This window comes from Aristolochia californica, unplaced genomic scaffold, assembly GCF_029961685.1.
Source record: "Aristolochia californica isolate CCGP_79_NKW_82.1479 unplaced genomic scaffold, dmAriCali1.0.hap1 SCAF_6, whole genome shotgun sequence".
NCBI lineage: Eukaryota > Viridiplantae > Streptophyta > Magnoliopsida > Piperales > Aristolochiaceae > Aristolochia > Aristolochia californica.
In genome coordinates this window covers 15418698-15562876 of record NW_027182257.1, presented here as the reverse complement: position 1 = coordinate 15562876, position 144179 = coordinate 15418698, and the positions used below count along the sequence as shown (strand labels likewise).

Genomic DNA, 144179 nt, shown 5'->3' with positions numbered 1-144179 from the left:
GGAAGGCCCACATATCTAAGATTATTATAAGATGGGCCACATGACCAAGGAAGGCCCACAAGATGGGTCCCAGCCCATAAGAAGTAGGACCCACAATGATTACCATGAGCTGGTCCTTATCACATCATTTGGAAGCTCAAGAAGGTCTCACAAAAGTATCTTATCTTATGGTCACGTCAAAGAAGAGTTTTAGTTTGAGTTACGTTTGTCTTTTATCTATATTGAGTTATTTAATTATGTTAGGACTTATCTTTAAGTGTTAGAGTTTGGGTGTAATTGGGACAAGGTTAGTTTTATTGTAATTGGACTCTAGTACCTTCCTCTATTATAAATAGAAGTTTATGTACTCTAATTACAATAAGTTATTGATGTCAATGAAGTATTTCACTTTTCTATAAATTTAACAAGTATAGGGCCTGGAAGGACTGGAGTGGCTCCCAGGAAGCTTCCACTAGGTCTTCATCCACCCACTGAACTAACACCTCCCATGATCCCTAGACACTGCGAGCATTTAGTACCTGCGTTGGAGTAGGCAGAGGTCGTCCATCTTGTAGCAGTGGCAAAGGGGTGTTCAGCAGCGGAGAGTCGCCCCTGAAGGACTTCAAGAGAGAGACGTGGAAGACGTCATGGATCTTGGTGTCTGGTGGAAGTTGCAGGCGATAAGCCACATTGCCAATACATTGCAACACCTGGAAGGCCCATAAAATTTTGGAAAGAGTTTGTGTCTTTAAGATACCACAAGGGAAAGCTAGCGGTAGGGTTTGAGTTTAAGCCATACATAATCTCCAAGAGAAAATAAAAGAGGACGATGGGCCTTGTCATATGTGTGCTTCATAGTGTCCCGAGAGCGCTGCAAGTGAGCTTTTACCTAGGTGAGCATGGTATCCCGTTCCTCTAAACCCTGGTCAAGTGACGCTACTCGAGATGACCCAGGTTCATAAGATATGAGACGAGGGGGCTCACGCCCATAGACCACCTTGAACGGTGTGGTGCCCAGCGTTGTGTGGTGAGAGATGTTATAACAGCACTCGGCCTAGGCCAACCATCGGACCCAAGTGCGTGGAGAGTCACCAACGAAACACCGCAAATACATCCCCAGAGTGTGGTTGACCAGCTCTGTTTGCCCATCGGTCTGCGGGTGGTATGCTAAGGAGAATGCAAACTTTGTGTTGTGCAATTTGAAGAGTTTGGTCCAGAAGTTACTGGTGAAGACGGCATCACGGTCACTGGTGATGGACTCTGGTAAGCCATGAAGACGGACAATCTGGTCCATGAAAATTTGAGCGACATGAGTCGCCGTATACGGATGTGCCAGGGGCATGAAGTGCCCATATTTAGAGAACAAATCCACCACTACCAGAATAATAGATTTGCCGGAAGAATTTGGAAGGCCATCGATAAAGTCCATGGAAATATCTGCCCATACCTGTGAAGGTAGCTGAAGGGGTTGCAACAGGCCAATTGGGTTTAAAGATTCTGCTTTGTTCCATCGGCAAACCTGTCATGTAGCGACATACTCAACTATCATCCTTTTCATGCCCCTCCAAGAGAAGTCACGACTAAGATAGAAATACGTCTTCTGCTGGCCTTCATGAGTGTTGTCCTGAAAGGAAGAGATAATGTTGTTGAGGAGTATGAAAGTGTGATGGAGATAGATATGACTCTTATACAATATAAGGCAGTCCTGAACTTCCCAGTTGTTGTCCATAGTATGTTGCTCGATTTTGTCATATAATGCGAGAAGCTCAGGATGTTGTTGAATGTCATCTCGGATGGAATCGAGCAAAAGTGACCGCGGTTGACTAATGGTGTCCAGCTGTGAGTCCACAATGTCTCTATGAGACAAGGCATCAGCCCCCTGGTTAAGATGGTCTGGTTTGTACTCCACCTTAAAATTAAACCCCATTAATTTTCTCAGCCAATGTTGTTGCGCTGAAGTAGTGAGGCATTGCATCAACAAGTATTTCAGACTGTAGTGGTCGGTCCGGATCACAAAAGGTGGACCCCACAGCTAGGGCCTCCAATGTTGAATGTCTTTTGCTAAGTCGATAAGTTCCCTTTCATATGCAGCTAACTTCTGGTGGTGCAGGGCAAGGTGGCGGCTGAAATAAGCTATGGGGTGTCCCTGTTGCTACAAGACCGTGCCAATGCCTCCTCCGGATGCATCACATTCAATAACAAATGGTTCCTCAAACTCTGGAAATTGGAGAACTAGGGTAAATGCTAATGCTTGTTTCAAGTGCTGAAAGGATGACTCTGCAATTTCAGGCCAATGGAAGGCATTACACTTGAGTAAGTTGTGAAGTGGTGCGGCAAGCTTGCCATACTCGCAAATGAACTTCCTATAATACCCAGCGAGGCCTAAAAATCCCCTTAAAACCGTGACTGACTGTGGAGTAGGCCAATCAATAACTGCCTATATTTTTCTAGTGTCCACTTTAACTCTGGAGGCTGAGATAACATGACCCAGATAAGCGACCTCTGAAGTACCCATAGTGCATTTGGATTGGTTGAGGAAGAGATGATGGACACGCAGGAGAGTAAATACCTGTCTCAATCGTTGTAGATGGTTTTCCCAATTCTTGCTATAAATCAATATATCATCAAAGAATACCAGAACAGATTTACGTAAGAATGGATGAAATACCTCGTTCATAAGTGACTGAAAGGTGGAAGGGACGTTGGAAAGCCCAAATGGCATAACCAAGAACTCCAAATGACCATGATGCATCCGGAATGCAGTTTTCCCCACATCGTCATTGTGTACATGAATCTGATGATAGCTGGATTTCAAGTCCAGCTTAGTAAATAATTGAGCTCCATGTAACTCGTCCAATAGTTCGTCCACTACCGGGATTGGAAATTTATCCTTTACTGTACGAGTGTTGAGCTCTCTGTAGTTGACACAAAATCACCAAGAGTGATCATGTTTTTTTGCCAACAACATCGGTGAAGAAAATGGGGAGTGGCTAGGCTGAATAAGTCCATTCGCTAACATCTGCTGACATTGTCGTTCTATCTCATCTTTCGGCAAATGCGGGTAATGGTATGGATGCACTACTACATGTTCGGTGCCCAACTTTAGCCAAATTCGATGATCACAAGCTCGTATGGGCGGAAGTGCAGCTGGTTTCTGAAATAAGTCTGCGAATTTTGTCAAGAGGGAGTTTAACTGATAGCGATCTGTGTCTAGAACTTGGATATTCTTGATAGTGCATGGTAACTATGTATGGGCGCCATGGAGTGTGAGCTGGTGATGAGCTTGCGTAAAAATCATAGAAAGGGACTGAAATCCCATAAAATCGGACCCAACTGTTGCAGCCATTTAATCCCCAAAACCAAATCAAACCCAACAAGTGGAATGACCAAGAAATCTGCCACAAAGGTGTGTCCCTCAATAACAAATTGAAAAGCTAAATAGAACCCCACACTGGTATCCTTGTCCCCATTAACTACAAAGACAGAAATGCCAAAATTGTGCTGAAGTGACAATCCCAACTATTGTGCTGCAGGTTGGCTGAGGAAATTATGGGTGCTGCCCGAGTCGACCAGTGCAAGTAACATGAGATTTTGGATGGCAGGGTGGACCTGCATAGTGTTGGCGCTATGCAACCCAGTCATTGCGTGGATGGAAATTGCAGGTTCCTCCACTTCGGTCTCTTCCTCATCCACTGGTGGGGTAATATCTTTTGGATCCTCCACCTCTAACCAAAACAGCCTTTTGCAAACATGCTCCGTCCGGAATTTTTCATCACAGTTAAAACACAGCCCTTGAGCCCGTCTGATTTGGACAGGCGTTTAATATATTGTGGTGGGGGTGTGGATGTGGTAGTCTATAATGGATTGGACGGAGGTGTTCCTTGGCACTGTGGTGTGTTGTGGTTTTGTGGGGCACCTGGTGTCACCCGAGCTGTCCAAGGGGGTCTACGCAATGAGTCTTTCAATATTCGTTGTTTGGTGTCAAGCGTCCGTGCCAAATTCATAGAATGTGCTAAAGATGGGGGGGGTCATGTAATTCCACCTCGAGACGAAGTGCCTCAACCAGGCCGGCTGTAAACAAGTGGACATATTAGCTCAGACGCACAAACTAATTGGCTCGTGCAAGCCGTTCTTGAAATAATTTCTGATAATGTTCAATAGTTCCTATTTGTTTGAGATTTACCAAATATCCTAGAGGATTTCTGCGTGCTGGTGGATCAAACCGTAACATGTAGTAGTCTTTAAAAAATTCCCAATCATGCACATGATGCTCAGAATTAAATTGATGATACCACAACAGCGCTTCGTCGAGCATGTGGAAGGCAGCTAAGGGAACCCTATCCTCGGGTTGGGTTCTTTGATTCCAAAAGAATTGGTCACACCGGTGTAACCAAATCAAAGCGTCCAAGGACCCATCATACGTGGGAAAGTCTAATTTAGTATACCTGGGCACTGTTGTGTGGCCTCGTCCGTGGACTCCCATGGCTGGAGGAGGTTGTTGACGCAAATGAGTTGGAGGTGGAGGGGGATGGGGCGTTGGAGGGTTGGAAGGACATGTTGAACTTCCTGGCTATGCCGCAATCCGAGAAAACCCTTCCTCCATTCAAATCATCATTTGCTGAAGAGTGTCTTTCATGACAAATACTTCAGTTTGGAGTGTGTCATTTCGATTTTGAGCCTCAATACGATTTTCCTCAATCAGATTACGCAAATCAGCAAGGGAAGAGGAATCGCCAATGGTGGTCCTGTTTGATACCACGATGTTAGGTTCCCTTGCCATGGATCAAGTCACCCGATGATCTCCTCTGGCTTCCAGATTGAATAATGAGGATGAGAAGGATTTGGGATGCTTCGAACACCCAATGGTTGGGATAGAACGAGCCTTCAAAGGAGACTCAGCCTTGGACCTCGTCAGAGAGAGAATCTGATCTCCTACACTAATTTGATCAATGCTTACTTTATTCCATAACTTGACACCCCTATAAAGGGATTAGGGCACGACACCAACCTTGGCCAAACACGAGGCCATCAGTTTTGAAAGAAATTACATAACAACCTACTAATGAAATAAAACTGAAAATTACATAGTCTACCCTCTACGTCGAGTAGATACTCTAGATGCTATGGAGTCCATAACAATTTAATACCTTAAGTAATTGCTCTTTATGTTGATTTTTAGTTTCAGAGAAAACTATGATGTCATCAACATCAACTAAGCAAAATTTAAAGAATGGTTTGAGGATATCGTCCATTCTTCTTTGAAATATATTGGGTGCTTGTTTCAACCCGAAGGGCATAACAAGCCACTCATAATGTCCTGAAGGACAACTGAATGTAGTAAGGGGAATAGGTCTTTCGGTTAGACGAATCTGCCAAAACCCTGATTTGTAATCAAATTTAAAAAACCATTGTTTTCCTCTTATAGCGGCTATTAATCTTTCTTTGTTAGGAAGATAGTAGTCATCCATTTTTGTGGCTTCATTAACCTTTTTATAGTTAATGACCTTTCTAGCTTTTCCACGTTTGATCTCTGCATGATTCCGAACAAGGAAAGCAGGAGATATATGTGAAGAATAACTTGCACGGATTAATCCTAGTGTTAGCAAGTCATTGATTTGTGTTGAAAACTCTTCAATATCAGAAGGAGTGTAAACCATAGGTTTTTCTTGAATTTCTTTTTCAGGATCAAGAAGTTCAAGGTTGGCATATGGTATTTGTTTATTCCACCATTCTAGTGGTTTCTCAGAACAAGTGGAATCCAGAAGCTGTTGAACTTCTGATTCGCAGGACTCTGCGAGGAGGAGAGATTCCAGGGAGGAACTTCATCACCACGCTTGCTACATTTTTTGAAGACCTGATGGAGAACGTCTCCATTGCCAGAAAGGGCGAAGGCTTCAGGGGTTTTACTACGTATACAAATACTGCAGAATTATCTATTTCGTGTCAGATACGACAACGAAGTTTTTAGTAGGCTGTTGTTTGTTCTATAGGTGTGTGGAACATGAGCCATTCATTTTCGAGGACTAAATCCGGTCCTGTGTTTATTTGTGGTCCTAAACTAATGAGTTTTGGGATAAGAGATGTTTCACCTACAATGTCAAGACGAATGTTTCTGGCTTTGGCAGGAAGAGAAATAGTTGCTCCTCAGCCAACTGTTACTTGAAGTGGTACTTCAAGTGTTTTCCATAAAGTTGTTGAAAGTAAATTTTCTATAGCTAGGCAATATGAACTTCCTGTATCTACTAGAGTGTGTATATAGAATTTGATATATCCGGGTAGCTTAAGCATGACCGTGATATATGAATTTCCAGAAGCTACATGCTCTGCATTTATGCAGATACTCATTCAGAAAAGGTGCCTGAAGAGTTCGACATATTTTTTGAGTTTTCTAAATTGGAAGACTCAGTGTCAAGATGAAGTTCATATACTTCATCGTCTGACTGGATTTCATCATGATGGATGATTTCCTATCCTTTTTCTTTGGCCAGTATCATGTAGGTATTGTACTACCATTTTTTCTTATCATTAGGACAATCGCGAGCGAAATGTCCTTCTTTCTGGCATATTCAGCACTTGCATTAGCTTGGGAGTTTTCCCTTTGGGAAGTATGCATTTGACCCTTGACTGGATGTGGAGGGGCCAGAGTTTGTTCTTTTTCTAAAGTATCTCTTTTGAGGAGTACACTTAGTTTTTGAACTTTGTTGTATCCTAAATTTTTTCTTAAGAAAATTCTTAGGATATTTTCTTTGCATATGAGAGTTGGTCTTACAACCATATGCTCCTATATTTTTGTTCTGGTTAGAACAACATAATGTTTATTGATGTGCCTTACTACTTTTTTTTTTAGTTTTTGGGCTTCACAGAGATTTGCCAACATGTCTTGTAGAAACTTGTATCTTCGTCCTAAAGTATCAAAGTTAAGGAAATTATCCATGGTTAAAGTACCACATTCTGGGTTATTTTGCCAATATTTGATAATGTAGTTTTTTTCAACTACAGTTGCAAAAGGTTCTAGCAATTTTGAATAAAAGATGGCCAGGTAAGGTTTTTTATCATCTTTTTGTAGTTTATAGAAGTAGCTTGCAAATTCGCAATAGTACTTCTCATAAAAACAAATGTTACAAATTTGTAACTTGTTTAATTTTTGAAGAATTTCTAAACGTTTTCCTTGTTTAGTACTCTCATTATGAGCTTCTAGGGTTGGATGTATTCCTAGAAATTCTTTTGATATCTTAGCTACTAATCATTTTAGTATAGAGGTTATAGATGTTGAAGTAGTTCGTTTTTGGTCTTCGGGAAGGTTGTCCCACCAATGAGCTACATTACCCTGTAAAGCATGGGTAAAGAAATCGAATGCAGAATCTTTATCCCAAGATTCATGCATATTTGTAGCATTACTCATGCTTCTTTCCCATTCTTTAAGGACTTTTTCTCCATCCTTGGGGCAGTCCAAGTTGAGATAAAATCCAAAAGGGTCTATGCTATTTATGGATTGATGTCCCTTAGTAGCATGCGATGGATCGACATTTGTATATTTTTTCGAATACCTTTGTCCTCCCAGAGATATTTTGGAGTGGGAGAAACTTTCTCGTTCTCGAGAGTTATCTATTGTTCGATCGCGGAAATTGTCTCGAAAGCTGTCTTCCATGTGGGTATCCCGTACCCTTGAAGTTTCTACTCCTTGTTGGTTACTACCTCAAAGCATTTCGAATCTTTTACCAAGATCATCTGCCTTTTTGTCTTTAGCATAGTAGTCTTTTTTCTTGGTATTTTCTATTGCAACTTCGTCAGATTCCCATGCCTCTGGGTCACTGTCATGTTGCTCTTGTTGTTTACTAGAGGATGGTTTTTCCTTTTGAACATAATAAATCGGTTGGCATCCGAAAGTATTATATTCTGCATAAATTTCATCATCTGTAGAGGATGATGCTTTTGAAACGATCCTAAAAGCTGAAGGTTTTGAATTTTTTTTCCTAGGTGCAAAGGTAAACTAGTTTTTTAAGCCATCCGGTAATGTCAGAAGGCCTAGAGGTAATGGAGTTTCCATATCAATTAAATAGAAAAACTCATCCATTTTCACAAAGCTAAGAGGTTTAGCTTTTGTTTAATTCTTTTGATCTTGCATCATAGTTTTTAGATGCGATCAGTATATCTTTCCCAATGGACATAGTACATTTCTATTGAATGGATTGTGTCATCTTCATGCTGAAGCATGTTTCTTAGTAAGAGAGTACAGGCAAGGCCATCTCTCTTTCTTTGTAGACGATCTAAAAGTTTCTTCTTGTAGATCATTTATTTTTGGGATGTTGTCCAAGCTTGTTCAGCATCTTTCCATGTTTGGAATTTTCTATGAGAATTTTCGGGGAATTTTATGACTTGTTCTTGAGCTTCTTCCCAGTTGTCATATATTCCTGTTTGTCTCCCAATGAAGACAACATACCAGTATTTTTGTTTTTGTTCTGGTATTTTGTATGTACTTGTAGAGGCTTCTCCAATTGAAGCGATTTCTACGTGTTGATATACGATTTCTGCTTGGTTCATTCTTTTGATTTCTTTTCGGAGAATGAGAACCAAATCTTCTAGAAATTGCTTAGATAGCATATTCTTGAAGTTTGAGTTGTTCTATCCTGATTTGATGTTTTAGGTCTTGGATTAGTTTTAGTCTTTCTGGACCGAGTCCTAAGAATCGTCCATCTCGGATTATTCTTCTTCCTTCATTGTTGTAGTCTACAACTAAAGGATTTTCTTCTAACTCTTTGAGTTTTTCTTGAACTCGTAAGAGTCGATCTTTTAATTGTCAAATCCAGACCTTCTGGAATTCGATTTGATTGGCATACCTTCTTAGCATGATATATGCTCGTAGTCAAGAACAGTTGATAAGTCTTACTACAGGGTTAGACTTGATTTGTTCCATATTAGAACTCTAAATTTTTGGTACATTTGTGGATTACAAATGTTGTTTGGGATGTGATCGGTTTTGGGTCATAACTATTTTGGGAGAATGTAAACTTAAACAGAAAGAACCAAAGCTAATCCTTGGCTCTAAATACACATAAAGGACCAAGGCTAATTCTTGGCTCTGATACCATCATTCCAGTCTCCTCCAGTAGGTCAAGGACATACTTCCTTTGAGATAATATAATTCCATGTCTGGATTGTAGTACTTCAATGCCTATAAAATATTTGAGTAGTCCGAGATCTTTTGTCTTAAATTCAGTACATATGATTTCTTTTGTTGTTTGGATGCCCTCGGGATCACTACCGGTTATAATGATATCATCAACATATACTACAAAACTCACCTTGCCCTTCAGTGTGTCTTTAATAAATACGGAGTGATCTCCAGAGCATCTGTGAAATCCAATGCATATGAGTGCTTGGGTAAAATTTTCAAACCATGCACGAGGAGATTGTTTCATATCATAAAGGGATTTTTTGAGTCAACATACAGGCTCCCCCTCGACCACATACCCAGGTGGTTGCTTCATATAAATTGCCTATTTGATATCCCCATTCTAAAAGGCATTCTTGGCATCAAGTTGATATACCTGAAAGAAAGAGTTAGCTACGAAAGATAATAACACACGTACCGAGTACATTTTTGCCACTGGATAGAAGGTTTCCTCATAATCAATGTCATAACATTGTGTTTAGCCTTTACTAATGAGGCGAGCCTTCAACCAAGCCACGGACCCATCCAGATTGTGTTTCATATTAAACACCCATTTGCAACCGACGGGTTTCTTCTCCGATGGAAGTGGGACTAGAGCCCATGTTTGATTTTCATAAAGTGTCTACATTTCTTCATCCATTGCCACCTTCCACTCTAGATATTTGAGAGCCTCTTGATAGGACTGTGGTATAGACATGGAAGAAATAGCCGAGAGAAATTGATAGCTATTATGATCTTAGGTTAAGTGTTTGGCTTTTAGCTACCTACCCGGCCGGTCTTTTGGGTAGTATTGGCAAGGTGTTTAACATTTGGTATCAGAGCTACTACTTACGTTTCAAGTTTGAATCCCGGAGGGGTCGACCTAGCGGTGTCGCTAGGGTAGGCCGTCACTAGAGTGGGTCATCGTGGACGTCGGGTCGTAAGAGCTTGACGACACTCTTTCTCCAAGGGATGTGTAATGTTATGATCATGGGTTAAGTGTTTGACTTTCCACTATGTACCTGACCAGTCTTTTAGGTAGTATTGGTTAGGTGCTTAACAATAGCATACATGGGACAGACGATGATAAGACACAAAATTTGTAATGGGATGAGAAGTAAAGGGCATGGTGCATATTCGGGGTTATTTTCAAAGGGAAATAGGATGAGTATCATATTGTGGACTTACCTCCAGGGGATCTATAAACTAAGCAAGTGAGGTGTCAGCCAGTGTTTCTGGGGGCTGAGTCATTTCTGTAGCATGGGGCACAACCAGCCGAGAGGAACCTAGTACTGAAGATAGACCTGGAGGAGCATTGTCAGAATAATATGGAGAGTCATAAAAAAATGTGACATCTCGGGATACAAGTAACGCTGAAGAGTGGGATTGTAGCAAACATAACCCTTTTGGGAGTGGGGAGGAAACATGAATAAAACATTGACACCCAAATACGTTCAATGGCAGTGAAAAAGGATCGTCATGAGGTAATAATAGAGAGTAAGGGGATTTGTTACCAAGAACGAAAGATGGTAACTAGTTTATAAGAAAGCATGCAGTAAGAATTGCATGTGGCCAATAAAAGTATGGAACTTTCATAGCATATAGTAAACCAAGAGCTACCTCAAGAATATGACGATTTTTCCATTCAGCTACACCATTTTGTTGAGGGGTGTAGGCACATGAGGTTTGATGAATAATGTCATTTTCTTGACAAAAAGAGTCAAGGTATTTGGAGATGTATTCTTTGGCATTATCCGACCTAAGTATTTGAATTTTTTTACCAAACTGAGTGAGTACCTGTTATGGTCCCAGATCAACATGAAGATTCACCAGGGAGGACGAGGGTGATAACGAAGAAGAAGGGAACGAAAGGGGAGAAAATCATAGAGAAGAACAGAGAGGGATAACTCGGCTCTGAGGGAGTCCGTAACCTACGGCTCTGAGGGAGACCGCAACCTAGGGTTCCGGGGGAACACCGACCCTGAGCTCAAAGAGGAGACCTCAAATCCTATTTTAGATTAACTTTTCACTTCCCCATTCATTACCATACGATGCATACAAATACTTCACGCCAATAAGAGTTTAGGAAAAAATTACAAAAATGCCCCTGAGGCATATTTAAACCCAAATAGCATAAAATAGAAAATAAAGTAAATAACGACTTAACTGACTCAGCCATAGTGTCTCAGCCTGACTCGGCTCACTATTTGGTCCATAACATCCCACCCCTCCTGGAGAACGAGCTTGTCCTCGAGCTCGAAGGTAGAGTATGCCTGCCGAAACGAATCCTCCGTTGGTTCTCGCCGTGAGTCATAGGTTCCACATGCAAATCACAGCACCGCCACCCAGTTGGGAGGTTGGGTAGTTGAGTTGCTATTGCCCTGTAAAAGCTCTTGTCAACAATGTTAGTAGGACAAGGACTGCAGTTAACACCATTGGCACAAGGTCTCTTTGGTTGAGGCTTGGCAGCCTCTACTGCTCTGTTCTTATCAGCTTTAGCCTTCTCTAGCTGGAGAACCCTTTTCGGCAAAGTATCCACAGGGTACTGCTCCTCAGACTTATGCTCTTCAATGCATTTGATGACAGCCTTAAACGCAGCTAACTCTTGCTTGTTTGATTCATTCTGGGCAGCAGATGGGGATGTGCTTCCAACTTTGATCTGTGAATGGCGCAGGTGCAAATTGCTCTGTGAGCTCAAAAGCATATGTCATGCTAACTGCTTCAATTTGTCGTCCACTATTAACCAAAACATCAATCACGCCTGGCATTTTATCTTGTAAATCAAGTATCCTACAAAGATCAGTTGTCTACCGGCGACGAGCAACAAATGGGATGAGTATGCAAATATCATCCATATCAAATTCTAAGGCAATACCAAATGTCACTAAAAGGTGCAGAAAAGCATGAACCTCTAAGGGGTTTCCTGTAGAGCCATCAATATCAAGTTCATCCAACTTTGGTTTCCATGCCTCAGCAATATCTGTTGACTTTTCTCTGATCTCTGAGGACACCACCAAGGAATCTGATTCAGCATTAGCTAACATAGGGCCTAGACACTCCATCAACATAATACAAGTTCTAGGCAGATCCAAGAGGTTGGGGTCCCTCTTTCCATCAAGAGTAGGTGTTTCTGTGTAGAAGTCATCCAGGGACTCCAAACCCAACCTTGCTGGATCTCAGGCACTCCTTAACGCAAGTGGGACCTCCTCTCTTATGGCAGCAAGATTTTTCCTATTACTTTATATGAATTTATGGAGCCCCTTTGCATCCATTTCTACACATAATTTTCCCTATTTTCATCTTCAAACTTGACTTCCAAGTTGGATTCTTTTGAAGCTTTACTTCTGAATTCTCTTCTATGACTGCATTGGTCAGTCCATCCTTGAAGTTACTTGGGTTTTCATTCTGCCAATGTTTCTGAAGCTTGCCACCAGAAGCAGAGCTGTAGGTTTCTTCATCAAACAGTTGTACATCCCAATTGATGAGCATAGCTTGTAATACTTTGACCACAGCAATAGAGACATAGAGAGAGATTGGAATCAAGTAACCATAAAGCATAAGTGCCCTTCCATACCATTTCATGATCAAAATAATTAGAGACTCTTTGAATGGGATCTCTGTGTATACTACAGCACTAAGACCAAGATAACCTTAGAGAATGCCAGCGACTGTGCCTCTGCTCAGAGGGAAGTTTCTCATATTGGTCACTAGTACGCCAGTCCCAAGCCATGCACTACGATGAGTGGCGACAACCAAGGCCACCCATAACAGCCAGTAAGGCAAAGATTCAACATTCCGAACTGGGAGCCAGAGCACCCCGTACCCAAGAAAGCAAGAAAGTGTTCCGATCAAAAGCATAACCCATGGGGGCAATTTATTGCATACAATCCCAGGAAGTAGGCCCACGTTCTCGCCTAGATCGTTAGCAACTCCTAGGATCGTTAACTTCTGTTGGGAGTAACCCAAAACAGATTTTAGAGAATGCGAAAAGAGAGGAAAATTATAGGGGTTTACTGCAGCAATTTGGACCCAAACTGCGGCTCCGAGGCCAACCCACGGAGGTCTAGTCCCGGTTTCAGCACAGGCATTGCTACAAGCAGAAGCGGTCCCACAGCTCTTCCTGTCTGGTTTTCGTGGAGAAGAGCATCAGAAGGGAGCCCAGCAGTGGACGGAGCTGTGGGAAATTTTTTTTTCCCATTCCAGAGGTTGCTTTTCCCCAATTCTTACACGCTGGACAGAGGTATTCGAAGACTTACCTAGCATTGATGTCGATGAGTTGAGGTATGTCTCGGTTGAGGGAGAAGTGGAGGCGATGCTTACCTTCCGCCCCTCACCGTTGTCACCGAAATTCCTGACCGGAGGAGGCGTTGTCCGTCGGCGAACAGCAACCGTGTCGACCAGGGATGCCTCTGTCCGAACTGAAACAGGCAAATCCCGTTGGGCCCGTTCCGCAGCCCGAAGAGTTTGGCTTTCAGCCCAAAGTATCTCCTTTGTTTTTTGTGCGCCAGGCACGCAACTTCTGCGTAGCAACAAATGGCCGAAAAGGGACAGCAATAAATGTAATTATTGTTCTTACTGTATATACCATTTGTGGAGCTCTTGAGGCCAATACAAACTGAAAAAAATAATGCAAATTGATGAGCACCACAGCAAAAAATACAAACTGAAAAAAATAATATAGATGAACACCAACTGAAATATTCTGACTTTGAACAAATGAGACAAGACTTGAATGTGTTTGTGCAAGGTGGGAACATTGATGATGCTCGTGGTGTATTTAATGAATTACTTGCTATTGATCTAGTCTCAAATGAAATCTTATGTGGCAGAGGGGTTGTCTTTGGTAAAGAATGTCTTAATACAATTGATTTTGAGAAATTTTTGGCAGATAGGGAGACTCTCAATGATGAAGGTTCTCTTGGCCATAATTTGAATGTAATGTTGTGGGGAATGATTTTTATGGCTGTTGAAGGGAAAAAAATTAAATTTTGCGCGGCATCTGGACATAGTATAAGTGCTACAGTTTTGCATGGGAATATCAACCATTTGAAGGATGGTGCTGAGGAACGTTTGCACTTATCAAGATCGACAACATGTGCTTACTCTCATGGCTTCTTCCACCAAATGAGGTCTGGTCTGTTGTGCCAGTGCATAACACAGTGCTGCCAAACAGCCAAGGCCACAGTGTTGTTGTGGCAATGCAGCAAACATTGCTGCTAAACAGCCATAAACCAGTGCTGAAAACTGTGGCAATGCAACAAAAATTGTTGCTCAACAGCCAGCATCTAGTGCTGAAAACAGTGGCAGTGCAGAATGAAAAAGCACATGGGGTATGCAGCTATCCACCTTTTGTGGGGGGTATTGTAGCCTGCAAGATCTATTTTGGCATGCTCAGAGGGATCCATCCTAATGTTGGGTGCAGGTTTGCAATAGTGCCAATTGATATGGGAGGTGCTGCAGATATTTTGTGTGTTGTCCAAATAAATAATCTGGGTATTGCTGGGCAATTTATTGAACAAGGACTGCTTCCAAATACTGAAAAAGATGCTTGTTGGGTGCCTGTTCTCAGTCGAGCAGTCCTCTCCACCGCTACCCAGTTGAAGGATTTCGATAGTGGTCTATGAAGTCTTGACATGGGTCATACAGACCATATTCCTCTAAGTAGAAATTTAATAGTGACCGTGGTTGCCAGGGACAAGAAGAAAAACCTCATCTTTGCCTTGTGTTGGAATTTTTGTGGAGCCATAGTAGCCATGTATGCATAGACAAGTGAAGAACCAATGAATGAACTTGGGCAGCGAGTTGTAATTAGAAATCAGCTCAATCCCATTACTCAGGTTACTGGGGACATGCTGCATTTTGCTAATGAGGCAACCGTTGGGGTAGATCACACAAGGGCTATTAATGTCGAAGCAGAAGTTTCCAGTTTGGAGCAGGTGATAGTTCAACTTGTTGTTTGGTTGCTTATCTGTATTGAGGTGTGCTACAGCAAGAGATGCTGACAATGTCATAAAAAAACAGTTTTGGTTCTTGGTTGGAATGCTCCAGTTTTGTCGTCCAAAGGGTTGCCACAGATACAACGGATACTACTTGGGAACAGGTGGAGATGTCGACAAGCAGAACCTACCTTCGAGCTTGAGGATAAACTCTTTCTCCAGGGGAGGGGGGTGTAATGTTATGCACACAATAACATTATTAAGTTATTTAGAGTCTAATTAATTATTTTTCTTTAATTTACTTTATTTTGTTTCGGATAATGAATTAATAGGCCATAGGGATATTTTTTGTAATATTTTATCTTGAACCTTGTAAGGGTGAACCCTATTTAAGGGGTAAGAGTAATGAAAAAAGGAAAGCATTGATTTAGAGTAAATAAGGGTTTTGAGTTCTCATCAACGAGCTCAGGGGTGTGCATTCTCCTCAAAGAACCTAGGGTTTTCAAGCTTCCCTTCGGCTTGATTTTAGTGTTTCTTTTCTTCCTCCCTATGAATCATTGTGTCAGATCTGAGATCGTAACACAAGGATTGGGGGTGGGTTGTTGAGTATAACGAAAACATTGTTAAGAAAAACAGCTAAGAATTCAAATTGAAGGATCAAAATCAATCAAAAGAACAAACCTTGGTATAAGTTAACATCCACCATCGGAATTTCACAACTTATCATCCATGGAAGCATATATCAATTCGCACTTGAGTAATCACCGTTGGAACATCTTCCTATCTCTCCTTAGTCGTAGTTAATTAGAAAACAAGCGATCCAATTAACCCTAAACCCTAACTACTAAACAACCCAAAACAAGCTCTAAAGGTTTAATCTAGCTACAACCTTAAGAATTAGAGAGATCGATGAAACTAAACAACAGAAGCACAATCGACTGCATTGAATTTAGTCTAGCGTTCTTCTTAAGATCTAATAATTTCTGACGATGCAAATCATCAAATCTCAATTGCTTCACAAGTTAGAGGGATCAAACAATTATGGATTTGATATCTAACCCAACAGTAGATTGCAAAGAGTAATAAACTAGAAGGCCTCCGAGTGATTAAACAAAACAATCATGAAAAAAATTACAGAAGAACATCTAATACTTAAAACATAAATTGAACGATGAAAACAAATCATATCTCACAGTTTTATTGATTTCGATGGCTTCAGTTTCCTTTGACAAGGTCTGAAAGTTTAGCCACTCAGGGACATGTAGAAATTTGAAGTAAAAACTAAATAAAAGAGGAAGAAAAGCTGGAGAAGGGAAAAAGGGGGGGGGAGTGCACGTGCCACAACTTCAAGCCAAATTTAGACCTAGATGCAGCAAGTATCTCTCAAAATTCAAAACATAAAAGTTATAGAAATTTTTCTTAGCATTCCATATTGTTGAATTTAGGATCCATTTTCCATTATTCCAAGCAAGAGAAAGAAGAAATAAAAAAAATAAGAAAAGGGAAGAAGAGCTCTCGAGTAGAGAGAAGAAAAAATAAAAGAGAAAAGAGAGATGGCACCAAGCAAAGATAGAGAGAGAGATTAACTCAAGAATGAGATGTGTAACTTGTTTAATTCCGAATTATAACACCTCTATTTATAGTAGTGGAAGAAGTAGAGTCCTTACACAATTAGCCTTTCAATCCTAATTGCATTCCAACTCTAACTCTCTAAGATAAGTTTATTCAAACCAATCTACTAGAAGACTAATATGAGTTGAACTAGAACTCTTTCTTCATTCACATGAATATAAGGGAGGAGGCCAGATTGTGGCCTTATCCTTGTGGGTCCCTCATGATCTTCCAGCTCATCTTGGTAAGGTTTCCTGCTCGTGATAAATTTGTGGGTCCCACTTGATCTTCAAGTCTTCTAACACATTTCAACTTGTGCTTTTTAATTCCTTAACTCGTGCTTGCTTGGGTGAGGACTCTTCTTGGTGTTCCACGTCCTCATGGCCGGTCCCACCAGCTCGAGCACCATGGTGGGTCCCACATTGTAACACTCCTCCTCAAACTGGGGGTGAGAAGACATCATTAATGCCCAGCTTGCTGCATATGGTAGACATAATCTTGTGAGAGACCGGCTTGGTGAGAATATCTGCAACTTGATTTTGTGAAGATATATGCTTCAGAGATAAGAAACCAGCTTGGAACATTTCTCCTATAAAATGGCAATCCACTTCAATATGCTTTGTTCTTTCATTGAAGACTAGATTCAATACACTGGGTATTGCTGCTTGATTGTCATAGTATAGATCTATTGGAGCTTCTTTATAGAATCCCAACTCATTGAGAAGAGATCTTATCCATATGAGTTCACTAGCAGTGTGTGCCATGGCCCTGTATTTTGCTTATTCACTAGACCGTGCTACTACATTTTGCTTCTTGCTTTTCCATGTAACCAAATTCCCTCCAGCCATCGTATAAAATCCCAAAGTAGATTTTCTATCATCCGGGGATTCGGCCCAGTCTGCAACTGAGAATCCTTCAATGTTGAAGTGACCATGGTTTTTATACAGAAGTCCCCTTCCTGAAGCTCCTTTCAGATATCGTAGTATTCTTTCAAGTATTTGCCAATGACTAAGTTGTGGCTTGTGCATGTATTGACTTACCACACTTACTGCATATGAAATATTTGGCCTTGTTACACACAGGTAAATAAGTCATCCCACTAGTCTTTGATATTCCCAATATCTACATCTTCTCCAGTGCCTCCACATAATTTTGTATTTGAGTCCATATGAGTGCCTGGGAGTGTGTCTCCCATCATTCATGTCTCCTCTAGTAGATCAAGGGCATACTTCCTTTGAGATAGCACAATCCCATGTCTGGATTGTAATACTTCAATACCCAAAAAATATTTGAGTAGTTCAAGATCCTTCGTCTTGAATTCAGCACATATTTTCTTCTTTTGTTTTCTGGATGTCCTCGGAATCAATCCCAATTAAAATAATATCAACAACATATACAACCAGAATCACCTTACCTCTCGGTGTTTTTTCAATAAATACTAAGTGATCTCCGAAGCATCTGTGAAAGCTTATGATGACTTGACTAATTTCTCAAACCATGCCCGAGGGGACTGCTTTAGACCATATAAAGATTTTTTTAAGCGGCATACTGACTCCCCCTCAACCACATACCCAGGTGGTTGTTGCATGTAAATTTCTTCTTTAATATCACCATTAAGAAATGCATTTTCACATCAAGTTGATATATCGCCCATGATGAATTGGCCGCTAGAGATAAAAATATACGTACCAAGTTCATTTTTTCCACTGGAGAAAAGGTTTCTTCATAATCAATTCCATAGCACTGAGTATAACCTTTGGCAACCAGTCAAGCCGTCAGTTGTGCAATTGACCCATTCGGATTATGTTTGACAGTACAAACCCACTTGCAACCAACAGGATTTTTATCTGTGGGAAGAGGAACCAGTGACCATGTATGATTGTCATTAAGGGCCTTCATTTCTTCATCCATTGCTGCCTTCCACCCTAGATGTTGTAGAACCTCCTGATAGGACTGTGGAACAGATATGAAGGAAATAGAAGAAAGAAACTGACAACATAAAGGTGAGAGGTGATGATGAGACACAAAATTTAAAATGGGATGAGAAGTAGAAGGTCTAGTGCATGAACTAGGTTATTTCCTTATAGCAATAAGACGAGTATCATATTGAGGGCCAAAAATAATTAGTGATGAATGACTTACCTCTGTTGGATCTGTTAACTCGGCAGGTGTGGTGTCGGCCACCTGCTCAGGGGGTTGAATAATCTCTGTATCTCGAGGCACAACCGGTCGAAGGGAACCTGGTGTTGAGGACAGACCAGGAGGAGCACTATCAGAATAAAATGAGGAGTCTTCAAAAAAATGTTACATCCCTGGACACAAATAAACGTTGAAGAGTAGGACTATAACAAACATAACCATTTTGTGTGCGAGAGTATCCTAAAAAGATACACTTGATAGATTTAGAATCAAGTTTGTTGTGTCTAGGTAATGAATTATGAACAAAACATTGACATCTGAAGACTTTCAAAGGTAGTGAAAATGGATCATCATTTGGTAATAATCTAGAGTAAGGAGATTTATTAGCAAGTACGGTAGATGGTAGATGATTTATAATAAACCAAGCAGTAAGGACTGCATGAGGCCAATAAAAGTATGGAACTTTCATGGCATATAATAAACCTCGAGCTACCTCAAGAATATGATGATCTTTTCGTTCGGCTACACCATTTTTTTAGGAGTGTTGGCGCATGATGTTTGATGGATAATGCCATTTTCTTGACAAAAAAAGTCGAGGTCTTTGGAAACATATTCTTTGGCATTATCAAACTGGAGAATTTTTATTTTCTGACAAAATTGTGTGAGTACCATAGCATGAAATTACTTTAAAATAAATGGTATCTCAGACCACTCCTTAAATATAAACAACCAAGTTGTGCGAATGAAATCATCAATAAATGTAATAAAATATTTCGCTTGAGAAATGTTGGAGACAATCAAGGACCCCCAAACATCAGTATGAATTAAAGAAAATGGAGTAACACTTTTGACTTCTTGGTGAGGAGAGTATGTACTCCTTTGATGTTTACTCAATTGACAAACCTCATAATAAAATTCTGACCTTACTTTAAGAGAAGGAAACATATAATTAAGAAACTGTGCAGATGGATATCCCAACCAATTGTGCCATAACCGTGTCTCATTTTCAATGGTAGAAACCATATTTATTTTTGGCACATCTAAGTAGTAAAACCCCCCTTGTTCATGGCCTCCACCAATCACCTGCTTTGTTATAAGATCCTGAAAGACACATGAAGGGGGTGAGAAGGTAACAGAGCAATTAAAATATTTTGTCAGCTGACTAACAGATAATAGATTCAAAGGGAAAGTAGGAACAAAAAGAATATCAATAAGCGGAAGTGATGGTGTGCCAGAAGTGGAACCTTTCCCTTGGACTTTGGTTTGAGAACCGTCGGCTATGGTAACAAACTTGTGTGCAAGACTCGGACATAGAGAATGTAATAAATTTTTGTTACCTGTTAGATGCTTGGAGGCTCTTGAGTCAATTATCCAAGATGAAGATGAGGCTGATAACATACCTGAAGCGGTAGTGCAGCAGTAGTTGCGGAGGAGCAAGGAGAAGAACCCATCATTGTCTTCATTTTCTAAAATAGCTCATACTTTTCATCAGTAATTTTTTTTGTGCTGCTGATTTTGTGGGTTCTTCTTTTGTATCACCTATAAAGGCTTGATTAGCCCTTGTCAATTCTGACTGTCCATTGGCTTTATAGCATATTTCTTTATAATGGCCATATTGTCCACAGTAAGTGCATGCCCTGTAATAGCAATGATCTATAGTGTGGCCAAATTTTTTACAATGAGTACATTCTTTCCCATCTGCTCTGCCAACACCAGTCCTTCCACCTCTTCCTCTGCCTCCTCTATAACCTCTACCTCGGCCTCCGCCGTGGTCAGATGATGATCCTCTATGATCGAAATTCATAGCGGATGATACTTCAATAGTGGAGGAAGAAGTGTCTAGAATATGAAGCAGTGTTGCACATACATCATCTATTATGGTCCTAGGGTTACGTACATATGCCTTCTACTCCTGACAAGCCGATATTTTGGGTAGTATTAGCTAGGTGCTTAATATTTGGTATCAGAGTAGGCCCCCACGTTGCGAGTTCGAATCTCCGAAGGGAGTTCCCCGATGCGGGTGATCGCGAACCCCATACGCGATGACCGTAAGGGATTATGGGATCCTGACCTATCTCCCGTCGCTAAGTGTTAAGCCGCTGTGGACGTTGGCTCGCAAATGTGGGGTATACTATTATGGTCCTGGGGTTAAGCACCTATGCCTCCCGCTCCTAATAGGCCGGTGTTTTAGGTAGTATTGGCTAGGTGCTTAACATCATCAAACTTGGGGATAGCAGAAGCAGTCAAAACTTGACTCTTAGCAATCTCAAGATGGGGTTTAAAATTTTCAAGATAAATAGCAGTAATTAAGGCTTCTTTCTGTTTGTCTTGGATAGAAATATATGTGGTTGAAGGCTGAGCTAACTTCCACTCTTGAAGAAAACCTCTAAAGCGGGCCAAGTACTCATGGATATTTTCTCCTTGTTTAGTATTCAACATTCTTTGGAGAATATCATATGGTCTATGTAGAGTATTCGGGCAAGAGTACAGTTTAGCACGTCTCCCAAATTTTTTTAGCAGTGTCAAGATGAATAACATTATTGGAGACATGTTCTTCCTTGCTATTGATTATCCAACTAATCACCAAAGTATCATTTTTCAACCATTTGTTATAAAAAAATATCATCTTCATCAATAGGTGGTCCTCAGGTGGTGAGGTGACCAAGTAGATCTTTTGTTATAAGGAACCTCCGAACCGATGTGGACCAACTCATAAAATTTGATACCTCACTTAAGGGTATGGTGGTAATTCTCAGTATATCACCTTTGATATTCATATTCTCTTCAGCCATGATAGGCCATTCTTCAAAAAAAAAAATTCTAATAATAACACCAAGTAGTACTCTTCAAACAACTCGATGTATGGGGAATTTTAGTATTGATGCTAAATTATTATTCTGATTTTTTCTCTAATACCACTCATAAGAGACTCAATAACAATCTTCTATATCATAAAACTCTTATCCCATGCAAAAAAATTCCAACAATCTGATCATGGACTGGTCTCGCTAAACAGAATTTCCAAACTGACAAAACTGTTTTGATAGCTCCTTCTAGATAGAAAAGCATGCATATCCATAATATAATAATATGAAAGCATTCACATACCCATCCTTAAATCATCTTCTAAATTCGGAAACCAGTAACATGAAAAGGAAAAAAATTGAACACTTATCTCTCAGTTTGTGTTCTTCTTTCATAAAGTCTTCTTTGAGTGGTGTTGATCATCACTTCTTTAGAGCATTCCTTTGACAAGGGATCCTAAATATAATGCTCTGATACTGTGTTGAATTTAGGATCCCTTTTCCATTATTCCAAGCAAGAGAAAGAAGAAATAAAAAACTATGAAAAGGGAAGAAGATCTCTCGGGTAGAGAGAAGAAAAAATAAAAGAGAAAAGAGAGGTGGCACCAAGCAAAGAGAGAGAGAAAGATTAACTCAAGAATGAGATGTGTAACTTGTTTAATTCTGAATTAAAACACCTCTATTTATAGTAGAGGAAGAGGTAGAGTCCTTATACAATTATCCTTTCAATCCTAATTACATTCCAACTCTTAACTCTCTAAGATAAGTCTACTCAAACCTATCTACTAGAAGACTAATATGAGTTGAACTAGAACTCTTTCTTCATTCACGTGAATATAAGGGAGGAGGCCAGCTCATGGCCTTATCCTTATGGGTCCCTCATGATCTTTCAGTTCATGAGATATTTGTGGGTCCCACTTGATCTTCAAGTCTTCTAACTCATTTCAGCTTGTGCTTCTTAATTCCTTAACTCGTGCTTGCTTGGGTGAGGACTCTTCTTGGTGTCCCACATCCTCATGGTGGGTTCCACCAACTCGAGCACCATGGTGGATCCCACATTGTAACACATATCATCTTCAATCATCTCAATCAGAGCCCTAATGAGAGAGTTATTCCTAGATTACAAAGCGATGTTGAAACTGTCCAGAATCACCCAATTAACTTCGTTTGGCACTTAACGCCTCCATTTGCACCCTAAATCAAAATATAAGAATAATGAGTATATTTAGGCACCAAATAATTCTAAAATCCTAAGAATTAAGGGAGAAAAATATGATATTTTGATTCTCATCAAATTCCCCCACACTTAGCTTTTGTTCGTCCTCGGGCAAAACTCAAATATAATTTCCCAAAAACACCAAGTTTGTAACACCATCAACAAAGAACAACCAAGCTCTTCAAAACTCATAAAATATCATAAACAAATATTCTTAAATAGCTTACAATTACTTAGTAAGCATTTTCATTCGAAGATGGAGTAAACTAAATAAGTAGACCCTCACAGAAATAAACACTCGACTCTCATGTGTTTCGCTCAAATTTATTCCAATGGAAATGATCTACCATAGTGTTATGCAAACAATAACATTATTCAATGAATTATTTTTTTTTAATTTACTTTATTTTATTTCAGTTAAAGAATTAATAGACCACAAGGGTATTTTAGTAATATTTTATCTATAGGGGTATTTTGGTAATATTTTATCTTAAAACTTGTAAGGTGAACCCTATTTAAGGGGTAAAAGTAATGAGAAAAGGCAACCATTGATTTAGAGTAAACAAGGGTTTTGGTTTCTCCTCAACGAGCTCAGAGGTGTGCATTCTCTTCAAATAACCTAGGGTTTTCAAGCTTCCCTTTAGCTAGATTTTCGTTTTTCTCTTCTTCCTCCCTACGAATCCATGTGTCAGATCCGGGACCGTAATAACTGGTATCAGATTGGGAACACAATGAGTGATTCTTCATCGCAAGTAATATGGATTGCCGCGCTCGATCTATTGGAAGAAATACGTGCAGGAGTTATAGTATGGGAAGAAGCCTTGCAGGATGGAATGCGTAAAACTTCCATTAAAATTTTTGCAATTGAGAGGCATCTCGCTACCACAAAAAAGGTCAAACGACCTAAACTTGCTCGAGACTTTGTCTTGGACAGGAAGAAAGGCCAAGGGCCAGAAAATTTCACAAGTTTCGTGCATGAAAATCCAGAGCTGAAGTCCAGCAACAAGGCCCCTGCAATTGCAAAATCGGAGGGGTATTCAGCACAACCCTTGTCGGAAAGTCTTAATTTGGGTTCGGCGGAAGCCCCCTTCACATGGGAAGCCAAACATCTCCCAGAACAGGGGATGAAAAAAATCTGAGAGCCCTCTGTCTTGGAAAATCTCTCGCAACGAAACCCTAAAGGGTTGTTGTTTGCCATCGAAAAAAGAGGAGCCTCCATTAGAAACAAATCCGGTGGGCTTTGGCTTCCGAACTCTCACTCTCCCTCTCAATGTCACTCTCAGTCTCGGCAGCACATCACAAAACAAATTTCAAAAACATTTGGGGTAAACTCCTACGACGAATTTCTTCAATTTTCGTCTTCTCTTTTCTCAAATCCCTCTATGTTTTACAAAATTCCTCTCCAATGGCATTGAAATTATTTAGTGAAGTAGAGAAACAAAGACAATTTTACAGAATCCCGAATTTTGGGTCTGAAACGCAAGATGGGAATTTTTTAGGAATTCCGGGAATGGAAAAAATAAAATTTCTATGGGTGATGTTTTATTGTTCTGATGATGAGAACAACACCAATATGTCTGTTCATTTTCAATTTGAATTCATTGTATTTATTTTTCTGGATGATATGTATGTTGCTCAGTCCCTGTTCGTGGAAAATTTACAATTAGAGGGGAGGGGGGAGGGGGGGGGGGGGGGGGGGGGGGGGTGGGGTTGGTGGAGGTGGGGGAGGGGGATGGTTAGTCAACTTGACACAGGAGATGAACTTCAGCCACATTACTCAGTTCATCTCTTGACGTCGTTAGTGGAGCGCCAGACTTCAAATCATCTCGATGACTAAGATGAAGCTGAACATCATCTCCACGTATAATTTATGGAATTTGGTTTCTGACCCTTTTTGCCAATCATCCAGATGAAGTAAACGTCGGGGTTCGAACCCTCGACGTTTTTTTTCCCTCTCTCGCTCTCTTCTCGTTTTCTTTTTTTACTCCCTCTCTCCCACACCCCCTCTCTCATCTCCTTGTGCCCCCGAGGTCTCTGCTCCCTCTCTTCTCTCGGACTAGCTCTCCGGCCTCTGTCTCTCGGTCTTCTTCTTTCATTTTGTTCGCCCTCTCTCCCACACCTCCTCTCTCGTCTCCGTGCACCCTCGAGGTCTGTGATCCCTCTCTTCTCTCGAACTCGCTTACATTACTGATTGATGCTACACTTTTCTCCACCGCCTTCGTTTCATGGCTGACCAACGTGTCTCACCTGTGAACCGCTCCTGCAGCTTATTACCGAGCGCAGTGCTTAATCTGTTCAGCGTCTTCTCCCACGAGAAGTCTTTGTGCACCTCTGCCACGGGCATTGGCCCCGACGATGAGTCCAAGACAGCCTCGATCACTTTGAGGACAAGTATTATTATGGTGTTGACAGCATAGACGGTGCGGTGAAGGAGCTTCTCCACTATAGAGATCTTCCCTTGGGAGGAGATGGGAGGAGACCCGAGCCCCTGCGCCAAATCTCAAATCATGGTCGCTGGTTTATTGAACCTCCCTCTACTGCTCCTCTCACTCCTCCAATAATCTGCGAGTGAATCATGTGCTCGGGCGAGAACCACAACATCCTTTGGGGTCTCCTCCCTGGATTGCCTCTGCAGGTGAAGTACGAAATTAACCAAAAGCTAGCCTAGCCAAAACCTCTTGATCTCCGCCAACACGAAGTTACACACATCCAACACCTTCACGCTATCGTCCAAATAGGACATGGGGGACTTCTCTAATCTGTCCATCTTTAGATATGTAAGAAAAGAGCTTCCGCCAACGTCTTGGGTAGCGATTTCATCAAAGGGTGGGGGAGTTTGGATAGAAAGAGGAAACGAGAGGCTTCCTAGCTTTGGTTTCTGAGATTATTTTGCCACTTGTCTTTGTTTATCTCACCACCCATTTTGGGACACAAGAAAACATGAGGAAAGAATTAGGGTTTCCTGTCTTGAGGCTTTTGGGTGGGAAAGAAGATGGAGTGGCCGACATCTTCGAACGAGTACAACAAGCTTGTCATAAGGATGAACATGCCTAGGGTTGTGTTAATGAATAGTCCCACATGGATTAGAGAGAACGAATATGTTGAGTTTATTAGTTGGGAAAGAGGTTTCCTAAGATGGCTAGTCATTTTGGGATAGGCCTTAAACCTAACTTCACATGGTATCAGAACAGGTACTTATATGTGGGCTTCCACCCAAATTATCCACATGCAAGAGCCCAGAGGGCCTACACGTGTGTGGAGTGTAAAGGAATAGTCCCACATCAATTAGTGAGAACAAATATATTGAGTTTATTAGTTGGGAAAGAGGTTTCCTAAGATGGCAAGTCATTTTGGGAATAGGCCTTAGACCTAACTTCACATGGTATCAGAACAAGTACTTATATGTGGGCTTCCACCCAAATTATCCATATGTAAAAGCCCAAATGGCCTACACGTGTGGGGGAGTGTAAAGGAATAGTCCCACATCAATTAGTGAGAACAAATATGTTGAGTTTATTAGTTGGGAAAGAGGTTTCCTCAGATGGTTAGTCATTTTGGGATAGGCCTTGGACCCAACTTCACAAATTGTTTCAAATTTGATGGAAGCGCTTCCGTCTTTGTGGTCTGACACATGAACTACATTAAATTAAAAATTCTACACGACTTTTATCAGATGCAAGTTGACTTGAACCAGACCAAACATGACTCAACCTGGACTAGATTTAGACCAGACCAGACTCGACCTAGACCAGATTTGGACTGGACTCAACTCAAAATAGACTCAGACCAAGACTCGAACCAGACCAGATTTGGACCGGATTCAGCTTGGACCAGACTCAGACCGTACTTGAGTTAGACCAGACTCGGACCTATCCTAGGTTGTCGAGATGTATATCTTAGGTAAAGACAAGTTGGGTATTTGAGCGGTGATCTCTTTCGATCTCGTCTACTCATGGTCGAGTTGACCACGAGAATGACTAAAGCTTTGAGTAAAGCTTCAACCCCGACCTAGACCACCGAAATTACTACTACGTAACTTGATGGCAATGACACTTCCCATGTGTATGATCTCTGGCAACATGTGACACAGGTAACTATCTTAAAAAATTCTTCAATAATATCGAGGGCCTCTGGCGTGAAATAGACTTCAGCCGATCGAAACTGATGGAGTGCTCAAGAAGAGCGAATATATGACCTAGACCATATCCGACCATGGAGAAAAACCTTTGAAGCCAAAATAATTCAATTTCTGTTTATTAAATATGAAGACCAGTTGGCAGACATACTTACAAGAGCAGTATGTGGCAAGAACTTTTATAACTCACTTGGCAAGTTGGACATCAGAGATCTATACTCACCATCTTGAGGGGGATTGTTGGCATGAGATCCTCGACTTCTTCTAGATCCATAAAAACAGAAGAAAAAGTCCTCCGTAACACCAACTTCGGAGATGATTCGAGAGACCAAAATTAAATCTAACTGTAATTTTTTTATATAAATACGTGTTGGAATATATGATGTAATTAGGGTGGCACTAATATAATTAGTTTAAATTTCTTGTCTCTTCTACACTCTTATTAGGGTAAAGGGTATACTTGTAATATTGGTAGTTTTGATACCTATAAATATATCTTATGGGGGAGGGTTTGGAAAAGTCCCAAACCCTAATTTCCTATCCTCTCTTTGGACATGTACCATATTTCTATCCTCTCTTTCTCTTCTCTCTTCTTCCTTCTTCCTTCTTCCTTCTCTCTCTTTTTCCTAAAGTTATCATCTATGGAATCCGGAAAATCAACATGGTATCAGAGCTATGATTTTCATGATTCAATGCCTGTTCTCTTCTCTATTTTAAGAAGTATTTGCTGCCACTGATGGGTAGTAGCAGAGTAAGGATTTCCATTTGAGTTTCTTTGATTCATCAGAAAAAGAGTTTGATTATTCTAATAGCAGCTTCGATCATAAAATGCTGCTCTGTTAATCATATTACAAATTTTCTATTTCTTTCTATATCTCTATTATATGTTGAGATATGCAATTACAGAAACTTTCCATACTTGCTGATTAGAAACATGTCGTTTTAATCATTGTTGTTGCTCGTTGTAAGTCAAACGTTACTGGCTGGAAATGCTTCTTCGCTGGCAAGCCAAAACTATCTTAGCCAGTTGCGAATTGACGGGATTTCGTTCTATCACTATGTTGCTGATTTTAAGCCTAATTCGTTGTATTACCAACGTCGTGAGATTTTTTCTCCACTGTTGTTGCTGACCCACCCAAGTTCACCTAGTGATGGTTTTGCTGACCAGAAGATCACTTGCTCCTGTTCAGTCGAGTTAATCTGGGTCAACCTAACTTGGCCCACTTATTTCCTACCTCGGTTATACGGGTCTGGGGCACAAGGTTTATTTTCCCGCGACTCGGCTATATTGGTATGATATCTTACTCGGTTCGACTCGGTTCTCTATCTCTGACTGGATTATTATCTTGGATTATTACTAGGTTCCAACTTCATTATTTACTGATGGAATTGTTGCGAATTATTTCATGTGTCCTTATTACTCTTAAGGAATTCTATTATTTATCGGTTATCCGCTACTATACAGTTGCATATGTGGTGCATGTTATTTGGGCATTGACCCATTTGCTACTACTATTGTGTCTCTTTGATTGATATATTCTTTCTGAAGAAGAACTCCCCGGTTGCTTGCCTTAGGTTCATAATTCGCCGACTGTTGTTGGCATTGGTTCATCTGATGTGGAATTTGAATTTCTTAGAACAATAAAGCACATGGTGGCCTCAACATCTTATCTTCCTCTTTCCCATTACCCTTTGGTAGTCTTTCTCCTACCATCCTTTATTTGATTCTCACTTATCCTTATTGGCTAACCCTGTTGGACCATTGCTTTGGTTGGTCCCTTTTACTTATATGGGTGTTTTAACTCCATCGAGACTTCTTATTGGTACCCGTGGGTCTTTTATCATTGTCTCGTTAATGACAGACATTAGCCACTTTAGTGATTATTATCACTATATTTGTTCAAAATCCTTTGAGTTTGGTTTCGATTTATGTTTTATCACCCATTTCTACCCTTTGAGAGTTTGTACCTAGTGTCGTATTTAACCTTGGGACACTGTGATGGAAGAAATTACTACTACATCTATGTTATTTGGTTCAAGCTGGGATTACTGCCATTACCTTCCAACTTGAGGGGGAGTGTTGGAATATATGATGTAATTAAGAAGGCACTAACGTAATTAGTTTAAATTTCTTGTCTCTTCTTCACTCTTATTAGAGTGAAGGGTATACTTATAATATTGATAGTTTTAATATTTATAAATATCTCTTATGGGGGGAGGTTTGGATAAGTCCAAAACCCTAATTTCTTATCATCTCTTTGGACGTATACCATGTTTCTATCATGTCTTTCTCTTCTCTTCCTCCTTCTTCCTTCTCTTTTTTTTTCTAAAATTATTATCTATGGAATCCTAAGAATCAACAATACGGATGTAAGTTGATGAAATTGAAAAAAAGAGAAAGATTTTACCAAAAGTCTAGAGGGTAAGGTTACACAATTCAGTGTGAGGACTCTTACCAGTTGTCATCAGGGAGAGAAGAAGGGAGGCAAAGCGCCATTAATTTATTTAATTACTTGTCTTTCAAAAAGAAGTTAAATGATTCTGTAATAAATAAAGATATAAAGAAAGGAGACGTGTCGCACACTGGCGGTCCCCTCTTGAAAACCTCTGCATTGCTCCAGAACTTTCTCTTCTCTCTTCCTTCTTCTTCCTTCTTTTTTTTTTCTAAAATTATCATCCATAGAGTCCTAAGAATCAACCATACGGATGTAAGTAGATGAAATTGAAAAAAAGAGAAAGATTTAACCAAAAGTCTAGAGGGAAAGGTTGCATAATTCAGTGTGAGGACTCTTACCGGTTGTCATCGAGGAGAGAAGAAGGGAGGCAAAGCGCCATTAATTTATTTAATGACTTGTCTTTCAAAAAGAAGTTAAATGATTCCATAAATAAATAAAGATATAAAGAAAGGAGACATGTCGCATGCTGGCGGTCCCCTCCCGAAAACCTCTGCATTGCTCTAGATCTTTCTCTTCTCTTTTTTTCTAAAATTATCATCTATGAAATCCTAAGAATCAACAATACGGATGTAATTAGATGAAATTGAAAAAAAAAGAGATTTTACAAAAAATTTACAGGGAAATATTGCACAATTCAATGTGAGGACTCTTACCATTTGTCATCGGGGAGAGAAGAAAGGGAGGCAAAGCTCCATTAATTTATTTAATGATTAGTATTTCAAAAAGAAATTAAATGATTCCGTAATAAATAAAAATATAAAGAAAAGAGACGTGTCGCACGCTGGCGGTCCCCTCCTGAAAACCTCTGCATTGCTCCGGAATTGGCAAAAAGGGGACCACCCACACGGCACTTGGTAATGTATATGCGCCCTGGCAGCAAAAAAGTCCATAGGAAAGAAGGGGCACTCACTGGATACTCCATCGTGCGGCCGATAGACCGAATCACGTATGGTACTTCTCTTGTATTTAATTCCAAAAAGGCAAAATCGACGAGCCCAACAAGGAGAAACCACGTGACACGGTCTGGATATTATCTCGATATGCCACGTGGATATTATCTCGGTATTTAAAAAATACGGTCTCGTACGGAGGATGTTGACGTGTTTCTAACCTAAGTACATCGAGACCCAGTCCCGATGCCTCTCCTTCTTCTCCAATCCCCGCACTCCAATCTGTTTACCCTTTTTCTTTACTGCTGGTCCATTTCGGACAACACTCCCGAAATAAATTATTTCCCGCTCCTCTTTCTTTCTTTCTTTACTGTTTTTTTTTTTTTTTTTACCAAATTTACTTGTTTTCTACTATTCTTTGCCGAATCTAGAAAACAACTTGTGAAAAAGAAGAAAGATGCCAGAAGAGGGGAAATGATATGAGAGAGACGTCGGTATTTTCCCTTTTATTTCCCTCTTCTGCAACCGTTGCTAGCGTGTGAGAGATAATAAGGATTTGTTGATTGTTCATCTCGCCACTTTTGCTTCGACGAAATCCCAGCTACTTTCTGCTTCCGTCGCTTTTCTTCTGGGTGAGAGATCTATGCCTTCGACTGGATCGGCTTTATTTCTGTTCTCGCAATTGAGTTTCCTCTGGTAGCGCTTCAGTTTCTTCGATTCCTTCTTCCCAAAACTTGTGTTTCAATCTGCCACCACAGGAAAAATGGTGAGAGGCAAGACTCAGATGAGGCGCATCGAGAACGCCACCAGCAGGCAGGTCACCTTCTCTAAGCGTCGGAATGGACTGCTGAAGAAAGCCTTTGAGCTCTCCGTTCTGTGCGACGCTGAGGTTGGTCTGATCGTCTTCTCTCCGAGAGGGAAGCTTTACGAATTCGCCAGTTCCAGGTGCGATTCTTCATTCTCACTTAATAGGATTTCCTTTTCATAATTTTTATCTTTTCCATTTCTCTTCTTTCAGATCAACAGCTCTCTATTTCCGTAGATTTTAGCTAGGCTGTATCCCCCTGGATCTAATTGTACTTCGAGCCACAGTTTTTTCTCTCAGCACTGTACTATTGAACCTTTAAGTCTGCAGCTTCCAACTGGAAAGCTTATTTCGTCCTCGGTCGAGGTGATTGAGTTATACGGACCAAACCGAAGCGGAAAACTAAACACCTTTTTCTCCAACATTGAAGAAGAAAGTGGTTTGGTAGAGAGCACCACCAAATTTTGGTCCTTAATATCTCCCTGTGGTGCACCTCTACTTTGAACTAAATCCGTTTTGTAGCTTCTCTTAGTGTGGTTAGGTCTTCCGGTAACAGTTTCTAATGCTTCTTCACTCAGGTTGAACGTGAAGTAGTTCAGCGGAAAAGTAGTTCTAGAGCCTTCATTAAAACAGAAAATCTTAAAAGAGTAATGTGAATAAAATAGAGATATCGTCTTCTTGTAGTTCCTAAAGACTTCAGAAAAGCAGCTCTCAGTGGGTTCATGTGATTAGAGATTTCCATGAGGGAACTATGAAATGCATCTGCTTACCTATTATGCTAGAAATCCTCGTTGGATTTTTAGGAGAAACCAGCTTAGTGAAGGGAACTCAAACCCGATTATAGCTTCTCTAGCTTCTATAGTCTGACTCTCTTCCTTTCATATTTGTGTTTTAAATTCTTCGCTTTCGACTCTTACGTCGTTCCCTTTACGAACTTTCTTCCTAATGTAACTTGATGTACAAGTCTATATGTACGTATTGGCATAACTCATTTATATAAAAAAAAAAGTAAAAGAAAAATGGTAAGGCCATCTTTAAAGTTCAGATTTATGTTTTATTTGAGGGAACAATATATTTTATAAAAATCTTTTTCTACTAAAGGTATTTGAAGCCTACCATTCCTCGCAAAAAAAAAAAGGGTGGGTTATTATTTTAATGTAGGATAGGGTTTACGGTTTCTTGTTCTTTTTCTTGTCAAGGTTAGCTCGGACATTGACCTCTCAGTCTAGCTTTAGCCTCATTCCATTTATCCGTGACCTGGTACATCCTTCAAAACAAGAATTTATTGAAACAAAGGACTGGTCATTACAGACTAACAGAAACTGCCGTTTCTTGAAGAAAGCCTGTCCTCAATCATCATCTTGCCTCAAATAAAAATATAGTCTCAACCTGCATTTGTTTATCTCGTTGACATCGTTTTCTTCCCTTAGGAGAACGTGAGAATGTCTTCATTTACCTTGCTGCCTGTCATATAATATCCCTCATCATGCGTCGGAGATTTTTACTTTGATGATTGCCTATATTAACCCCTCATCATGTGTAGGAGATCTTTGCTGTGATGATTGCTTATGTATATTAACTATTCCAGTAGGAGTTGATCATCTTCAATATGAGTAGTTACTTCGATGAAGCTATCTTCTTTTCTTGTTATGGGTCTCCTGGGGGCACCATTCCTCGTCATCCAAAAACTATCCATCTCATTATTTCTGTAGAACTTTTACCTGTGGAAACTTTCTTTTAGTAAGCACCTCACAAGACTTATTTAGGACAACTCTTTCAGTAGCTTCGGTGGAATTCATTTTCTGTTTTCCAGCACTGAGTGAAGTTTGTGTCTTTTATTTGGATTTTTGATAGAGTGCTAGGTCATCTTTTAAGATCAAGTCAATTAAGTTCACGAGTATTCATACGCGTTCCAGTCTTAATTGATGATCATCCCTTTACTAACCAACTAACCTAATTGGTATAGATCCTTGGAACCTCAGATTTCAAGCTTGGAAGTTGCCACGGCAATATGGAGTATTAATTACGTGCCAAAAGGACGTTCCATTAGGAGTATGAATATTGCCAATGTGGGATCATGCCCCGAGAAAGATTGGTTTTTAAAAGCAGCAGTAGTACCTGAGACTTTCGTGGTTATTGAGCAGTAAAGAGCCTGGGAATGTTGAGTACCAAACATGTTCTTCTGGACTGCTATAACATTGAGGAGAAGGGCAAAGGCAATCTATCACCAAGCACGTTCACATGATTACAAGCATGGAGTGCTATGGTTGGTTAAACTATTGCAACCATGGTCTCGGCATTTGCTTTGATTTTATAGATAGGATATATCCATCTGATGTTCATAGGATAATCTTCAAGCTCTCCATAATCTATTTTGGTCTCTTTTGACCTCTTTTTCTTTACTGGACCATCTGATGTTCATAGGATAATCTTCAAGCTCTCCATAACCTATTTTGACTTCTTTTTCTTTACTGGAAAGAATCAGATATGATATATTAAAAGACCAGAACAGTACTATGTATGTATGTAAGATCGATATTCTCCTAAAATAATAAGATTTAAGAGATTGAAAAACTCTTGGATTAGGAAAATAAATCCTGATATGGGATTGAATTGTACTGACTCTTTCAGAAATTAATCCATTAACGAAGTTAAGACCTAAATTTTGGAGAAGTTCAATAAATAACTACTCTATAACATTTCCAAAACCTTACAAAACTCAGATGGCTACATATAGTAATTACTGTATTGATGATAAAGAAAAGGCCAGTGTAATAAGTAATAAAGATGGCCCATAGGCTAGCTGCAACATGATTTATATGCGAGGGTACACATTCTTCAAATGATGCGGAACTGATTAAAAATAAAACTGCAGACACACATGCATACACTGTCATTCGCACACAGATATGTATATGTCTGGATTTCCTACTATATTGGATTTGACTCACCGAGTTTATCAAAATTACCTTCTAACATTATCATACGTGTATGATAATCTATGCTAATATAAATTAACACAAATTATTGTATATTCCTGTATGCTGGTGTGCCAAACTTCTCATCATGTTAGGTGACTGTGGTAAACAAATTTCACCTTCTTCCCATAGATTGTGTAGGGACATCTTAGACACAAACATTTTAAACATTTAGTTTTTCCACCTTCAATTGTTTTTCTGTATGAAGTTTGTGGTAAACATTTCATTTGATCCTCTTGTTTGCCCTATGAAAATTTTGTTAATTTTTTTACCTTTGTTTAACAGAATGGCCCACTAACATTTTATCAAATAAGATTTATCATATATGTGTGATATAAATAAAAAAATTTCCTATATGTTTTGAAGCTTATTAAGTCAAGGACGCCTTGGTCTGGATATTACAGCATCTACTCTTCCCTTGAGATATGCTGAATCCTTGCGCATATGTATGAGGTTATAGTAATATGAAACATCTGTAGAGGTAAACTTGAACTGTTTGTTGAAGGTTGCAATGGATTTTCTTGGAGTACTTTTGTTGGTCCATCTTATCCTACGCAACCACCATGTCCGAAGGCTGGAAGGGATCATCTACCACCCAAATACATTGCCCTTCTTTTTGGGACCATAACCTCTCCACCAGTGAACCCTTACTTGAATGATGGTGTGACGTTGGCTTCTACATGTTCTTTCTTTTACACATTATTTTAGGAGTTGTATGGTAATTGGATTCTAGGTGAAAGTAATCAATTGCCTGAAAGTGTTCAATTTTGCATCCACATAACGTTAGATATTTTATTGTACTATGCTTGTTAAGGCTTCCTTATAAAGTGTTTCTCAAATCTCATGCTTCAACTCAATAAAAGTTTTATTCTGTAATGCGATAGTTGGTGCACTGACAACAAACAATTCAGGATCTTTGATGGAATGGGCCTCACGAGACAGTGTGTTTGACATCAAACTTGGTAACAGCATAGGATCTACGATTAGCTTATTGACCTAAAAAGGGATACAACTATAGGTGCCACCATTTTTTAACATCTTTTTTTGTTTTATCCTTGCTTTCTTCTTTCTGTTGACACTGTTTTTTTCAAGGTTGCAGATATTTTTCAATGCTGGTGTAAAAATTTCTTTACTTCTAGTATTTTACAGTTTTACAGCTTTTACTTTTTAGTTATCTTAACCTAGTTAATTTTAAGCATACACTAATCATAATATCGAAATTGTCAATGTATAATAAGATTCTTGCTTGTCAGTCCTTTTGTTTAACCACCATCTTTTTTTGTTTTATCCTTGCTTTCTTCTTTCTGCTGACACTGTTTTTTTCAAGGTTGCAGATATTTTTCAATGCTGGTGTAAAAATTTCTTTACTTCTATTATTTTACAGTTTTACATATTTTACTTTTTAGTTATTCAAAGAATACTATGAAAGTCTCATTTTTTTAATATGGGTTTCATATAAGTTAATCTCAAAATGATTGTAGAATGACTTTTTAATGCAACTTCTTAACCGAATAGTAATTCTACGATGCAGTATTCTTAACCTAGTTAATTTTAAGCATACACTGATCATATTATCAAAATTGTCAATGTATAATAAGATTCTTGGTTGTCAGTCCTTTTTGGTTAATCACCATCTGAGTAAATTTTGGTTTTTCTCATATTAATCCATGTTAGCTTGACACTAGACACAATTTTAGCATCATTTCTGAATGATCCTAAAGAAGCCACGAAATGGGCATCCAAGGTTGTTTCTTGATAAGTTGAGGACCATAAGAGGTGAAACACAGTTTCTTGATAATAAACTCAAGATCTTTGTACTTATTAATCCATGTGGAACTATTCCTTAACACTCCTCATGTGTAGGCCCTCTTTTGTGGCTCTACAAGTGGATAGTTTAGGTGTAAGCCCACATATGAGTACCTGCTCTGATACCATGTTAAATTGGGTCCAAGGCTTATCCCAAAATGACTAACCAACTTAGGAAACTCTTTCCTAACAAATAAACTCAAGATCTTTGTACTCATTAATCCATGTGGGACTATTCCTTAACACGTGTAATGGTTTATTTCATGTGATAGTCTAGTCTACTTGAATTCTCATGTTTAATGGTAGAGTTTGGGTTCTTCCTATCTACTTGTGTGTGCTTAACCAAGGGTTGAGTTTAGTTAATTGAAGTCTACGGTTGTCTCATACCATATCTCACTGGTTGATCATGAATCCTATACTTCACAAACAACATGTCAAAGACAAGCACTTGGTAGCATTACCTATGCCAAACTTGAAGGTAGTAACTATCTCATGTGACCCGAGCAACCTCCATCTATATTGGTGCTAGGTGAAAAGATAAGTATATCACAAAAGAACAACCGATTGTTCATTCTGTCGACTGGAAGGTAGACAATCTATTAGTCATGTCCTGGCTTCTCACTAGCTTGGAGCCTCACATAAATATGATTAAGTTATCTTTTGCGACTTTGCTAGAGATGTTTGGGTGTTCCTAGAGAAGAGGTTCTCTAAGAATCATAGTATGTCGATAAGTTAGATAACATCATATAATGGATTAGATAAATTCAATCACTAGTGAGCCACTAAAACAGATAGAAAAACATAAATAATAAGTTTTGGACTTTTTTATAAAGCTCAGACCTGGCTGGTTGAACCGGGTTTGATGGGGCAGGGTCCCTTGTTGGGTTTACAAGTCCGAAACACTCTTGCTGCCTATGATTGGGATCTACTCACCCTTCCACGTGCTAAATTCTTCATTTGGTTTGCCTGTAGAAACAAAATCTTAACTTTTGACTCTTTAATTCGACGGGGCACCCCTATCTTAGACCCTCTCTACCCTTTCTGCAAAAATACTCCAGAAACAACAACCCATGTTCTTTTGTCATGTCAGTTTGCCTACCTGGTCTGGACTTCTCTTCTAAGCAAAATTGGCCTCCAGTATTGTGCCTCCGAAAACATAGCTGACATTGTCCTCTCACTCGTTAGCTCCAAACTCCAAAAGTTAGGTAAAATGATAATATCTTGTTGTGTTGGACATAATTTGGGATCTCTGGAAATAACATAATAGGAGGAAATTCAAATTCAAAACTTGTCCTATTGAGGTTTTGACTGAGCAAATCTCTAGCCAAGTTTCTGTTTGGCTCCTAAATAAAAAAGAATTCAAAAAATTCAGATGAATCTTGCAGACTATCGCTGGGCTGTTTCCGTCCTCTCGCCACCCAACTATGGCTACATGGGACCCCCCTCCTCTCGGGCACACAAATCTCAATTTTAATGGAAGGTCTCTCAGCTGCCCAGGACCAACTGGATTCGGTGGTGTTATACACAAAGGAAATGGTGACCTCCTCTTCTCATATGCAGGCCCCCTCGACAACTTAAATTCTACCACAACAAAACTCTCTGGTCTTTTGCACAAGCTCAAAATCTTCTCTAGCCACCTTTTTGGTCCCCTTTATATTTAAGGCGATTCAAAAGTGGTCATCAATTGGTGTGAAAACTATAGCCAACCCCCATGGTGTCATTGGGATATGTTCAATGAAACATGTAATTTATTTTCCCTGTTAAACTGTAAATGGAATCACATTCTGCGCTCTACTAATCACCTGGCAGACTCCCAAGCCAAAGCGGGCATTTCTCTCCAACACTATGTTGTGGAGTCAGGCCCTCAAGGCTAGGTTTGTAATTTTCTCAATTTTCTTATCAATATACGTACTATTCATAAAAAAAACACTCGGATAAGAGTCAATCAGCGGGATTAGTTGGTTCATCCAGTGAATCAACTAATCCAACCTCATCGAATAGGAGAGGGATGCGATGGAAAGGAGCAGTCAAAGTTCACTCGATCTTACTGGGGAGGAGGCTCTACCATGCTCACCATCAACGACAAGGAGGGCAAAGCTCCTCTCTGAAAAACACAACAATAGGAGTGAAGAACCTAGTGCTGCCCTCCCCTTCCCCCTCTCACTATATCTCTAAAAAAATGGTGAGAACAAAGGAAAAGTGAGGGGAAGTTTTGCCCCTTTCTACCCCTCTACAGACAACATGGGAGGGATCCCCCGCCGTCCTCATCATTATAAGATGGCAAGAAGGATGGGGGATTACTCCCCCATTAATGACAAATGAAAAGTGGGAAGAGGGTGGAGCCCCAACTCTCACCCCTTCTTTGGGCTACAAGGGAGTATGAAGTCAGCTCTGGTTCAACTGGTAGTTACACTCAGTTGAATCGGGTTTGAACCAGGGGTTGGGTTGAATAACATTGGTTTGGGTTACTTGGTTAGTGCATTCTTTGGGCCCAAAATATGGGACAATGAGATCTTAGATTTTGGCCAACCCAGATCCACCAAAATTTTGAGGAGATAATGTCAAGGTTAAAGCGGGTTTACCTTTGTGGTACTTTGTTTGAAGTCAAACAAGATGGTAGAGAATAAGGGAGTGGTCGGTGTTCATTGTGGGCGGTTTAATCTCAATTTTGAAAAATTTTGAGACCACTATGGGACACATTTGACACATCAATAGGGGTGAATCGAGTAGCCTCAGAAGGTACTTCAAACTCAGGCATACTTATTATTAGGAAAGATGAAGTTCACCACCTTGCGATATAATTCATGCAAATTCCAACTACTCCACAAGGGACACCTTGGCTGTCCTCCTCCAATGCAAGTACTACTTTGGCTTACCTACATTCATATTACTTGCATCCTTTTCTCCCACCTCCTGGGTCATTTATTTTGAGGCCTCCAAACATATCAAGTAACTCTAAACTTTATTCTTATCTATCTGCTTATTATCTACTGAAGTAGTATGAGTAAGATCTCTTGTAACTAATGAACCCAAGGCAAATTCTTCATCATATGAACCAATGCCAATATCAGTCAGTAAATAGTAAGCCCATGGCAAGCAACTGAGGATTTCTTCTTTAAAAATAATGTCTCAATCAAAGAGACACAATAGTAGCTGTGCTAATGAGCCAATGCCCAAATAACACATACCAAGCATGTTGTAATATAGCAGTGGATAACTGGTAAATAGTAAAAGTCCTTAGGAGTAATAAGGAGACATGAGATAATCTGCGGTAAATCCATCCTTGAATAAAGAAGATGTGCACCAAATAATAAGCTGGAATCGAGTAATAAGCTGCCAATAAGTTGAACCAATTGTTAAGTTGTGGAGCTTAATCAACACCAACGCTGAGTTGGTTCACAGATCGGCCTTCGTAGTAAGGTTGTCGTGGGGGTTGGAAGGGGAGCGGAGCCCCTGCCCGGTCTACAATATATTAACTATTATTTCATTAAGGGCAGTATGAAAATTTTACTCTTGTATTGTGGTTGCCCTAATTTTCTCTTTATAATTGAGGGGCACCGCTATTAGGGTTTTATCATCACCGAGGAGTTGGAGTTGCAGCCTGAGAGAGGTTAGAGAAAACACATGTAAGTGTGTGTGATTTCTCTTGTAAACTATTTCATCTTTATAGTGGATTACTGTAGCGACGAAAGATAGGACGCAGTCTCACCTTGATGCAAGCCTGTATAAATCTTGTTGTATTTTTGTGTTTTTTTTCCTTTCTTCTGTGATTATTATTATTTCTCTCATTAGTTTGGAATTAGGACATCTAATTCCTAACACCAATTTTTGTTAATCTTCTAAAAACGAATAACTAAACTAAGTGTTGCCGGTTCCAAGAGCAGCTACAAGGTGTTCTAACAAACAGAGGAGTGAATAACAGTAATGGTTGTTGCTTCCACGCTTACTGCATCAGTGATTAATTCAGACACCAAATCGAGAGCTAGCCATATTAAACCAACTAATTAGCAACCAACAATGTAAGTGTCCTTTTTCTGAATATAGTCCACGCTTAGAGATGTAATTACATAATGAAACTGATTCTAAAAGGCAAGATAAAAAATTGAAGGCAAAGTGTGAGGCTACACTGGTTATAGCTTGAAAGGATTTCAACAAGTGATAGGCTGAGCAAGGCTGCTCACTTCATAAGGGGATAAGTAAATTGAGTGTTGCTCCAACAAGTAGTTAATATGCTGCAAGGATTTCTCCTAACCAGAGAAGAAACACACGTTTTTAATATGATCTTAGATTAGAATTTCCTTACATAGATATTTTTGTAATTTGCAGCATTAAATCAAGTAACTATTTTTTTTGGGAAGTTGTCATAATTCAGAATAGGAACACTTCTTCTCTTTGACAAATAAATCAAGGAATGTTTATGAAAATAAGTTGTTCTAAAGATTCTTTCTAGATATTGTTAGTTAAATAAACAAAAAACAAAGCTGTTCCAAAAGAGTTAAAAGTGTGCAATGGGGGAGTTTTTAAGTGTCTCCTAGTCATTCAATTTCATTTTAATTCAGCCAAAAATAAGTCAACACCCAAAATGTGTTTTAATTTCAGATTGCATGATCTCTTGAAAATCGTGTTCTTTTCTACATAGATATGGCTGAATTCCGATTTTTTTGTAGGCTATCTTTGCTCTGTTATTTAGCCATTAAATTCAGAAAAAAATTCGTTCTTCAATTTCTAAAACTCATCTTTGTTGCTGGATTCAATCTTCTCATGAAGAGTGTTAAGTTTGTTTTTCAAATAAATGAAACCCTAAAATAAGGTTTGAAGTTAATTGTTGAAGAAAGTTGTTTGTTAAAGCCGTTGGATGATAAGGCCCAAGCCTACACGACCAAGGAAGGCCCACATATCAAAGTGTATTAGAAGATGGGCCCAAGCCCATAAGACCAAGGAAGACCCATGCAACCAAGAGATATAAAAGAGGGGCTCAAAGTCCATAGATCAAGGAGAAGGCCCATAGGCCCACATACAATATGGCAGGATGGTAAATAAAGGGTCATCTCATAGAGATGGATTTGATGTAATTAAGTTAAAGTTTCAGGGTTAAAACCCTAAACTCTAAACCCTAAGTTCAGGGGTATTATTGAAATACAGTAGTTTCATAAATCTATAAATAGATCTTCAAGGGAAGGGTTAGTATAACCCATTCCATTACCCTTCTTCCCCCAGTTTTCTCCCAATGAGTTTCTTTCCTTTTTTCTCCATGAGCTAAATTCATGGAGTCCTGAAAATCAACATGGTATCAGAGCTGTGATTTTCAAGACTCCGGCTATGGTTTTTTAGGTTTCATTCTCTTCCGTTTAGGATTAGAATTTTTTTTCTATTTTATTTATTAGTCTCGTGCACTAGTTTTTTGCTTTGATCTTCTTGATTAAATCATCATCCACCATGCCTGTATGCTCTCTCTCTGCACACTTTACAGTTGATCGGAGGCTGGAGTTTCCTCCCAACTACTGCACCCAGTAGGGCATCTCAGGGGGTTCAACAGCGGTTGGAAGCTCTACCAGGCAGAGCGGACCAATGCACCACGATTTTGCTTATTCCAACAGTCAACGTATTCTGGCTCCAACTCGAAGAAGCTGTTGGTGAGTATTCTCCAGTTCTGGGACGTCGACATCACTTTCTCCATGACAAAGTCGTGCATGGGACCCGATGGCTCTGGGTAGTTGAAAGGGGGGGGGGGGGGGGGGGGGGGGGGGGGGGGGGGGAAGTTGGCTTTGGTGAACTGCATCCCAGGGAAGCATGAGTCGAAGAAAGGTTGGTCGTTTGAAAAAATGTTTTTATGAGGGCGGTTCCTTCTTACGCGAGTGGTAATGGTGGTTGCGAAGTTGATCATTCCGTAGAGAAAGAGTCTTGGAAAACCCAGCTCGGAGGCCGACTCCAGCGTCCAACCGAGGAAGCCATCGGAGACGAGGCAATCGATGCGTGGCAGGTTCTTGAGGACTTGCTCAAAGTGCGGGCGTAGCAGCTTCACGGCTTCCGAACACCAGCACTGAGTTGCCGTTTCTGGAATGTTTTTGCTGAGATATTTGTTGTTAATCCTTCCATTTCAGAAGCTTGCTTTATGGAAAGATGCCGTCCGAAGACGCTCTCTTGGTTTATTAATGGCCGAATCTTTCTTCTCTGGCTAGAAGCCGAAACTTTCACGGTTGCATCATTGGTTTTTCGTCTCTTTGTGCTGGGAAGAAGCTTCGATACCATATTTATTTTCAGGACTCCATGAATTTAGCTCATGGAGAAAAAAGGAAAGAAACTCATTGGTATCAGAGCTGGCACTTACGTTGAGAGTTCGAATCCTAGAGGGGGCGACCAATTTATACAAAAATTTTATACATCATTTGCAGCAAGCTGGGAGTTCATGTTGCTCTCTCACCCTAGCTTGAGGGGGAGTGTTGGAAGATAGGGCCCAAGCCTACACGACCAAGGAAGACCCACATATCCAAGTGTATTAGAAGATGGGCCCAAGCCCATAAGAGCAAGGAAGACCCATGCAACAAAGAGATATAAAAGACGGGCTCAAAGTCCACAAATCATGGAGAAGGCCCATAGGCCCACATACAAGATGACAGGATGGTAAATAAATGGTCATCTCATAGAGATGGTTTTAATGTAATTAAGTTAAAGTTTCAGGGTTAAAACCCTAAACTCTAAACCCTAAGTTCAGGGGTATTATTAAAATACAGTAGTTTCATAAATCTATAAATAGATCTTCAAGGGAAGAGTTAGTATTATCAATTCCATAACCCTTCTTCCTCCAGTTTTCTCCCAATGAGTTTCTTTCCCTTTTTCTCCATGAGCTAAATTCATGGAGTCCTGAAAATAAAAAAAAGTCAGCCTAAATCCCTCCTTAAAGGTGTATTTTTCGTGGGCTAATTATGAATTTTTTCCATCATTGAATTATTGTTTAATTACTGGTTTTGTAAAAAGTAAGGTTTTTGGTGGTGAAAGAAGAGAAAAGTGAGAAAACGAGAGAAAGAGAAGAGAGATACTCAGTGAAAAGCTAAAAGAAGGCTTGTTGGGGGTCTACACTATTCCCAACTCTACATTTTTAATGAAACACAATTTTACCTAAATATGCCCAACATGTCTTTTGCAACTACATAATACTATTCAGGTTTTGACCCTAATCTTGTCGTCTTACCACTAAGTTGGATAAATTGCTTATAGAAACCTCATGATTTTTAGAGGTCCACAAACCGTACATACTAACTGATGCAGTTCCTTAGTTGCTTTAGCATGGTAGAGCACAACTCCGTTTCGTTTTCTACCTCGTAGCGTAACCGAGCATATTAGGTTGCTAACAGATTCATTGTTTGTCATATTCTACAATATTATGTCTTTAACACTATTTAAAGACACTAATTAACTACTATTAAATTTTACTATTCATAAAAAAACTTTTAAAAAATTACTATTCAAAACTTATTGTACACTAATTAACTATTAAAAATTATTGTTCACAAATTACTATTCATGATTACTATTCAAACATACCAACATTGTTTATAGATACACATACTATTCATACGTACTAAGAAAATTTAAAATAATACAAATACAAATCCTACAATATTCATACTAAAAACAAAATAAATACTAAAATACACCTCGGATTACCTACCGATCACTAGTTGGTTCCCTATTTTTACTTTGCCATAATGGCTTAAATGGCACATACTATGTTGTTGCCGAAAATCGCCTTTGGCGGAATCTTCTATGCCGGAAATCGCCTTCTTCTTCGCTTTGATTTCTTTATTCATTTTTCCTATGCTTGGTGGATAAAGGAGAGTTGAATTTATAGTTTTTTCGGCTTTGAATTTTTTCTGTTTTGTCCTTTAAAGTAATGGTCATGAGAAAAAGTGAATGGATATTTTTGAATTTTTCTTTAGTTCCATTTTTTCCCTTGCATTATTTTTCGGTGGTACCGAAAATAAGGGTATTTTGGTCTTTTTATGTTGTGACGTCATTTTTGCTGACGTAGGAGCATCGTCTTTTCTATCGTCATGTTGACATGATTTTTTTTACGGTGATCAACATCGTTTCCCGATGTGTTGCTGACATCTTTATTGCAAAAAGAGGTCTTTAGCAAAGATTTTCTTCTCACAAAATTTGCAGGAGTGTTTTTCGCCAAACGCTCCTTGAGCAATTTCACAATATTTTCCCTTTGTGCTTTTAGTGCTAGGAAAATTTCCAAGTCTAATTTTCCTTTTGACTTCTTCAAGTGCTTTTTGGATAGGAGTAGGAGTCTCCTCGAAACTTTTGGAAACGATCGTCAATGGAATGGATGTTTTGTAGATGAACTCTTTCTTCTTTAAGATCAGTCTCTAAAGATACTGAACTATATTCCTTATTCCAATTGTGCGACGATAACACCACTTAGATTTTGGGTAGTCCTTCATCTTCGGCTTAATTTTTGGATTGAACTGGGGAAGTTCACCATCCTTTTCAAGTGCTTCAATAGTAATTACAGAAAAACTCATTAAGAACTTATCGGGCCAGTGATGTCAGCAATTGTCGAAATGAATTGTAATTGGATTGACTTGCTTTTAACCACTGTATTGAATGCCTTGCAAGTTTCAATACTTTCTTTAGGTAATAACTCCAAAGGTGTCCAATCGTTCACTTGTAAGAGAGTTTGACCGATGAAGCCATAATTGAATAGCATCCGAATATACTTGGGCTCAGTTTTTGGGTATATGACTGTCCTATTCCAGAGTCCACTGGTATCAGTAGTCATAAAGGGAGTAGGAATCCCTTCACCAATTCTTTGATTTTACACTTGGAATTGTGTTTGATGATCAATAGTCTCCTTAGAACTAGCACAAACATGTGTTTTGGGCCTTAGTGATAGTTATTCAGAGATGATATTAGTGAGTTTAAGCGGCCTTATTTTTCAAAGAAAATCAAACTCACTTTGCTCACTATTTTCTGGTTTACTCAGGCTTTTCAACCGAGTGAACTTAGATGGGATAACCAAATGTGCTTTGAAAGATTTTTCTTTCGCAAGCACTTCCGTTTCCTCTTGTGGAGGATCCGTTTTAACCACTTCCTTCCCAGCTCGAGACTAGTAGGTAGAAATCCCCAATTCCTCTGGGTATAGTTCTCATTTACTCTTTCATGAAGGATTAAGAGATTATCAAACAAAGATTGTAATGTAGATAGCAAAATTGTTAGAGTTGAGATTGATGTTACCAAATCATGAAGTCAGTCGTTGATCGGGTCAGTTGCCATTTCTTTTTACCTCTCTGCAAGCTCACGAGTTAGAGTATCAGGTAAATAATTCTTTTCTCCTTTAATATGTTCAGTAGTAAAGGAAAATTGGAAAAACCATTGTTGCCATCGGAGTAATCTTCCTCGGCAAAGAGAATCTTCGAGGTTTTGTTTCATGAAGTCTATAAAGTTTTTAAAATTGGTACGAACTAAAAATTTCTTCTAATAATTATAATTTATGAAGAGAAGTTATACTTGGATGAAAGGTATTTAATTCTAATTTCATAAGGTGAAAATTTCATGTCAATTCGATCTATATTTTAAGATATATTCGCATTGGAAGGGTCAAAGGTCATATTGGTATCTCAATGCATTGAAAAATCCGAATTTAAGCTGATTATTTTGCGTCACTATTTGAGTTGCTATATTAGAAAAATATCTCCATTTGCCCTGGTTTAAGGGCTTATTACTATATTTACATTATTTGGGCTTATTACTGCATCTATAATATTTGGTTCAAGCTGGGATCGCTGTCATTACCTCCCAGCTTGAGGGGGAGAAATAGAAGAAGTACAAGAAAAGGTATTTTATTCCAGATATTGTGCATAAAGTTTATGTGACCAAAATATTAAAAAAGAGGGAGCACAAATGAAGCCTGTGCATCTAAGAAGAAATTTTTATATCGGATTATTTCATGGGTTCTTTTACAAATTTTATTATTTGGTTCGTGTTATATGTGTTGGAAGATGGTCGTGTTATATTCAGTTGCAGCTATTATGTCTCTTTAGGGACATTATTATTAAAGAAGAGGTGGCCTCATACCATTATTTATTTGTCCCCATAAAAAATATAAAAAATGTTAACAGTTGGGATTCCATGACAGAGGAACTTAATACCCCATCAAAAATATAAAAAATGTCAATGGTAGGGATTCCATGACGGAGGAACTTATAACCCCGTAAAAAATATCAAATGTCAATGGTTGGGATTCCATGACGGAGGAACTAAATACCCCGTAAAAAATATAAAAAAATGTCAATTGTTGGGATTCCATGACGGAGGAACTTAATTCCCTGTCAAAAATATCAAATGTCAACGGTTGGAACACCATGACGGATGAATTGGCTAGCTGGGCCTCATGGAAGAGAGCACCAGTGTGAGGGAGAGTGTTGGAAGATTGGAAGACTGCCATTTTATACAAAAAGATTATATGCATCATTTGCAGCAAGCTGGGAGTTCTTGATGTTCTCATCCCCAGCTTGAGGGGAATTGTTGGAAGATAGGGCCCAAACCCACACGACTAAGGAAAACCCACATATCTAAGAGTATTGTAAGATAGGCCACACGACCAAGGAAGGCCCGCAAATCTAAGAGTATTGTAAGATGGGCCCAAGCACATGAGAAGTAAGACCCACCATGATTACCACAAGTTGGCATCCTTATCACATAAGTTGGAAAATCAAGGACTCACAAAGATATAAGCTGACATCTTTATCTTATGGTCACATCCTAGAAGAGGTCTAGTTTGAGCTATGTTTGCCTTTTATTTATATTAATTTATTTAATTATGCTAAAATTTATCTTTAAGTGTTAGTATTTAGGTGTAATTGGAACAAATGTAGTTTTATTGTAATTGGACTCTACTACCTTCCTTGATTATAAATAGAGGTTCATGTACTTTGATTATAATAAGTTAATAAGTCAATAAGTATTTTCCTTTTCCATAAATTCAACAGGAGGGACACGGTGATGGAGGTCTAAACAATGTATAGACACACTACCTACATTAATAGGAGTGACACTACCTACAAAAGATAGGAGTGTGCCGAACATCTAGCATGAGTTATTTGACTGGATTAAAGAGCAATGTCATGCGACTTGAAGTGAATTTACTCTCACTTTTATTATGCCAGTTGGGCCTCATGAACGAGAGCACCAACGTGAGGGGGAGTGTTGGAAGATGTGCCACATGATACAAAAAAAAATTTATACATCATTTGCAGCAAGTTGGGAGTTCATGTTGTTCTCTCACTCCCAGCTTGAGGGGGAATATTAGAAGATAAGGCCCAAGCCCACACGACCAAGGAAAGCTCACATATCCAAAAGTGTCAAAAGATGGGCCCAAGCCCATAAGACCAAGGAAGACCCACACATCCAAGAGATGTGGAAGATGGGTTCAAGCCCATATATCAAGGAGAAGGCCCACATACCCATCCTATGATGGCAGGATGGTAAATAAAGAGTCATCTCATAGAGATCGCATTGATGTAATTAGGTTAAAGTTCCAGGGTTAAAACCCTAAACCCTAAACCCTAAGTTTAGGGGTATTATTGTAATACATTAGTTTGATTAATCTATAAATTGAGCGTTAGGGGCTGGGTTAGGAAATCACGTCCATAACCTCTTCTTCATCTGGTTTTATCCCAATGAGTCACTTTCTATTTTTCTCCATGAGCTAAATCCATGGAGTCTTGAAAATCAACAAGACCATCATTCTAAAGTTTTTTCAGACCAGGTAGATTCAAAAAGTGTGTGAACTTCTATTTCAGCAGTTTCTACAATGAGGAGGGGTTCTAAGGGTGGAACCTCACCACTTTTGTTGCACTTTTGGAAACGTTGATGGAGTGTGTGAGCATTTCCAGAAATTGCATAAGCCTGTGAGGCCTTAATTGCATAGGCAAACACAATATCTCCATTAATTTCTCGTCTTGTATGATACTTTAGACGATAATATTCAGATGTTTGTTCTATGGGTGTGTGGAACATTAGCCAAGTGTTTCCTAGAACTAGTTTGGTCCTGTATTAATTGTATATCCTAGGTTTAGTAATGAAAGAATAAAAAAAATTGTTTCCAATGTCGAGGTGAATTTTTTCGGGCTTCATGTGGAAGTGTCAAAATTTTGCCTGAGCCGATTGTGACTCAAGGTGGTTCTGGAAGGGGTTTCCACAGATATTTTGGAAGTAGTGCATGTTGGGCTAGACAATAGGTACTTCCTGTATCAACGAGAGGTTGATTTCTGTAGAAGTTAGGATCCCATGAGAAGGACTCTAGGTTAACGTGGAAGAAAAAGGAGAGAAAAGAGAGAGGAGAGAGGAAGGAGAAGGACGTGAGAGAGGAGAATTTGGATTAAGAGAAGGAGAGAATGCATCAAGGGAGAAGAGAGGGTGGTTGGATGATTCTAAAAGAGAGGAGAAGGCTTGAATGCCTTACCTCTTAGCCAAAACTTTCATTTATAGTGTTACAATGCCCTTAGGGCTACATCTCAATAGATTAAAAGACATAAATAGACAACATATTTACATCTTTATGCCATCCTTATGGGACTTATAATAGATTACCACTTTGCCACTCCTTTGACTTGTATGCTTCTAGCCTTGAGCATGTTGACTTGAACCCATCTTCCAACACTCCCCTTCAAGTGGAGGAGAAGATACATCATAAATACCCAGCTTGCCACATATATAAGATAGAATTTTGGATATTACCGGTTTGGTGAGGATATCAGCTACTTACTCTTGAGATGAAAACATATTTAAGAAAGATTATTCCTGTTTGAATCTTTTCCTATATATAATGACAATCTACCTCAATATGTTTAGTTCTTTCATGGAAGACTGGATTTGACGTAATGTGAATAGCTGCTTGATTATCATCACAATGTAGGCCCATGGAGCCTCCTTTATAAAATCCCAATTCGGTAAGAAGAGTCTTTATCCATAAAAGTGCACTTACAATGTGGGCCATAGCTCGGTATTCTGCTTCAGCACTAGATCTTGCAACCACGTTTTGCTTTTTGCTTTTCCATGTGACCAAGTTTCCCCCAACAAGGGTACAATACCCAGACGTAGATTTTCTATCATCGGGTGATCTAGCCCAATTTGCATTTGAGAAGCCTTCTATATTGAAGTCCTCATGTTTTTTATGTAGCAATTCTCTTCCTAGAGCACCTTTTAGGTATCATAGTATTCTCTCCAAAGCTTGTCAGTGAGTAATTTGTGGTTTGTGCATGAATTGACTTACCATGCTCACAACTTATGATATCTGTCCTGGTTACCGTGAGATAGATCAATTTTCCCACGAGTCTTTGATATTTTCCAGTGTCAACCTCTTCTCCAGTTGTAGCACACAATTTTTCATTCGCACAGACGAAAGCCAAATTGTAGAAGCGCTTGACTGAATTTATCAAACCAGGCCCATGAGGACTGTTTAAGCCCATATAATGATTTCTTTAACCGGAATACGAACTCCCCCTCAACCACATATCCTAGTGGTTGGACCATATAAATTTCTTCGTGTATATTACCATTTAAAAATGCATTTTTTACATCAAGTTGATATATGGGGCATGATGAGTTAGCAGCGATAGATAGGATGATATGTACTGAGTTCAGTTTTGCAACTGAAGAGAAGTCTCTTCATAATGTATCCCATAGCACTGAATGTAAACTTTTGCAACGAGTCGTGCTTTAAGACTAGCAACCAACCCATCTGGGTTGTGTTTAACCATAAATACCCATTTACAACCAACGGTCTTTTCCCTTTTGGGAGTGATGCCAATGTCCAGGATTGATTTTCTTCATCCATAGCCGCCTTCCATCTTAGATGCTTCAGGTCCTTCTGATAGGATTGTGGAATGGAAATAGACAAAAGAGAAGCAAGATACTGAACACACTGAGAAGATAGGCAATGAGAAGACATAAAATTGGCAATTGGATGAGAGGTAATACAAGAACGGTGCTCCTTTTGTAATGTAATAGGCCAAGTCTCAAATTAGGTGCAAAAATAGGAAGAGAAAGACTTACCTTGGGTGGATCTGACAACTCCACAGGTGAGGGGACGGTCGGTGCTTCAGGGAGTTGACTAATATCTCCAATAAACGGCATGAGCGGGCATGGAGTGGTAGGAGGAAATGTAAATACAGGAGGAGCCTCATGTGAGGAGTAGAAAGAAGTGTCTTCAAAGAAAGTCACATCCCAGGATACCATCAACCTCCGAAGGGTAGGATTATAACAAATAAATCCTTTCTGAATTTGAGAATTCCCCAAAAAAAATACTCCTCAGAGACCGAGGATCAAGTTTTCTTTTTTGTGGTGAAGTATCATGAACAAAACTTGTGCAACTAAACACTTTAAGAGGAAGAGAAAAAGGATCTTCACCATGAAACAAAATAGAATATGGACTTTGATTGCTAAGCACTGATGAAGGTAACCTATTGATGATAAAACATTTTGTAAGAATAGCACGAGGCCAATAAAAGTAGGGTACCTTCATGAAGTAGAGGAGGCCCCGAGCAACTTCAAGGAGGTGACAATTCTTTCTTTCAACAAAACCATTTTGTTAAGGGGTAATAGGCACATGATGTTTGATGAACAAACCCATTACCCTCACAAATGATTTAAACTCATTAGACAAATATTCCTTAGCATTATCGGATCTAATGATTTGAATTTTCTTCCCAAATTGCGTGTTTACCATTGCATGAAGGTTTTTAAAAATAGAAAAAATTTCTGGTCGTTTTTTACATAAAAAACAACCAAATCACTCAGGTAAAATCGTCAATAAAAGTAACAAAATATTGAACTTGAGAAATGTTAGAGACCTTTAAAGGTCCCCCATACATCTGTGTATTAATGCAAATGGAGCAGCACTGGTAGTTGTGAGACGAGGAGAATATGTACTCCTAATATGCTTACTTAATTGACATGCCTCACAATTGAAAGTAAACAAAGATTTAAGAGATGGAACTAAATAACGAAGTAACGAGATATATGGATGACCAAGCCGGTTGTGCCAAAGTTGAGCTTCGGATGTAGTGGATGAAATAACAGCTACTGGTGGAAGAGTAAAATAGTATAATCTCCCTTTTTCTTGGCCGCCACCAATAACCTATTTCGTAGTTAGATCCTGAAATTTACATGAAGATGGTGAGAAGGTGACAGATCAATTCAATTATTTGGTTCATTAACTAACAGAGAGAAAATTGAATGGAAATCGATGAACAAACAACACATCTTGAAGAGGAATAGACGCGGTAAGAGAGGAGGAACCCTTTCCAATCACCTTGGTTTGGGAACCATTAGTAATAGTAACAGATTTATGAGGAAGACATGGAGACAATGAATGAAGCATGTGTTTGTTACCTGACAAGTGTTTGGAAGCCCAGGAAGAGGTTGAAGAGTAAGAAAGTATACCTAAGACAATGGTAGTGGCAGTAGTAGATCCTGGTGGAGTAGAGGACTCCAATAAGGATTTCAACTTCTAAATTACAGCATAGTCTTCCGCAGTAGTAGTCACATTCCCGGAAGGAGAATCAGCCTGTTCCTCCTTTTTCTCAACATTAACTGAGGCTGAATTTGTTGTGGCCCAACCAGGCTTGCCATGGAGTTTCCAACATGAATCCACAAGGTGGTTCTGACCACTGCAGTATGTGCACAATCGAGGCTTAGTGCGGGAATGAGTCGGACCAGTTCGACCACCCCTATTGCGGCCTCCTTTTGTATTTCAGTTGTGTCCTTGGGATTGGGGTGATGTACCTTGATTACCAGAGAACATAGCTAAAGGAGCATCAATCGGAGAAGGAGGAGATGGATCAGGAATTCGTAACAATGTAGCATTGATGCCATCAAATGAGGAAGAGCAGAAGAACTAAGTAGCTATGTCTTAGCCACCTCTAGATAAGGCTTAATATATGTAAGGCAAATAGTTGTTGCCAAGACCTCTCGTTGTTTTTCTTGAACAACAATGTCGGTAGAGTATGGTTAAGCAATTTTCCATTCTTGGAGAAGGCCACGAAAATGAGCTAAAAACTCATGAATATTATCTCCTTGTTTGGTAACCAACATACTTTGGAAAACATCATATACTCTTTGCAAGGAGGCGGTACTTGAATAGAGCTTAACACATGTGTCCCAAATATCCTTGGATGTTTCCAAGTGGACCATATTATTAGCTACATGCTCTTCCATGCTGTTAATAAGCCAATTGATAACCATGTTATCATTTTTAACCCACTTGTGGTAGACTTCATCTTCTTCATCAATCAGAGGAGGGATTTTGATAACATGACTTAGAAGGTCACGAGTAATGAGAACCTTCCGTATTGATTGTGACCAGCTGACGTAATTGGAAAGACCTCTTAGTGGAATTGTAATAATTCAGAGTATGTCACTCTTATTACTCATATGTCCACTCTCCATGTTGACACAAATCAATTGTTGATGTCAATTTTCAAAGGGTTTCTTCAAATAAAAATTACATAATGTAATTTAAAGCACCTGCAGACCAAATTAGCCACCAACGAAAAATAAGTAGAGAATATTTGCACAAGAATAAACACCAAACCATGGTAAAAATTTGTGCTTTTGTCAAGTGATAACAAGAACCAGCCACTACTCAACTTCTCTTATATTTATCTAACAAATAGAGAGAAGAGAATAAATGCAACTCTCATCCTTAATCCAAACTCAACCACAAAACCGAGAGCAAATTTAGACAAGGCCTTTCTTGGAAAACCGAGAGTAATTTCTTGGCAAAATAATTTCCAACTCATGGGAATACTTCAACAAAAAAATTCAATTGCTGAAGTTCAAAAGTAAAAAGAAACAATAGGAATAAGTAAATGTTGGAATTCTAACTAAATGATGGTCATCCAACAACATAACCCAATCCCATGAGTAACATTAGACTATAGAATTGGCAACAACATATGCTAGAATCCCATATCAACGATGTTTGATCCAAGTTACATAAAGGTAATTGAATCCAAATCCTAAAAAACAGAAAAAAAAACTTTTGATCAATCATGTAATTTTGCTACAAGATGATCAAGACTATAACATCCTTTTAGTCATAAAAGATATATCTTCACGATGTCTATGAAGATTATCCTGACTTGATGTGACTCAAGAATTCAAGAATAGAAAAAAATAGCAACTATAAAGAAGGAATATGAAAAGAAAAAAAAAACAAACTTTACCTATCTCTTCATGGCAAAACTCCTTCTTCTATAAACAACTTCTTGATTGGATGACATAACTACTTGAATAGGGATCCTAAACTTCAAGCTCTAATACCATGTAGAAGTTAGGATCCCATGAGAAGGACTCTAGGTTAACGTGGAAGAAGAAGGAGAGAAGAGAGAGAGGAGAGAGGAAGGAGAAGGACGTGAGAGAGGAGAGTTTGGATTAAGGGAAGGAGATAATGCATCAAGGGAGAAAAGAGGGTGGTTGGACAATTTCTGAAAGAGAGGAGAAGGCTTGAATGCTTTACCTCTCGTTGTAAAAACGTATAGTGTTAAAGTCTCTAGTAAGGAGCCATAGAATGGGCTAGTGAGGTAAACGGGTCAATGAGCTCTTCCCATAAAGGGCAGCGCTTCTGGTAACAAGTGGGACCATAAACGCTAGCCAGCCCCAAGTGAACCCAATGCATTTGTGATGTAGGATCCAATCAAATGATCTAAAAACTCAACCACAAAGGAGTTCCAAAGCAGAAGAAGGCCTTTGGAGGAGCCATTTGCATTAATAACAAGCCATTCCAAGTTACTACAACCCTAGAGATCATGAACAAAAACATCAGAAGGATTCTGACATTTGGATTCTTGAAGGATTACAATAGAAGGGTAATTCCTCGAAAGGAGGCTCCGAACAGTGGCATACATTCAGGAGGAATCATTTCGTTGTACATTCCATGAGATTACAATCATGTCTTGCCTTTTTTGTTTACTCCTGAAGCAGCCATGCCTCCAGAGGGGTTATCATTATAAATCACACCCATTCTTCTAGCCTATTTTCTAGGCTGTTGAGGTCGGGAGCGGAGGGAGATAATTAGATATATGGGGAGATCTGGTGCTGGGAAGCAGTGAGGGCGGGTGGAAATGCCAGATGGCACGGGCTAGTTGCGTCCAGGCGAAGCCATAGTTGGTGGCCTTGGGGATGGTTATGCAGGCCATCGTCATGAGATCTCTGTGTTGTGTGCGTGTCCTCCAAGTTGAACAGTGCGGAAACAGAATCTTCAGGGACCCGACCAAAGCTCCCTGGTCTAAGGTGAGGGGCTGGAGTCCTTAATAGTTGCTGCAGAGAGCACTGTGAGGAAGGAGGAGCCAGCCGAAACGGGAACAATGATGAAAGCACAGTGCATGCCAGTCTTCTCGGTAATGCGCATGAAGAACACAAAAGATGAACTTAGTTACTTGGCTACTTAATTTTTAAACCTTCAATATTTTTAAAAGACAAAATAGAAAAACTTCTTTCACCCTAACAAACTATCTTGCTTCTACTGCATAAAGACATGCCATAATTATAGATTGCATGATGATGTTGACTTAGAGAATGAACCTTTTTATGCTAATGAAAATTTTGGTTGATGGACTATGTTGAAGGCCTTATGGTTAAGTTGGAAGATGAAGTTATTTGTCTTTTAGTAAAAGGTTTTCAATGTCCTCATGGTATTAGAAACTAAGAAATGTTTGAGTATGTGATTGTAGAAGGCATATGTGCAACTTGTAGATCCAACCACAAAAGCAACTTTCAAAACATTTGCGGATTAAATAAATGTAAGATCCACAAGCTATTTAGGAAAATCATTTAGGAAAAATAATCATGGACTCAAGACACTCTTTGATGTGATATTGTACATACAACAATGTCTAGTTTTTCTATTCAAATGTTGTAACCATTCGATCATGAGAAATTCTTCCCTTCTCATTGAAGTTCTTCCATTCTTCTCTACACCAGCACCATCTCAATGCAGGGAAGAATGGAGGGAAGAATTATAGAAGAATGGAACTTCAATGAGATGTGTAGAGATAGGAATACCTTTTTTGCTTGAATGAAATTGAAAAACTTAGGATCGGACCATCTGCTCTAATTCCATGAGATAATTTAAACCAGCATGGGAGAATGTGCAAGAAACCTAGAAACCATAATGAGACAACACTTCAAAGCACCAAGAGAAGAATGAAAAAAGCTGCAGTGAATTCATTGGACATTGAAATACGTGGGGCTTAAATAGGTTTTAAAAACATAAAAAAGGGGAAGAAAACAAGCTTGATTTACACACATGGTGGATTAATGGTGTCATCTAGTTGGCTTTATATTTTTACATAAATTATGGGATTTTCCTTCCTCTCTTGTTTCATGATTTGTTGGATCTTGAACTTCTTCTCTTGAGGAATTAATTTGATCTTGATCCCTCATTTTGGTTGAGCAATTTAAGGGATAATTGGCCTTGATGTTCTTTCATTGATTGAGAAGATTGAGTAGTAGATTCTTTAGGAAAATCTTGAATATCCAAAAATCTGCACGAGGACGTCCCTTTTTGCATGGCTTGCATGAAGGTGGACGTCCTCCCTTGTATGACATCCATGGACATTTTCTCTTATGTAACAGATAATTAGTGTACATTTCCAATGTGAAGCCTTTAGGTTCCTCCTTACGAGGATTCCAAAGAGAGTATCTAAACATGTACACGTTCCTCTTCAACTACTTTTTTAGGTGTTAATAAAGTGGTGCATATGTTTAACTGAAATAAGTATTATCCTGCATTTCTCTGGTAATGAAGGATAAGTTTTATTTAAATGCTGTTACAGAAAGTAGAGTAATTAATCTAAAAGAATCTTTATGTTTCTAAAAGGTTTGAGACAAGAGAACTAAAAATAAGTTTCTACAAAGGAGTCTAGACTATATAGCTGTAGCAGTTTTAACAATCCAAACGTGTGGAAAGGTTAGAAGTGAATTTTCCTTTGATTCATGGAACTTGAGTTCAACATATTTTTAAATACTATTGATGTAGTTAAACAAAGTTGGGAACATTTTTGGAAATGCATGTGCTTATATAAGGTAGAGGTTTTGCTTGTGAAAGCCTAAATTTTCTTAGTTTATATATTGAAAAGTTTTTGGTCATTGCTCAATTGAGTGAAGTGTACTTTGATATTGTAGTTCTTGAGTAGTCAGTTATTGCCCTTCCAATTCTTCACATCACAATAGTTTTTAATCATCATCCTCTTCTATTTTTACTTTAACATGGATAGAGCTACATCACCAGTAAAATAGAAGAAGAATTAGAAATCAGTAATCCACATTTATAGTGTTTAGCCACTTTCTATTAGGACTCATGTTCTAAGAATCTTCTTTTTAGTGAGTGTATAGAAACTTGTTTTCATCAACCACTCTAATTAAAGGACTCTTTACACTTCATGTCTATTCAATATGGCTTCACTAATGGTGGATTAACTAGCATCGGAGCACCCATTGTGAAACATGAAGTACTCAAATTCCTTACTAGTCGACAATCTCCAAACCGACTTGTGTGAAGCCGTATTTCAAATTTAACATGTTATTAACTAATAATCTTTTTAAAGGCAACAGATGTTGAGATATTAGAAGATTTCCTCCCATATACAAGATCTCTTCTCAACACCAACATCTTCTTGTCAATCTTTCTTCCTGAAATACACGATCATTTTTAGCCTGAAGACCGTGGTCTTCAACTTAATTTCCTTAATTTTATGTCCTCCAGAACAGTTTATTTATGGCGTTTTTGCTTCCATCATTTCATGAACATCTTGGAAATTTCATGCTTGATCTATTTATTGATCCATTCTTGAGGCCCTTAGACGGCCATTTCCAGAGGAACTTCACCTTAATTTCCTCAATTTTATGTCCTCCAGAAGAGTTTATCTGTGGAGTTTTTGCTTCCATCATTTCATTAACATCTTTGAAAATGCATGCTTGATTTAGTTATTGACCCATTCTTGAGGCCCTTCAACGGCCTTTTCCAGAGGAAACTTGTAGCAGGCTCATGAATTTAAAGTCAAACAACTCAGCGAATTATTGATGCAAGACCCATGGACCAGACGATAAATATGTCTGATATTGAATAACCTCTCCATGTACCCTGTACTTATGACAAACACGAAAGAGAAGTCTACATACCACATTAAGCTAGACGCATGAAAGTACTTGGGTAATGGCAAATGGTAATGCCCCACCATACTGGGAGCAGAGTGAAGGTTACAGTGGCAGATGCTAGTTATTTGAATGGTAGAGTACAAATATGGAATCAAGGAAACAACTACCTTGTGTTTTATCATGCCTATTAAATCATTTGATAGATCAGAGTTCTTACATTATCTGAATCAAGAAATCCTACAGTGCAACCTTGTGAAATTCAACCTCGTGAAATAACTATAAATTTTCGAGATCTGTTGTTTCATATATACCGAGTACAACCTTAAGGGATAGTCAGTTATCAACAAAAAAGCTAAGTATTTGCACAAGGACATTTTTTACGTGACACTGGAAGGATCTAGGAGTCTCATGCTTGTCACTAAACTGCTCATCAAGAAAATCTATGACCGTCACAAATAAGTGATGTGCAGTGCAGAGCCGAACATTGTTAGTAACATATGTTTCTTTTCAAGGATCAACTTCGCATGGAATTGTTTGTCCAGTAAATAATACCGTGCAGAGTTGCATGCTAGAGATCTTGATGAAAATAGTCAATATCCAATATACTTCTTGTGGTCATTACTATACGTTATTAGTTGCCAAATCATCAAAAAGATGTTGAATTTTAGGATTCAGGGCAAAGGGAACTAGCATGTGCATGGTTTTAAGAAACTAGAAACGGGCTTTTGTGTGAATGTAGCATTATCTGAGAAAAAATAGGACTCTATAAGATAGTGTGCTATAGCATCAGTTTGTCTACCTTTTTCAACATAGAATTGTTTGCTCTACTGAGCTCTTGGAAAATACTGGGATCCGAAGAGGTGCACTAGAGCTTTGTTTCAAGGTTCTTTGTGAAAAATTTCCTTTCTAAAGTAGCTATGTTGATTAGTTTGAACTGCCTTCCAATGGCTTCTCATTCCCATACTAAAATGAGCATCCACAAGATAATGTGTTATGATGGCCACAGGTGCGAACTGGTGATTACTATTCTTCTGTCAAAAGGCAAGCGTTCATGAACGTGGTGGGTGACTTCTGATTACTCTTGGCTAGCAAAAGGATATGCATAATGACGTAGAAGTACAAGTCACTTTTGCTCATGGAACATATACAACACTCCTGTTGCAATTAAATTACTTGGACAGAGTTGCATTTGGACGATCTTTGTATTTTTTGTGCTTTGGTATGAATGGTGTTAGGAAGGAGTGACCCACCAATAATGCATGAGTTTGGGAGTGTATTGCGTATTGCTCTGATACATAGCTAGAGATGCCCTTACAAGCCATAGTTCTGATTGGGTATGTCAGGATGGAAATGCTTCAGGTTCTATTTGCTTGTTCTTTAGGAAAACTAACAAAGCCAAGCAAGATTAATATGATTGGCAGTTGAGTGACTTTGACCATTGACTCAATAGATGTAAGGTTTCTAGTGTGAGGTCTTTGGTGTAAGTCTTACCAGGGTAAGGGGGAGTATATGTGTATAATCAGCATTCAAATTGGTAGGTTTGAAGAAACCTTAAGAAGTTACATAAGCATATATGTTTGTTGCATTTTTCAGTTGGGTGCAATGAGAAGAGACGATTTTCTGAATTGACTAACAAACGAGAAAGAGTACATTAAAATAATTAAAAAAATTAAAATTTAAAAATACCAAAAAATGAGAGAGAAACGAAGGGTCAATCGTGTTGTTGCAAGTAGTGTACTATTCGCACATCATGGGGTATGTTGAGTTGATGTTACGACATAGACGAAATGCCAAAGCCAATAAGAAGATATTGAAAGAAATGCATGCATGATTTTGTCCTTGTTTCTTTTTTTAAAGTACTGAAAGTACTTAAATTAGTTATCATCCTATTCTTATTGGTGAAAGATTTATTGGTTGAAGTAGCTTTTTTTGTACTTTTTTATAAGGTCTTAGGTATGAAAAGAAATAGGATGCTAATTTTCTGTATTCATTGCAACATGTTGTCGTCCTATTTCACATCACAGTGAATGAAGACTTCCAATTTTGGAATTTGTCCTCAAAAAGTTATAACAAGCTGCCAGGCCTTATGCGACTCAACTCAGTGCCCATCGTTCAGAAGTTGGGCTAGCCTAGTATGGGATAAGTTAATGGTGTAGCTTTTTGTGTTCCATCAGCTTTGGAACGTCTTGCGTACTAGCGAGGTGCCTACTAATTGATACCTAAACGAATACACCCAAAACTCCAAAGTTGATCGAACAAAGAAGTTAGGCCTTTAAACTTATCCTATACTAAGTTAACCCAACCCAGTGTCTGGGTGCTGGATTGGACAGCCCACAAGACTATTACAACAGTTGCTCCAAATGATAGAAGTTTAGTAGTCTGTTGTATCTTATTACAACATCTCTTCTTATCTTCACAAGAGTACAACAAATCTGTCAAGTGGATCTTTAATATCTTGGTTACATGCTCTTAAATTTTGAGAATGCACTCCAATGGATCTTTTAAACCCATGACCAATTATTTTATTACTCTCTTCTTGGGTTACCTCACTTTGCAAGGTTCTATTAACAAAGTACCAAAACATTTCAGTAATCAATGGGGTCTAATTCCCTTCCACTTGTAAATGAGAAGAATTCATAGCCCTCATGACAAACTAATTTATTTTCTTTGATCAATAAACCACAGGATTGTAAATTACTTACAAATGATAGTTTTAAGAGGACATCAATGTCATGGTGGTTAAGAATTTATGGTTACAATATTTTTTTCTCCATTTATTTTTTCGTGCTCTAGTTATAAGAAAAAGAGTTTAATCATTTGTATTGTTCCTTTTCTATTGTTCTTCAGCATGCAAAAGACGATAGAACGCTACCAAAGATACTCAAAAGATTTTAACATCCATAGTAAGACAGTAGAACAAAACGTGCAGGTATGCTTGAATATTCTCCACCATATATATTGTTTCCTTTTTATCTTAGCAGATGCATTCTGAAAGTTTACTACCACATATATTATTTCTAAACAAACAATAACGAAGCCTATGTTAGTTATGTATACATCATACATTTTTCAACAGTTTTATGATAAAAAACAATTTTTTGTAGGTTGTCTTCACATAGGATAATATATTCAATAATATTTTATACAACATTCATTTCTCTCGCTGAACACCTATAGCCAAGACATTTGATGCCCTGGAGAAATTTGAGGAAAAATTTTAGCACAATGAAAGCTTCCAAAATGCAACTAGAAGTATGACATTAATTAGGCATTTTGATACAATAGAAGTTCAGTTCATGATCCCTCATCCACATTTGATTTTTTTTTTTTGTTTACTATTTAATTTTAAGCTCTTTTAAATTAATTTAAATGACATGTATCTAGAATGGAAAATGAAATATGAAGGCTCGATTTTTTAACTTGCTAGAATTGCATCCAATTTCTATTACATTTTCACTATGTAGTCTCCTTAATCTATTTGTTGAATTTATGGAGAAGAAAATAATTCACTGATTGTGATAAATTGAGTACATTGGGTCTCTATTTGCAATAGAGCGAGTAAATAAAATATAAGTTGAATTAAAACTATTTTTATCCCTGTTACTCCTAAAGTACAACTCTAAAAGATAAGTCTTAAAATAATTAATTAATTATAATAAAAGTAGAAGAATACTAATACTAAATTAGTCCTCTGAATCTTCTTCCGACGAGATTCCTTTCTATGAGAGTCATGTAAGGTTGTTCTATATTTGTTATGCAACACCTCCTCAAACTGGATTTTGTAAATTCAAATTGTAAAGGATAAAATCTTCATAGATGCAAATAATTCATTTTTTGTTCTCCCCTTATTTGGATATTTTAATTACTTTTATCAAAGCATGTAGAATAAAATACCTCTTTTTTTGTATGTCTTCCTCTACTTCACCCCCTCTAGTTAGGGATAAAAATGACATAAAGACCTAGCTTGAACAAAAAAACATGGGAGAAGAAAATAACTCCAACCATAAGACAAAACTCCATACATCAGTAAAATATGGTCAAAGTTAGAAAAAAATCCTTCACTCAATTCCAGGAAAAAAGGCTCAGGGGCACAAAAAAAAACTACTTACAATTGAAGGATAGCTCAAGAAAAGTTATCACTAGGAGAATAAATGGGCTTGGCACATGTTGGATGTAGAGTGTACTCATGCCACTTTGTCGGTAGTAGGTCTAAAGACATTACTCTGAAATGATGAAAAACTAAAATATGATAAATTGAAGAAATACTAAAGATTGAACAAATTAAAAATGTAAAAACATGACTTGTTACTCAAGATAAGGAAGTGACCAGGTTTATTTCTTGATAGTTAAAACTTCCTCATAGAAGGGAAGAACATAAGCAAACAATGATTTTACATAGAGGATAAACCAAAGTGCATAAAAATTTACCAAAGGAATAACCATCAAGATCAATAAGAGCTCCAACAATTCAACCATAATTTAGACAACAAACTTGCATAGGAAAAGTTGACAAAAAAATTGACCATGCAATAAAAAAACCAGGGATTTAATTAAAATACTTAACTAGAGCTAAGAAAAACCTCCCCCTTTCAACAGAGCAGCGGCTGGTGATTGCAGCAATACGTATAAGGGCAAGAGCATGATAAATAAGCTCCATATGCTATTTATGTTCCTCAATTGAAGTTTGATTTGTCATGATTGAGTAGACCTCTATCAGCAGATTCCAGGTGATTATATACAGCAATTACTCCTTCCTTTTCATGTCTATTCTTCCTTCTAAGAAAGTGACTTTTTTTCATGCATGGTATCACTTTAGCATTACTTCTTTTCGTAAGTGCAGCCTAGAAAGAGGTAATGATGCATCTTTCATAATCTAGAAAACTGATGTTTAAAGTCACTAACTAAAGAAAAATGCATACCCTAGTTAGAATTCCACCTGATTATGATGCATACAATGCTACTCCGAAGCCTTTTGCCTCTTTTCTATGGGTTCTCTTGCCTTCGTGGAGTGCTCTGCAAAAATGATTCATATAGTTTTTTAAGAGATGAGAATTCTAGATGGCCCTACACACTAGTATAGGTTTTTACCACTTCATTATGATAAGTAACCCTCTCGACCAGTCCAAATTCAAATTGATGTCTTCTACATGAAACAATTTACGCTTCTACTATTGGGCACATTGCACCCTCTATACGCCACCATGGGGATCATCATCTTCCTCATAGGCCTCTGACCATACGTCTGTTTCTCGTACATATCCTCTTCAATATTCATGTCATGTAGGGTGATCTCTTGACATTCATCTAGCCCCAAGTACTTAAGTTGGCTCACAGTTATTGGAGGCAAAACACTCTCCCGAGCCTTGCATTGTTCTGGTGACAATGTATTTTTAAACTCGACTTTGAAGTGTATGTAAAGCATCAGATTTGACAACTTCACTGAGTTGGGATTTGATCAATAATTGTCTATTGTCCAAATGAGTAACACAAACTGGAATCCGCAGAGGGACTCTGTGAGGAAAAGGGTATGCTCTACAAATAGGTCGCCACCCTCTTCACAATAACCAAGTTCAGGATTGAGAGGTTGGGCTAACAATACATCTCTTGACAAATTTGGGTGCCCCTCTCCATCGTGCCTTCCATAACCATAGAAACATTGGAGTGCCTTTGTACAACACCAAACAAACACGGCAAAGGGTCAACACTCCTTTCATTGGAAGTTCATTTGAAGTGAAAAATTGACTAGCAATAGAATCCCAATTTAAGTGTTATGGACCATGTAACCCAAAAATTTCAATCAACAATAGAGATTTAGTCTTTGTTTTTCTCCTTATAAGACAAAATGCAGGTAGGAATAAACCACTTGTTTAACTTGTATAACCCAATCAAACAAGAGTGGATTGTTGAAGAGCATGTATTGAAGAGTCTTACATGACTCCCATAACAAAATGTCTCACAAATTCATAATTATTATGACGAAGTTTGACAGGAGTCTCACCGGAGAAGCTCTCAGAGAAGAGTCTTAGCTAAAGGTGTTTTAGTTATGTTAGTCTTCTATTTATATTCAATTATTTAATTATTTTAAGACATATCTATTTGACTTTGGGTGTAACTGGGACAATGGTAGTTTAATTGTAATTGGATTCTACGTGTTTCCTCTATTATAAATAGAGGCTCATTGTACTCAGTCATCAACAAGTTAGTAAAGTACATTTTTTTCCAAAAATTCAACATGGTATCAGAGTGGGTTCTGTTAGTTGACTCGATCCACCCACAAAGATAATGTGATCATTTTTTGATCTATCATCTTTAGTAGTTTAAGTTCATATTCTATTTTTTTCTTTCTTCCCTGTCCTAGTATCTGTTTGTTTCTTGGCATTCACTACTGAATTTTCATATTGAAAACTATATATTGATGAAAATATTTTCGAGTCTACTTTCCAACGCAAAAATAAATTTGGCAATCAGAATTTTCTACAAAGAGAAATCAATATTTGAAGAAGCAAAGGTCAGGCTGCAATAGAGGTTCAAGTAGCAACAAAAAGCTTCACTTTTCAAGCCATTTTAAGCCATCAAGAATGAGACTTTATATGAAGATTTATATTAAAAATTAAATATATTTAATTCTGTCTTCTACTTTGTCAAACCAATTTTCAATCTATTTTTTTTAGAGAGAGATATCAATTTTGCAAGAGTAAACAGTCATGTTGGCCAAAGATGAAAGAGTAATCAGTTTGACCAGATTATAGAGTCCAAAATCTATCAGATTATTTCTCTCAAAAGAAATATATCTTATAAAAAAAATTTATACTTGGATGAAATGTATCAAAGTCTAGTTTCAGAAGGAGAAAATTTTATGTCAATCTGATCTATATTTAAGGAGATATTCACATTGGAGTCAACAAGGGTCAAGGTACAGAAGGAAGAAAATCATGAGGGCATAAAAGATTCAAGAAATAATTTTTTCAGTCAAATTAGGTAAAATTTAAAGTTCTTTGATTCTAGTTGCTTGAGAAACAAACCATTTGTGATTATGAGCTATATATCTAGAGATAACAAAATCAGAAGTGCCAAAGGTCATTTCTGTCAAAAATCTCTTTTTTTCCCTATTTTCACTCCTATTGTCTTTCCACGTATTGACGTGAATTGAGTTTTTTTTCTCTCATAAAATCTGAGTTTTTTAGCCAAATTTATCGTCTAATCAAAGAGTTTTGGTTAGACTTAGTCACTCCACGATGTTCTCATTCAAGGTATGTAATATCTTGTTTCGATGTTGTTTTCAAGTTTTGAGTTTAAGTTACTTTGTTGTGTATTTTCCGCATAGTTAACTTTGAAAAATTATGGTTGCCCCAAAAAAGTTAAACTTGGTCAAGTTTATTAAATTCTACCATTATAGTCTCCCCTAGTTTTTTTTTTTTTAAAAAAGGTCACTACGGAAGTATGTGTGTTGCATGGTTGCCTCCTTCCAATTAAAGTTGTTTTCCTCAACTATTTCTAAAGTTTATCATCTTGTGTTTTTGTTACTTTAGATCAATGCCTAGACCCACTACCTAAAATGTGTTACAAGGTGGGACCAAACCCACCATAACCACATGAGCTAGCATGATGAGTCATCACACGAGCTGGAAGCCTTATCACATGAGTTGGAAGATTTGGAAATCTTCCTTGATTATTGTAATTGATTTATCTTCCCTTGATTTATGTAGATTTGGATACTCATGATTGATGTAATTAGGGATATTAGGGATCCTAAGTTATCTCTAAAGGTTTCTTAAATATGTAATGGAAATAGTATAAATAGGGGACTTGGTTGAAGGGTTCAATCAAGCTCTCCACTTCTCAACTCGTGGAAGAATCTCTCTCTAGCCTAAAGTCTTTTTCTCTCTTTTCTCTTCTATCCTCTCTACCCGAGCTCTCTCTCTCACTCTCTTTGATCTTTTTCTTCTCCCTCTCTCTCTCTCTTTGCTCTTTTTCTTCTCCCTCTCTCATCTTGCTTGAGGTTTCAAGAATGGACCCCCACGTCAAAAGAATACTCTAAAAAGTTATGATCAAAACTACTCATAGACGGCTCTTTGTGAAGCAAGATTGAAGCTTGTGAGATAAATTTTTCATTCTTGTTATTATTACTTCATGCTCTTGGTTTTAGAATATTTAGAAGATCATTCAGAGATGATTTTATTGCTATTTTGATCTTATGAAATTGTTAGAAGATAGACCCAAACCCACACGACCAAGGAAGACCCACATATCTAAGAATATTATAAGATGGGTCACACGACCAAGGAACGCCCACAAGATGGGCCCAAACATGTACAAGTAGGACCCACCATGATTACCATGAGCTGATATCCTTATCACATAAGTCGAAAGATCAAGAAGGACTCACAAAGGCATTTTTATCTTATGGTCACTTCCTAGAAGAGTTCTAGTTTGAGTTATGTTTGTCCTTTATCTATATTGAGTTATTTAATTATGCTAGCACTTATCTTTAAGTGTTAGAGTTTGGGTGTAATTGGGATAAAGGTAATTAATTTTATTTTTTGAAATGATGCAAAATTTTATTATGAGAGCTCAAACGAGCAAATTATGTTAGAGTGGGCCATCGTGTGAATGGGCTGCCGTGGATGTCGTCTCGTGAAGGTGGGTGTGATGTTATGGTCCTGGGGTTAAGTACTTGGTTTTCCTCTACCTACCAGGCCGATTTGTTGGGTAGTATTGGCTAGGTACCTAACAGATTACAAGAAGGGAAACTTTCACAAATAATGAGAGATTGCGGGGAGGTTCTGAATTTTGCCAATTTATCAGCCAAAGAATTGGCTGATTTAGGAACGAGCTTCCAATTACAATGAATAAATGATGCAATATTAGCAATACAATCAGTGATTGGCCAGTGGAGCCAAGGAGGGGAGCTATCTTTTGAACACCAGCTAATGACAACCTTTGAGTCGCCTTCAATAATCAGCTTGCCATGAAGCCGCTCTTTAAAGATTTGGAGACCGAATAGAAGAACACTCACTTCAGCAATATTTGAATCAGCAATACCCACTGGCTCTGCATAGGATAGAATAGGGTCTCCACTGCTGTCTCTAAAAACACCACCAGCTCCAGCTGGCCGAGGATAACCTAAAGCATTGTCATCAAAATTGAGTTTGGTACAATCGTAAGGGGGAGGATCCCATGTGGCCATAACCAGATTCGTACAGGGGCCCACCATGTGTGCGATCAAACCCCAATTTTCTCGAAGGGAAACGCCCGATAGAGAAGCAAACTCCTTCCTATAATGTAGCCAACTTGAGATAAGGCCCACTGCCTGAGAAGCTATATTATTCGGGTTGCTAGCCTTGGAGTTGAATCTCCGGTTGTTTCACACGAGCCATATACACCATGGGACATGCGCAAGGCATGCCAAGAGAATTTACCTTACCCAACTTAGGAAGGCATATCCCCATAGCCATCTCAAAGTTGCCAAAAATGGTCCTGATGTAACCCCATTTGGAGACCAATCTTCTGAAATATCTTCATCCAAACTTGCCAAGAAAAGTCACAATATAAGAGAACATGCTTGACTATCTCATCGCACACACCACAAAGGGGACAAGTGCGATTGGGGGCAGTGTAACCTCTTTTATGGAGGTTGAGGTGAGGATTTGTTCCCTGATGGTCATCCACATGAAGAATTTGATTTTTCTAGGTGCTGAGAGCTTCCATGCCACGTTTGCCTTGTGCTCATGCATGCTGTAATCTTGTTTTCTAATGTGAGAGTAGGCGGATGCAACTATGAATCGGCCATTAATGTTGGACTTCCATGTCAGTTTATCAACTGCATGCAAAGGTAGTTTTATTGTAATCAAATTCTACTACCTTCCTCTATTATAAATAAAGGTTCATGTACTTTGATTATAATAAGTTAATGAAGTCAATGAAGTATTTATCTTTTCCATAAATTCAACATGGTATCAGAGCAGGTTCTATGAGTTGATGTGGTCAACCCACAGAGGTAATGAAGTTCTCTTTTCTGAACTATCATCTTTAGTGGTTAGGGTTCGTAGTTATTTTTTTCAATCCCTATACCCGTTAGTTTTTTATATTTTTCACCTCTATAATGAGAGTTTCATATAAGGTCAGATTGCAAAAGAGGTTCGAGCAGCAGCAGAAGAAATTTTCAACTTCTGAGGTAATGTTTGCTATAAAGAAAGAGACTTTATATGAAGAATTATATATCAAAGTTTATATATATATATATAAGTCTATTTACTTACCTATTCAACCAATTTTTTATCCGAGTTATCTACAAAGAAAAAAATATACTTAAAGCAGGAAAGGGCAGATTGCAAAAGATGTTCGAGCAACAACAGAAAACTTCAAATTCTGAGGTATTTTATATGATCAAGAAAGAGACTTAATTTGAATAATTATATATAAAAAGAAATATCTGTAAGTCTATTTTCTTATCTATTCAACCAATTCTCGATCTGAATTTTTTATAAGGAGATATTGATCTTGGAAGAGTCAATGGTCATGCTGGCAAAAAAGGAGAAATAGTGCTTAGTTTGGCCTAATGATAGAGACCGAAATCTATCAAATTATTTATCTTCTAATAATTATATTTTATGAAGGTAAGTTATACTTGGATGAAAGGTATTTAAGTCTATTTTCATAAGGAAAAAAATTCATGTCAATCTGAGCTATATTTAAAGATATATTCACATTGGAATAATCAAAGGTTATGCTAGTATTCTGTTGCATTGAAAAATCCTAATTTAAGCCCATTGTTTTGTGTCTCTTTTTGAGTTGATATATCAGGAAAATATCTCACTTATACCTGGTTTGAGGGCTTATTTATACATCTTTGTTATTTGGGCTTATTACTACTGTTGAATTTAGGATCCCTTTTCCAATATTTAAATCAAGGGAAAAGAGAAAGAAAATGGAGAAAAGGGGAAGATGACTCTCGGGTAGAGAGCAAAAGAGAAGAGGAACAAGGTGTGAGCCAAGCAAAGAGAGAGATTTGTTCAAGAGAAAACTGTAGAACTTGATTAATTCCAAATTACAAGACCTCTATTTATAGTAGAGGAAGTGATTGAGTACTTATACAATTAACCTTTAAATCTCCTAATTACATTCCAACTCAAACTCTCTAAGATAAGTCTATCATGAAAGGATAACATAATCTAATAGAGTTCTAATATATGTTGAACTATAACTCTTCTTCAAGAATGTGGAGATAAGGGAGGAGGCCAGCTCGTGGCCTTATCCTTGTGGGTCCCATGTGATCTTCCAGCTCATATTGATAAGATTCCAACTCGTGGTATCTTTGTAGGTCCCACTTGATCTTCAAGTCTTCTAACTCATTTCAGCTTGTGCTTCTTTTCTTCTTAACTCGTGCTTGCTTGGGTGAGGACTCTTCTTGGCATTCCACGTCCTCATGGTGGGTCCCACCAGCACGTGCACCATGGTGGGTCCCACATTGTAACAACTACAGCCATGATATTTTGTTCAAGCTGGGATCACTGCCATTACCTCCCAGCTTGAGGGGGAGAAGTACAAGAAGTACAAGAAGTACAAGAAATAAGTATTTTATTAAATATGTTGTGGATAAGTTTATGTGACATAAATATTCAAAAAAGGGAGAACACAAAAGATGAAGCTTTTGCATCTAAGAAAAAATATTTATATCGGATTATGATTATTTCATGTGTCCTTCTACAAGGTTTATTATTTTGGTTCGTGTTATATGTGTTGAAAGATGGTCGTGTTACATTACAACTGCTGCTATTATGTCTCTTTGGATGAGACATTATTGTTGAAGAAGAAGTAGCCTTAGTACCTTTTCTCGTACCATAATTTATTTGACTCTAAAAAATATCATGATTGGGACATAAGGAGAGTCGGTGCCTGGATTGGGACACCATGATAAATTTAACTCTCAAAAATATCACGGTTGGGATACCATGAGAGTCGGTGTCCGGATTGGGACACCATTATAAATAAACCCACTACCCCCCCTTAATGATTTTTATTACATCTACCACTTGAGAGTCGTTGTCTTATGGAGGGACACGGTGGTGGACACTTCAGAGCAATGCCCATAGACACACTACCTACAGAAGACGAAGTGTGCCCTAATCCAGCATTAGGACTGGAGCATGGAGCAATGTCTTACCGACTAGGAGTGATTTTTACTCTCACTTATATTATGTCAGTATAGCCTCATTGAAGGATGTACCAGCATGAGGGGGAGTGTTGAAAGATGAAGGCATATTGGAGGATGTGCCATTTTATACAAAAAAATTATTTACATCATTTGCAGCAAGCTGGGAGTTCATGTTGTTCTCTCACCCCCAGCTGGAGGGAGAGTGTTGGAAGATAGGCCCAATCCCACATGACCAAGGAAGACCCACATATCTAAGAGTATTATAAAATGGGTCACACAACCAATGAACGCTCACAAGATGGGCCCAAATACATACAATTAGGACTCACCATGGTTACCATGAGCTGGCATCCTTATCACATAAGTCAGAAGATCAAGGACTCACAAATGCATCTTTATCTTATGGTCAAGTCCTAGAAGTGTTCTATTTTTAGTTTTGTTTGTCATTTCTCTATATTGAGTTATTTAATTATGCTAGTAGTTATCTTTAAGTGTTAGAGTTTGGGTGTAATTGGGACAAATGTAGTTTTATTATAATTGGACTCTACTACCTTCCTCTATTATAAATAGAAGTTCATTTACTCTGATAATAATAAGTTAATGAAGTCAATGAAGTATTTATATTTTCCATAAATTGAAAATAAATTATTGAGATTTATGCATCTCAGATTAGAAGAAGTTTACCTAGGCAATTTTGTCGATTTTCAAGTTCTTGGCTGAAAAATCGGTTTATGTCGAGATTTTTTGCATAAAAAATTTAATTTTGTGGGAACAAGATTTTCCTGATGAAGAAAAATGTTCTTGAGCCTATTATGAGTGATTTTTGATCCATTGGATTTCAGAAATCTAATTACTTAGCTTTTATTCTAAGCTTCTCCATTAATCGAGTTCTTTGAAGAACTCTACTCGGTTTTGTGAATTTTTGGAGAATTTTTTGAGAGCCACGAGTTGGCTGATTGTTCATGGAAAATCAAGAATAGAATATTGTGTTTACATAAAAGGAATCAAGATCAAAATAAGAAAGGAAGTTGTCCTTTGAAAGTCTAGTTGATGCCAATCCATTGGAAGAAAGATTGCTATTTTTGAAGATCTCACAATATCTTCTTGATTAGGCCTGATTTTGTTTGATTTTTGATCAATCATATCTTGCCTAATTCATGAGGAACCGAATATATATTGGTTTCAAGCTGGAGTCAAATATTTTTTTGGAATGATCTTGGAAATATCTAATTCGGAATTGCTACCTTACCTTACTTGATCTCATGTTTATTGATTGAGTTTTGCTATTCTCTACAAGGAAGACTAGAGAATTAATTATTGAAAATTTTGGCCACCAATTCCACTGGGCTAAGAGGGTTCCCTCCTTGCCAAAAGATTTGATAAGCTCGGGTTCTCCTCCCATCTACCCGAGCTAGCCTTGGCTACACTTGAATTTCCAAGCATCTTACTTAGGCTACTTCAAATTTGCCTCTTATGACTGAAGAATACATGATAACAAAATGATATTCTCAAGATTACTACCATACCTTTGTGAGGGATATCAAATTTCTTGAGTTGGTCCTTATCGGTTCGACAATTCTTTATGACAAGGGACTTACTTGGTCACCTCACCAAACTTGGGCTACCCATTGATGAAGAAGATATTGCTTGTGCCAAGTGGTTAAAAATGACACTTTGGTAATTAGTTGGCTCATCAACAGTATGGAAAAATCTATCTCGAAACAATGTTATTCATCTCAACACCGCAAAACAAATTTGGGAGACATGTGCTAAGTTGTACTCTAGTTCCGACAACTTACACATGCCATATGATATTCTCCAAAGAATGTTGAACACTAAACAAAGAGAAATATCTATGGATATTTGGCTCGTTTTAGAGGTCTTCTTCAAGAATGGAAGCTAGCTCAGCCTACTTCCATAGATGTCTTTGTCCAAGACAAGCAGAAGGAAACCTTAACCATTGCCGTTTGCCTAGCAAACATTAAGCCATATCTCGAAGTTGGTAAAAGTCAACTCCTTAACGCCTTTGCTATTCCCGCCTTTGATGATGTATGTGCCACATTACTCAGCATTCTAGACTCTTCTTCTCTTTCTCCTACTGAAGTGTCATTCGCTATGTACTCCGGACATAGGTGAACATCAACCGACCGCGGCCGAGGCCATGGAAGAAATTATAGAGGAGGAAGAGGAAGAGGTGGAAGAAATTTTTTTGCCAAAACAAACGGCAGGGTATGCACCCAATGTGAGAAATATGGCCACACTATAGATCAGTGCTTTAAAATCCATGGCATATCGAATTGGGTTAAGGATAATCAAACCTTAGTAAGTGATACAAAGGAGGACCAGTCTAACCCACCAACAGAAAAGAAAACCCTTATTGATGTTGAGTATGACTTATTCCAGAAAATGAAAACTTTGATGGTCTCTCCTCCAAGTTCCTCCTCAACTACTACTGCCACCACCGCTTCAGGTATGCCTATCACTTCATCCTCATCATCCTGGATAATTGACTCAAGGGCCTCCAAGCATCTCACAGGTAATAAAAATCTACTCCACTCAGTTTCTCCTTGTCTCTCGAATAAATTTGTTACCATAGCTTACGGCTCCCAATCTAAAGTTCTTGGGAAAGGATCCACCTCTGTTACACCATCACTTCCACTCACAGATAATTTCTTTTGTTCCTACTTTTCCCATGAATCTTGTATCTATAAGTCAGCTAACACAACATTTCAATTGCTCAATTACCTTCTCACCCACTTCGTGTATGTTTCAGGATCTTATAACGACGCAGGTGATTGGTGGAGGCCATGAATAAGGGAGCTCTACTACCTGGATGTGCCTCAAATAAATGCCGTCTCAACCAAGGAAACTAAGACAAGTCTATGGCACAATTGGTTGGGACATCCATCCTCATAATTTCTTCATCTTCTTTTTCCTACCTTTTTTTTTTTTTTTTAGAAGAGTTGTAAATGTATTCAATAAGAAAAAATACAAACCTAGAGACTAAAAAGACATTTCCTCCACAACAAGATGTTGGAGGGTCTTTTTCCTACCTTTAAAGATAGGTTAAATTTAAATTGTGAAGTGTGTCAACTGAGCGAACATTAGAGGACCACTTACTCACCTCGTCCATAACTTAAAAGTGTTGCTCCTTTTTCATTGATCCACATAGATGTTTGGGGACCCTCGAGCGTCTCAAACATTTCTCGACTCAAGTGCTTTATTACCTTTATTGATAATTTTACTCATTCGACATAGCTATTTCTTTTTAAAGAGCGATCTATAATACCATCCATATTTAAATCCTTTCATGATGTGTTTGTCACTTTTGTCAAAAAATCAAAGTACTTAAGTCTGATAATGCCAAAGAATATACTCCCAGAGATCTTGATTATTTTTGTCAAGAGAATGACACTATCCATCAAATATCTTGTGCTTACACCCCCCAACAGGATTGGTGTAGCAGAACGGAAGAACAATCACCTTCTTGAGGTAGCTCACAAGTTATTGTATTCCATGAAAGTCTCATACTTTTGTTGGTCGCATGCCATCCTTACTGCACATTTTCTTATAAATAGGCTACCCTCTTCCGTTCTCGGTCATAAATCCCCATATTTCTAATTGTTTTCACATGGTAATCCTTTTTCTCTTTCCTTGAAAGTCTTCAGTTGTACAGGCTTTGTTCGTATTAGCTCCCCACAACATATTAAACTTGATCTAAAATCAATTAAGTGTATCTTTTTAGGAGACTCTCGCACGCAAAAAGGTTATATTTGCTACAATCCCACTCTCTAAAGGTTACATGTGTCTTGGGAGTTTTTTAAAAGACTCTTCATATTACTTTGACAATGCTCCTCCAAGTTTCTCTTATGTCCCAGCTTCTCCTTGACCGGTTGTGCCTTGTGCTACGAATACTGTTCAACCCCCTGAAGCGCTGGTTGACACCACACCTGTGGAGTATGTGGATCCCATCGAGGTAAGTCCATCTTCTCCTGTTCCTTTTGGACCATAATATGATACTTGACCCATTACCTTAAGAAAAAAACCTAGAACTTGCACTAGGCCCTCTACTTCTCACCAAATATCTAGTTTTGTGTCTCACAATCATTAATCCTCTTCATGTTGTCAATTTCTTGCATCTATCTCCTCCATCTTAGTCCCATAGTCCTATCAGGAGGCTCTGAAACATTTAGGGTAGAAGGCAACAATGGATGAAGAAATATAGACACTCTATGAAGATCAAACATGAGCTTTAGTTCCTCTTCCATCAGGAAAAAAAACCTATCAACTTTAAGTGGGTCTTTACAGTTAAACACAATACGGATGGGTCAGTTGCTAACCTTAAGTACCGCCTCATTGCCAAAGGCTATACGCAATGTTTTGGGATCGATTATGAGGAAACATTCTCTTCGGTGGGTGGCCAAAATGAACTCGATACGTATTTTATTATCTCTTGCTGCTAATTCTTCCTGGCTGGTCTATTAGCTTGATGTAAAAAATATTTTTCTCAATGGGGGATATAAAGGAATAAATTTATACGCAACAACCACCTGGATTTGTGGTTGAGGGGGAGTCGGTATGTCAATTGAAGAAATCCCTCTATGGTCTAAAACAGTCTCCTCGTGCATGGTTTGATAAATTTAGCCAAACACTCATACAGGTTGGATTTCACAGATGTTCCATAGATCACTCCATGTTTCTTAAAGATACACCTAAAGCGAAAGTGATTTTGGCTGTATATGTTGATGATATTTTCTTAACCGGTAGTGATCCCAAGGGCATTCAGGAAACCAAGGAAAATATATGTGAAGAATTCAAGACAAAAGATCTTGGACTACTTAAAATACTTTCTAGGTATTGAAGCACTATAGTCCAAACATGAGATTATACTATCTCAAAGGAAATATGTCCTTGATCTACTAGAGGAGATAGGAATGATGGGGTGTAGACTAGTATAAACCCCAATGGATTCCAATACAAAATTATCTATAGGCACTGGAGAAGATGTGGATATCGGGAAATATCAAAGAATTGTGGAAAACTCGTTTATCTCTGTGTAACAAGGCTGAATATATCATATGTAGTAAGTGTTGTGACTCAATACATGCACAAACCACAACTTACTCATTGACAAACACTAGAAAGAATATTGTGACATTTGAAAGGAGCTTTAGGAAGAGGGCTTCTCTTTAAGAACCATGGTCACTTCAACATTGAAGGGTTCTCAGATGCAGACTGGGCCAGATCCCTAAATGCCAAAAAATTTACTTTGGGATATTGTACAATGGTTGGAGGAAACTTGGTAACATGGAGAAGCATAATGTAGTTGCAAGGTCTAGTGCAGAAGCATAATACAAGGCCATGACACACACAATTAGTGACCTTCTATGGATTAGATCCCTTCTCACAAAACTGGGATTCTATAAAGAAGCTCCTATAGATCTACATTGCGATAATCAGGTGGCGATATATATCACCTCAAATCCGGTCTTCCATGAGAGAACAAAGCACATTAAGGTAGATTGTCATTTTATATGAGAGAAATTCTAAGCTGACATATTATCTCTCAAACATATCTCCTCACAAGGGCAAGTTGTAGACATTCTCACCCAACCTGTCACTCATAAGATCTTGTCCACCATCTGCAACAATTTGTTCATATACGATCTTTTCTTACCCCCAGCTTGAGGGGGAGTGTTACAAGGTGGGACCAAATCCACCAAGACCACACGATCTGGCATGATGAGTCATCACACGAGTTGGAAGATTTGGTAACTTTCCTTGATTATTGTAATTGATTTATCTTCCTTTGATTTATGTAGATTTGGATAATCATGATTGATGTAATTAGGGATATTATGGATCCTAACTTATCTTTGAAGTTTCCCTAAATATGTAATGGAAATAGTATAAATAGGGGTCTTGGTTGAAGGGTTCAATCAAGCTCTCCACTTCTCAACTCATGGAAGAATCTCTCTCTAGCTTGACTTTTTCTCTCTTTTCTCTTTTGTCCTCTCTACCCGAGCTCTTTCATCCCCCCCCCCTCTCTCTCTCTCTCTTTGCACTTTTTCTTTTCCCTCTCCCATCTTGCTCGAGGTTTCAATCATGGGGTCCTAATTCAACAAAATGTACAGGAGTGTGCTCTAGATCCAGCTTGAGTCAAGTATTTTATTCTTCACCCAAGAGGTGATATGTGTTTGAGCTACCCTTAAAAAGTGAGTAGTCTCTCTGTTAAGCCCTTTAATTGGCCTTTTTTTTTTGCCTTTAAAATTCAGTGGAGTGTGTTTTAGACTATGACTTGTATATGAAGCTTTGTCGTATGGCTAGGAGTGATTTTCTTCTCTGATATCGTGATTTGTCCAAACTGGGTCTCTCTGTCTTTTTTATCCCTAGCTAGAGGGAGAGAAATAGAAAAGAAGTACAAGAAAGAGGTATTTTGTTCCACATGTTGTGATAACCAAAATATGCAAGAAAGGGGGAAGACAAAAGATGAAGTTTTTGCATCTATGAAGAATTTTTTCTAGCCAAAATAAAATTGAAGACAAAACATCTCTTTCATTACAAGCTGAAGTTATAAACTTCAATTTGAGGGGAAGTGTTGAAGAGAAGGAATGGAAGAGTCTTATGTGACTCTCATAACAAGAAATCTCATAAAGCCAAAATTATTATGATGGAGTCTTATAGAAGTCTCATAGGAGGAACTTTCATAGAAGAGTCTTAGTTAAATGTGTTTTAGTTATGTTACTGTTCTATTTATGTTCAGTTATTTAGTTGTTTTAGGACTTATCTTTAAGTATTTGACTTTGGGTATAACTCGGACAAAGGTAGGTTAATTTTAATTGGATTCTACTTGTTTACTCTATTATAAATAGAGACTTATTGTACTTAGTTAACAACAAGTTAGTGAAGTATTTTTCTTTTCTAAAAATTCAATACAAACAACCAAGAACAGTAGATCATATGCTAAAAGAACACTATGGACAACATCTAACTACGACTAAATAAAAACAAGGATGGGTTCAAAGTAAAAGAAATGGTCTTGGATGAATTCTAACATTGGAACTGTGCTTCAGCAAGATTGAAGGGACTAGATGTAAAATCCAGGAAGTAGACTTATACTTCTTATATGACTTGGAAACATCACTAGAATAAAATATATTCAGAAAAAGGAAATTGATAATTTTCAGATGCTATTAAAAAAAATGAGGCGCGTGCCTGTCCTTCCTCTCCTTTCCTCTTCCTCTTCCATATTCTTCCTTTTAATCCCACATTACTCAAAGCAATGGGGACTTCCTAGGTTAAATACAAAAGCCCATCTACCCTCTTTGAGTTCGTATGAGACTCACACATGCACGTGTGAGGCTTTCATGCTTGCATGTGTGCATAGTCTTGTATGTGTGTGGCCTGCCACACATATTCAGGTGGGCCTACATGTCAAATGTGCGACATGTGGGACCAAAGCAAGATGAGCTTTTTGAAACGATCAGATTGATCTGACCATTGGTATGGATCAATATTAGAGCCATTGGATGGAAATGGTTACAAATCTGAACCACTGAATCAGGTAGTTATAGATCTATACCATTGGTTCATTCGATTACACATCTGAACTATTGGATCAATTGGTTACAAGATCTAAACAGTCGGATGGAGCGATTACAAATATTAATGGTCAGATCATGCCATTACTAATCTAACGGTTAGATCAAAAGCCATTACAGATGTGGGAAAATACAGTCTGTATATATCTATGAATACAATATGTACAACATGTGGAAAATATAGTCCATGTATAGCTGTGAATACTGCATGTGCTACATGTGGGAAAATATAGTTTGTGTACAACTGTGAATATTTGACTTTCTCTAGTGATAGTATTTCCTGATTTGTAGGGATTAGATTAGATGTTGATTTGATTTTGATTTGTATTTCCAGGATTAGGTAGTTACCTAATATAGTGACACTCTGTTGTAAATATAAATCATTGTAATTCCTTTCTCATTTAGTTCAGTACAATTACCAAGTTCGACTTATTTTGTCATGGTATCAGAGCTTTAAGTTCATTTTTTTGGTGAAATCACATTCAAATCATGAATTCTAGTATCTTTTTTTTTCTCTAAACCATGTTTTCATTCACCAAAACCAATAATGCTTCAGAAGTTTTTTTGATTAACAACTACAAGTTTGCCATAATGGGAGAATTACAGAATATTCAAGCAGCATATAGGTTGAACAAGAAAAATTATTTGAAGTGGTCTCAATTGGTCAGCACGTTCTTGATGAGAAGAGGAAAACTGAGTCACCTGATTGGCACTAGTTTGAAACAAGTGATCCTAAATTTATTGTTTGGGATGAATAAGATTCTTTGGTGATGTCTTAGTTATGGAACTCTATGTTACCAGAAATCAATGACACATGTATATTTTTTAGCATGACCAAGGAGATTTGGGAAGTAGTCAGCCATACCTATTCTAAAGTTCATGATGTTGCACTGATCTACGAGATCAAGACAAAAATTTCAATGGCTAAATAGGTAAATAGATCAGTCACAAAATATTTAAAATTTTTAAAGAACCTATGGCAAGAGATGAGTCATTATTGTTGGAAGATGGGCTCAAGCCCACAAACTCAAGGCTAGAAGCCCACACGTCAAAGGAGTGGCAAAGTGGTTATTTATGATATGTTCCATAAGGATGGCATGGATATGTAAATACATTGTCTTAGTATGTCTTTTAATCTATTGAGTTGTAACCTAAGGGCTTTGTAACACTATAAATAAGAGCATTAACTAAGAGGTAAGGAATTCAATCCTTCTCCTCTATTTGGAAAAACGTCCAGCCACCCTCTCTTCTCTCTTGACGCATTCTCTCCTTCCCTTAATCCATACTCAAACGTCCTTCACCTTTCTCCCTCTTCTCTCTCTTCTCTCCTTCTTCTTCCATGTTAACCTAGAGTCATTCTCTTGGGGTCCTAAGTTCTACATAGTATCAAAGCAGGTTGGTCCTGAGTTCGAGTCCCGCTCCCACTGAATTTGTCCCAGGTATTTCTGGTGAATTTGTCCCGGGTTTTTCCGGTGAGTTTGTCCATGGGTTTTCCCGTGCGAGGGAGTGTTGGAATATTTGTTTGTATCGACTGGGCCAGTCCTTGTATAAGATCCGTGTGGTTGCTTTCCTAAGAGGTTCGAGCCTTTTAGCGCATTGGTTTCAACAATTATCAATGCAAAAGATATAATTTTTGAGTTTCTTGCTGGATTAAATATTGGGTTTGATGCTGTAAGAGTGCAAATACTTGGAAAAGAGGATTTGCCATCTTTGAATGAGGCAATAGAAATTGTTCTTGCTGAGGAAGGTAGAAGGGGTGTTATGATTGAAACTCCTACAATAGAGAGTTTGGCGTTGGTGTCCAAAAATTCTACTATAAAGAGTTATGGCTCCGAGCAGCATCTTGATAAAGGTAGTGAGCAAACTGATCTATCAAGACTATCCAACAAGGACTCTTTGTGGTGTACATATTGCAAAAAACCGCGCTATACTAAGGAGAAGTGTTGGAAACTCCATGGCAAACCTCAAACAATGGACAAAAAATGGTCCGAGAAGAATGAACAAACAAAAGGACTGGGGCAAGCACATATGGCAAACACACTATCAAGGAATGAAGAAAACTTCCCATTACCAAATTCAAAAGAGAGGAAATTGAAAAATTGAGGACTTTGTTAGGGACATTAGACAAGTCGCCTAAACAGGTGCTTGTTCTTTGGTGTTCTCAGGTATTTCTGGTCCTTCTTGTCATTTTTCCTCTACTCATGTTTTTAATACCTCATATAAGGTCTCCTCTAACTCCCGGGTCATTGACTTAGGAGCTACAGATCACATGACCCATTCATCTAAAATTTTTTTCTCCTATACCCCTTGTGCTATCAATATAAAAATAACCATGGCCGATGGATCAGTGACAACTGTGGCTGGCAAGGGGGGGTGTCTTTTTGAGTGGTTGCCTTACACTTAAGAATGTCCTCAACATCCAAAAATTATGCACAAATATTGTGTCAATCCAAAAACTCACTGCTGATTCTAATTGAAATGCGCCTTTTTACCCCTCTCATTGAGTGTTTCAGAAACATGGCACAAAGAGGATCTTTGGACGTGTTAAAGAGAGAGACGGTCTTTACAATATTGAAGAATCAAATGAATAACATAAGAGTTTTTATCACCATTATCATTCCTTTTCGACTCATTAAAATGTAATAAAGATAGGATCTGGCTTCAACACCTTCGTCTTGGTCACCCATCTTTTAAGGTTCTCAAAATAGTGTGTTAACTTGCAAAACACAAACGTGTTTATTTTCCTATCAACAATAAAAGAAAATCAATTCATTTTTCCTTGGTTCATAGTGATATTTGGGGACTTTCCACTATTGCTAATGTTTCTAGGGCATGATGGTTTGTCTCATTTATTGATGATTACACTCTTGTATCTTGGATTTTTTTGTTAAAAAATAAATCTGGTGTGAGTATCAAGAGTCTTCTTGTGTTAACACTCCCCAACAAAATGGAATGGACGAATGCAAGAATGGTCACCTTCTAGCTGTTACAAGGTTTTCTTGTTTAAAAAAATTGCCCCAGAGCAGTACTGGGGGGGGGGTGGGTGGGTGGGTGGTGGGGGGGGGGAAGCAATTTTTATTTTTGATCATCTCATCAATAGGCTCCCTACAAGTGGTATGGATTTCAAAAGGCCAAAGAGTGTTCTCCAACATTTCATTACACATTTTAATGCATCCACTAATCTTGTCCCAAAAATATTTGGCTCTGTTAAACTTGTTCATGTGCAATCTCAAAACAGGGGTAAACTTGACCCTCAAGCTCTTAAATGAGCGTTTGTTGGCTATTTCTTCACAAAAAGGGGCTACAAATGTTATCATCCTTCAACAAGGAAATTTTATGTGTCTGCTGATATTGCTTCTATCGAACATGATCATTACTTTACTAGTCCTTATCTTCAAGAGGATAAATCTCTTATAGAAGATAAAAACATGAGTTTGTTTCTCCTTGATTTTTCAGCTGTTGTTTTCGAGCCAAACATTCTACCAAACACCACATCCAAGTCAAACTTGCAGTTAGAAGTTGGGCCTCATACATCCGAGTCGCGAGGAATGTTACATGGGATGCAAACTCAAGACTCTAATGGTCCATTGTAGTTTTACTCAAAGGGAAGAGTACCGATCTCTAAACTTGTGTCTGCACAATCATCCGATTCTACTTTTGGTCATATCGAAGAAAGTGCTCCACCGAATGATAACATCCTTGAAACACTTGAACAACAGGATTGTGATGTTCCTATTGCTCTTAGAAAAGGAGTTAGAGCTTGTACCAAACACCCGCTGTATTTCTTCATATCCTATAATATTTTTTCTCCTAAACACAAGGCCTTTCTTACTAATCTAAATGAAGTTGCTATTCCTAAAACATTATCCGAGGCTTTAGGAAATGAGAATTGAAAAAATGCTATGAAGATTGAGATGGAAGCACTTGAGAAAAATAAGACTTGGGGCTTGGTGAGGCTGCCAAGAGGGAAGATTCCGGTTGGATGCAAATGGGTGTTCACAACTAAAAAATTATAATGGATCTTTAGAAAGGTATAAGGCAAGGTTAGTTTCCAAAGGGTATACTCAAACTTTCGACATGCATCATCTAAAGAGTTTTGCTCCAGTGGTTAAGATGGATACAATGAGAATCTTAATATTAGTGGTTGTAAATTTTGGTTGGAGATTACAACAATTTGATGTCAAGAACGCGTTCTTACATGGCGATGTTGAAGAGAAGATCTATATGGAGATTCCACCTGGGTTCGCATTGAATGAAGAAAAAGGAGATGTATGTAAGCTAAAAATGGCTTTGTGTGGACTATAACAGTCTCCACAAGCTTTGTTTGGGAGATTTACCAAAGTGATGATGGGTCTAGCTATTTTTTTTATTTTTTATGAAAGGTGATTTTATTAAGAGAACAAAAAAAAAAGATTTATCCCCTAACAATAAGAGATTGCGAGGAAGCTCCCTGCTTGGCCAAAACATCAACCACATAATAGAGCCAAGGCAATCATACCCTATTAGGGAAGCACTCGGCAACAGGGGGAGTGACGGTACTGGTGGTCTATGTAGGCAATATTATAGTCACAGGAGATGACTTGGACGGATGGAGAACTTGAAGAAACAATTGGTGATGGTGTTCGAGATTAAAGAGTCACACAAATTGAAGTGCTTTCTTGCTATTGAAGTATCCCACTCTTAGCAAAGGGATTTTTATATCCTAGCAAAAATATGTATTAGACTTATTGATTGATACAGGCAAGCTGGGATGTAAGCCAATAGAGACACCCATAGAGCCAAAGACTTTGTGATGTTCTAGATGACATGGATGGTGGATAAAGACTCTTATCAAAGATTTGTGGGGAAGCAAATTTTTTTGTTACATACCAGGCCTGATATAATTTACGCTGTAAGTGTGGTGAGTCAATTTATGCACAATCCCAAAGAGTCACATCTCAAAGCAGTGCATAGAATCCTGCAGTACCTGAAGGGTACACTGGGCTGAGGAATCTTGTTTAAGAAAGGAGAAGGGATGACTCTTGAAGCCTATGCAAGTGTGAATTATGCAGATTCCATAGTTAATAGAAGATCAACATCGAGGTATTTTACTTTCTTAGGAAGCAATCTGGTAATTTGGAGAAGCAACAAACAAAATGCGGTTGCAAGGTCCAGTGCATAAGCTAAGTTTAGAGCAATGGTTCTTGGAATTTGTGAATTGCTATGCCTAAAGATAATCTTGTATTTCAACTACATCATATTATGTCCTTATTAATGGAAGGTCGTGCATTTTTTTTCAATGCAACAAGAGGATACTTTGTTTCCTTTCTTGTTACTCTCATCAAGGAGCACCTTGCTTCTATCTCCAATTTGCTAAATGCTCGGGTTGGCTCAATTCTGTCTCTGAAGATCTGAACCAAGATATCCCATTCTTGCAGTATGCTGATGATACTAATATTTTTGGAGAAGGTACTATGAGTCAGAATTCCCACATGAAAGTCCTTCTCAAACTTTTCGAATTATCTTTTGGTCAAAAGGTAAGCTGGGCTTAATCTTCTATAATTGGTTTTAATATTGACCCCTCAGTATTAAATTCTATGGCAACCTTTTTGGGTTGCAAAGTTGCTTCCCTCCCCGACACATATTTGAGTCTTCCTTTGATCCCAGTTCTACCCATGAAAAGTGCCTGACGCCCTGTCATTGAGCTTCTCGAAGGCCGTCTTGCTTCTTGGAGAGGAAGATTTTTGTCCAAAGCTGGTAAGCATGTACTCATCAAATCTCGTTTACATGGTATACCCTCTTATTATTATTTTTTTTTGAAGAAGATGTATTTTTATTAAAATGAAGGAAGAAAAACTACAAAAGCAGAGGGCGCAAATCCTGTACAACGAGAGATTGCAGGAAAGCTCCCTCCTTGGCAAGCACATCTACTGCGGAATTAGCAGATCTCGGAATGTGAGACCAAATATAAGAAAAGGAAGAAATGATATCCAAAATCTCCTGGTAAACGCCCCAATGCCTCCATGGGGGAGAAGAATTGAGCTGGCACCAACCAATCACCACCTTGGAATCCCCTTCAATGTGAATAGGCACACTGCATTTGTCTTTAAACACCTGCAATCCATTAAGAAGGCCATGTAATTCCGCCGACATTGAATCGGAAATGCCTAAAGGACCAGCATAGGAAAAAATTTGTTCCCAGTTGAGTCTGAAATAATGCCCCCAAATCCCGCAATCCCGGGATTTCCAAGAGAAGATCCATCAAAATTTAGTTTTAGGTAGCCAGTTTCCGGAGGGGTCCATTCCTGCATAACTGGGATTTTCTCTTCTTGTACTATTGTCTTGCCTCTGTCCGAAATAGAATTGATTTCCTTAAGAGGAGATTTTTATTGGGTGGGCTGAATGGGGAAAGAAAATATAGCCTTGTCAAATGGGATGATGTTTGAAAACCAATTGCAATGGGTGGTCTTGGGATCTGGGATATTACAACAACCAATCCTGCTTTACTGCTGAAATGGATCTGGAAATTCAATATGCAACCAACACTATTATGGCGCAAAATTGTAGCAACCAAAGCAGGAAAAGTTTTTGGTTGGTGGACTGATGGAGGAAGATACTATAAATCATCTCCTGCATGGAAAAAGATTGCCCAAATGTTGCATGCCTTCAAAAATGCTGTCAAATGTTACAACGGTATGGGTTATCGTACAAAATTCTGGACAAACTGGTCAGTGGGTCCAAGCAGTTTCAATGTCATTCATGGGCGTATTTTTCACCTGGCTAGAGAGCAAGATGCGACCATATATGCGCAAGGGCTTAATTCTGGTGAGTGGAATCTTAGATCTCCGATGAGCATTGTCAGACGTCGAAGCTCTCAAAGCTGCATATCTTATCACGAGTCTCTCAATGGTACGCTTAAAAAATACTTCTTGCTCTCTCTCCACTCAACTCAACCAAGCCATCCAGCAACTTTTGTGTGGTCCTTACACTTTCCCCTCGCGTGAAGTTTTTTATTTGGTCCGCGTGCCGAAACAAAATTTTGACTTTGGACTGGCTAATTCGCCATGGAAATAGTGTTTGGGACCCCTTATGCCCTTTCTATCATTCCACCCTCGAAACCGCAGATCACATTATTTTGCATTGCAAGTTTGCCTACTCAGTTTGGACCGAACTCATAAATACAGTTGGATTGCAATACTGCCTATCTCAATCACTATTATCCACAGTACTCATTGTTACTAGCGCTCATCTTCCTAAGCTTGGCAAAATAATAATCTTGTGTTGCATGGATCTCATTGTTTGGGGTCTATGGAAAGAGAGAAACAACATAAAATTTAATAGAAAATCTCTTCCGAGAAATATTTTGTGCAATAGAATCATTGGCCATGTGTCCTCTTGGGTACTCATGCAGAAGGAATTATAGAACTTACAAGGATCAAATTTGCGTGGTAATTGGTGACTCATTGCGAAAATGTCACATCCATCGCGCCCTCCAGTAATAGAAATTTGGTCTCCACCTCCAATAGGACACTTCAAATTAAACTTTGACGGAAGTGCATTTGGTTGCCCTGAGTCGGATGGATTTGGAGGAGTCATTCATGATGAGAGAGGGAATCTGTTTTTATCATATGCTGGACCGATTGGTATATCTGATTCAACCACTACTGAGCTCCTCAGACTGTATAATGGTTTAAAACTCTTTAAGCAATGTGGGACCTCTCTGTGTTGAAGTAGATTAAAATTTTGTTATCAATTGGTGTATAAATTCTTCAAAACCTCCTTGGCGGCATTGGGAATTATTTGAGGATATTTGTACTTTAATTTCCCAATTGTCTTGTAAATGGAAATTTATTCCTAGATCTGCTAATCACTTAGCAGATAATCAAGCTAAATTAGGTGTTTCCCTCTAACAGCTTGTTGTGGAGGAAGGCCTTCTTTAGTCAGGTATGTGTTCTCTCTTCTACTTGCAATATATTCATACCTTATTTAAAAAAAAGAAGATAATCTTGGAGGATCTAAAGGTCAGGTGAGATGGTCCAATGAGGCTACATTGTGACAACAAATCAGACATCAATATTGCACACAACCCAGTACAACATCATAGTACCAAACAAATTGAAGTTGATAGACATTTTAATAAGGAGAAGTTGCGCCTAACATTTACTCCTTCCGTTCCTAATGGTGATCAACTTGCTGATATGCTTACCGAAGGATTGTTTGGTACTATTTTTTCAAAGAATAACTAGCAAGCTTGGAATGGATGATATCCGTTCATCAGCTTGAGGGGGGGTGGAAAAATACACTTTGTGTACAACTATAAATACGATATGTACAACATGTGGAAAGATACAATCTGTGTATAGCTTTGAAAACAACATGTGCATCATGTGGGAAAATATAGTTCATGTACAACTATGAATATTTGACTTTCTCTAGTGATTGTAATTCTTGAATGTGTCTTCTGAACCTCTCCATAGGAAGCGACAATGAATAACATCAATATTTGAACACACAAAAGCTGGACACTAAATAAAACACGAGATGTAATTAGACAGGCAGACCAAGCAAGACTTTAACAGAGTGAGTCGACCCTGATAGGAGTTTGCCCTGCCAAGTGGCAAGTCTCTTCTCAAATTTCTCAATAAGAGAGGACCCAAGCACTGTCGTGGGTTTAGAATCAAAAAGGGGAAAAGCCAAATATGTAGCTAGCGTGTTCTCTAGCGTGAATCCCCAGAATTCAGCCATGTCTCTAAGCACTACTTCATTAATGTTGTATCCCAAAAGAGTAGTTTTGCTCTAGTTTATATTTTGACCCGAAGCCAATTCAAATAGACCAAGAACAACTCTCAACTTCTTGATTTGATCAATGGTGCCCATGCCGAAACAAAATTGTGTCATCCGCAAATTGAAGAATTGGGATATCAAGTGCCTCAGCATCTGCTGTGGGGAGGTGCCACCCTAAGCCCTTGGACGAATAAATCAAAGAGGAAAGTTATTCTGCCACCCTAAGCCCTTGGATGAATAACTCAAAGAGGAAAGATATTCTGCCACCCTAAGCCCTTGGACGAATAAATCAAAGAGGAAAGATATTTTGCCACCACATTGAAAAGTATAGGGGACAGGGGGTCCCCCTAACGGATGCCCCAAGTTCCTCTAAAATAGACACACACTGTACCATTCAGAAGCACTGAATAACTAGTCGAGGAGATGCAGCTTTGAATCCAAAACTCCATTTGACACTAAATCCCATTCTTTCTAGAAGTATATGTAAAAGTTTTCAATTGACTATGTCGAATGCCTTTTCGAAATCTTGCTTGAGAACAAATCTGGGAAGCTTCAAAGTCTTGAAATGATGAAGAAGCTCATGACAAGCCATAGCTTAATCCAGAATGTTCTTCTCTTTTATGAAAGCACTATGCCCTTGGTGGATGACAATTGGAAGTACTGCTCAGAAACGGTTTGCAAGGAGATGATCAATTACCTTATAAGTGCCGGTGGTGAGGCTAATAGGCCGAAAGTCTAAAGGAAGCTTTCCCCCTTCTTTTTTGGGAATGAGGGTGATGAATAAAGCCCCTATACTCTTGAAATTTATGCCACGGTGGTAGAAGGAGTGAACCATATGGGCTATGTCTTCACCAATCAAGGGCTAGCAGTGACAGTAAAATTCTCCATTGAAGCCGTCCGGGCCCGGAGCACAATCCAGAGAGAGGACCAAGCCTATTAAGGTCGCCCATTGCCCGAATTGGCTGGATGGTGTCAAGGGAAGGGCTGCCATTGTATCTGGTTGGGTACAGAAGTGCACAAGTCATGTTTGGGGGGTGAGGAAAGAAATTTTGGGGGTGTATGTGATGTTTATGTTAAGTTTTGGAGCCTAATTAAGGGCAAGCTGGGTATTTATGATGTATTTTCTCCTCCAGCTTGAGGGGGAGTGTTGGATGATGGGCTCAAGCCCATGAGCTCAAGATAAGAAGCCCACACGTCAAAGGGATGGCATAGAAGTGTAAATATGTGTTCCTTTTATGTCTTTTGTTTTATCAAGTTGTAGCCCTAAGGGTATTGTAAAACTATAAATAAAAACACGGGCACTTCAATATAGAAGGCTTCTCAGATGCAGATTGGACGAGATCTCCTGATGATAGAAAATCTACATCAGGATATTGTACTCTAGCTGGGGGAAACTTGCTTACATGGAAAAGTAAGAAGCAAAATGTGGTTGCAAGATCTAGCGCCGAAGCAGAATACAGAGCTATGGCCCATACCGTTAGTGAACTTTTATGGATTAGGACCCTTCTTACCGAACTAGGTTTTTATAAAAAGGGGTCCATGAATCTGCATTGTGATAATCAAGCAGCTATTCATATCACTTCAAATCCAGTTTTTCATGAAAGAACTAAACATATTGAGGTGGATTGTCATTTATATGGGAGAAGTTTCAAGCAGGAATAATCTCTCTCAAACATGTGTCATCTCAAGAGCAAGTAGCTGATATTCTCACTAAACCTGTTACATCTAAAATCCTATCGTTTATATGGGCTTAAGCAGTCCCCTCGGGCTTTGTTTGATAAATTTAGTCAAACACTCCTACGGTTTGGTTTTCATCGGTGCTCAGTTGATCATTCCATATATTATAAAGATACGGTCAAAGGGAAAATATTATTGGCCGTATACGTGGATGATATTATCTTAACCGGTGATGATGCTTTGAGCGTACAAGAGGTGAAACAGATGATATGTCAAGAATTCAAGACTAAAGACCTTGGTATGCTTAAATATTTTTTGGGTATAGAAGTTCTTCAATCCAAACATGGGATAATATTGTCTAAAAGGAAATATGTCTTGGATCTCCTTGAAGAAACAGGAATGAAGGGTTGTAGACCAGTTGACACACCTATGGATACAAATGTAAAATTATGTGCCACAAATGAAGAAGATATTGATATTGGCAAATATCTAAGACTCGTGGGAAAACTGATTTATCTCACGGTAACTAGGCCAAACATATCATATGCTGTATGTGTGGTGAGTCAATTCATGCACAAACCACAAATTACCCACTGACAGGCTTTAGAGAGAATATTACGTTATCTAAAAGGAGCTCCAGGAAGAGGATTTTTGTATAAAAAACATGGTATTAGAGCAGGTTGGTCCCGAGTTCGAGTCCCGCTCCCACCGAATTTTGTCCTGGGTTTTTCCAGGAGTTTGTCCCGGGTTTTTCGGTGAATTTATCCACGGGTTTTCCCGTGCGGAGGAGTATTGGAATTTGTGTTTGTATCGACCGGGCCAGTCCTTGTATAAGATCCGTGGGGTTGGTTTCCTAATAGGTTCGAGCCTTTTTGCCCACTGGTTTCAACAGGAACTTCGAGATGAATTCCAACAAGGGCAATGATAGAGGGAAGTCAAGGAATGGTAGATGCAAGTCCAAATTCGGAAGGAATGTGGAATGTTGGAATTGTGTCAAGTCTAATCACATAAAGAAGGATTGCAGAGCACCGAAGAAGGATGAAAAGAAAAATGATGTTGCAAATGCGGTGACTGAAGAGGTACAAGATATTTTACTCTCTCCGATTGATAGCCTTATTGACTCTTGGGTGTTAGATTCAGGAGCATCTTTTCACACCACCGTACATCATGAGATCATGGAGAATTATGTTGCTGGAGATCATGGGAAGGTGTATCTTACTGATGGAGAACTTTTGGATATTTTCGGTATTGGTAATGTCAGTTTGAGGATGTTAAACGGGATAATGTAGAAAATTCACAAGGTGAGACATGTACGAAAATTGATGCGTAATCTGATCTGAGTAGGGCAACTTGATTATGAAGGTCATAATGTGACTTTTAATCGTGCTGCCTAGAAAGTCACAAAGGGATAAAACTGGAACTCTTTACATCACTTCCAGTTGCAGAGACATGGTTGCAGTTGCTTATGCTATTACTGATTCTAACTTTTGGCATTATAGGATCAGTCACATGAGTGAGAAGGGAATGAAAGTGTTTCAGTCTAAAGGCAAGCTACTAGGGTTGAAAAGTGTAAATAACAGTTTGTGTGAAGGCTGTATTTTTGGCAAGCAGAAAAGGGTTAGCTTTTGTAAGGCAAGAAAGGAGCAAAAGACAACAAAATTGGAGTTAGCTCACATAGATGTGTGGGTGCCTTCAACTATTACTTTCCTTGGTGGTTCTAACTACTATGTGACATTTATTGATGATGCAAATAGAAAGGTATGAGTTTATTGTTTGAAAAATAAATTTGATGTCTTTGATACTTTCAAGAGATGGAGAACAATGGTTGAGAATAAGACAAATTTGAAGGTGAAGTGTTTGCAGTTAGATAATGGGGGTGAATAGGTAGATGATGATTTTAAACGGTACTGTGCCGATAATGAAATCAAGATAAAGAAGACCATTCTTGGAAAACCTCAACAAAATGGTGTGGTTGGGAGGATGAACAAAACTTTGAACGAGCGTGCTAGGAGCACGAGATTACATGCGGGATTGCCATAGATGTTCTGGTCTAAGGCTATTAGCACTACTGCCTATTTGATCAACAAAGGTCCCTCAAGAGCATTGGATTGCAAAATACCAGAAGAGGTCTGAAGTAGCAAAGAGTAAACATTTCTTTCATGAAAGTGTTTGGTTGTGTTTCTTATATTCATATTGATTCTATTGCTAGAAGTAAACTTCATGCCAAATCTGAATTATGTTTTTTTATTGGCTATGGTGGTATTGAGTTTGGTTATCGCTTTTGGGATGACCAAAATCATAAGATTATCAGAAGCAAAGACGTGATCTTCAACGAATGTGTCTTGGATAAAGACAGGTTGAGAACAGAGACTAAGGACAATAGTGATGAAGCCAAGAAGTCTGAAGTGATTCAGTTGAGAGATTTACCACCTATTGAGATGGAGAATATTGCTTAGAAAGGCTAGGAGAACGTACCCCTCGAAGTAAATCAGATCATTCCTGTGACTGAACTCAGGAGATCTGCCAGAACTAGCAGATCACCACTGAGGTACTCCCATGCACTTAATTGACTACTATTAAAACAATGCTTGGACTAGCGGCAAATGAAGACTTCCACTTAGAGTAGTTGGATGCAAAGACAACCTTTCTTCATGGTGATTTGGAGAAAGAAATTTACATGGTGTAGCCACAGGGTTTCAAAGCACAAGGAAAGGAGAAAATAGTGTGCAAACTTCAAAAGAACTTATATGGTCTTAAACAAGCTCCGAGACGGGTATAAGAAGTTTGACAATTTTATGAGTAGTAATGGTTTCTTGAAGTGTCAGGTAGATCATTGCTGTTATGTGAAGAAGTTTGATGACTCCTACATCATTCTACTGCTATATGTTGATGGAATGTTGATAACATGTGCTTGCAAATAGGAAATAGATAATTGAAAAGGGAGTTATCGAATAAGTTTGCAATGAAGGATTTGGGTGGTGCAAAACAAATCCTTGGGATGAGGATTACTATTGATACTGATGTCTTGAAACTATCACAAGAGGAATATATGAAGGTGCTGAATAGATTCAACATGAATGATGCAAAACCAGTGAGTACTCATTTGGCTAGTCACTTTAGACTATCTAAGGAGTAGTCACCTTCTACAAAGTAGGGGCGAGCCAACATGGCCAATGTGCCTTATGCTTCTGCTATTCGCAATCTCATGTATGCCATAGCGTATACTAGACCAGACATAGCTCATGCAGTGGGAGTTGTGAGCAGATATATGAGTAATTCGAGTAAACAACATTGGGAAATAGTGAAGCGGATTCTCAGGTACTTGAGAGACACTGCAGACTCAGCCATGTGTTTTAGAAAGTCAGACTTTGGATTACAGGGTTATGTAGATGCTTACATGGCTGGAGATATTGATGGCAGGAAGAGTACCATTGGATATGTATACACGTTGAGTGGTACAACAGTTAGTTGGGTATCTAAGTTGTCGTAGATAGTTACTCTTTCCACTACTAACACATAATATGTTGTCGTGACTGAAGTTAGCAAAGAGATCATATGGTTGCAGTCTTTTAGGGAAGAATTGGGACACAAGTATGGGAAGAATGTGTTATACTGTGACAGTCAGAGTGCTATTCTTTTAGCAAAGAATCATGTTTATCATGCCAGAACAAAGCACATACAGGTGCGTTATCACTTCATTAGATAGGCTCTGGAGGATGGAGTCTTAGCACTTGAGAAGATTCAAGGAAGTCAGAATCCGGCAGATATGTTGATAAAAACTGTTACGATCTGAAGATGTGTTAAAAAACTATTACAAAAACTGTTGGACTTCTCTCTGAGGATTGAGAAGCTATTGCCACTACAGAGGAGATATTGATGATGGATTAGTCTCCAAGTGGGAGATTGATAAGTTGTGGAGCCTAATTAAGGGTAGTTTGGGAATTTCACTCTTGTAATGCGGTTGCCCTAATTTTCTCTTTATAATTAAGGGACGCTGCTATTAGGGTTTATCATCTTATACCGAGGAGCATTTTGAGTTGCATCTTGAGAGGATAGAGAGAAATGACTGTAAGTGTGCAATTTCTCTTATGAAGTATTTCATCTTCATAGTGAATTACTGTAGTGGCGGAAGACAGGACGTAGTCTCACTTTGAGGTGAACCTGTATAAATCTTGTTGTGCTTTTTTGTGCTTGTTTTTTCCCTTCTTCCCTATTTATTATTATTGCTCTCGTTAGTTTGGAATTAGGGTGTCTAATTCCTAACAGTTTAGTCCATCCTTCAGCCATTGGGGGATGTTGGATTTGTCAGTTTCAGAGGTGGAATGGACGGTGATTGATTGTGCCAGCGCAAGATGCCCATCACGAAGGAGGTTTGGGGTTAGGCAGATGATTTTTTGGAGCTCAGTGGAGGGGGAGTGGGTACTGGCCGGGTGTGAGAAATTTCGGGGGGGGGGGGGGGGGGGAGGATTGTAGAAAGACATGGTGTAATTGTAGGGAGACATAGAGAACGAAGATCAAGCCAAAAGGAAGCATGAAAACCCTAGAGCTCGTTGAGAAGAACTCTAAGCCTGTTTACACTAGATTTAACCTAATTCTCAATGCTTGTCTTTCTCATTACTCTTACCCCTTAAATAGGGTTCACCATGTTAGTGTTTAATATAAAATATTACAAAAATACCCCTATAAATAAAATATTCCAAAAATACCCCTGTGGCCTAAACTGAAATAAATTAAAATAATAATTTTATTGTGTTCATAACATAATACATGGAAAACAGTGCCTTGGTTTCTCAATTATTGTCCAAATGCTTTATCGAGACCGATAAGGATGACTTTTGGATAATGGCAATGCAAGAAGAACTTAACCACGTGATTCGAAATGAGACTCTACTTGCCCGTGCGTGCAGGTGAGAACACCCCCCCCCCCCCCCCCCCCCCCCCCCCACCACCATAGCTAGCGATTGAAACCCACCCACTAGACATCGTACCTTCATCAAGACTACCATTGTCTCCTCCGACACTGGCCGACAGCGCGACGAAGCTTCTCTGTTCAGAAATGGAAGGGATCCTTCTTCCAGACACGGAAGAAAACCCCCAAGAAGATCGAAAATCTCTTAATACCCTTACAACGAGCCTCTATAGTCTCCGACGGAAGATCACGACACTAGCTGGAAGACAATCTCCCAGCGCAAGAAGCGAAATCACCTATTCCATTTTAGCGATGGAAAATGTAGAGTAATAGTCGAGCGGGTTGTCCGAAAACTCCAGCCTAGTGATCCATATCTCTTTTGTAGTCGGATCAAAACTCTCTTTCGTCTGTGTTCTAGTAGAGGCAATATTGAACTTCACCCACCAACTTCAAAGAGCGACGAGCAAAGCAGATCAATCCCATGAACTCCGGTCATGAGATTCAATTTATCTCTTCATGGTGACTTCCTTCTGTGGTCGAAGGGAAAGTCGAATTGTACATCGATGAGGATCCTCTATGCTTGCCAAAATCTTTATACCTGAGGCCACAAATATGGGTTTCTACTGGAAGGATCTAACCGCAACTCTGTGGAGTTTCTCTCTGACAGTGTCTCCAGTAAGGGGAGAGGCCCACTCCAATGAGGGCATACTAGTCTTCCCTCCCCTCCATTCCATGACCCTCCAGCATCAAGCACAGGCAGCCCCCCCTCCCCCTTTCCCTTTCCTCGATCCCACATTTCATACCAGACAGCCCCCCTTCCCCGAAATACTCAAAACCCGTTCCAGCACCCCTCTTTAACTTACTCCATGAAGGACGAAAAATCTTGGCCCTTTCCATCATCATATGTACTTCCCCCGACATCGTCAAATCCAGCATCCTTCAATGGCTGATTGATGAACTCCACCTCCCCTACACAGAATCTCCTATCTCAACTCCCAATCTTGGCTTGTTCATTTTGGAACCCAGTAAGAGTCTTCAACGACTCTTGATCTCACACCCCACACCCCTTGGGCATCACCAGGATATCAGAGTGGCTCCCCTCAGCACCATCCAGTCAGTATGGACAATGGGCTACTATCTCCGATCTCCTTACTGAGATGTGGTAAAAAGTGCTATTCGTAAGTATCATCTCTAGTTTTGCTCCATCAGCTCTGGACCCACTCACCCAGCATTGGCACCATCTTCATGAGGCCCAAACCCTCATCAATCCTTTTCGTCCTTGTGAAGGTCATTATTTCTGATGCATTATGGAGGGTAATGCCTAGTTCTACATCCGTATTGACTTTGCCATTATGGAGGACTTCAGAAGTGTGATCTTGAGCACCACAAATGAGCCTCGAGATGCCCCTCAGCCTGTCAAGTCAATTCATTGAGAGCAGCATTTTCGGTGTCTGTCCCTCCCCAGCAGGTTCAATCCCCCCTAGGCAGCCTTACAGGTAGGGGTGGCATCGAGCAGAGCTGAGCCCGAACCTGCCTATGTTCGAGATGAGCTTAATATAAATATTTCAAACTCGAGCTCGAGCCGAGCCTAGGCTTGAGCCTAATAATTTTAATCCAGTTCGAGCCAAGCTAGAGCTTCAACATACATTTAAAACTTTTCAAAAATTACATGTCAAATAAATTGTATATAAAACTATGCATACATTTTACATAAAATTGGGAATGACCTCTACTTAAAATTGGGCATAAGGGTGGCATCGAATCCAACTGAGTCCGAACCTTGTTCAAGTTGGGCTTGATTTAAATATTTTCAACTTGAGCTCGAGCCAACCCTAGCCTCGAACCTAAAATTGTAATCGAACTCGAGCCTGATAATTTTAACTATGTTCGAGCTCGAGCTCTACACGGTTCGAGCTTAACCTACTTTTAATACTCTATATAAAATATGTGTCAAATAAATTATATTTAAAATTATGCTTACATTTTAAAAAAAAAACATGATAGGGGAGGTTCAGGATTGAATTTCAATAATGGATTAAAATGCACTAATATTAATTTTTTTTAATCCAAATGTTGTCTAGCTTTTTTGTAATTTTTTAATCTGGCCATAAATTTACTATGGCCTCCTTAGTGCCCCCTGGTTGAAACTTATATTCTAGGAAAAACTAGAAATGTTTTTCCTATGATACATATTTCCAAAAAAAACTTTAAATAAAATCCTATTACTATTAGTGACTTATTATAAAATTACAAGAAATATTTTAAAATCTTCACGGAGCCTCTCCTGGGAGACAACCACCCATCTGAGAAGTCAAAGAAGAAAAGTAATGATCAATGATTGTTCTTTCTTGAAATGTTAGTGGAATTGGATTGATGTGGTGTCGTGCATCCATTCGTAACTTCCTTGCCTCTACCAAGGCATGCATCATTGTGCTTCAAGAGACCAAGGTGACTTCTCTCCCCTTTTGCAATATACATGAGTTGCGGGCCTTCAAGGAGCCCGAATGGGCCTTTGTGGATGCAGTGGGTACGGCGGGTGGCATCCTACTTTTGTGGGACTCTAGTACTATCGAGGTGCTAGATCGATGCTATCACATCTATTCCTTGGAGTCAAGTTGAGAGACAAAGGTTCGGGTGTCTCGTGGGAGTCTATGGTGTTAGGAATTTGTCACAGTAATTCCAAACTAACAAGAGTAATAACAATAAATGTGAAAGAAAGGAAAAACAAACATAAAAAAAATAACACTATTTATACAGGTTCACCCAAAGGTGAGACTACGTTTTGTCTTCCAGTGCTGTAGTAATCCATATTGAAGATGAAATAGTTTACAAGAGAAGTTGCACACTTACCAGTGTTTCTCTCTAACCTCTCGGGCTGCAACTCAAGATGCTCCTTGGATTAAGATGAAAAAAAAACTAATAGCGGCGCCCCTCAATTATAAAGAGAAAATTAGGGCAACCGCTCCCCTTCCAACCCCCATAGCGACCTGACCGCGTAGGTTGATCTGCGACCAACTCAGCATAGGGCGTTACTTAGGCTCTACAACTTAACATATGGGCCAACCATACACAATGAGCAACATCTCTTTTGGGATGACCTCCTAATGACTTGTCAGAAATGGCCTATTCCTCTAATGCTACCGGGCGACTTTAATGTTACCCGTTTCTGCCATGAGAAATCCCGACCTTCTCAGAGAATCACAACCTCCATGAGTTTTTTTGTGGACTTTATTGGCTACTATGATCTGGATGAGATTGTTCTGTCTGGGAAGACCTTTACATGGTCTAATGGTAGACAAATCCCCATCCTATCCAAGCTTGACCGGTTCTTAGCCAATAATGATGGGCTCCGGCTCTATAGCAATGGCACCAACAGAGTTCTCAATTAAGTAGTATCAGATCATTGGCCGATCATGGTTGATACTCACTTTGGCAGTTGCCTCCCCCCTGTTAAGCACCTAGCCAATACTACCCAAAAAGACTGGCCTGCCAGGGAGGGGAGGTGAACCCTTACGGGGTTTCAGTAGGGAAACATGAAACACATTGTGTAGCTTGGCCGTTGCTAGAAGTTACAGCTGATAGGCCACTAGTCCCACACGCCGAATAAGTGGGAAAGGCCCAAAGTACTTTGGTGAGAGTTTATGGTGTGGCGGTCTTGCAATGGAGTGTTGTCTGTACGGTTGTAGTCGTATCCAAACGTAGTCCCCCACCTTGTACAAGGTGTCTTTGTCCCCCTTGTCATAGAAATCTTTCATACGAACTTGTACTCTCAGGAGGCGATCTATAAGTTTTTCCAGTACCTGGTCGGTCCATGAGGGGCCAATCAATTGTTTATACGCAACACAGCCACAAATCCCCCCCCTGCAGCCATCTCCCATTCAGATTCAACAATGCTTGGATGGCGGACCCCTCATTTGACACCTCTATCCAGTCCTTCTAGCAAAGGATGGTCGTTGTTGGCTCGAACGGCTGGTCCTTCCTGGTTAAGTTCATGTTTTTGAAGCTGTTGTTGTGCTACTAGGTGATGTGAAATTTTTATTACATTGGCCTTTATACCTCGCAAGCGTACGAATCGTTCATGTAATCTAGCGGTAAGCGAGGGTCATATCCACAGGGAGGATTGAATTTTGTGTATTCTTTAGTCAACTAGCCTAACCAAATATGATGAATTAATCTGAACTAAACACTAATTATATCCTAAATTATCAAGCAATAATCTAATTAACTACTTGCACAATAGGAAACGTCAACTGTAGATTTTATCGTGATTCGTGCCTCTCTCGAGCCCCACGTAACCACGAATCCGGATTCTCAATCCTTGCGTCCAGCCCCTCTCGGGCGCCTAGAGTTAATGACAGAGATCAGATTACAATAGAATGTAGAGAATCAATTTCCTATTTTGATGATGCTAAAATTATCAACTCTGGATTTTAGCATGATTCATGCCTCTCTCAAGCGCCACGTAATCACGAATCCGGTTTCTCAATCCTTGCATCAAGCCCTTATCGGGCGCATAGACTTAAAAACAAAAATCAGATTAAAATACCAGAATCCAACCTAAATTACAATCCTACCCTAACTAGCTAATTTAATCAAATATTCAAAAACCAAATATTCGATAAACATTAATTCTCAAATCAAATTTAATAAACATTCAAAACCTAACTTCAAACTATAGGAAAATTAAATTACAAAATGACGGATTACTCCCCTTCTCCTTCCTCTCACTCGGGCAGGAAATGATCGTTCTCACGGGTGCTACAATTTCCAGAAATTGATGGCTTCGGGTTGCAAAAGCGAGTGGCTGGAGGTAGAGACGACGTTGGCGAAGAAGGATAGAAACCCACGGATGGAGGTGGTGCGGCGGACGACAGAATGGAGCCGAAGTCCTCTGACCGGCTCTCTTGAGTCTCGATCGGAGTCGGAATAGCTCCGAAAATGGTTGGAAATGCGGAATCGGCGCCAGAGGAGCCCTCTCGGGTCACCTCTCGGCCTGGAGAGCAGAAAATGGCTGCGTCGAGCTCGCCGAGATGGAGACTCTCTTGAGCTCTCCTCGGGTCTGTTCTCAGTTGCCGGATGGTGGTGGACGACGGTGACGAACGGCGTTCGGAGGGAGCCCTCTTGGGTCTTCCCTCTGAATGGTTGGTGGCTGGAGGAAGACTCTCTCGAGCTCTCCCCTCTGTCGAGCTTTCCTCCTCTCCTCTCAATACGATTTTGCCCTAAAAATCACATCCCCCACTAATTGCATTTCTGTAAATATCTTCTTCTCCACACAAAATTCTCTTGAAATTCCATAATTAAATCCATAAAAATCATTTCAGGAAGAAATAAACCCTAAAAGCAATGAAATATAATTCAGGAGAGAAAAATATGCAATATAAGCAGTTATTAATGCTAAATTCAATAAATACACATTTCATGTGAAAACCGATAAATAACCACCTATAACACAATTATAAGGGTTATTCAATTATAATTAACCTAGTTGTCATGTCAGAATTTGGCATCTATCACTAGGCCTCATCGTGAAAGGCCTCTTCCTCAATGGAAAGAATCTCCACCATTGCCCAGGTTGCTTCTTTAGACTCCGAGGAAGAGTTGAGAGGCCTCTCTTCTTTGGAAGCGGCACAAAGGTATGCCCTCCAAGGGCAACTGCAATCTTTCACTCATAGTGATCACGTACACTGGAAGCATCGTACTCACTTTAAGTAGCTCTCAGAAGGGGATGCAAATACCAAGTTCTTCCATGTTTTCGTTTCAACCCAAAGAAGAGCCAATCGCATCACTACGCTTAGTATCAATGGTGAGACCACTTCGGAACGGTCCCTTATCTCTAACTCACTGGTGAAATTTTTTGCAAATCTATATTTTGATTGCTTGCCAATCTGTCCTTTCTTTCAAAAGGCCAATATTCAGGCTATTCCATCAATAGCAATCAGCCTCATTGAGCTCCCTTTCTCCAGTCGAGAAATTTAAAAAGTAGTCTTGGGTCTCCCTCTAGATCATGCCCCAGTCCTGGACTGATTTAATGGTGAATTCTTTTGTCATTGCTAGCCCCTCACCAGTGTTGACATGGCCCGCATAGTGTATTCCTTCTATCATCATGGCATCATATACAGGAGTATCAGAGCTTCCTTTATTGCTCTTATCCCTAAAAAAGAAGGGGCAAAACTCCCATCAGATTTCCAACCAATCAGTTTCACCACCAGTACTTACAAGGTGATAGTGCATTTCCTCGCTAATCACCTCCAGGCGGTCCTTCCTATTGCTATGCATCACAATCAGAGTGTCTTCCTCAAGGGAAGCAACATATTAGATTCGGCCATGGCGTGTCATGAACTCATTCATCATTTAAAGGTTTTAAAGCTCCCCAGATTCATCTCAAGCTAGACTTTGAGAAAGCTTTTGACAGAGTTAATCGGAAGCTTCTAGACACTCTCCTGGGGAAGATGGGATTTGGTGAAAATTGGTGTTTTTGAATCCAAAGTTGTATTTCCTCTAATAGTGACTTTGTTCTTCCCAACGGAACTGTTTGCGGTTATTTCAAGGGATCCATGGGAATCAGACAGACCCTTTATTTCCCTTGCTCTTCAATGTGGTGACAGAATATCTCTCTTCTTTAATTTACTTGGCCAAGAATTTCGGATGGTTTCTCCCCTTGACAAACTGTGCAACCTTCGATATTCTGATCCTCAGTTTGTAGATGATACCATTTGCTTTGGAGTTTGGTACCATGGATCAGATTAAAAAGTTGCATGCAGTTTTGGGCTTATTTGAGTTGGCTTTTGGGCATAGTACTAATTGGAAGAAAACCACTCTCTTCGACTATCACATTGACACCTTTGTGCTTCGTGGTATGGCAGACTACCTAGGGTGCGCTTTAGAGAACATGGCATCTACATATCTAGGGCTCCTACCTTTTGACTCTCGGCCTTCAGCTGCACTTTGGACCCCACCTTATTGAGAAATTTGAGAAGAGATTAGTTGCTTGGAGGGGCAAACTTCTATCTATAGCAAGGCGACTTACTCTCCTCAAGTCATTATTGGCAGGGTGGCCAAACTATTTTTTATCATTCATGCATTGTCCGGCTTCAGTTTCCTCCAAGATTGATGCCATCCATCAGCGCTTTCTCTGGAGAGGATCAGAAGACACTTTCAGATACCATCTGGTTAATTGGAAGGAAATTTGCTTGCCTCGTAATAGGGGTAGATTACGCATCCGGCCTACGAAGGAGATGAACACAGCCCTAGTGCTCAAATGGATCTGGAACTTCAATGTCAAACTCAACAAACTATGGAGGGATATGGTCAAGTTCTATCTTCAATTTTTAGGTGATTAGTGGAGAGAAGGTGGCATCACTCATCTATTATCCTTGATTTGGAAATCAGTTTAAAATCGACTCCCAGCATTTAGGGATGCAACATCTTTCTACACCGAAAATGGGAGGACCCTCCTCTTCTGGTCGGATGAATGGAGCGGGCCTAGTTCCCTCTGAGAGGACTTCCTGGGGCTCTTTAGGGTGGCTAGAAACCTCTCCTACTCTGTGGCTGACTCTTGGAGTGACCATTCAAGTAGTCTTCCATTCTGCCGAGGACTAAATGATGAGGAAGTTGCCGATTTTTGCTCCCTCCTTTCCAAGCTCAGTAGCATTACTATCCGGGAGCATGCGATTGATAAATTGACATGGAAGCCCAACATCAATGGCCTATTTAAATTTGCCTCCACCTATTCTCACATTAGAGAATACAATTCCAGCCTACCTGAGCATAAGACAAATCTGGCATGGAAGCTTTCAGTGCCTAGCCAGATCAGATTTTTTATGTCGACTGCCATCAGAGACCAGATTCTCACCTTTGATAACCTCCACAAAAGAAGCTTCACCGCTCCTGACCACACTTGTCCTCTCTGCAGTGTGTGTGGACAAAACAGTTTAGCATATTCTTCTGCACTGTGGGTTCTTTTGGCAAGTTTGGATGAAGATTTTTCAGAAGATTGACCTCCAAATGGGGCTTCACCACGACCTCTTCAGCACTTGTCAGATGGTTATGGGGATTCACCTTACTAGATTGGGCAATTTAATCCTCTTGACATGCCTTGCACACGTCCCATGGTGTCTATGGCTTGAGCATAACAACCGAATATTCAATTCAAAAGCCAACACCCCAGATAATATGGCTTCTTATGCAGTGGGCTTAATCTCTAGCTGGTTGCATACCATAAAGGAATTGCCACTCTATCAGGTGTTTCCCTTCGCGATAATTGGAGCTTGCTGGCTTATATGACGGGTCCTCACAGGATGCCAGTCATGGCTAGTTGGGATCCTCCCCCTAGCAATTGCATCAAACTCAACTTTGATTGTAGTGCTTTAGGTTGACCTAGGCCAACAAGTGTGGATGGTGTCTGCAAAGACAGTGGGGTTTCTATTCTCTTCTATGTTGGGCTGGTGGGCATCGCCGACCCCAACATTGCTGAAGTGAGTGCTTTCTTTATGACCTTCAAATTTTCAAGGACCATCTTCACAGTATGCTTCTTATTGAAGGTGACTCCAAGGTAGTCATCAGTTGGTGCTCAAAAGAAAGCTCCTCCCTCGGCACCAATGGCCTACCAGTGATTGTATTGTTAACATTGTGTCCACAATTCATTGTAATTGGAATCTCATTCCTAAATCAGCCAATTATTTGGCTGATAAATTAGCAAAATTTGGAACCTCCTAGCAATCTCTCATTGTTTGGGAAGGCTTCCCTCCCTTGTAATCTTGCTCTTTTGAGCTTTTGATTTAATAAAATTCAGCATCATTTAAGTGGTAGGATTTGATGAAGGAAAAAAATTGTGAGAAACAAAGCTAGGTAAGTTTCTAAAGGATATAAACAAGAACAGAGAATAGACTTTGAAGAAACCTATGCACTTGTGTCATGATTAGAGGGACTTGAAAAATCATATTAGCTTATGCTTGTCACAACCTGTTATGATCTTGGGTTAAGTACTTGGCTTTCCGCTACATATCAGGCCGTCTTTTGGGTAGTATTGGCTAGGTGCTTAACCTTTAGTATCAGATCAGGCGCTACATCGTGATTTAGAATCTCCACGGCGTGAGTCCTGAGCAGAGGGGGTGACCTAACAGAAAATAGAGTGGGTCATCGCTAGAGTGGGTCGTAGCTAGAGTGTGGCCGCCACTAGAGTGTGGTCTCCGTGGTCATCGACTCGTGAAGGTGGGTGTGATGTTATGGTCCTGGGTTAAGTACCTATGTCTTCCGCTCCTAACAAGCCGGTCTTTTGGGTAGTATTGGCTAGGTGCTTAACAACTTGGTATCAGAGTAGGGTAACATGGCAGAGATCAACAACAGTGATTTAAGAGAGTTGATGCTCAAAGGTCAGGCAGAGAATGAAAGAAAATTTGCTCAATTCATGGAGATGTTCTCTAAAATTAATATTGATATGGAGAGATTGAATGGAAGGATGGACAACATAACAACTGGTCTAAAGACTGGAAGGAACACAATTCCGGAACAAAGAGGAGAGGACCACTCGCATAATAGAGGGGGAGATGAGTTTACTGGGCGCACTAGCTTCCCTGGCCAGCCGGGACACTTCAACCAAGGAGGAGGCACCATACCCAGGTATACTAAACTTGATTTTCCTACTTTTAATGGGTTAGAAGATCCTTTGATTAGGTTGTATAACTGTGAAAAAAATTTTAGCCATCAAAGAACAGCAACTAATAATAAGGTAGAGTTGGCTACTTTTCACTTACTGAGGGGAAGCACAACATTTGGTATCAAAGCAGGCGTTACATCGCAATTTCGAATCCCGACGCTTGAAAAGTCCTGCACGGAGGGGGCGACCTAGCAGAAACTAGAGTGGGCCGCCGTGGACGTCGGCTCATGAAGGTGGGTGTGATGTTGTGGTCCTGGGCTAAGTACCTTTGCTTTCCTCTCCTAACAGGTCGATCTTTTGGGTAGTATTGGCTAGGTGCTTAACACAACCGCTTCAAGTTGTACCAAATGGATGTCAAGAGTACATTTTTTAAATGGGTACATACAAGAAAAAGTTTATGTAGAGCAACCCGAAGGTTTTGAAGACCTGAGGAAGCCAAACCATATGTATAAATTGCACAAAGCCATATATGGTTTGAAGTAAACTTCTAAGGCATGGTATGAAAAACTTAATGAATTCTTAGAATAGAATGGATGATGGCCCAAGTGGCTTCTCATGAGGTGGGGGGGGGGGGGGGGGGGGGGGGGGGGGGGGGGGGGGGGAGAGAGGAGGGGTTGCGAGAATTGATTTTGTCTATTTTAAAGCTTAAGTTGTGTAAGAATTAAATCAAATAAACATGAAAAAAATAGGTAGAAATTCACACACCAAATATTTTTTTAATGACGTTCCTCTGATGGGATTCACTGCCCAAGAATCCGTGCTTGGGAAATTCCATTAATAATCCATCTATTAGATTAGAATTACAAGAAAGAGATTTTGGCTCTCCATCAAGCTACATGTATGCTCAAATACATGATTATATCTTAATCTCCCCAAGAGATTAGGTAGATTCTATCTTTAGCAAACCATTTCTATTTGGATTTATCAAGGTTCTAGATGAATCTATCAGAAAATGAAAATTTAAAAGAAAGGTAAAACTTACACCTTTGGAATTGGAGAGATACCCTTATCCTTTGGGAGTTCAAAGCTTCTAGCCTTTGAGGCACAATGGAGAATGTAGGAGATTGACTAAAGTAAATGCAAGGAGATGGAATGAGAAAGGAATGTTGAGATTTTGAAAAATGTGGTTGTCTTTCTCAAAATAGCACTTAGGAAAGAGATTTTGGCTCTCCTTCAAGCTACAGGTATGCTCAAATACACGATTATAGCTTAATCTCCCCAAGAGATTAGGTAGATTCTAGCTCTAGCAAGCCCTTTCTATTTGGATTTATAAAGGTTCTAGATGAATCTATCAGAAAATGAAAATTTACAAGAAAGGTAAAACTTACACCTTTGGAATTGGAGAGATACTCTTATCCTTTGGGAGTTCAAAGCTTCTAGCCTTTGAGGCACAATGGAGAATGTAGGAGCTTGACTAAAGTAAATGCAAGGAGATGGAATGAGAAAGGAATGTTGAGATTTTGAAAAATGTGGTTGTCTTTCTCAAAATAGCACTTAGGAAAGAGATTTTGGCTCTCCTTCAAGCTACATGTATGCTCAAATACACGATTATAGCTTAATCTCCCCAAGAGATTAGGTAGATTCTAGCTCTTGAAAGCTCTTTCTATTTGATTTCTTCTATTTTAAAGCTTAAGTTGTGCAAGAATTAAATCAAATAAACATGAAAACAAAATAGGTAGAAATTCACACACCAAATATTTTTTTAATGGCGTTCCTCTATTGGGATTCATTGCCCAAGAATCCGTGCTTGGGAAATTCCATTAATAATCCATCTATTAGATTAGAATTACAAGAAAGAGATTTTGGCTCTCCTTCAAGCTACTTGTATGATCAAATACACGATTATAGCTTAATCTCCCCAAGAGATTAGGTAGATTCTAGCTCTAGCAAGCCCTTTCTATTTGGATTTATCAAGGTTCTAGATGAATCTATCAGAAAATGAAAATTTACAAGAAAGGTAAAACTTACACCTTTGGAATTGGAGAGATTATCCTTTGGGAGTTCAATGCTTCTAGCCTTAGAGGCACAATGGAGAATGTAGGAGCTTGAATAAAGTAAATGCAAGGAGATGGAATGAGAAAGGAATGTTGAGATTTTGAAAAATGTGGTTGTCTTTCTCAAAATAGCACTTAGGAAGGAGATTTTGGCTCTCCTTCAAGCTACATGTATGCTCAAATACATGATTATATCTTAATCTCCCCAAGAGATTACGTAGATTCTAGCTCTAGCAAGCCCTTTCTATTTGGATTTATAAAGATTCTAGATGAATCTATCAAAAAAGAAAATTTTACAAGAAAGGTAAAACTTACACCTTTGGAATTGGAGAGATACCCTTATCCTTTGGGAGTTCAAAGCTTCTAGCCTTTGAGGCACAATGGAGAATGTAGGAGATTGACTAAAGTAAATGCAAGGAGATGGAATGAGAAAGAAATGTTGAGATTTTGAAAAATGTGGTTGTCTTTCTCAAAATAGCACTTAGGAAAGAGATTTTGGCTCTCCTTCAAGCTACAAGTATGCTCAAATACACGATTATAGCTTAATCTCCCCAAGAGATTAGGTAGATTCTAGTTCTAGCAAGCCCTTTCTATTTGGATTTATAAAGGTTCTAGATGAATCTATCAAAAAATAAAAATTTAAAAGAAAGGTAAAACTTACACCTTTGGAATTGGAGAGATACCCTTATCCTTTGGGAGTTCAAAGCTTCAAGCCTTTGAGGCACAATGGAGAATGTAGGAGCTTGACTAAAGTAAATGCAAGGAGATGGAATGAGAAAGGAATGTTGAGATTTTGAAAAATGTGGTTGTCTTTCTCAAAATAACACTTAGGAAAGATTTTCAAATGATTGAGAATAAAACCAAGTAGGTATGCCAATAAAATCTCATTAAGTTCTCAATGGGAGGTTTGGTGGGGCATTTATAAGTTCGCCAAACAAACTAGTTATTTTTTTCCCATTTGAAAATAGTTGATTTTACAATGATTAATTAGTGTAAAGTGGTTGATTGATCAATCACGTGTAATGACTATTTTTCTATTAGATTGTGACTTATTGATTGATGGTATGATCAATCAATATTTTTTCGTTGGATTTAACATTTTAAGTTGATCGATCAATGTACATGGTATGATTGATCTATCAGAATTCCTACTAGTAATGTATACAAAGTAAGATCGATCAATGACTTTGCCATGATCAATCATACTTTATGTTCCTAGTAGGCAAATTTTTTTTATGATTGATTAGGAATTGAGATGGATCAATCAATTAACATAAATTTTCTTTTCCTAGACAACATTGATTGATTAGTCCAATTGACCTGATCGGTCATTCTTTATAGGACAGTTTGGTCATGTTCGGGATGATCAATCAATTGACCTCAGTTGATTGATCATGTTTTATGTTTTTAGCTTGTGCACTTCTGATTGATCAAATATTGCCAGATGTTGATCGATCGTTCCGTTGCCAATTCATAATGTGAATTTTAAAAGCATGGGAAGTTATGATCATACATGATTCTAACATGTATGAAATGTGTGTATGCATTTGTAAAAACATTTTTGAGTGCAAGGTATGTCCTAAAGCTCCAAAACTTGTATTCTACCTCAAGTTTTGGAAGAATTGGGCTGCTCCTACATAGACTGAATTTTTGACTTATCTCAATACTTCCTAAACCCTAGTCTTCAATTTTTCTTTTCATTTCTGAGGGTGCTTTGATATTATATGGAGTTTGAGGTCTTTGAGGAGTTTGTGTCGATTCAATGCTTAGACCTTTGAGTTTTGTTTCTCTTGAAGGAAATTTATCCGAAATACTAGAATTGCAATTGTTAGCTCAATTAAGTTTTGTTATAATCAAAATCAATAAGAGAGTCAATGCTTGGTCAACAATCTCCCATTTTTTTATGATGACAAAACCTAATGTTCAAAAATTAAAAATATAATATCCCTAGGAGTTGGAGTTATGTAGAATGTGAAAGTTTTTGGAAATAGTTCTCCCTTAATCTTATTTGATTTCACTTTTTAAGCTTTGATTTTTTATTTTTAGTGTGTTATATGTATCTTTTCTTCTCTCCAACTTTTTGTCATACTCAAGAAGATTTCCAATGTCAATTGTGAGTAAAAACTTGGCTCAAGGCCTTCCATATTGTTGTTTTTAGGAGTCGATCATCTATGATCTTGAGGGTCAAGTATGATAGAAGAGAAGGAGGCGAGAAGGAAGAAGAAGGAGAAGGAGAAAAGAATGGGATGACTGGAGTAGAGAAGGAGGATAATGTGGGGAGAGATTAGGGCTCGTTGGAATGACCTAATCCTCCCCCTTAAGATTTATTTATAATGGTTAAGAATACAACAATTATAAGTATACCCTTCATAAAAAAAGTGTGCACAAGAAACAAAAAATGAAGGGCTACTACATAAATGCCATTGAAGCTTGACAATACCTTCTAACACTCCCCTTCAAGCTGGTGGTGAGAAAACATCATATATGCCCAACTTATGTAGTGGAGAGAACTTTTGATATGACTAGTTTTGTGATTATATTGCATTTGTTGAATTTCTAGAAAAGAAAATTTTCACTACCTTGTTTTAATCTGAGTACATGAGTCCCTATTTATAATAAAGGAAAGTTAATAGAATCGAATTACAATTACAGTACACTTGTCCCAATTACACCCAAAGTTTAACACTTAAAAATAAGTCCTAGTATAATTAAACAACTCAACATAAATAGAAGACCAACATAACTAAAACAACTTTAAACTAAGAGTCTTTTGTGTGACTCATGTAAGACTGCACCATAGTAATTTTGGCTCTGTAAGACTTCTTACTATGAGAGTCATGTAAGAGTCTTCCATATCTTCTCTTCAATATGGAGTTTATAACTTCAATTTGCAATGAAAGGGATTCTTGGTCATCAATTTTCCTTGCAGCAAAAAAATCTTCATAAACTAAAAAACATCATCTTTTGTGCTCCACCTTTCTTGAATATTTTGGTCACCTAAAAATTACCAAAACATGTGGAACGACATACCTTTTCTTGTACTTCTTCTACTTCTCCCCATCAATTTGGGGATAAAAAGGACATATAGACCCAACTTGAACAAAGCACAATATGGGAGAAGAAAATCATTCCTAATCGTACCACAATGCTCCATACACCAGTCAAAATGGTCATAGTCTGAAACTCACTCAGTGAAATTTTAAAGGAGGAAACCTAGTCCAACTTTAGGGCTTAAAAAAGAGACTACTTACTTTTTTAGAGTAGCTAAAACACAAATCTCCTCTTGGGTGAAGAATAAAAGAATTGATTCAAGTTAGATGTTGGGCACACTCCTATACTTTTTAGATAGTGGGTCTAGGCATTGATCTGAAGTGATAAAAATACAAGTTGATAAACTGAATAAATACTTTTGGAAAACAACTTTAACCGGAAGGAGGCGATTATGCAACACTTATACTTCCAAAGTGACCAGTTTTTTTTTTTTTTTTTTGGAAAACTAGGGGAGACTATAATGGTAGAACTTAATAAAATTGACCAAGTATAACATTTTTGGGGTAATCATAATTTTTTGGAGTTAACTATGCCGAAGATATACAACCAAGTTACAACACCACAAAACTTGAAAACAACATTGATGCATATCATGAATGATTAAGTTGGACCAAAACTCTCTGATTAGAAGACAAATTTGGCCAAAAAACTCGGATTTTAGGAGAAAAAGGAAACTCAAATCACATTAAAGCTTGGAGATAATAGGAGAGAAAATAGGGGAAAATGAGAGATTTTCGCCAGAACTAACCTTTGATAATTCTGATATCAATATCTCCAACAATATAGCTCAAAATCACAAATGGTTTACTGATCAAGAAACTAGACTAAAATATCTTTAATTTTATATCTAAATTGACATAAAAATATTCGTTCTTGAATCTTTTATGACCTCTTGATTCTTTTCATTCTATATGTTGACCCTTGCTGACTACAATGCGAATATATCCTTAGATATATATTAGATTGACATGTTATTTTCTCCTTCCGAAATTAGGCTTTAATACCTTTCATCCAAGTATAATTTCATTTCATAAAATATACTTCTTTTGAGACAAAGAAGCTGATATATTTCTGGAATTTGTAATCTAGTTGAACTAAGTACTCTTTCTCCTTTGGCCAACATGACCATTGACTCTTCCAAGATTGATATCTCCCTCTAGAAAACTCAAATTGAGAATTGGTTTAATAGATAAGAAAATATACTTATAGATATTTTGTTGAATATTAAATCTCCCTGTAAAGTCTCGTTCTTGATGGCATAAGATGGATCAAAATTCGAAAATTTCTAGTGCTGCTCAAACTTCCCTTGTAGTCTAATGTTTGCTGCTTCAAATATCAATTTCTCTTTGTATAAACTTCGGATTGCCAAAATTCATTTTTGTTTTTAAAGTAGACTTGGATATCGTTCCGTCAATATATAATTTTCTATATGAAAAGCTTAGTATGGGGGTAAAAGTTGAAAGAAAACAACAGTTATTCGAACCGAAAAGAGAAAAAGATAGAGTAAGAACCTAAACTACTAGAGATGATAGATCATAAATTGATCACATTATCTCCATAGGTTGACCGAGTCAACTAACATAACCTGCTCTGATACCATGTTGAATTTCTAGAAAAGAGATAAAATTCACTAAATTGTTGTAATCTAAATACATATGCCCCTATTTATAATAGAGGAAAGTAATAGAATTCAATTATAATTAAAGTACCATTGTCCCAATATTGGTCACATAAAAATTACCACAACATGTGAAACAAAATATCTCTTTCTTTTACTTCTTCTACAAAGTTGATTATGAGAAGAAACATGTGGAAGAGATATAATTCTAGCCTGCAATGTCTCTCTGACAAAGTGATAATCCACTTCAATATGCTTAGTTCTCTCATGGAAAACCAGGTTGGAGGCAATGTGGATTGCATCTTGACTATCACAGTGGAGTTTCGTTGATCCTTCGTTGTTGAAACCCAACTCTTCTAAGAGGGATTTCACCCATAAGAGTTATGTTAGTACATGTGTCATAGCTCTATATTCAGCTTTGGCACTGAATCTTGCAACTATATTTATTTTTTTATTCCTCCATGTCACCAAGTTTCTTCCAACTAGAGTACAATATCCTGAAGTGAACTTTTTGTCATTTGGAGATCCAACCTAATTTGCATTGGTGAAGCCTTCAATTTTGAGGTGTCCATGACACTTGTATAGAAGTCCTTGTCCTGGAGACTTTTTCAAATATCTGAGAATCCTTTCTCATGCCTGCCAATGAGACATCTGAGGTCTGTGCATGTATTAATTGGCTACACTAATTGCGAAGGAAATATTTGGCCTAGTTACCATAAGATAAATCAGCTTCCCAACTAACATTTGATATTTTCCCACATCAACATCCTCTCCAGAACCTACACATAATTTTGTATTTGTATCCATGGAGGTGTCTGCAGGACGACTTCCCATTATACCTATGCTTTTCTGAGTAAGTCAAGTACATATTTCCGTTGTGATAGAATAATGTCATGCTTTGATTGAAGAACTTCAATGCCATGAAAGTATTTTAGGAGTCCGAAGTCTTTCATTTTGAATTCACTACAAATATTGTGCTAACATGATTAATGATGTTGATATCACTACCTTTCTAGATAATATCATTAACATATATGGAAAGTAGAACCACATCGACGTTAGTATGCTTGACAAAGACTGACTAATCTACAGAGCACCACGTGAACCCAAAATGGAGCATAATTTAACCGAACTTATTAAACCGAACTCGTGGGGATTGCTTTAGACCATATAAAGATTTTTTCAAGCGGTATACCAACTTCCCATGAACCACATAACCAGGTGATTCTTTCATATGTATCTTCTCCTTAATATCACCATTGAGGAAGGAATTTTTTACATCGATCTAAAAAATAGACCACTAAGAGTTCAAGAAAGAGAGAGTGAAAGCCATACCGAATTAAGCTAGGTGACAGCTGACAACGTCTCCTCATAATCAACTTCATAGCATTGAGTGTAGCCTTTAGCAACTAGTCAGGCTTAAAGGTGGGCCACAAAACCATTTGGATGATGCTTCAGAGTAAAATCCCACTTACAGCCCACTAGTTGTTTGTCAGAGGGAAGTGTAACTAGTTGCCAAGTCTGATTTTCATAAAGAGCTATCATTTCTTCATCTATAGCCGCTTTCCATCCTGGATACTGGGGGGGCTCCTGATAAGACTGAGGAATAGAAGTAGAGGAAATAGAAGCAAGATACTGACAACAAGATGGTGAGAGGCGGTGAGTAGATACAAAGTGAGATATGGGGTGAAAAGTAGACGGTCGTGTGCAAGGGCAAGGCTCTTTGAGGAGAGCAATCAGATGAGTATCAAAAGGAGGATCAAACACATGAGGGGAAAAATACACATCAAGAAGATCTACAGATGGCATAGGTGAGGTGTTGACCATGGCCTTAGGGGGCTGAAAAGGGACATCATTGCGGCCTGAAGAAGGGAAGTCATCTATCGGCACAATAGGTTTTAGAAACTCAGTAGCGGGAGAGAATTCGGGGGGCACCTATAGGGGAATAAAATGGTTGGTCTTTAAAGAATGTCACTATTAGAAATTAGACACCCTAATTCCAAACCAATGAGAAAAATAATCATAAACGCATAAGAAGGAAAAGGCAAACATGAAAAAACAACAAGATTTATACAGGTTTGCATCAAGGTAAGACTACGTCCTGTCTTCCGTTATTGCAGTAATCCACTATGAAGATTAAATAGTTTACAAGAGAAATTGCACACACTTACAAGTATTGTTTTTCTCCAACCTCTCTAGGCCACGACTGATGCTCCTCTGATGATCAAACCCTAATAGCGGCTCCTCAGATATAAAGAAGATACTAGGGCAACCACGATGCAAGAGTAAAATTTCCAAACTGCCCTTAATGAAATATCGTGGACAAGACAGCGGTCTCGCCCCCCCCCCCCCCCCCCCCCCCCCCGCCGCTCCTATACCCCCTGCGGTGACCTTTCCATAAAGATCGATCTGCGTACCAACTTAGCATAGGGTATTGATTAGGCTCCACAACTTAACAGTCACATCCCTGGACATTAATATTTTCGAAGAGAAGTTTTATAACATACATATCCTTTTTGAGTATGAGAGTACCCTAAAAAAATACATTTAAGTGCTCTTATATCCAATTTAGTAGTGTGAAGAGACGTGACATAAACAAAAATATTACAACCAAAGACATGCAGTGGAAGAGAAAACATGTTATCACTAGGAAAAATATATGAATAAGGAGTGGTACCATTAAGAACTGAAGATTGTAATTTGATAAGAAAACATGTCGTAAGGACAACATGTGGTCAATAGAAGTGAGGCACAAGCATATAATGCAGAAGGGTTGTGCAACCTCAAGTAGATGGCAATTCTTTCTTTCAGCCACACCATTCTACTAGGGTGTAAAGACACATGGTGTTTGGTGAAGAATTCCATTATCAGCACAAAAGGAATGAAAATCGCTCGACATGTATTCCTTGGCATTATTGGAGTGAATAACTTTTATGGTGGTACGAAACTGAGTAGAAACCATGGCACAAAAGGATTTAAATATAGGTAAGACCTCTGATCTATCCTTAAGAAAAAATAACCATGTAACTCTTGATAAGTCATCAACAAAAATAATGAAATACTTAGGCTGAGAAATATTTGAAATATGTAATGGTCCCCATACGTCTGTGTGGACTAATGAAAAAGGACCAACACCTTTATGTTCAATATGAGGGGAATAATTACTCTGGTTTTTACTCATATGACAACACAATTCAAATTGAAAATAAAATGGAATGACAAAAACAAATTTTTAAGTGGTTGTAGAGATGGATGGCCGAGTCTATTATGCCATTGAATTGCCTTCTACTATGAGCTGGATGTGTCAATAATGGCTGGTCAATCGAGATAGTAGAGCCCCCCTTGTTCATGGCCCCCACCAATCACCTATTTTGTTTACAGATTTTGAAAAATACAAGATGCAGGAGAGAAGATAATGGAGCAGTTAAACTTTTTGGTTAATTGACTAACAAATAAAAGATTTAATGGAAACTATGGAACAAATAAGACATCTTCTAATGGAAGTGTTGGTGTGGAAAAAGTAGATGCCATCCCATGTACCTTGGTTTGGGACCCATCAGCTATAGAGACAAACTTGTCAGTCAAACAAGGAGAGATAAAACTCAAAATTTTATAGTTACCTGTTAATTTTCGAAGGGTCCAAAATCAATAATCCAGGATGGGAAAAGTGATGTAGCCAAGACCATACTTGTAATAGTGGCAGCTGCAGTAGATGAAAAGGCCTTGGGAGATACCATCATAGTCTTTATTTTCATAAGGAAGTCAAAATCCTCCTCAAAGATAGTCTTCTTGCCTTTGATTTGCTCAACTTTGGTGTCGTCTTTATCGCCACTAGTGGTGGAGTCTTGATGTGCAGTAACCTAGTTGGGTACACCATGAATTTTCCAACATGTTTCCACTACGTGATTTGTTCTTCCACAATGAGTATAACACCAATCATATCAGGTCAGGAAAATTTTTGACCAAACATGCCTCCTCTACCACGACCACTTTTATTATTTCTGCCTCGACCCCTATTCCCGGAACCTCCATCTCTATTGCTAGAGTACATAGTTGAAGAAGCATCAGAGTGTGTGGTGGAGGATGGGTCTGGGATATGTAGTAAAGTAGTCGATACATAATCAAAGGAACAAAGAGTAGCGAAGCTAAGAATATGAGTCTTAGCTACTTCCAAATAAGGCTTGATATTAGCAAGACAATATTTGTAGAATAAGGTTGAGCAATCTTCCACTCTTGAATAAGTCCTCGAAACCAAGCAAGATAATCATGTACATTCTCCCCCTATTTAGTATTATACATTGTTTGGAAAACATCGTATAATTTTTTTAGACTATTAGCACTAGAGTATAATTTGGCACAAGTATCCCATACTTGTTCAACGGTCTCAAGATGTACAACATTGTTGGTGACATTTTCTTCCATACTATTAATCACCAAGTAGAGAACTTGTGTATCTTCTTTAAGCCATTTCATGTACATACTATCTTCTTCATCCACTGGAAGAGGAAGCTAACTTAAGTGACTCAGCAAATCACGAGTAATGAGGAACCTTTGCACTAATTGAGACCAGCTTAAATAATTAGATACTTCTTTTAATGGAATCGCAGTGATTTTAAGCAAATTACTTTTTCTAGCCATTGAAGTATTTAGCTCAGCAGCCATATATGAGCTTTAAAAGATATTTAACTCTGAACTCCTTGTGCAATGTCAAATATCAAGAGGAGATGATTATATTGCTGCTGTAATAGAGACCAGAAGCACATCTCAGAAAATTAAAATAGCTGCTGAACACTAGTCATTTGTTACCGTAATATGCTGCCGTAAAGAAGATATAAGAGTTGTTGTAATAGGTGTTTAATAAAAGCAATATATGCTGCTGAATGCAAAGTAATGAAGCCACAAATATTTCATACAGTTGCTGCTCGGCTCACTGGGTTAATCGGCATCCGGGTTGGGCTAGAACAGCATTGGATATAATTTTTCCTAACTTAGAAAAAATTAATTCGGCCAATCGTCTTCAACCTCTAGAACAGAAATAATTCTAGTGCAAGCTTCCAACATAGCGGAAAACAACAACCTGTATAATCACCAGCTACGATCTGGCTCTGCAGATAACTCCAAAATTTAAGCTGATACGATCCAAGCAGATGAATAATGGTTTCAGTCTTCGGATGGAAGTCAGACAGTAAGCTACCATCTGGTAACGAATGACAATCTGGTTGCGAAAAACAGCAATGGAAGTCTGTTGTCAAAGAAAACTTGTTGCTTACAAAGATATTGCAATCTGTTGCCAAACAAAGATTAATCCTGGTTCCGATTTTAAGGAAGTCCAGATGAGATCTTAAATAAATAATCCATATGCCAACAAAGACAAAGTTACCTCTGTTGCTATAAAAAGACATTCGAGATTGTGGATTTGCAGAGACGAAGGAGATCAATCAGTAGCAGAGTTTCAAAAAATAGTGGAGAAGATATTGTTGAAATCCGTAATAGTAAATTCTAATCCAGAATTTACAACATGCTAGAATATTACGATTGAAAAACATACCTGGATCCATTCCGTGAATTTCACCTTCTGATGCGGAATCACTATGACGAACTATAAGAACGGATATGGTCTGCCTCAACTAAATCGCCTTATTCCTCAACGGGACCTTCATCTCTCTTCCGGATGGGGAGAAGGGAAACTGTGTGTGATTTAGTATATTGGGGACCATAACCATGTTGTGTCTCTTTATATAGGGTTCCCATAATTCCCTATGGTATCTAGTCAATTGGCCCATATTCATGGCCCATATCCATAGCACATTCCTTAATGGGCTTAACAAAATTAGATCACTTAATTTCAACTCATTCCATTAATAATAGAAAATATAATTGGATAATAAATATGTTACCCAAATTAGTATAGAAAATGTGAATTTCCTAACAATCTCCCACTTGGGTTACATATCATTCCTGAAACAATTATATCACAATTCTTTAGGCGCGCATCTGTATACTATTAATAATGGAACCACCACGACTTTCATCACATTACATTCGTGACTAAACCACGATGATCACCATACTAATACACTCAATGACATAGATCAAATATGGATGAGTAGCATGGAAATTACATACAATGTGATCTCAAACATGCCTATTTCCAACTGGTCCTTCTTAAGTCTTTAGTGAGATCTTTTCATAGTCCTTAACGCAATGTGAACATTGCACATAGAAAAACACAAACAAGTTCATAAATAAAATAATCAGCAATCAATTTTATTAAAAAATCAAATAACTCAATGTCTAAAGCAAACATATAGTACAAAAAATGACTCCCACTAAACCAAGGTATCCTCTGAAATAACGCCCATATGATCAGTGTGCTCATGAAAGACCTTAGGCAGTAAACCCTTGGTTAATGGGTCTGCTAGCATAGAGTCTCTCCCTATATGTTCTATAGAAATTTGCTTATTCTGAACTCTCTCCTTAACAACTAGAAACTTGATGTGAATAAACTTTGACTTCGTCGAGCTTCTGTTGTTGTTGAAGTAAAGTACCGCCGAGTTATTGTCACAGTAAATCTTTAATGGCCTGTCAATGCTATCTACCACTCGCAGCCCAATGGCAAAGTTTCACAACCATATTCTGTGGTTGGATGCCTCAAAACAAGCAATGAACTCTGCAACCATGGTTGAAGAAGCTATGAGAGTCTGTTTATCAGACTTCCATGAGATAGCTCCTTCACCCAACATAAAGATGTAGCCTGATGTGGAGCGTCTGCTATCTTGGCATCCGGAAAAGTCGGACTCAGAGAACCCAATGATCTCTAAACTGTCTGATCTTTGATAAGTAAGCATGTAGTCTTTTGTTCTCCTCAAATAACGCATCACGCGTTTGGCTGCCTTCCAATGATTCATACCCGGATTACTCAAATACCTGCCTAGAATTCCTACTATAAATGCTATGTCGGGACGAGTACAAAAGTGAGCGTACATTAAACTCCCTACTACTGTTGCATAAGGAATTTTCTGTATCTCTATTCTTTCAAGATCATTTTTAGGGCACTGTTTGAGACTAAACTGGTCTCCTTTAGCGACGGGTGTGTCTCCTGGTTTACTATTTTTCATGCCGAATCTACTCAATACCTTATCAATATAGCTCTTTTGTGACAACCTAAGGATACCTTGAGAACGATCTCTAAGTATCTGTATACCTAATACAAAAGAGGCATCACCAAGATCTTTCATCTCGAATTTCTTCATCAAAAATTTCTTGGTTTCGTGTAGTAAGCCTATATCGCTACTAGCGAGTAGAATATCATTGACATATAATATCAGGAAGATGTATTTACTCCCACTGAACTTATGATATACACAGTCATCAACAATATTCACCTCAAAACCGTACGAGACTTCATGGAACTTGTGATACCATTGACGGGAAGCCTGTTTGAAACCATAGATGGATTTCTTCAATTTACTGACCATAGACTTTGGATCACCAGATACAAAGTTTTCTGGTAGTACCATATAAATCGTCTCATCAATGTCTCCATTGAGAAACGCAGTTTTGACATCCATCTGATGTAGCTCTAGATCTAAATGAGCCACTAGTGCCATTATTGTTCTAAAAGAGTCTTTCGAAGATACCGCAGAGAAAGTCTCTTTATAGTCTATGCCTTCCCTTTGAGTAAAGCCTTTAGCGACTAGTCGGGCCTTATATCTCTCAACATTGCCCTTTGAATCCCTCTTGGATTTAAATATCCATTTACAACCAATAGGCTTCGCACCTTTAGGCAACTCGATGAGATTCCAAACGTCATTTTCTTTCATAGACTTTTTTTCATCCTTCATGGCATCAATCCACTTTTGAGAGTTAAAACTACACAAGGCTTGACATAAGTTAATCGGGTCATCTTCTATCAATCCGACGTCATCCTCATGTTCTTGGAGAAATATGATATAATCATCTGGAATCACATTTCTCCTCTCCCTAGTGAATCTCCTTAATGGTACTTCTTGAGGTTGTTGAGTTTGTACTAAAGGTGGTGCAAGAGGAAGAATCTCATTGTGGTCTGGATCTAGAACAATGTCAAGAATAGGAGCCTGAACATTGTCCTCTAGGGCCTGAACTGTGTCTTGAATAGCAATAGGTATGAAGACCTGATCACTATCAATAACAGATTCTTCTTCAAAGACAACATTCCTTATGTTTTCTTCCCCTCCAAACTCAATAACCTCAAGGAATCTCACAAGTCCCGTTTCAAAGAAGGATCGTGATGTGGGATCGTAAAACTTATAACCCTGAGAGCGTTCAGCATAACCAACGAAATAATAGCTAACCATCCTTGAGTCCAGTTTTCTTTCATGTGGCCTATAAGGCCGCGCCTCAGCTAGACAACCCCAAATGTGCAAGTGCCTAATGCTAGGCTTCTTGCCTGTCCAAAGTTCATAGGGGGTTTTGGCAACTGCTTTGCTCGGTACCCTGTTAAGGATGTACATTGCGGTCTTGAGAGCTTCTCCCCAAAGTGACTCTGGCAAAAAGGAATGACTGATCATACTCCTTACCATATCCTTAAGAGTTATGTTTTGTCGCTCTGCAACACCGTTCATGTTGGGTTTGCCCGGCATGGGGTATTGCGGAACAATTCCACACTCTTTGAGGAAAATTGCAAAGGGTCCTGGACGTTGTTCTCCTGATCCATCATACCATCTGTAGTATTAACCACCACGGTAGGATTTGACAGCCTTGATTTTCTTTCCAAGTTGAAGTTCAACTTCAGCTTTGAAAGACTTAAAGACGTCCAGGGATTGTGACTTCTCATGTATAAAATATAGGTAACTGAATCTAGAGTAATCGTCTATGAACGTAATGAAGTATTGTTGGCCATTCCATGAAGCTATAGGGAATGGACCACAAATATCTGTATGTATAAGTTCTAAGACATCTTTAGCTCTTTCGGCACCTAATTTTCTAACATTTGTTTGTTTCTCCTTGATGTACGCAACACAAACTTGGAAGTTTGTAGTATCTAGGGGTTCAAGAATTCCATCCGACACAAGCCTTTGAATTCTCTATTTAGAGATATGTCCTAAATGTCACTTAATTTTCACTTTTTACCACATGAACTAATTCGCAATATTTCTCTATAGGAACTAACAACTTCAAGCATATATAGATTATTAAGGGACCGGAACCAACAAAATTTGAATTTTGGTAGAGACTAACTTTATTATTTCCAAAAGAACAAGAAAAACCTGATTTGTCCACAATGGAAATAGAAATTAAATTCCACCGAAAAGATGGTGCAACAAATGTCTCAAATAAACCCAAATAAAATCCAGTGCTTAATTTCAATCTGAAAGTTCCTATAGCCTCTACTGCAACTTTATTGCCGTCACCCACAAAGATGAATTTTTCAGCATCAATTGGCGGTCGGCTCCACAGGCAACCCTACAAAGACATACTAATGTGAGTGGTAGCACTAGAATCCAACCACCAAGTGTCTTTAGGTACAGAAGCTAAATTAACTTCAGAATTAACCAAAGTTAGAGGCATACCCTTCTTTACACGCCAGGTGGCGTACTTGGGACAATCCTTCTTCATATGTCCCGACTTCTTTCAGAAGAATAAAGTAAAATCCTCAGCCTGCTTCTTTTGTTTCTTAGTCTGAGAAGAACCTACCACAGTAGCCTTACCTCTCTTCTTCTTCGTGTACTGAGAGGTTGAGGCCAAGTGAGCACTTTTAGTCTTATCCCATTGCTGCCTCTCTTCCTCTTGTACATAGTGAGATATAAGCTCATTTAGGGTCCATTTGTCCTTCTGAGTGTTATAACTCACTTTGAATTGGCCAAAGTGCGCAGGAAGAGAGATCAGAATCAAGTGCACGAGCAAGTCCTCAGACAGCTCTAACTTAAGTGACTTGAGTTTTGATGCGAGATGAGACATTTCCATGATGTACTCTCTTATGTTCCCTTTCCCTTTATACTTCATCAAAACGAGTTTAGCCAAAAGGCTACTCACCTCTGATTTTTCATTCTTGGAAAAATATTGTTCAATTTCTTCTGGGAACTTCTTGGCGCTCTTGCTCTCTGTCATAGAGCCCCGAAACGCCTCCGGAATGGAACGTGTCATGATCATCAAACACATTCGGTTAGAGCGCTCCCACTTCTCAATTTTAACCTCATTGAGGTTATCAGGAGTAGAAATGGGTGGCTCTGCCCGAAGTGCAAGATCTTAATCCATACAACCGAGGACAATTTCCACGGTATCTTTCCAGGCCTTAAAATTCATCCCGCTTAACATTGGAATGCTGCTTATTTGAGCAGTAACATTTGAAGCAGTAGCAACAAAAACTATATAAAGAACAAAATAAACAAGCATACTCACATTAACTAGCATGTCATATAAAGAAAAATAGACAAGTACAAGATAAAATCCAAATTGGGGACCCATCTCAAGATACCTAGTACAACATTAATTCCTAGCCTTTGGACAGAGAAATTAATTGTAAGTGGTACTCTCAGTGCAATAATCAAATACTGACAACAAGTTCTATCAAACAAAAGCCTTTCTTTGGACCGACTATTGTTCACATGAAAGTCTTTATAATTGTCACACATTTATCATCATAGGTACGTTGTTTATTTGGCCAAATTGTGTCTTCCTTTTGGGCCGAACACAAGTTGCATAAATAACTCCGTACAAACATCTATGTATTTCTAGTCAAATTATTCCACACTACAGAGGTTACTTTGGCAACATGTAGCTTCAAACAATTTGATTGAAAATACTAGACCAACTTAACAAAATAATTTTTTTTTTAATTCAGTTGCCCAACACTATGGCACCACCCCATTGGCGCCGCGGTGTTGGCCTGTATTTTCGTGGAGCTGGAATGAATATTCTGTAATGTAATATATATAAACAAAATATTTAATCAAATATAAAAAACAAATATAAGCAGCCTTATTAGGCATATGCGCCAAACGCAAGAGTCAGCTCGGTCGAGCCAGCTTAGCCCGAGTCGAGCCGATCTGTAGAAACCGATTCGAATTGACTCATTCGAGTCAATCTCATTAGGTAAGTCTTAAAAACCCCGAGTTGTTTTTTTCTATGGCAATGCTGCAGTTTGTCCAATAGACATAGCAGCGCACCCGTTGCTTTGAACGGGCACAGCAGCTGCCCAACGGACGCACGCCCACTGCAGTGAACTGGTACTACAGTTGCCCAATGGGCATGGCAGCGCACCCTGTGGAGGCAACGGGCGCTGCTGTCACCCAATGGAGACAGCAGCCCTCCCAACAGGCGCTGCTGCCGCCCAAGGGCCATGGCAGCGCTCCCGACAGGCACTGCTGTCACCCAATAGGCACAGTAGCGGCCTGACAAGCACTGCTAGCACCCAACGGCACGACAACGCTCCTGACGGGACCTGCTGTTGCCCAACAGCAACGGCAGCGCTCCCGATGGGCACTGCTGTCGCCCAATGGCCATGGCAGCGCTCCCGACGGGCGTTGCTGTCGCCCAAGGTTCCTCTGGTGCCCCTCCTCTGTTCTCTCGCTGGACGTCGTTACTACAGCGCAATTTTGTTGTTTTTCGATGCTTCTTGCCCCTTCTGGCGACGAAAAATAGATGACGACGACAGAAAAAATGCTGCCTACAAACAACTTCTTCTGTCGCCCTCACCCTCTCTGCTCACGCATAGAGAGAAAAACAAGAAAAATAAAAAACAGGGAGCGGGGGTGGATGTGGGTGGGCACAATGCAACAGATTTTGTCACCGCTCCCATTTATCCCGTTGGACGTCGCTGCAGCGTCCAACGATGTGGTTGCGCACTGCGCACAGGAGCGCAACTTTTCCTTCCTGAGCGCGCAGGAGGTGAACTTGCCGGAGACGAATTCCGTGGAGAAATTAAAATTTCTGCACTCCATGAAATTAATCTAGAAATCCTAATAATTTAACTTGTACTGCTTGATACCACTTGTTGAAATCCGTAATAGTAAATTCTAATCCAGAATTTACAACATGCTAGAATATTAGGATTGAAAACATACCTGGATCCATTCCATGAATTTCGCCTTCTGATACAGAATCACTATGACGAACTATAAGAACAGATATGGTCTTCTTCAACTAAATCGCCTTATTCCTCAATGGGACCTTCGTCTATCTTCTGGATGGGGAGAAGGGAAATTGTGTGTGATTTAGTAAATTGGGGACCATAACCATGTTGTGTCTCTTTATATAGGGTTCCCATAATTCCTTATGGTATCTACTCAATTGGCCCATATCCATGGCACATTCCTTAATGGGCTTAACAAAATTAGATCACTTAATTTCAACCCATTCCATTAATAATAGAAAATATCATTGCATAATATATTTGTTACCCAAATTAGAATAAGAAATGTGAATTTCCTAACATATATCTCTTGGAGAATTAGTAGTAAATCTTCCCGAATAGAGCAAATATATTCTCGGCAATCTTCCAGAAATAAACCAGCCAGCAGAGAAGATCACTGATTCAAAACAACGCAACAAAGCAAAGATTGCGGTTCCAGCGAAGATCACTCTACTCAATCACCGGCACTAAGGACTCAATCTACGCTCATAGATATAGCAGTCATCCAGACAACATCAAGAAATCACCAACGTCGGCAAGATACCAAGCAATAGAGTCAAGCCGTGAATCAATTTTTTGAAAAATCAGTAGTACGGATCTTCCAAAAATAAACAGAGCTTACGAAGATGGAAAAAAAATCCTCGGAGAACCAAAAAATCTCGTGTTCAGTAGGTCTCGCAGCAGCAGTGGAGGAAACTTTTTGAGTTAGAGCACTTGCTGGTTTGCCGTCTCCATCACCAACAAAATATTGTAAGACGATGATAATTTTTTTTTTTTGAAATGATGTTGATTTTTATTAAGACAAAAGCTCAAAAGAGCATATTAAAAAGGAGGAAATCCTTCCCATACAATGAGAGATTGTTGGGAAATTCCAAATTTAGCCAATTTATCAGCCAAAGAGTTGGCTGATCTAGGAATGAGATTCCAATTACATTGCAAAGAAGATACAATGTTAGCAATACTATCAGTGATGGGCCAGTGGTGCCAAGGGGGCAGGCTGTCTTTGGAACACCAACTAATAATCGTCTTCGAGTCACCTTTAATGATTAGCTTGCCATGGAGACAATCTCTGAAGATTTGGAGGCCGAACATCAGTGCACTAACTTCAGTAGTATTAAAATCGACAATGCCCACCGGATCCGCATAAGAAAGAATGGGGTCTCCATTTTGACCTCTGAATATACCACCTGCTCCTGTTGGACCAGGACATCCAATAGCACTACCATCAATATTCAGCTTTATGCAGTCTCGAGGGGGAGGATCCTAGATAACCATTCTAGGAGCCCTGCTAGGGCCAGACATGTGAGCGATCAAATTCCAATTTTCCCGAAGGGAAATCCCTGAAAGAGTGGCAAAATCCTTCTTTGTAGGAAGCCAGATCGAGATGAGGTCAACGGCATAAGAAGTCGTGTTATCTGGGGTACTAGCTTTGGAATTGAATCTTCGGTTGTTCCACTTGAGCCAAATGCACCAAGGAACATGTGCAAGATAGGCTGAAAGAATTAACTTGCCTAGCCGATGGGAGGCCACGTCAGGCAAAGGGCCACTTGTGGAAGGCGAACGTCCCTCTGCGTGTGGCTGGAAGTTGAAGATGACCTCTAGCTCACGTAAATAAAAAAAAATTAGAAACTTAAGTAAAAAAGTTTCATTTAAATAACGAGTTGACTCGGCTGAGTCGACTCTTACCGGTTGTGCAAGATCGATTTAACTGAAGCGAGTCAGACCTTATCAAGTCGTTTGGGTTGAATCGGACGGGTGAGTCATGGCGCAGATGGGTGGATCGTTTCGGCTCGCTGGTTCCAACTCGCTGACCCAACCTGTCCTGCCCACGAACCAGACAAGTCAACTCGGTCGGCAAAATAAAAATCCTGGGCCTACGGGGATTCGAACCCGAGCACAGGAAACGGGTAAAACCCTTGAGACCATTAGGCTGTCTGGTTGTATGTGTAATTTTTGGATACACAAAATATAGATTCAAATTTCAGTAATCTGTTTTTTGCAATTTTCATAATTGTGCAAAATATTTAGGTTTTATGCATATTTTTATGTTGACCTAAATATAAGGATGATTAATTGACATTTATTTTAGTCAATTATTTTTATGTCATATTTTTTTGTATACATTTGAATAATTGAGAAATTGCCACAACATTCTTAATGATGCAAATGTCTAGTGACATTAAGTTTAGTCACATAAAGTTATTGACATAAAAAAAATTGTGATTAATCATGGAGATATAATAATTTAACCCCACAGGGTAAATGTTATATTTACGTGATTATTCAGGATGGGAAAGAAATATTTAAAAAAAAATTCTAGTTGCCTACAGGCCTAGAATATTCCTTTACACACAAATTTCTAGGTCCCATCATAAAGAGTCATAAATCGCATATGTGTTATAATCTAAGCCCACAGGAAAGATTATAATGACACGCTAATTTATTTTTTTGGATTATTTACATGGATAAGTGTTCAAAATTTTTGCTTCATTACATGTTTAGTAAGCTTGTTATCTATTTTTTGCTGCTCTTCAAACTTAATTTGTCCCAACCTTTGATTCCTCTATTTTTCCCTGAAATGGAGAAAATTATATTCAATGGAATGAGAAAATTCTCCTGTTATTAGGGTGCATGGATCTTGACTTGGCACTTAGAGTGGATGAACCTCCGAAACCCACGAAATCCAGTACCCAAATTGAGAAAACATCATTTGTACTTTGGAGAGATCCAATCGATTAAGTTTGATATTTATTAAGTCTCATATTGGGAAGAGTATTCGTGGATCTATTCCTGAATGTGCCAAAGATAAGAAATATCTTCAAGCGATTCATGAACAATTTGAGACTTCTGATAAGACATTAGCAAGCACCCTGATAACCCAAATGTGTTCCTTAGTGTGTTTTGAATCTAATATGACTCATGCTTCTTATAACACTTGGTGGATTGATTTTGGTAGTACAATCCATGTTGCCAACACCATGCAGGGTTTCTTGAACCAACGAAAATCGTCGCCAATTGAATGCTCCATCTATTCAGGAAACAAGATGGGTTCACATGTAGAGGCGGTTGGAACTTTCAGACTTGTCCTAAATATTGGCTTTGTCTTAGACCTTGAAATGACATTTTATGTTCCATCTTTTTCTAGAAATATTGTCTCAATTTCCAAACTTTTACCCTTTGGATTTAGTTTTAATTTCCTTGGAAATTTCCTCCATTTGTATAAAGACCATTTTCTTGTTGGAAATGACATTTTGGAAGAAGGATTGTTCAAACTTCTTTTAAACCTTCCATTTAATTGCAGTCTTACTACTATGCATGGTATTAATGTTGGTATTAAGAGAAGTGTTATAAATGAGAAATCCTCCATGTTGTGGCATAGGAGATTAGGCCATATCTCCATTGATAGAATTAAAAGATTAGTTAATGATGGAGTCCTTAAGGCTCTTGATTTTACTGATTTTAGTACATGTGTGGATTGCATTAAAGGAAAGTAAACCAACAAGTACAAGAAAGGTGCCAGGAGGACTTTTGATGTCTTAGAAATCATACACAGTGATATTTCAGGTGCTTATGATCCATATTTCAATGGTCAGAAGTATTTCATTACCTTTATTGATGACCATATACGTTATATGTATCTCTATATGCTTTATGATAGAAGTGTAGCACTAGATACTTTTAAGGTCTATAAAGCAGAAGTAGAGAAACAATTAAGTAAACAAATCAAAATCGTGAGGTCAGATAGAGGTGGTGAATATTATGGAAGGTACACTAAAAGAGGACAATTGCTTGGTCCTTTTGCAAGGTTTCTTGAAGAACAAGGTATTGTGCCACAATACACAATGCCTGGCTCACCGTCTCAAAATGATGTGGCTGAAAGAAAAAATCGAACATTAATGGACATGGTGAGGAGTATGATTACTAACTCCGATCACCCATTGTCTTCGTGGAGTGAAGTTCTCCAAACTGCAGTCTATGTACTCTATAGGGTTCCAACCAAGGCGGTTCATAAAATGTCATTCGAGTTATGGAAAGGTTGGAAACCTAGTTTAAGGCATGTACATGTTTGGGGCTGTCCAGTTGAAGTTCGGCTTTAAAATCCACATGAGACAAAGTTAGCCTTTAGAACAGTCAGTGGACATTTCATTGGCTATGCAAAAAAGTCTAAGGGATACGGATTTTATTATCCATCTTGTTTGACAAGAATCGTCGAATCTAAGAATGCAAGGTTCCTTGAGAATGATGAGATTAGTGGGAGTAGCCAACCTCGAAACTTAATTTTTGAGGACCATACAAGTACTCCACCTGCTTCTACAAATTTGGATAGATTGGTTGTTGTTCATCAAAATCATCAGGATTCTATTATTCCAGTACAACCAATAGTTGAAGCACCATCTTATTATGAGGATACTCCTATAGATCAGGTAACTCAACATTCTTAACCTGAAAATATTGAAGTACCATTAAGAAGATCTTCAAGAGTTAGGAAACCTGCAATCTCTTCAGATTATGAAGTGTACGTTCAAGAATCTGACATGGACATTTGTGCTGAAGTTGATCCTATTACGTTTTCACATGCCATGAGTGGACAAAAATCCACATTATGGAATTATACCATGAAGGAAGAGATGGATTCAATGGCTAAAAACCAAGTCTGGGATCTTGTTGAATTACCTAAAGGGGGAAAGGCTGTACATGGGTTTTGAAAACCAAAAGAAACTATTTCGGCAATATTGAACGATATAAGGCAAGATTTTTAGCCAAAAGATTTACTCAACAAGAATGAATTGATTATCACGAAACCTTCTCTCCTGTTTCAAAGAAACATTCATTTGGGATAATTATGACATTAGTAGCTCATTTTGATATGAAGTTACATCAAATGGATGTGAAATGGTTTTTCTCAATGGAGACCTAGAAGAAGAGGTTTACATGAAACAACCTGAAAGTTTCATTTTAGAGGGGAATGATCATTTGGTTTGTAAACTTAAGAAATCTATATATGGACTAAAACAAGCCTCCCATCAATGGAATTTAAAATTTCATGATGTTATTTATTCATTTGGGTTTATGAAAAATATCATGGATCAATGTATATACCATAAGGTCAGTGGGAGAAAAATAATTTTCTTAGTCCGATAAGTAGATGATATTCTACTTGCTTCAAGTGATTTAGGATTACTTCATGAGGTCAAACGATTTATCTCGTTGAAATTTGATATGAAGGATATGGGCGAAGCTGCTTATGTCATAGGCATAAAGATTGATGGAGACAGATCCCAAGGGACATTAGGGTTGTCTCAAGAAGCCTATATCAACAAAATTCTAGAGAGGGGGAAAGGCCATCGCTGATCTGTTCACAAAAGATCTACTACCTGCTGTTTATAAGGAACATGTTGAACATATGGGACTCAGTTCTATTAAGTAATTTTTGTAATTGAGATTCCCTTTGTGTTTGTATCGCAATTTTGTCAATGAAAAACTTCATTAAGTACACTTGTTGGTTCGTCTGGGTAATCAATAGAGTACTGCTTCATGACGAAGCAAGTACTGTCCATACCGGAGGAGATTTGAGTCAAATAAAGATGAAGGAGATTGCCAGGCATCTAATTTACAGCATTGACTCGGCTGCATGTATCAAACAGCGGGGTCTGGCACCAACTCCTTGATTGGGGCACCGAGCAAGGTCTCACAGAGACAGAGTAGCATCAGAAGAAAACTTGCAGTAAAATCAAAACATGAAGTTGTAACTATGAAAAAATAACCATCAATACAAGAAAGAAAAAGGAAAAAATGGGTTTATGGACTCCTAAAAAACATAGCTACGAGTCTTGAAAATCAATGCTCTAATACCATGTTGATTTTCAAGACTCCATGAATTTAGCTCAAGGAGAAAAAGGGAGAGAGACCCATTGGGAGAAAACCAAAGGAAGAAGAGGTTATAAGTTTGATATCCTAACCCTCCCCTTGAAGCTCAATTTATAGATTAATGAAACTATTGTATTACAATAATACCCCTGAACTTAGGGTTTTAAACCTAAAACTTTAACTTAATTACATCAATGCCATCTCTATAAAATGACCCTTTATTTACCATTCTGCCATTATTTTATGTTCATGTGGGCCTTCTCCTTGATCAATAGGCCTTGAGCCCATCTTCCACATCTCTTGGATGTGTGGTCTTCCTTGGTCTTATGGGCTTGAGCCCATCTTTTAACATACATGGATATATGGGCCTTCCCAGGTCATGTGGACTTGGGCCCTATCTTCCAACAAGGATTAATTACTAGCACCAAAAAAACACCAGGGCTGGACACATGAACAGCAACATAGTAAGTCCAGAATTTCATCCTCCAAAAACCAATAATAGTAGCAGTAAAACAAGTATGAAAAGCCTGGTAATTGTGAATTTAATCACAAGATTCTTTTCCTAATTGATCAAGTCCATATGAGGAAAGTTTCCAATCAAAATCCCAACGAAATTCTGGCTGGAATCCTTTCCTGATTCTGAAAAAACAAACTAGGAAACTTTCCAAAAATATACTTTCCTAGATTAGCAGCACTTTCCCTAATTAGACTTTCTAAAGATAAGAACTCCTTGACACTTTACTGAGATCAAAAGAGGCTTCAAAAAATTGATGAATCTCTGTAAAATCCTACAGAATTCTGGAGTTCACATAGAGGTTCTTTGCATCCATCAAACAACAATGCATGATTGTAAATTTCAGCAATCTATCAACCAGCATTGCGGCAATTCCACTCAAGTATGTAATAAAGAGAGAGGTAGTCAGTAGTGATAGATTAGACTACTGATTTATAGAGATAAATATCATCAACCATCCAGAAATTTATAAGAAAAACAAGGCTTTATAAGGCATAGAAACAGGTTTATAAAACACCTCAAACCGATAACTTTCTTCCACAAAAAAAAAACCAGCTTTCATGGAGTAGGAAAAGACATCAAATTTTCCTCAAAAATCTCATGAAAAATCATAAATTCTGGAAAAATATCTGGCATTAATATATATGAAACATCAAGGATCAAACCTGGAAAAAAACTTAGTTTTCCCAAGTAATTCCAGTACAAACCGAAGAAGATGATTTCAGCTCTTCAAATTGAATCTTGCACCTTGGAGTCCTGAAATAATCTGCTTTGATTCCATGTTGTTTTCAAGACTCCATCATCTATGATCTTGAGGGTCACATGTGATAGAGGAGAGGGAGGAGGAGAGAAGGAAGAAGAAGAAGAAAGAGAAGAGAAGAGAAGAACAGATGGAGAAGATCAGGATGACTGGAGTGGAGAATGTGGAGCAAGTAGAGGAGAAGGTGGGGAGAGATTAGGGGTCGTTGGAATTACCTAATCCTCCCTCTTATGCTTTATTTTTAGTGGTCAAGAATACAACAATTATAAGTATAACCTTCACCCTAAAAGTTGTGAATAAGAGAAAAAATAAAAGGGTTATTACATTAATGCCATTGAAGCTTGACCATATCTTCTAACACATATATAGAGTTCAAAATTTACAAAAACGTATTGTAGTGTTTAAACGACAGATACAAGCAAAAAAATCAACTATAAGTACTAATGGAATTGGGCTGATAAAAAAAATAGGTCAGAAGGCAACTATTGAGGCAGTGGTGGCAGCATTGAGCGACTGATTAGAATCTTGAGCATGCTCTCAATCCTCTAGCTCTCTTGTAGCTCATCTTCAGCTGTTCTTGAGTAGCAAGAATAGGTGCTTGAGTGGCCTTCATGTCATCCACTGCATCCTCTAACTCCTTCAATCGGTCCAAAGAGGAGGATGCTTCTTCAATCCTCTTCCTCTTCGCGAACTCAAACTGTTCAACCTATGATTTCGGGCTCATCTCATCCCTGAAGCCAACTGCTTGTGGTGCCTCCTTCCCAATAAGCTTCTTCTAAACCCATAGGCCTCTCTACTTGGCGAAGCCAAACTTGCTAACCATTGTTTCAGCGATCGACATCTTCCTCATGATTTGCACTCTCTCCTTGTTGGTGAGATCAACCCCACAATGCTGAAGGATGGTGGTGATCAGCTGAGGAAATGGGAGGCCATCCTCTCATGAACTGGAGGCAATATCCATCGTCTTGCTCGTCATGACGTAGTCAAAGCTGAGGCAGATTTTCTGTGTAATGGCCCACATCCTGAAGATGTCAACCTTAGTCGAATAGGAAAATGCCCCCTTCATTGGGTTTAGGACTTGTGTGACAATCTCCATGATGACTCTCTATGTCATAGTGATTTCCTTTATCTTGACTTCATATGAACTTTCTGCCATTTGCCTAAGCACTAACTGAATATCGTTTTAAATGTTCTGTGGGAGCTCACTCCTTAGATCAACCGGCCAGTTTTACTGCATGTATCTTGTCATCCCCATGAAAGCGGTCCCTAATAGGTCATTCAGCTCTATGGACTGAATAAATACCATAGTCTTCTTCACTTAGGAAGTAATCCTCAAATTTCAAAGGGAAAGTTCTTCAACTTCCAAATTAGAGTAAAAAACTTTTACTAACATATGGTAAACAATCTCTTCTCTCTCTCTTATACCACTATGTACTAGAAGAAAAACTCCTCAAAATATCAGTTTCCCTCGAAAAAAACTAAAGCCATTTGACTTGGCTCCACAATGCTCTTGGAAACAAAATTTTGGAAGTACTTACTCTGTTGTTGACATGTGCAGAAGTGTTCACGCCAATTGGGTATTTTCTTGCACTATCTTGTTCATTGGATGGAGTACGCTTCTTTGCCATAGATTTTGTGCAAACTATTTTGAAAATCAAGTTGGTGGAGGTGAAGAGCAAAAAGTAAAGAAAAAGGGTGTCCTTTTTTTGGACTTAGAGGCGGAATATCTCTAAAATCAAAATGAAGCATAGGAATATGGCTCTAGAAGGTCAAGAATGTTAGGAATCGGAGTTTGGGAGAGTTTGGAATGAGAAAATGAAGTGAAACGTTGTTTAAAACTTTTGAACTTTTTATTTAGTGTTGTGCATGATCAATCATTCTGTCTCAATTGCTCTATCAATCGCTTAAGTTAATTGATGAACCTGCATTGATTGGTGAATGCCCTTTGCACAGTGACTGAACTGTAATCTTTTGGTTTTCACTTCACTCTTATGGCACTAATTTTGTGGGATGAGTCTTTTAAACTCAATTTTATTAGCCTAGGTGAATCAAGGTGGGTTGTGATTTGTGCACTAGTTGATTTTCAGTATGAACGAATTCAATTCAAATCACCTTGGTTTGAACCAACTCTCTGATGAATTGATGTTTTATTTCTCTATGTTTTGATCGAGAGTGGTAAACCAAGTTCTCTATGTTTCCAAGTAATTTACTGTTACTGCTTGTACCCTTTCTGTCAATTTTACATCCGGCAAAATCGGCATCAGAGTAACCTACTAGATCAATGATTGATGATTTTGAGTACTAAAGACCTAAGATGGGTGTTCGAAGTAAATAATGAAAAATTCTTTTCACAAGCATTAAGTGAAATTCTCTAGGGTCAGATTGAAATTTAGTACACACATGCATAGTGAGAAGACTATGTCCAGTCTACTCATTGAAAGGTAAAGTAAGGAACTTATCGTATTTCGATGAGTTTTTTTATCTATGGCCTTACTGGAGTTGTCTGAGTCAAGTTTCAAGGACGAACTCATGGGTATGCTAATTGACTTAAGATTTTGAATGTTAAATCTCTTAAACAATCCTTTAATGTATTTGGACTGAATTATGAATGTATATTTTCAGTTTATTTTACTTGAAGTCCATGGAAGAATGCGAGTTCACCCATTAAACTCTTTTCAAACTCATTCTTCATTACACTAGCAAATTATTGGCATTGAGAGAGGTTTGTAGAACCAAATATGATATTATCCATATAAATTGAATGATAAACAAATTTTGATCTCGGTTTTTAGTAAATAGAATTTTATCTATGTTGTCTCTCTTATAATCGTCATTCTCTAAGAATTTGCTTAATCTTTCATACCAAGATGTAGGAGTTTGCTTTAACCCATATAATACTGTGTAATTTGTATACATGGTCAAGTTTGCTCATATCTTCAAATCCTTCGGGTTATTCAACATAAATTTCCTCTTGAATGTACCATTTAGGAATGTGCTCTTGAAATCCATTTGGTACAATTTGAACTTCATGTGACAAACATAGGTTAATAAGATTCTAATTGACTCTAGTCTTGCCATGGGTGCATAAGTCTCTCCGAAACCAATTCCTTCCTCTTGGTTATATCCTTTGGCAACTAACCTAGATTGTTACTTCCTGTATGGACTTCTAAAAACACCTTAAAACAAAACCAACTATTCTAATTCTTATAACTTGTGTGTGAACTTCTATCTGGGTGTGCAACTTAGTCAATAGTTTATATTTTTTTTCTCTCGCTGTGCTGCAGCACTGGAAGTATGAAGCTGAACACATGGCTAAGAAGATTGAGCTTCTTGAAGCCTCTAAGAGGTGAGAGCACTACATATCTTACATTTTAGCAAAGATCTGCCTAAATTATTAATTCTGTTTAAAAATGAAAACTGAATCCTTCTGCAGAAAGCTATTGGGCGAAGGTTTGGGAATATGCTCCTTGGAGGAACTGCAGCAGATTGAGAGCCAATTGGAGCGAAGCCTTAGCAATATACGGTCGAGAAAGGTTAACCAATAAACAGTCTAATAATCTGCATTGCTTACCATCCCCTGCTGTCTTTGAACATTTGGGTGTTTCTTTCCTACAGAATCACTTATTCAACGAGCAAATTCAGCTACTAAAGGAAAAGGTAAGCAGTAAAACCTCAACCTCCAAACAAACAGCAGTCTATTTTGTTTTCAAATTTCTGACTGGATTTCAATGGATTTTAGGAAAGAATCCTTAAAGAGGAAAATGCAATTTTAAGCATGAAGGTAAGTATTCCTTCTTCTTGATGCTTTTTGCATCTTGTATTAACAAAGTGGATAACAGAGTAGGGGGAACCATCATTTCAGTGTGGAGTCCAACCAAGGCAGGAAAGCAGTCAGGGTGAGATTGTGCCTCATGAGCAGAGCTCCCAACACTCAGGCGTAGTGACAGATCTTTTCATTGGAAGAGGGAACACAAGCTACAGTTTGCCAAACTGACACACGAAACTTCTTGAAGCCCGGTGCCAGTTAATTGAACGATAAAGAGGGAAACGTTAAAAAGTGATATCAAATGACTGCAGCAAGCATTTGTGCAAAAATAATGAACAGATTATATGGAGTATCAACAGAAGATGGTTCAAGTAAATAATGACATCAGATTATTGTAGTTGAAAGATTTCTTAGTTCTTTTTTGATGTTGTGTTAACAACTCAGCCAAATTACTAAAAAAGGATGTGGTATCAATCACATGTTCTAATCTTCAGAAATTTGAAACGTTGGAAATGACGGTTTCAGAAACCGATTCAGCCACATGCATACTTTCAGACTGTAGCCGTTCCAAGGTGAATAGTTACATAACCGATGTGAACGTCGGAGGTTTCTCTCCAAAGTACAATTGCGAAGAGTGCTCTCTCGCTCTCTAGTTCTCTTATTTTCTAGCTGCTTTTAATTGCTACATGTTACATCTTCCAAAGATGTGATTCCGGGTTGGAACTTAATTTTTGTGACATTTCCTCATAATCCAGAGTACAAAGTATATAAAGAGGTCTGTTTGAACCCCTAGCAAAAAAAAAAAAACAGAAAATAAGAATTTGACCATTATTATTCCCAAAAATAGTTAGTAAAAATGAGATCATGATCAAATTTTCTTTTTCCTTAATTATTTTAGGAATAATAATGGTCATATTTTTTTTTTCTTTTCCATGGGGTTCCAAACAGACCCTTAAGATCCCCAAGAGTTATACTTAAAAAAGAGGCAAATCTTTTTCAAAATGCAGTAATTACTTGCTCTGAACCTATCTTATATGTGCCGTTTAAATAATTTAATAAAAAACGGTTCACGAAGAAGAGGGTTGGCAGAAAGGTACATTGATAATGAGTTTAATTTTTTAGGTTTATTTTGTAATTATGGGTTTTGTGAATTACTTGTTCAACAAATTGGAAAGTGATTACCTCTTGGAATCAATGTAATTAAAGCTGAGCCGGTCATATGAAAGGATGAATAACAATTTCGGTCTAACCCTATTAGACTAGTTCAACAGTTGTTGGATTGTTTAGAAAGGATGTTATTATTATTTTTTTTAAAACGAATGGGATGCCGCCTATATGTTATCATATTATATACATATATATAATAAACCTAGAGGGGATGAGTAGTTTGTTCACTTTTGTAGCTAAATTTGACTTCTTAAAAAATAATCTTAATTTTATTTGCACTCATGATCTTAATTACAATTTAATGTGTGAACTTACATTTCATGATCAAAAGTACATGCACAAACATTCAAATCCACAAAGCAAATACATAAATTTTATATTGATTCAAAATCTTAGCATGGAGTACTAATCTATTTTCAAGATATTTTGCACCTCACAATTCAACTACTTTGTTAGAATTGCCAAGTGACACTGATTGCAAATTGCCTCTTAAGCCAAATACAATGCTACTCATGTTGAAACTTATGTTACGTATTTAACTATAGTAGCAAGCTTACAAGTTCACTATCTCATAGATTTACAATTATAAACTACGCACATAACTTGAATCCACAAAGGAATTGTCAGTAGCTAACTAGGTAATCTTACCTAGACCCACCACAGAGATTTGTAGCAACAACTCACTAGGCATACTAAGCATAGATCTAAAAATGAGATTTTCAACATTGCCTATTTGTACAAGGACTTATAGCTCAACAATAGTAGTAGCAACAAGGCTTATGAGTCTATTTCCTCAATGAATACAACAACCAACCAAGCAATAGCTTAGATCCAAAAACAATTGCTAATCCTCATCCACAAGCATTTCTTAAGAAAATTGAGATGAAGGACTGTCTTGCTTACACAAGGCAAAGGCCTCTCAAATAGGTAAATTTAACAATTCAAGCACTAATAAATAGTTATCAATCTTAAGTTCCTTCTCATTGTAATCAATAACTCAATGGGTCCTACTTTGACCATTTTTTTTAATATAAGTTCTCAAAGCAATTTAAATTATTTATGAAAGAGGGGGGAAACATTTAAAGCAGATGGATTTAAAACCGATTTCACAATATAAGCTCACAAGTAGTTATTTGAAGAATTAAGTTCAAATTTACTTGACCATGATCAATTAAGATATTTCAAAGTAAAAGCTCGATGATGCTTGGTTTTTTAAAAACTACCCCCAATAATGACTTGTATGCAAAATCCCCTTTCAAATGCTTCAAATAATTTCAAATCAATATAAATGAAACTTCAAATCTGCTTGCTAGAAGAACCATTATGATTTTAAAGTTGTGAAGTTGGATCCAAGGCCTATCCCAAAATAACTAGCCATCTTAGGAAACCTCTTTCCCAACTAATAAACTCAATATATTTGTTCTCACTAATCCAAGTGGGACTATTCCTTAACACTCCCCCTCACATATAAGCCCACTGGGCTCTTACATGTGGATAATTTGGGTTACCTTCTTTGATACCATGTGAAATTGGGTCCAAGTCATATCCCAAAATGACTAGCTATCTTAGGAAACCTCTTTCCCAACTAATAAACTCAACATATTTGTTCTTACTAATCTATGTGGGACTATTTCTTAAAATAATTAATGGTGCATGAAATCTAACATGAATCAAGCTAAGCGTCTAAAGTTTTGGAGTAAAAGCTTAAGAAGCATTTTTCTCTTTATTAGGCGGCTTTTCAAATACCAGAATCTAATCTCTAGATTTGATTTTAAGTATGAGAGTTCTTAGGAGTCGAGAGAAAAATATTGGGGTGAAAATAACTTACATAGATGAGATCTCAATGTTAAAAAAATAGAATCCTTTAGCTTACAAAGAGATTTCATCTTTTTCAAATCTCAACAAATCTCAATTGGAGATTTTAAGAAAATGTTTAATACTTTCATGATGTGCCACTAATCACATAGATAAGTCACTTATAGAAGGCCAAGTCGAAGAGCCATCAATCTATTTTTTTAACTTTTTTGGAATACGTCTTTCAAGTGGCTGTGGGCAAGTCAGGCAATGCTTAGTCAGCACCTTTTTCTTCTCTATTGGAATTTGGAGGAAGAAAAGAGATTGGAGAGATTAGGGTATATTGACCCTTCTCCCCTATTTATAATGAAAGTAGTATAAAATGGTAACTGCTCCTCATAAACCCTAGGAATCTAGTTTTTAGAGAAAACACTTTCCTGAAAAATAAGTAAAACCTAATTATACCTGCCAATGTTCCCTACAAATCACAGCATATAGCTTCAACATCTTACAAATTTTGTCTCATAGTCCCGATAAGTATAGAAAACAAAAATTGAGTCTTAAGCAAATAATTGATCTTCATAAAACACTTGTCTATATGGCTTCTATCATATTCGATCTTCGACATGAAATTTTGCCTTCAAAGTTTTAATGGTCAATTTTCAATCTTTAATCTTCCTTTGTCTTGGATACCTTTGCTAGAAATTATTCATCTTTTACACTCCTTTGTATGTGGTTATCCTTTGTAAACTTGACATTAGACACCATTCAACAATTTTCATTGCATCTTATGGAATTCTTCATTGTTTGCTCCACCAAACACCTCTTTCTTTGTACTTCTACTTCTTACCTTCAAATTGGGGATTACTCTTTCTTTTTCCAAGAGGCCTATATTGATCAAAACTAATGTGAGAGAATAAAGTCAGTCCTAGCCTAATGACCAGGTTCCATACATCAGTCAAAAAATTAGGTCTAAGTTGCAAAGCTTTGCTCAATTTCAGAGGCAGACTTACCTATTTTTAAGGGCACCAAAAAGAGTATATTCACTTTTTTAAGGGTAATTAAAAAAATTCACCACTTGGTGAAGAATAAACTAACTTGACTTGACTTAAGTTGGATGTTGGGCACACTCATATTCTTGCAGGTAGTGAGTCTATAGGTATTGCATTCAAGTGATGAAAAATATAACCAATTGAAAAAATACTATGGGATTCTCGACAACTCAAAGATTTAAGTAAAGGCAACAACACTAATAACTTCCAAATCAAGTTTCTAATTTATAAGCTTCCGAATAAGGAAGCACACATCAAATTAATTGATTAACTAGAGTGATCAATTTTGACACCGAGAAGGGGATATATGTGCAAGAACCATGACTAATCCATGACCAAAATGCATAACGTATAAGAGACATTAATGGTAGAAGTAGAAAATTAGGCTATCAAATTAACCAAGGTTTTGATCATGAAGTATGAGCACAAAATTTACCATATAATCAACTAATAAGAAAATTGACCATGATATTCAACTACGAGAATTGACAAAAAATTTTACCATGTAATGGGATCAAAGATTTAATCAAGAAATGTAACCACTCTTAACATAACCACCCCATCTCAATAGAGAATCTATTATGGTTCCAACAATATATATCTATCTATCTATCTATATATATATATATATATATATATATATATATATATATATATATATATATATATATATATATATATATATATATATATATGTATATATATATATAGATAGATAGATAGATAGATAGATATAAGGTCAAGAACATGATAAGTTGGTTCCATGTTCTCTTTATGTTCCACAATCGAAGGTCCTATCATGACCAAGAAAATTGGGAAAGTATATTGAGGGGGATATCAAGAACAAATAGAAAAGACTAGAAGGAAGTTAGGGTTTAAAACTAAAACAACTTGAGATATCTAAATAAAAATATTAAAAGAAGCCACACGAGTGGAGTGACATGGAAGGTAATTAAGACACAAGGTGGCATGGATAATAAATAAGAAGAAATTCCATAGAGATGATATAGAATTCTAATAATACAAGTTGGTATATGTACTCTTAGGTCATTTTACTTTTGAAGGATGTATCCCTAAGAGCATTATAGTCATTTCAAAAACCTTCTCAAAACTATAAATAGAGTTTCATGACATAGGATTGAACATTATGCTCTAACCTCTTGAGCATAACTCATGCCCATTCTCCTATTCTATTTTCTCTCTTCTTTCTCACTTTTTTGTCCTCCTTCTTGCCTCCTCATCAGTTAGAGCTTCTTCCCTTCTTCCCCTTCTTCTCCTTTATTCTTCCTTTTTCTCTCTTCTCTTGCTCCCTTGTTAATATTATGTGAAGAACGCCCTATAAATGATCATGGTATCAAAGCAACCAATCTAGTACCTTGCTTGAAGATTTCTCAAAAATTATTTCATGAATGTGTAGGAAGATGGGCCCAAGCCCACATGACCAAGGAAGACCCACACATCTAAGTATGTTAGAAGATTGGCTCAAGCCCATACGACCAAGGAAGGCTCACACATCCAAGAGATCTGGAAGATGGGCACAAGGCCCACAGATCAAGGAGAAGGCCCACAGGTCCACGAGTGTTGGCATGATGGTAAATAAAGAGCCATCTCATAAAGATGACACTGATGTAATTAGTTTAAATCTCAAGGGCATACTTTTAATATTGTAGGATTATTAATCTATAAAATTGAGCTTCAAGGGAAGGGCTACAACATAAGCCATAACTTCTTTCTTCTCCTGTTTTCTCCCAATGAGTCACTCTCTCTTTTTCTCCATGAGCTAAAATCCATGGAGTCCTGAAAATCAACATGGTATCAGAGCATTCATTTTTTGGACTCGTAGTATGGATTTTTAGAATTTCTATCTTGCTGTCTTGGTTGATTATTCAAAGTTGGTCTACCCATATTATTTTTTTTCTTACGTCTTCCAATTACCAATATTGTCGAACAAGTTTTTGTAAGAAAAAAAGTTCGTCCAAATTTCTTTTTGGCACGATGAAAGTCCAACTGCAAGCTTGCATACAATCTCTTCTACAGACCAGATGGCACCATCCACCACCACTTGGCATAATTTCTAGACTAGAGAATCTCGGCTAATGCCACTGGGGCCAAGAGGTCTTCCCTTGATGGGGAGCCTTCCCCCTCAACTCCATCACTTTTTTGCCAAGTTGGCTAGAACTTATTGCCCCAATGTGAGAGCTAGTCTAGGCTCTAAGCTCTGTGTCGCGGTGAAGTCTGTCTTTCTTGCCAAAGTGATCCTCAAAGACCATGACACCATATTATCCAACCACCTAGAGACCGATCAGTGATGGACTATATGAAAAGGAGAGAAGGGCTTGGGTTGGGCAAACTACAACTCCCAGTGGAGGATGCATTGAAAGTTGGCCATCTCTAAGATTTTGAATTCCTTGAAGCTTCATTTTTTCACTCTGAGATCTCCGGCTGTCTATTCTGATAAATCACATCTCGCTGGTTTATTTCAGGAGTTTTTTTTTGGGAAGATTACCGCTTTATTTTTCAAAAAGTTTATCTTGTAATCTTGTCGTACTTGTGGTCTAAAGTTGTTGTCTCTCTGCCATGTTTATTGTCCTGTGTTGTTCACCACCATGGGGAAGATGATGGATTAAAAGACTACCTAAGTTAGGAAGAGCTGATTTTAATCCAGCGTCTCTTCTGCCAAGTCCCGCTGAATCGAATCATACCTAGGTGTTTCAGATCCACCTGGGTTAACTCAAGCTCTCTCTTAGGTAATTGCTTCTGTCCTTCTGAGCTAACTCGGATCGAGTCAACTTGGTCCTGGTTAACTCAAACCCGAGTCAACCAAACTCAGCCCACTTGCTTATTGCCTCAATTCTACGGGTCCAGGTCCCGAGTTCTTGACCGATTCCTCATGCGACTCAGCTATATTGGTTTGATACCTTACTCGGCTAGACTTGGTCCTTGTCTCTGGTTGGATTATTATCTTGGAGTATTGGCAACTTATTACTTGGTTCCAACATTTTGTTAGGTGAAACTTCTTTATCTAGTGATAGACTATCTGTAGATTATTTTATGGATTTTTTTGAGGATTTTCATTATTTGGTATGTGTTACTGAGCCAAAGCCCATTTCAGTTGCTGCTATTGTATCTCTTTGCCTGAGACATTATTATTAAAGGACTTCTCAATTGCGGATTATTGTCAACATTGGTTATTCTCATGGTGGCCCCAAAATATTATCTTACTGGTGATTACATATTACCCCTCCCCCCTTTATTTTGATTTTTAACTCCTACCATTTGAGAGTCGGTGCCCTATGGAGGGACACCGTGATGGAGTTTATTACTACACTCCTGAGCAATGCCTATAAACCCACTACGTACAGAGGATAGGAGTGTGTCCAACATCCAACGTGAGTCAAGTCTATTATTCACTCAAGAGGTATTTTTTTAGGTACCCTGAGAAAATCGGTAGACTTTGTGACCTACAATAAAGCAACTTTTTCGCCTATGAAATTGAGCGGAAAGTATTTTTACTATGACCATTTGCTGGAGTATGGAGCGATGTCTTAATACTGGGAGTGATTTTACACTCTCTTATATTATGCCAATTGTATCTCTAAGAGACCACCAGCTTGAGGGGGAGTGTTGGAAGATATGGATGACTGCCATTTTATACGGGAAGATCTTATACACAATTTGTAGCAAGTTGGGCATTCATGATGTTCTCTAACCCTAGCTTGTGGGGGAATGTTGGATGATGAACCCAAGCCGACACGACCAAGGAATGCCCACACATTCAAGTGTGTTAGAAGATGGGCTCGAGCCTATAAGACCAAGGAAGGCCCACAAGTGATGGCATGATGGTAAATAAAGAGTCATCTCATAAAGATGGCACTGATGTAATTAGTTTAAGTCTCAGGGGCATAATTATAATATTATAGGATTATTAATCTATAAATTGAGCTTCAGGGGAAGCGTTAGGACATAAGTCCATAACCTCTTTCTTCTCTTGTTTTCTCCTAATGTGTCCCTCTCTTTTTTTTCTCCATGAGCTAAATCTATGGAGTCCTGAAAATCAACAGAATGGTGAGTTCATTGAAAGGAAAACAATGGCGTATCAATGGCTGATGATCTCCTCTTAAAACTAAGTACCCCCTCCATATGTATTTGATTTAATTGATTTTTTTTATTAAGGTTGAACAAAAAACTCTTTTATTTTTATAATTTTTCCTCCATTAATTCGTTTTTACTCCTAATGCAAGGAGGAAGATTTCAAGCATTGGGAAATCCTTCCCTTGTTACCTCATTTATTTCTGCCACTTTTTCTCAATTTAGAATTGTTTATTTCCAGCCCTAAAAAGGTCCCTATTATCATGGTTTATCTTTCCAAAAAAAATCTCTATATTTCCTCTTAGAAATTTGGCTTTCTTTAGCTTAAAATTCCTTTTTAATTCAAGGTGTTACATTTTTTAGTTCCTTATACACTTTGACGGAAACTATAAAAAATAAAGTGCTTAATTTGTGGGATCCTATTTTGAGACTTCTTTTTTTTCCTTTTTTAATGAAATAAAAAAAGAAAAAATGGAATGGAAAAAGGAGGTTTTATCATTATATTCTTTTATAAAACCCCAATGCCAAACATAGCAAGTGAAGCTTTCCTTTTTGAGACTTTCCAAATTTGATCTATTAGAATTTGTTTCTTTCTTCTCAAGAGATCGATTGAGTCATCAATAGTCCAATTTTGGCTGGAAATAATCAGTTTCCTTTAGATTTAAGGAAAACTGAATTTCTTAATTTTACTACAATTCCCCTCAAAGGGGTTTCAAATTACCTTTGGGCTCAATCAATCAAAGGGTTCCTTATTACAAAAGATGTTACTAATCACCTTCATTGATTACTTGCAAGATTTAAAGTTGACTCAACCATATTCTTCTTATGTTGCTACTCAAGAAATTTTTTTAGAAGAGTTGGTAGGAGTAATTTGCGAGCCAATATGAAGCCATTCGTAGATGTGGTAAAGTCCCAAATCCTTAGTTCTACAACCAAACAGTCCTTGGATCATATTTGTGCTACCATGTATAGTGTCCCAATGAAAGAAGAGTCACAAACTCAAGAACACAATTCCTCAGAGACTAGATCATGCCCTCACAAGGTAGAGGGTGTCCCTATGCTTTAAGAGGATGAGGAAGAGGTGAAAGAGGTCGCAATAATTACAACAAAATTCGAGGTATGTTTGATTCCTCAAAATCTTATTCTTGCACTTCTATGTTTAATCATGAATGAGACAAGTGCTAGAGGCTTCATGGTTCACCAATGAATATGAACCAAGTGAACCAAAGGAGTTTGATTATAAACAAAATAAAACCTTCACTGAAGAGAATTATGTAAGTCTTCCAAAAATTGAAAAATATACTCATCACCACTCCTAATACCTCTTCAGCCACCATGATCACAAAAATTATGTCATCCACTCTTCTTTATGACTCTTCTCCTTCTTGTATTATTGCCTTAGGGGCTTTTGAATTTCTTACTGGGAAGATTGGTAACCTCTCTAAACTTTTCCTTTGCATACTTCAAGGTTTGTATCCATTACCGATAGATCTCAAACATAACCTCAGGGTATAGGTGTTTCACAACCTTATTCTTTTATACCACTATCTGATGTCCTCTTTGTTTCTCAATTTCCCTCAAGTCTTATGTCAACAAGTAAGCTCACAAAAAAACTTGGATTTTTTGTAACCTTTTATGCCTCTTATTGTATTTTTTATGACTACCAGACCAAACATGTGATTGGTGCGGCCATGCAAAAGGAAGGTTGTACTACCATGACACAAATCTTCTCTTAGAACTAATCACAAAGGAACAACAAACGATCCAATGGTAGAATAGGCTAGGTCATCCATTTTTACTTGTTGTACAAAAACTTATTGCAAGCTTACATTCAGTAAAAAACTTATTATTTGAATCTTGTCTACTAAGCAAGCATCAAAGAATTATTTTTCCATCTAGCTCAAATGTTTCTAGTGGTACTCTTTTTTCTTTAATTTATTTCGATGTTTAGGTACCCATTAATATACCAAATATCTCTCATTCATAATGTTTTTTTATATTTGTTTATAATTACTCTTGTGTTACCTGGACATTTTTAATGAAGGATCCATCTGGAAAAAAAAGTATTTTGATCTAACAATGCCAAGGAATACCTTTCTCACTCTTTTCAATTGTTTTACAAATAGAAAGGTTTTACTCACCAAATCTCATGTATCTATACACCTCAATAAAATGGGGTAATTGAACAAAAAAATAGTCATTTATCAAAGGTGGTTTGAGCCCTATTATTTCCATGCATGTTCCACAATTCTATTGGCCTTACGTAGTTCATAATGCTTTCTACCTCATCAATACAATGCTATCTACTACCTTGCAAAACTCGTCTCCAATCTCCTGACTCCTACCACACACACAGTCTTTTCCAATTCCTCTAAAAACCTTTAGGTGCATTTGCTTTGTTCACAACTCTTCTCCTGGACAAACTAAACTAGATGTTCAAGCCTTTAAGTGCGTCTTCCTTGGATATGCCAATGATCAAAAGGGATATGTCTCTTACCACCTAGGACTATACCAAACTTTTATTTTTGTGGATGTAACCTTTTTTGAAGATCAACCATTCTAATCTCGTCAAAACTCACATTCTATAGGTTTAACTCCATTTGAAGCACCAAGACCTCTTGAGCCATTGGAGGTCAATTACTTCATCCAGAGCTTGAAGAGGGAGTCTCCACCCATGGGTCCTCCATCACTTGGACCAGCTGACAATTCTCCTCCCATGTGTCCTTCATCACCTAGGCCAGCTAAAAATTCTGAGGTAAGTCATTTTTTCTAGTCCTTCAATTGCTTTTATTCCATTTGATCTTTAATATGACACTCATCCCATTGCCTTAAAAAAAGAACCTCATCTATGTGTCCCTATATGACCATCTACCTCTCATCCTATATCCAATTTCCTATCTACTTACTATTTTTCTCTAAGTTGGTTTCCTTTCAGCCTTTCTATCACCATTGTTCCTATGGATTTTCAAGAATCCTTGTAACATCTAGGATGCAAAATAACGATGGTGGAAGAAATGGCAGCCGTATATTCCAATCACACTTGGGATCTCACAACATTACCATTTGAAAAAACCATTCAATGCAAGTGGGTCTTCACTATGAAATGCAAATGGTAGTGTTGCTCATCTTAAAGCCCAACTAGTTGTGATGGGATATACTCAATCCTATGGGATCAACTATGAAGGGATCTTCTCTCCTGTTACTAAAATGAACTCGATACATGTTCTTATTTCACTTGTAGCAAAATTTAAATGGGACCTTCACCAACTTAACATTAAAAATAGTTTTCTTAGTGGTGATCTCCAAGAAGAAATTTACATGATCCAATCACCTGGTTCTGTGGTTGAGGGGGAAAATATATGCAAACTTCATAAATCCATCTATGGTTTAAAACAATCTCATGGGGCATGGTTTGACAAGTTTAGTAAGGTCATTCTTGGTTAAAACTCCAAAAATGTGAAATTGATCAGTTTGCATCTTTCAAACACACTAGCTCTGGCATAATACTCATTGTTGTCTATGTGGAAGACATTATCTTGACTAGTAGTGACAAAGGAGGAATTGAGTAAGACATTCCAAACCATGGATCTGGGTTTATTCAAATACTTCCTTGGCATATAGGTTCTACAATTTAAACATTGCATAGTCTTATCATAAAGAAAATATATGCTAGACCTATTGGAGGAAACAAGTATGATGGGATGTAAATGTCTCAATTTTTCAATAGACTCAAATACCAAATTCTTGGAAGATAATTCAAAGTATAGGGGCATGTTGTAAATTAACTTTGTTTTTGTCCCTTTTCCTCACTTCTTAGGGTAAAGGGTATTGATGTAACTATTGGTTTTCTCATTATTATAAATACACAATGAAGGGGAGGATTAAGCACTTCCCTTAACCTAATCCTCCTTCCCTCCTCTCTCAATCTCTTTTAGCCAATCATTGTCTCCCTTCTCCTTCTTCTTCTTCCACTCATTCTTGTATCGTTCTCTCTCTCTCATTACCTTCTTCTCTCTTAATTTGGTTCAATTTCTATAAACACCATGTGGATCTATGGGTTTAGGATCCTGAGGTTATGTTGTTGGGTTAATCAAGTTCTTCATCTAGTTCTTTCGGTGGAGTTGTGTTGCTGAACAAGAGATGTTGAGTAAATTTGGCTCATAAAAAGATAAGTTTTTCATCTATTTTTTCTTGAGATAATTACTTTTATGGATCTTGGAAAAGGGGATTATTATTGAGTATGATTCGTTCAGTAGGTTTTAGAATCATCTCATATTCTGAAGTAGTTCTTTGTTGGTTATCTTCGGTATGTTCAACCCATACATCCTTCGGAAAAGGATTAATTTTTTATGATTAATGTTGCGGTGAAGTTTGGTTAAATTTTTTTAATCAAGGAATGCTAATCTCTATCTATGTCCATGTTTTGTGATCAAAGGGATATGCATATGTGTTTTTTTTTCTCCAAGATCGAAGGCATTGCTACAAATTATGTTTCGATTTTGTTGAATGCATGAAGAATTATTGAATTGGTGCAAGAATTTTTTTTGTGACAAAGAGATCTGTG

The 144179-nt window shown here is 38.3% G+C and overlaps 2 protein-coding genes and 1 pseudogene across 2 annotated transcripts; 1 reads left to right on the top strand and 2 right to left on the bottom strand.

The window, feature by feature from the left end:
* Positions 1-11169: 11169 nt before the first annotated feature.
* LOC137935261 (FRIGIDA-like protein 3) lies at positions 11170-12860 on the bottom strand (annotated as a pseudogene).
* Positions 12861-30775: 17915 nt separating this feature from the next.
* LOC137934161 (MADS-box protein SOC1-like) lies at positions 30776-131879 on the top strand. Its single transcript, XM_068778413.1, has 8 exons — positions 30776-30949; positions 31076-31262; positions 59919-60000; positions 131032-131093; positions 131181-131280; positions 131363-131404; positions 131487-131528; positions 131610-131879. Exons 2-8 carry the CDS (start codon positions 31081-31083, stop codon positions 131739-131741), a joined length of 642 nt encoding a protein of 213 aa, XP_068634514.1. The 5' UTR covers positions 30776-30949; positions 31076-31080; the 3' UTR covers positions 131742-131879.
* LOC137934169 (UDP-glycosyltransferase 90A1-like) lies at positions 41455-50048 on the bottom strand. The gene is made up of 3 exons (XM_068778422.1): positions 49968-50048; positions 46177-46237; positions 41455-41930 (listed from the first exon to the last, which is right to left on the bottom strand). Exons 1-3 carry the CDS (start codon positions 50046-50048, stop codon positions 41455-41457), a joined length of 618 nt encoding a protein of 205 aa, XP_068634523.1.
* Positions 131880-144179: the final 12300 nt, after the last annotated feature.

Bases quoted from the DNA above. Each gene is read 5' to 3' on its own strand.
- LOC137934169 (XM_068778422.1), bottom strand. From the start codon at position 50,048: ATGCCGTTTATTGGAGATATTAGTCAACTCCCTGAAGCACCGACCGTC. The intron at 46,238-49,967 runs GTAAGTCTTTCT...TATTTTTGACAG, and splicing joins AGTTGTCAGATCCACCCAAG to GGAATTAAGTTCCTCCGTCA. The intron at 41,931-46,176 runs GTATTTAGTTCC...GGTGTTCGGAAG, and splicing joins TTTTTTATATTTTTTACGGG to CCGTGAAGCTGCTACGCCCG.
- LOC137934161 (XM_068778413.1), top strand. From the start codon at position 31,081: ATGGTGAGAGGCAAGACTCAGATGAGGCGCATCGAGAACGCCACCAGC. The intron at 31,263-59,918 runs GTGCGATTCTTC...ATTGTTCTTCAG, and splicing joins TACGAATTCGCCAGTTCCAG to CATGCAAAAGACGATAGAAC. The intron at 60,001-131,031 runs GTATGCTTGAAT...GCTGTGCTGCAG, and splicing joins CAGTAGAACAAAACGTGCAG to CACTGGAAGTATGAAGCTGA.